This window comes from Rhineura floridana, chromosome 8 (assembly GCF_030035675.1).
Source record: "Rhineura floridana isolate rRhiFlo1 chromosome 8, rRhiFlo1.hap2, whole genome shotgun sequence".
Classification (NCBI taxonomy): domain Eukaryota; kingdom Metazoa; phylum Chordata; class Lepidosauria; order Squamata; family Rhineuridae; genus Rhineura; species Rhineura floridana.
In genome coordinates, this window is record NC_084487.1 from 71,826,717 (window position 1) to 71,970,895 (window position 144,179).

Below are 144,179 nucleotides of genomic sequence, written 5' to 3' on the forward strand. Positions count from 1 at the left end.
CTGCTTGCTTCCATGCATGAGTATAGTTAAATATGGGTAAGATCTATTTAATACTTCCATCTTTAAATTGGCATTTACTCTTAAAGAGGGATGTCATGACATGCAGCAAGAATTCTCACCCATAATTTCCATGATAGATTTGGATCAGATGCCTGAGCTGAACCTTTACAGAACTAAATTTTATTTAGCAAATGGAGGGTTTAAAAAACTTAATCTTTTAAAATGATAGATCTGTGTGTATCTCAAAGGAATTTGGATTATTGTTGGCTAAAATGTTGGTCCACGTTCATCAGTGTATGTTTATTGCCCAAGGTCAAACAGCCAGTTATATGCAAGTGTTGGTGGTGAGCGTGAAAATGTTTTGTTAAGCTTTCTTTGATTACATTCCTCCTTACTATCTCTAATATTTACCTCTTGAAGAGCCTACATTGGTAACTAATACACTATTGGATTATTCTAAAATTATAGCCTTTTATGCAATTCTTCATGAGAAGTTGTTTTCATGATAAATTTCAATATGAAAAGCTCAAAGTACACAACATAAAAATTCTCATTTTTTGTGTGAGAGAGATGCTAGATTAGGTAAAGTGTGACTGTGATGACAGCAAGTATTTTAGGGTTGTGTTTCCTCTTCTGAGAAAAAATGACTTATTTTTATCATGAGGTGATTAAAAATTTCTGAAAAATATTTGGAACTATTGATAAACTTTTATGAGGGTAAGACTGAAATACTCTTTCTGGTTAGTGGTAGATTTTATTACAAATTACATATATTTGAAACACCAGTAGAAAAGAAAGCACATCTATTTACAATCACTACATATTTACATATATTATATACAGATAGTGAATTTAGTCAAATATGAGCAGAAAATAGAAATCTAGAGAATATATCAGTATGAAACTGTACATGACTTATTATCTTTTAGTATGATTTTACTGTAATAATAAATACAGTTCTATATTTACAAATTGTATTTAAAAAAGCTTTCAAAATGAATTTTGTTTCCCCATTGAAATATCTCAATCATAGCTTTTGAACTTGCTTATAAAATATGCATAGTAGCCTCTTTTGTTTTGAAGTTTATCTAACCTTAATTTTTAATATAAAAGAATCCTTCTTGAGTTAGTCTCCAGACTTAATGCTTTACTTCTCAAGCTTGTATACAAAAGAAAATATATTCATGTGAGGAACAATTTCAATGACATTAAGCAGCACTCCATGACTGAACCACAGTAAAAATAAAGCTAAATAAACATGGTAATTATTGTGCAATGGTCAGATGATCTCTTGTATAATCTAAATTGGTTTTAAGGAACAGATCTCCAGTTGCATGCTGCATTGCTTCAACATTCAAGGAAACAAAGGAATAAGATAACCATGTGGCCAGCTTTTACGTGCATAGCTTCTGCATTTGTTCATTTTGTTTTCTAAGGATTGACATGCATACAAAGTGATGTTGCATAGATCTGAAAACAATGCTGGTCTCCCTCCTACACCATTCCATTTGGCTCTCCCAACTATTTCTGCTAGTGTTAATGGACTTCTCATGTAAAGTTGTATTTCAGATATCTACAAACTGTGCAAAGACCAGAGGCCACTTCTAATTAATATTTCCAGTTACCTGGATATATCAACCTCTTTAACAAATATGTATGGTTTTCACTTTCATACATTGTTCAACAAGACAACTGAAGCCAATTCATGTGTAAAGATATTGTGTAACTGGGATAGGTACATTTTTCTTATCTACTTCCAGCTTTAACTTGGCAAGATAGCTCATCTAGATATTTGAAGTCCCTTAAAAAAATCATTGTTACAACAAAAAGTCCATGAATAGGGAGTGAAAAATACTGATCTAATTCAAAGCACCAGGGCCAATGCTGTAAACATCAGTGGCTTTTGGACTTTTTCCTCGAGGCTGAACGATAACTGATTAAAGTGTTTTTTTTAAAGCAGAATGAGATAGTATCTGTTGGGAATTTTAGGATGCCAATTTTCATTGCTACCAAACATTTGACACACAATTAGGGATGGAGGAATATCTCAATTTCAGTTCTCTCAGTTTTCCGATCTTCAATTTGGTTCTGCACATTTCTACAGAAATTTGCAATTAAAAAAACTCACATGAACCTTCTTCAGCATTTTAGTGTGAATTTCTCCCAACACATTTTGTATGCAGTTATGACTAATGCACACATTTTTGCAAGGATTTTGTTCTAATTTTCACAAATATATTCATTTTTATGCATACTTTCTCTAATATATGCATTTTGTATATGCTTGGTTGGAGAACTGCGTCATAAACTTTGGGTAAGTGAGAATTTGGAAGGATATTTTTTGGTTCTTATTGTTTTCGAAAGTGGGAATTTTATAAATTCAGCTTTAAATGTGAACTTAATCCAATTTCTTCCACGTCCCTGCACACAATAATAGACAATTCTTTTCCTTTTACTGTGTAAGAAATGCATACACATGTACTTAATGTGTGGTTGATAATTTTTAAACACAGTTATCTTTGAGATGAAACTAATGACAAGGAACAAATGTTACTGATGAAAGGTTACAACTTTCACTCATTTGATAGGACGATGGCACCAGTGAATTGTCAGTAGGAATAGCATATGATATTTTGGTGCTTGCAAAAGTTACTAGAGCCTGAGTTGAATCACATGACTGTTTTTCTGCATCCTCTGAATTAATGGAGACCAGGCTGGCATGCTTTGATGCCTTCCATGCAAATGTCTGCTTTCGAAGACTTTCTAGGTCTTCTTTGAAATGTGGATTGAAAAGTATATAGAGAAGTGGGTTTAGACATGCAGGTAGGGGGACAATTACTAAAAGTATTGGTTTAATTACTTCAGGGCTAATAAAAGTAAGATTTAACAAGGAAGAAAATGATAAGATGGCTACAGGACAATAAAGAATGCAGTTAGTAAAAAGTAACAAGGCAATATGCTTGACCATTGAACAGTCCCAAATATTGTCCAGTTCTCTCTTATCCAGATTACAGTAGAGTTTCGTATAGGCAATTGTCATTACAAGAAAACAAAGGGAGTTCAACAAGACTAGTGCTACCATGTAACCCACAGCGGTTGGCTTCCCAAAAGGCAATGGTATGCACAGAGGAGAAACCCCATACTCACTTCCACCAAGTACTGGAATAAGTGCAATGATCAAAGCCAATACAAAGCAAAATAAAATGGCTATTTTCACACTAGCAAGAGTGGAGTTTGTCCCAAACTTTGCGGCATGTTTCACAGAAAACCCACGCTCAACAGCTGCTAAAGTGAGCAAGAAAATGGAAGCCTCCGAAGCAAAGATGGAGAGAAGTCCAACAAAGTGGCAACCAAGTCCACCTTCCCACCAAGCACCATACTGAGCAAAGACTCCAAAGGTTAATGCATCCATACTAGCAAGCACACTACCAGACACACCCATAAGTGTGTTCACAATGGCTATTAGTCCAATTAACAACTTTATGGAGGAAATGAACAGTGGGAATCTGAAGATTGTTGCAACCACCAATGCATTGCAAATAAAGGCCAAAACTACTATGGTCCAAACTCCGATTCTGATTAGCCAACTGCCAAAGAGGTAGTCACAAGGCTTGAAGGGTCCTGCAATGACAAGACAGAAAAGCAAAGTCATAGTGAAAAAGTGAAAGCTTTTTTCATGGATTTATAAACTGTGCTTAGTTTCCATTTCTCTCTCTGTTTCCTGCATTGATGAAACACTAATTCTAAGTCTTCATTTGATGGTAACTAATTTTGATAAATGGCAGTTCACCAGGCTTCAGAACATCTGCCAATGTTTTCTTCCTTACCTCTTGTTAAACACCTGCTGCACCAGTTCTTTACCCTTCTTACTTAACCACTGAATGTACTTTTAGGGAAAGTGATAGGTCTGATTTCCCTCTCAGAACAGAACACTCTTCTTGGAATCTGCACTGCAGAATTTGCCTACACACACCCTGAAAGAAGACTCGAGGCATAGTATAAGAAAAGTTTATATTTATTTAAATATAACAATTGGAAGATCTGCAATAAAAAGCCAGTAAGGTAAGTGCGGGCAGGTGGAGTGAAATGAATGTCTCTGAGGGAAACATTCCTTCACATACAGAGCATATAGACAACTGCATTGTTGGCTCTCCAGACAAAGATTGGAAGTAACTTGCTAAGTAAGTCATGGGTATCTGAACCTGAAATGCACACTCGGGTCCCACTCTCAAATGTTTACCAGGGTGCACAAGCTGGGCCTGAAGGGCACCCCCCCAGTAACCCCCAAACCTTAGGCTGTGGGTAAGGACACCAGAGTATCCCTTAACCCACAAATGCCTCAAAGGGGCTGTCAAATGAGGGTTTACTTTTATTTACCTGCCCACACCGGATGCCAAACAGACCAAATGGATCAAATCAAAACAACTATGCCCTACGGCAGCCTTTCCCAACCAGTGTGCCTCCAGATGTTGTTGGACCACAACTCCCATCAGCCTCAGCCAGCATTGCCAATGGTCAGGAAGATGGGAGTTGTGGTCCAACAACATCTGGAGGCACACTGGTTGGGAAAGGCTGCCCTACGGTGTAAAGTAGGCAAAAAGAGTTCTGTGTGCTAGTCAGGCGCTGCCCCCCAAATTTCTACTCAGCCCCAGAAACAAAGTAAGGCTGAGGGACCTGTAGAATCCTTGCAATTTTATAAGCAACCTCCCTCTTTTTGGAGGAGCTGTTGAACAAGAAGTTCAAGTGAACCTCCTCCCAAGTTTCTACACAATGTTTTCGTAACAACCAGCTCTGCCTTTCCTAACTTGGGACAACTGTCAGTGCTGATTCAGCACTGGATGTGCGTGAGAATGAGATGTGGGCAGGCTGACTGAAGGTGGCTGCTAAAAAGATGGAGGTAAACATGGTGAATAAACCTTGTAATCTAGAGTAGATATATTTTATAATTGTTGTATTTGTCAAGAATGCCTGGTTTCTAAAATGGTTCTGTGGCAAGGAATTGTGGGGAACACATGTTGCCTGAATTAGGGCCTCTGAGAGGACATGAGATAGCAGTTCTCACAGCTGAACTCAGTTAATTAAGCAGTAAGCAAGAACACCTGCTTATCAGCCAGAGACTGGTACTTCAAGGCCAACTGGCCTGGGAAGGTTGGAGACATGTGTGACCGTTAGGCACAAAAGCTTCAGTAGATTTCATCATCAGAAAGCCCCCTGATTGGCTAATTAATTCCTGGCTGTTGCTGGGCGTTTTCCCATAAGAATAGAGCCAGACTTTACGTCTTTGTTTCCCAATGTTTCTTGGTGCTACCGGATGTTGGTGTTCCATCTTCCATCTGCTATCCAGGCTATACAGCTCTGAGGAGATGTGGAATCATGATGTTACTCTGCTGGTTTACCAATCTTGTGTGAGTATAGATTAGGCTAGACAGCTTCATTATTTTTTTATTTGTGATTTGATCTCTCTCTGTATTTTACCTAGCCCTTGGAGGTATTTGGTTTAAGGAACTATTTTACTGCCATACTTTTTGCACTTATATTTTGTTCTAACAAAGCTATCTCTTATTTACCAGTGTGTGTTCATTTCAGGGGGAACTCGGCTCTGAATCCAGCACCTTGGCCAATTAGCCACAGATTACTGTATATTTGGGTATTTTGCCTTAAGGCTCCAAGACAAGGAGTGTATCTTTGGCTCCTGTCTTCTGGAATCCTTGGCAGGTCTATTCCTGGCACTTTGGGTTTCCCCTTGTCCAGAGTGGGTGACCAGGTTTAAGGGGTGGTGGCAGTCTACCTACCTTGCAGGATTGTTGTTAGTTTACTCAGACCTGGTAAGGGAGGCACGGGTTATGCCTGGCCAGGATCAATTGCCCTGGGTTTGGGAATTGAGTCCTAGTGTGAGCTGGCAGCAGTTCTTGACAGTATTGCATTTTTTTTACATGATTCACTTTGCTTTCATTTTAAGTACATTGCTTAGAGATTTATTTCTCATTATGTTACTTAAAATGTGGCTTATTGTTATTACTAGCAACAGTATTGGATGTAGAACTTATATTGATTTTTGTTGAAATGTAAACCACTTTGAGATTTTTTGAAATATAAAGTGGTATGCAAGTTAAATAAATAATAAATAATAAAAGCTTCTAAGTCTAAAAAGTGTTTTTAGCTGTCACAGCAAGCCACAGCAGTGAGACAAGGCACTCTATTAGCCACCTCACCCAAAATGCTTGAGAAGACCCTCCCCCCCGCCCTTTTTCAGAGCCTGCAGGAAGTGGTGGAGAAACTGCCAGTACTGCTGCTGCTTTTGCAGCAGTGTGTACTTGTTTTGCCTGTTGTTAGAGGGTGGTGGTTTGAGCACTGCCAGTTTCTTCTGTGGAATGGGCACGTTGTGGTGCCCCATAACAGTTTTTTAGATTGCCAAACGTGCCCCAGGCCGCAAAATATTGGGCAGTGGCTCTCCAGGGTTCACAGAGAAGACTTGCATAGTTCTACCTAGAAACGCCTCTGACTGAACACTTTGTTCTACCACTAAGCTTTGGTCATGCATTTCATGCAGAACTGCACTTTCTCATAGCTCTTTTTTCTAAAAAGCTTTATAGAATATCACAACAGAGGGTGCCAAGGAGTTTTGAAAACAACAACCAATAGTTGGGTGCTCTGCTACTAAAACTATAGTTGTACCTGGAGAGGGAGAGCACTGCACTAAATGATGAGCTTTCAAATCTTCGTTAAAGTCAAGAAGAAAATCCTCAAAGTCATGGTCATCTGTAGGAAGCAATAACACAGAATTTAGTCATTTATATTGATGATGATAATATCTTATTTGTAGCTGTGGGGGAAATGTTGTGCTCACTTTATATCTTGATGCCTGACCCCACTCTTTATTACTATATAAAGCTCCAAACTGCTGCATTTGGATGTATTAACTTTTGAAGTATTATCTGGACAGAATCCCAAATAAAAGAGACTCATTTATGTAAGTAAAGAAGGATGGGTGTCAGCCTAGAATATATTTAATAAATAGTGTAGAACTTCCTTTATCTGAATCTCAGTTGTCCAAAGCTCCTTATTCATCAAATGTACTGTTTCTAGTGTCTCCTTCCAAATGATGGTAATCCTCTGACAATTTCAGTCCCATTTATAATTTTGTATGCTGCAGATGAGAATGGAAGTGTAACAGATGTTTGCAAGGTGGTTCAAAACCGTCTGGTATACTCATTTTTTAATTTCATCTTGGAAATTTGTCCAGTGTCCCTCAGATCCTGCAAAGGATTCTGTGGTATATAGAGATGTGATGATCTGTCTATATGGTGCAGTAGGATCTGGCAGTAAGAATCTCTCAAACTTGCAGAGAGAATGCCAGCTTATCCATTATTTCAATATTTCCAGAAGATGCCCTGTTGTAACTTAGCCTGTAACTAAGCCGAAGTACATGTAACTCAAGCAAGCATATCTTCTGTCCCTGATTACTCCTGCTTCCCTCTCTCCCTTTCCTTTGGGTTCAATTTACATTATATGTTTCTTGGACAGAGATCTGTCCTCTTTTACACTGTAAAGCACCATGCACACTGGTAATGCTATAAAAATCAGTAAGATTTTTGGTGTTAAATTCAGGAAACTGATTTTAGTGATAGTAGCACTGTCAGACACTAAGGCGGAGGTAGCCAACAAGGTCTAGCCTGTTTCTGAACTACACTTCAGACTGCAGTTAAGAATTTGTATGACTGAGCACTATTTCTCTCTTATATACATGTATGTCACAGGGAAGGCTGACATACTATGCTAGAATCGTTCTGCCTGACATCTAGTTTTGTGTGTAATGTTTTGTATGGAAGAACATTCAGGCTGCAAACTTAAAATACACTTTCTGAACAGCAAGTCTCACTGAACAAGCGCCTAATTACACTATCATGTAAGCACTACCAGCAGTTCAAAGTGGTATACTCCAGAAAAAGACATGTCCTTACCTGTTGATGGTGAGAGCTTGGCTTAGCCCTGCATCCACTGAAAACAGCAATTCAACATATATGACCCACTTGTGCATGATCTGTTATACAAGGTTTTACTTCACCCAGATTAAGGCTGTGAACACACTAGTCGCCTACAGCAAAGAATGTCCATTGGCCACACCTGGAGGAGGAATGAGTTGACCTGCCAACCAGTTGCAAAATCTCGTTGAAGCTGAATTTAAAAAATGCACTCAAGCTGATCCCACTGGTTTTACAGTAAAAAGGAGCAGGATTTGACTAGCATTGTGTGCCCCCATTTTCAGAAAAGAGAGGTGGAGATGCACTGAAATCAGGAGAGCAGTGAGTGTATTTCTACCCTAATACTTGTAATCTAGATCATAAGGTGCAACAACTATGGCCAGTATCCAATGAAGTACTTCCACTAGTGGAAGGATTTCCACTTGTGTAATGGAACTTCCCCATCCAATCTTCTCCCTGAATGCCCCCACCAGAGAGTGAGGGGAACCCCAGAACAGATTTGGGGAGATGCAAGGGAAGAGCAGAGGAAGGGGAAGGTCTGTTACATAGCCAAAATTCCTTGCTCTAGTGGAACTACTTTGCTGGATACTGTGTTTATATATGGCATTTGTATATTACCCTTTATAAATGTTTGTATTTCAGGGCAGTTTATATTCCAGTCTAGTATACAAAAATAAGAACAGAACAATTAAAAAGATCAAAACGGCAGAACAGAATGCTCACTTAAAGCTACTACTGCTTAACAAAATATAACATAATTAAAATGCCCAGACTACAATTTCCAACAGAATTAAGGTGTCTGCAGAGAAAGTAAGTAGCGATGACTTGAGCTAGTGAGCTATGCCACACTGCAGGAAATGCAGTCCCTCACCCCAAATCACTAGCAACCTGATAGGAGAGAAAGTTTGAAAATATTATTTTGCAAGTCTGGAATAGGCATCTTATTGAAAGTGTATTTGTACTGGCATTCTCCTAGTAGTAAAAGGGTAAAATCGGAAACGCATACATTCATTTGATTATTGGCTGTTGCATTCTAATCAACAGCAGATATCCTCTTTTTAATCTGATTTATTTTTTATTTACCATGTGCATGAAAAATGCCAGCATCTTTCCTTTGAAATTCATCTGCACTGCTGTTCTCATCTTTGTTCCACTGATTTTGGATTTTGAGGTAGCCATCACACACTCCAAATGCACAACACTGGTAAGCATAAGGCATTTCAATCACCCTTTAGAGTAACAGACAAGGTTATAAACATTAAAATATTTCAGTATACTCAGCCTACATCTTTTGCAAAGTCATTGCACATCGTATTAGTATCAGACTGAACCAAAAGAAAGTCAGAGCTTGGCTTGAACAAATATCAGTGATTAAGAGAAACCCCATTCTTCCAATATCCTTGTACATTTCAGAACATTGTGAATATGCCATCATTCCTTCTGTTTCCAATTTCAGGCTGTGAGTGATGCTGCTCATGTATAACATTTTGTTGCAAGGCTTATTTGCATCTTATGTTCACAAGCTGACAAAGCAGCAATAGGTAACTCCCATGGAACCCTAGCATTTGCATAGCCGTATTCTAACAACTAAACCAAGAAAATGCAAATACCAAAGTAAGTAGTAATATTGTAGTACATGGAAAGTATTACGTGAAACAGCCTAATGTACTATCACGAACCATTAGCATTGCATTGCAAGTTGCCCTTACTCTTGATGAAACACTAAAACACTTGTGCCTACACTTGTGCCGCTCTCAACAGGCATCACATAGCTATTTTGGCCCATTAGGGCTATGGTGAGGGCTTATGCAACCCTGTAGGAATCAGAATAGTGAGACTGGGGGGGGGGGAATAGCAGTTCAGAATGTTGATTTATGACCCATCATGATTTTGAACTGACTGCCAAATGTAACTTGGATAATTCAAATTTGACTCCAAAAGAGCTCCAGATTAAAAAAAGCACAAACTCAACCTTGCATAATCCTTACCTCAACTACATTGCTTATTTTAACCTCACACCTTCACTCTGATTAGTATCATTTTACATGTCAGAAGAACAAACCATCTGTAACTCTTCCTCAGATGTTTTGGTTACAGTACTTTTTGCATTAAGTGAATATTTAACTGGGCATTTTACCGCCATCCTCAAACTACCCATATGATCCTTTTCTTTTCTTTTTATTTGCAGCTATATATTTCCTATTTTTTTCAAAAGCAGAGGTAGTTTATAAAGCACCAGTCGAGCAAAGGGAGCTTGCCACCATAAAATATAAATTGTACAAAGTAATTTTAAGAACAGAGGCTGTGTATGTTTTTTGGGGGGGGGATTGTACTGCTGAGAAGCAGATGTGTTTCAAAGTAAGCAGCTACCAGGGTGTTCAAAATCAATCATATTTTCTTGAGATAAAAAAGGATGTAATAAGTCTATAATTTTTTCCATGTATGTCTTAGTTTCAGTGCTGTGGTTCAAAGCCTCTGAATAGGAAGTAACACACATTATACAGTGACACCCCTCCCATTGCACATGAACACAAGTGTGCCTTATTAGTTTTAATGAGGTACTCACTTGAGTTCTGGAAAGTTTTCAGATGATATCAGACTTTGTAGTGCATGATTTCCTGTTAATTTTAGATGAGTTAAACCATATAGGCCAGTTACAGCAAAAGAGGACAAAAGATTGGATGACAGATCCCTGCAAAATAACAAAGAAAATCAGCTTACTATTCTCGAAGGATGGTGTTTTTTTTGCCTGGGGATATTTGTTATTGTCACAGAGTATTAAATTCTGCAAACAGTAAAACAGAAAAACTATTCAGCTGACAAAAGATGCACCAATTTCAGGAATATCTTCCTTGAGTCACTGGTTAGTCTGCTGCTTCACCTTTTAGCACAATGCACTTAGAAGTTCTCTTGTACAAGCCACACTGAAAGGAGCAGGACTACAAGAATATGTTACCCTTAGTTCTTATTGTGAGCAACTCTTTGATGTGTTAAGGACCATTTACTGAAGTTATATTTACTTGGATGTCAGTCCAAGTGTTCAAATGGAAATTACCTCCAAATAAGTGTGCTTAGAGTTGCAACCTAACCAGCTTGTCTTGCTTGGATTCTATAAAATTAGTTAATATCTGAGGTGAAGCAACAGCAGCCACAGAATAATTAAAAACTAGCCACTCTTGTCTATATTGCTGCATTCTAGCATAGTTTTTAAGAAATCGACAAATTTCCCCATATTTCTCACATGGTATGTTATTTGGATGTATTCAAACATTTGGCTTATCATGTCTTGTGAACCAAGCCAATTACAAGAAAATCATGAATGTATGGGTTCCCAGAGATAAGCTCATAGCAGCTTTGCTCCTCCCTCTTCTCTTTTTTTTTTAAAGTCCTGCGCCATACTCATCCTGGGCTTGTCTGAACCTGTGCTCATGGTTAAGCTCTCTCCTCGCTAACTACAAGCTATAGCCAAGGTTTGGTGCAAACCAGGCCACTGTCATATAAAAATCCATAGCCTAGACAGAAAAAGTATATCCTGGGTGTCATGCTTCTTACTCTTGCCTAATGGTACAACCAGCCCTGCTCCTAGTATTTATGGACACTGCCAAGGACGTGCTCAGCAGCAGTGGGAAAAGTAAACCATGAGAGTACATTTCTCATGGTTCCAAACACCTATGCAGTGCAAGCTCAAACAGTGTCCATAGTCATTGGAAAGCCAAAGGGAAATGTGGGACAACAAGGAGGGCTCCAGGTAAACGCTGTGGTAGGGGGAAGTTGAAAGTATCTAGATTTGGACTCAGGCTCCAGAGTGATCTGGGTCCAATCTGAATTGAATTGTGTGGTGCTAGACATTACGCATCTGCTGTCCAAGCTGTCCAGTTTAGCATTTTATTTCATCACTAACTGAAATAATCTACAATGCAGAAATGCAATAATGCTGGCCAAATGATGGCAAGGGCTACTTTGTGTTGCATTGTTCACTAAATTGTCCTACTCTATTTTACTCTGCACTGAACAATTTTTTTTGCCATTGGATATCTGAATTAATATAATGCTTTTTTGGTTAAAAAAGGAGGTACCGGTACTAATACTACCACGTAACATGGTGCTGGCACAAAATGGGTGGCATGGGCAGCCAAAAACGAGGGCCAGTACTCTGTACCAGTGAGGACTGTCACAAAAAAAAGCCTTGATACGACTTCATCAGACATTTTAAAAAAAGAAAACTAAGCAGAACACTTACAGTTTAGTCAGAGACAGTAAAGAGGAGAATGCATTGGCATGAATAACTGATATTTTGTTCCAAGCTAAATCCCTGCAAAAAGGAAGAAAATGATACATGCTTACTAATGCATGGATATTTACTTTGAATCTTTAAATTTAAAAACAAATAACTGCATCAAGTCACTTCTAGAAGGTTGATTTTTGGCCTATTAGAAGCTGTGTTTGGGCATCATGGTAAGCCTTAAACCATGCCTTACTGTGAATGAGCAGCATGCTAGTGTACACTGCTAGATCACTGCCATTTTGCTCCTCCCTTTGAGCTGGGAGCAACAAATCACTAGCTTAGCCTTAAATGTGATGTACTCACAGCACTCAGTTTGTTTGTCTCCAAGGTTTATTCTTAGCTGTGGGAGAAACAACCCATAAGCATTGGTTGATTTATTTTATTTATTATTGCATTACTTTTATTTTGGCATTTATACCCCACTTTTCCTCCAAGGAGCTCAAGGTGTCATACATAGTTCTCCCCCTCACCATTTTATCCTCACAACAACCCTATGTGGTAGATTAGGCTGAGAGGCAGTGGTTGACACATCACACTTAAAAAGGTTAAGGTGTCCTCGCACTTATAGTGTGAGTCGTTTCCGACTCTTAGGGTGACGTCTTGCGACATTTACTAGGCAGACTGTATGTATGGGGTGGGATTGCCAGTTCCTTCCCCGGCCTTTCTTTACCCCCCAGCATATGCCGGGTATTCATTTTACTGACCACGGATGGATGGAAGGCTGAGTGAACCTCGACCCCTTTTACCGGAGATTCGACTTCCTCCTTCCGTTGGAATCGAACTCCGGCCATGAGCAGAGCTTTCGGCTGCGTTACCGCCGCTTACCACTCTGTGCCACGGAGGATCTTTTCATCACACTTACAAGGCTCATATTTTTTTGCTCAAAGAAGGGAAGAGCACAGCAGGATCAATTCAGCAGCATGCATAAGCACACTGCTCATTCATAGTAAGCCACGGTTTATGACTTATCATGATATACATTTGTGACAATTGTTTTTGGTGCCAAATTTGAATGCACATATCTCTTCCCCTTGACTCACTATCCAGTCACCTAATAAACACACCATGGGACAATCTCTGACCTAGTTCAGATCAAATACTGCTGTTTCAACAAACCATGGTTTGTTGGGGTGGGAATCACTGATGAGCTAAAGTGTCCTCCCACTCCCTTCACCCCTCCTCAGACAGGCTGAAATCCAGCTGCTACATTACTATATCTGCACCAGGAAATGTAGGCAGTTTAAGTCTGCAACCAACATCAAATCCTGATTTGTAATCCTGGTTCACAGACGATGTTTAAACCACAGTTATCCCATTCAGATGTCATAGGAAACTGATTTTAGGAACCAGAAAGTCTCTTGTCAAGTCACATGTGTGAGACAATGACAGAAAGGAAAGCACAGATCTATAATAAACCATAGTTTGTTGCAGTGGAAGTGTTATATCTGAACCAAACCTTTCTCTATTATCCACTACCTTCTCACTAGTCTCTCTTCCTCTGGTACTAGTCCTCTCTTCCTCTGCTCCTCTCCCATGTCTGTCTCTCATTTGCTACTTTTCTCCATCTTTCCCTCCCCTACCTCCTTCTGGATGCATGTTACTGTTTGGAGCAAGCCTTCATCACTACAAGTACAATACAATATAGGTATGGTTTGATCAATTTCTAAACTATTCTATTCAGTCATTACTCCTGCTATGTAAAGGGTGTCTGTCTACTTTTGTACATCTATACACCCTGTCACTTGCTCTTTAATATAGCCATCTATATGCAATTCACTCAGCTTTTCCATTCAACAGTGGATTTTGAAGTGTACTTATAAGAGGGTTATATATGAGTAAGTCAGACTTCCTATTTCTTCAGAGATGTCTATGAGCAAAAGCTATGTCAGAGTTTGGGTTTTTTTGTTCATGGCTGTGTGAATTCATTGCTGGAAATCCTCAACGTCAGAATGTTTGTTTTACTTTGGCAAATCTAACCGAGCAAGCTGAATGATCAAAGGGGGAAAAATGGAAACCAGAATATGTAGGAGCAGGCAGAGGAACGGAATGTGAGCTTCCATGTTTCTCTATACTAAGGTTAATAGCTCTTTTACGGCTGTACTCACAGCGAGCGCAGGGCAACCAGCTGTTGAAATGTGTTCACTTCGATTTCATAGATTTCATTGTGGTGTAAGTCACTGAAATGGCAGAAAATGGCTTTAGAGAAAATAACTTCTGGGAGAACTTCAAATGCTACCCAGGATCCCAGAACTACTTCAGATCTGCCAAGAGTTTGAGCATGTCTAGGGAGACTTTGAATTCTTCTCCCAGATCCCCATGCCACATCACAAACTGCTTTTAAATGTCTTATTGGATTAAAAGTTTTCTTGCTATATGTTATCTGGGGCTGATGATCAGGAAGTACAGGTCCAAAGTCCCCCTGAGTTGAATGTGCCAAAACAGATGTATGGGTATTTGGACTGGCCATTATTTAGCTGCATGTTACACAAGAAACAGTTTCCAGACTTCTTATGCAGAAGAAATCTCTTACACTTTAGAGATATGCATTCTGCCCATCTTATCTCTTTGTCCAAAAGGAAGAGGGCAAGGCTTAAGGAGCTGCGAAGGAGCCATAAGAAGAAAGTTAGATGAACGAGTATCAGGGATCTCCCATATCCCAGATCAAGGTTTGGAGCTTCTCCACTATACTGAAAGCCCCATGGACAGTCATCTAAAAGCTAGGAAGCACCAATCCTCTTCCCCATCAAAAGCCCCTTATGGCTATATTGTGCTCTACTCCCAGAGGAGGCATACATTCCACTAAATATGCAAAAGAAATGTGTGATGTGGTGGAATACATCATATGGTTCACCCCCTAACCAAAAATATGAATTTAAAACAGACCAACAGAACTTATGACTCAAACAGGTCTACTCCCTGCATTGGAGAGAATGGGAAAGCCTGATCTGTGTGTGCATGGATCATAAGCTTTTTGGTAACCTTACATTTTCTGAAGTTTTTCACAAGCAGTAAAATGGGGCAAGTCTTCCAGTCGATTATATGAGAGGTCTCTGAAATACAAATGAAGAAAAGAGACAAGGTATATGGCTCTGCTAAATAGTAAAAATATATTTAGGATTTCTGCTTCTTTCTGGAAAAAGATTATACCAGAAGTATTATTGGACCGTTTTCCTCTAAAACATCTCTTCTTTTAATTGCTTAAAATCATCTACTAGATACTTGATTTAAAACCATTTTTCTAGGGGGATCCAATCTTTCTAACTACACACAGTGAAATTTAATTAGTTTCTCAGACTACACTTTAAATTAAATAATCTTGCCTCTGACCTTTAGGACTGCCATATCTTTAACTGAGGAAAGTGGTTTGAGGAACTAGAACTAACTTTGAAATCAATCACTACAAGGAAAAAAAGCCCTTCAAATGATTTGAGCCAAAACTCAACAAATTACAGAATAACTGAAACATCTGGACTCATTTATAGTATAATATAGCTAATCAAAAACAAGCCATGGTAATTTGCAGAAATTGTAAAAAGAAGGGGGGAAAAGGGAAATAGATTTGCATCCTGTACTCCTTTGTGCAGGGGAAACTCCCTTCAGGTTTAATAGAACTTTTGCCTCTGTAAAGAAAGAAATGAGAGTGGACACTCGGACATGTCCCTTGGTTCTGTTTTTTTAAACCATAGATGGTAAGGTTTTGGCCCTGTGCTAATTCTTTAAAATCAACTTACATTTATGTTCCAAAATGAAATGATATCTGTATGGGTGTGATGAGGAAGCCCTTCCCTCTTGCTAGAGAACACTTCTCATAGGAACAGGGAAGGGCACAAGGATCCCCCTCCCCTCAAGGGAAGGCTCTCAATGCTCAATTAGTAAAATACAAGAGTGCCCCTGTAAGCTTACCTGGAGGTGTAAACTGCAGAGGCACAAAGAAGATCGAGTTATTATAAGCAGGTCACTTTGGATATCAGAGAGAAGACTAGGGAGGGGGGATTCTTAAAGTGGAAGAGCAATGTTCTAACCCATAAAATGACTGTAAAAATGGTTAATGCAAGGAAACTAGACAAAGCTGAGACTTTGGAGGAATGAATCTCAGGGTCCCAGGGCACCCAATAGATTTGTTCTGTCTACGGTAGCAAGTGAAGTGAAAGACCTCTGCCTGAAATCCTGGAGGGCTGTTGCTGGTCTGAGTAGACAGTATTGGGCTAGACTAACAGTCTGGCCTGTTACAAGGCAGCTTTCTATGTTTCTATAACATCTTTTCATAATGCATCTTGGAGCATGAGTCAGCTGAGCTTATGGTTTGTAAATTTACTTGCCCTATTGAGGATTTACCCTCATGTGATTATCACATGGACTTGGAGAGCAGGGCTGTGACCTGAAGTCTACTTGTTTGGTGTGTGTGTGGGGAAAACATCAGTAAAAAGGAGCCTGTGTGTAGCCTCCTCCTGTGAAATGGAATGCAGAATGTGGTTCTACATTATAAGGGGAGCCTACATAGGGTTGCCATAAGTTGGAATCGACTTGAAGACAGTCTATTTCCATTTCACATGTGTACAGGAGACTCTCCTCTGCTGACATTCCACCCCCCCCCACAGGTGGCAGTGACACAATGCCAGGCTGGGGCCAGAGGCAGGCTCCTACTTTGCCCCTTGGCATGATTGTTAATTGCAGGAGAGGAAAAGCCAAACAGAGCTGCTGTGAAACACACAATCTGGATAAAGAAAAATATTCTTTAAGTGGAGCCAACGTATCTGAATGATTTTGTTTATGTGCAGACTTTCCCCCCTTTAAAAGAATATTGCCAACATTTTTCCAAATACAAATGTGAATATAAAGCAGATTGTTTTGTACATATATAGCTGATGGTAAAAATGCTTTAATTTTAAACACATTCATTTGGTTGGATGCTATTCTATGCGTTGGATGAAAAGATGCTTCCTTTTGCTCTCAAAGTCAGTAGCACAAAGGCAGTTCATGACCAGCAACATTTAATGTTACTCTGACAGAATTAGTACTTAACTTTCTCAGAAATGCCCACAAGACCCACTTTGGTACTATGACAGTATGTTATAACTAGTGCTATTAGAACATGGGGTAAGCAAACTAATATCAGATACATTCATCATGATGTAATCATTAAAGGAAAGTGCAGCTGGCCCATTCACAAAGAAGTAGACAGAATGATTGCTTTTGATAGTGATTAAACTAACGCTGAAGCATTCTTGTAAGCTACAATAATGTATTGGTTAATCATTATAAGAAAATAGGTCTCCCACACATCTCAGGCATAGTGTTCAAAAATCCAGTTAAATAAATATGTCTGAGAGAAAATAAAAGTATGGAACATTAAGGTATAACAAGGATAGAGCTTGTCCTATTCCAGTAATTATCAGAGTGAAAAAAAATCCTTTCACAGTACCAAAACTATGCAGAGGGTTCTGATCCGCGGTCAGATTTTGCATGGAAGAATGTAAACGGGCTTTTTTGGGCCATTATATATGCTCTCTGGACGTGTGACTTCTAAAAATCATTTGAAAAATTGGAAGAAGCTTGCTCAAATCAATAAGGTAACTGTTTTATATATTCTTGATTTTCTCTCTGTTAAAGCCACATCAGTTAACTGAGTATATTATGACTTATGATATAGTTATCTCAATTTACCAGGTTGCCCCACCATGTGTTTTATTTTTTTACATTGTAAATCCAATGTTTCTACCACAATCCTGCTCAGCTACTATAGACTTTAAGCACTGTTGAGTAGGTGTCATGCAATGTTCATGTTCTGCACAACACTTCGCACATAGTTAGCTCTGGATCAATGTTGGATAACAACAGTATTTATTGTATTTTATTCTACCCTTTCTCCAAGGAACTCAAAATGGCACACAGTTCTTCCACCACTTGCTTTATCACCACAACAATCCTATGAGATAGGTAAGGCTGAAAGATAGCGACTGATCTAGGGTCATCCAGTGAACTTGAACCCTGGTCTCACTAGCTCTGTCCAACACACTAATCACTTTACCATGCTGATCTAGTACTAATATTAAATCTTACTTGATAACTACACTGCAATCTTGTTGCTAGGTTCTTTGTTATACATCTGCTTATGCCCTTGAATTCAGGGATCTAAATACTTGCATTTGCATGATGATTTTATAACACATTTCTAACAACACTGTACCTTGAAAGCTCACATGTTTCAATATACATTTCTTTTTACACTTACAGTACTTGGAGGCTGGGGAGTTGATCACAGATTGTTTCAGGAAGGGATGCGATTTGAGCCCCTGTAAGTGTCCTGTTAAGATAATAAAGTACACATATGTAAGGTAAATACTCCATGCTAATGCCATTGGGGGAGAAGGGGTTGAGAGAAGATCATATGAATCAGGCTTACATGAGAATAGGCCTCTGTATGGAGCATGGTGCACAGCAGGGGCTGTTGATTCACTTCTCCACCATTCAAAGAGTAAGTACATGAATCAAATCATAGTGTCAATGGGATCAGACTATCTCAAATTCAGATTTGGATTAACCAAGTTGCAGAGTAGACTGCAAATGACTGGTTGATGGACAGCTTCTTTAAAGCAAGTCAACATCTGTAATAATTAATGCCATATGCTTTCAGAGGTAACATGAACTATCTGTCTGATACTTACAGGCTTTCTAGACTTGTTGTCCCAGTCAGATCAGGAAATTCTGTTATCTGTGAAGCACCATTTAATGTCCTAAAGTTACAAACACAACATAATTAGTGGATTGGGGTTTTTTTAAGAAAAAGAAAGAGCAAAGGAGTTTTGTTTGGAGTGGAAATGATTTTAAACATGTGGATACATACAAGGTTTTGAGTTCAGGTAAGTGCTGAAAAGCAGACTTTCCCACAGTCTGAATAGGATTGTCATAAAAATGGCTGTGAGGAAAAAGAAGAGGACACATTTAACACTCAGGATTTATATCTTTAAATACCTATGCAATAAACTGGGGGGTTCTCATAAAAGCTTTGAAGATCTTGCTTGCAATCTGCTTGTTAAACCTTCTCCTCTGGGGCTATTTCTTTTAATATACCACAAAAGGAGTTCCTCCTTGCTTCTTGAATTTGCTTCCCAGATTACAATTACACATTTATTCTGATTTAGACCAATTATATGCTTAAACTTCAGTGTGCATTATGGACAAAATGTTTGGCCTAGAATGGGCAGGGATGAAATTGAAAATTACTTCACATATTCTGTGTAAGAAGTGAAAGGGAAGATATCATTCATATTAGCCTAGCCAAATGCGCTGACCTAGTCTGCAGCTAACATAGGTTAATAAGCAGAGATATGCACAAGCCTTGTGCCAACATGCTCATTCTTCCAAATAGGAAAGCTAGGGTTATCAGCTTAAGAAAAAAACAGGATCTGAAACCAACTTCAACCTGGTAACCTGTTTCCTGGTTTGGATGTAATGAGAAACTATGGTTAATTCATTTAGGTCTTCAGTCATGGTATGTTGAGAAGGAAGGAGGGAAGGCCAGCACAAGGATGGAGTGCTGCTTGTGCCTATCTTGACTTAATTGGCCTGAGACAACCAGGAATCTGTTTAACTATTTAAGCCCTGTTTGAAAAAAGGCCTTACATAGGTTTAGACAAGTAACCCTTTATAAAGACCTTTTCTGCATTTTTTCACATTCCAAATATCACTATATTACACATGCTTCTGCTGAAGACATTTATTAACTATGTTATTTCCTCTGAGAAAGTTAATTCATCTGTCTCAAAAGGGTCATAATCAAGACCGAGTTAAATATTATGGCCTTTGTGAGACTGGTGAAAAGAAATTTGCATGCCAATGCTATACATTGCTAGCACACAGAGCAGAAAGCCATTTCATATTATTAAGTTACAAAGCTCTAAACAACTAGGTCTAGGGCGCCTGAACCATTATATCCCAGCTCAATCACTGAGATCGTCTACTGGAGCATTGCTGGTCAACCCGAGTTAGCGAGACTCTTTTGACAAGTGTCATTGGCCCAATCCTGTGGAATGCTCTGCCAATAGAGATTCAGCCGGCACCTTCTGTTCTGACTTTTAAGTGGCTGCAGAAAATATATATATTATACACACACACGTAATTGTGATTAACAAAACAGAGGTTTTTATTGTATTACCAAAATGTCTCAGCTTCCGCCTTCATCATCAGCTGCTAACATACAAATGCTGTTACCAAGGTGGCAGTTATAGAAATTTGAGGATGGAATGCTCAGAGAAGCTTTATTTGCAGAAGCCAAACAATGTTTGTACTGTCCTCCAGGTTCAGGCCATGTGGTGCCAATGTCTCCAGAGCATATATCCAAAAGTTCTCCCTCTTAGTCAATGCTGCTGGATCTGTTGCCATCTCTATAGCTGTTATAGAAAAGTCCAACAGGCTGTGACCCTCAATGTTGAAATGTTTTGCAACTGGTTGCTCCACTTTTTTTGTTAAGATTGCTGATTTGTGGTTTCTGAAGCGTGTGTGCAGATCAGTTGTGGTTTTTCCTACATATTGGATATGACATCCTGGTCTTTTGCATTCGATGGCATTAATTATATTGCAGGACCTGCAGGTGATGTTCTGTCTGATGCAATATGTCCTCCCTGTCCTAGTGCTTGTGAAAGTAGCTGTCTCCCTGAGGTACACAGAGGTGATACAGCGTAAGGAGTGACAAGGATGAGACCCAGGATTGGTGATAGGTGGCTTAAGCACAGCTCTCACTAACTGTGCAAATTAGGAGGCCAAATTAGTTTTGGTAATACAATAAAAACCTCTGCTTTGTTAATCACAATTACGTGCATATATTTTTAGGTGAGTAATGGAATCCTTATAGGGATCCAGAGCAAGCTTGGGTGAAGTAGGCATAAAATCAGCATCAGGCTCTACCTTCAGTTCCTCCCAAAGGCTCTCTGGAACAAAATGGTTATCAGAAATCTCCGGAAAGCTATCAGGGAGGGAGCAGAGTGGGCTTCTTGGGGTAGGGTATTCCAAAGCTTGGGAGCCACAGCTGAAAAGGCTCTCTCCTGCATGCCTGTCAGTCTAACATCTTTCATTCCAGGCATGCAGAGGAGACCAGAGACAGATGATCTTAAATCCCGGGCAGGTATATATGGGTGTAAGTGGTCCCTCAGATACATTGGTCCAAGGCCATTTAGGGCTTTAAAGGTCAGAACCAGCACTTTGAATTGGGTCCGGAAACAAATTGGAAGCCAGTGGAGTCAATAAAGCATACAGGTGATACGCTCCCTGCGCCATGCTCCAGTTAACATTCTGGCTGCTGCGTTTTGAACCAACTATAATTTCTGAACCGTTTCCAAAGGCAGCCCCACATAGAATGTGTTACAGTAATCAACCCTAGATGTCACAAATGCATGTGTCATTATGCCCACTGTGTTGAGCACGAACATGGATAAGTGCTTTTCAGAACTCCACATGGGCTGTAATATTCAAACTGGCCTTCAGAAGTAACAACCTGAGAATACCATGACATACTAAAAGGCCATGTTACTAAGAAGTTAGAGTCAGCTGGAACTCTGTACATGCCATGGAATTCTGTGTGTATAATTTGGCTGTGCTCTGAGCAATGAATAAACGTGCCACTGTGGTAAATCAAGAGAGAAAGCCCCTAAGCTGGAGCCAATGCTGATGCTAATACACTGCCAGCCACAAAAAGGAATGAGTTTCATATGCCTAATTAAATCCCCAGAACCCAGTGCCATATCTAATGCAAACAATGCTTATAATTTGATCATGAATCAGCCCTTGCGAGTAAATGGATTTCATCCAGAAAACATATCCTGCCTTGAAGAAAACAAATACATGTACCCTCATTTGCATTTCTTGAAAAATCAAATCCTGCCCCTTTCAGCCAGGATAGGATTGCCTTATTAAAACATGATCTGGTTGGCTAAAATGCCCTTGTGACTTTGCTTTATCTGTCTTGGGAACTTTAACGGAGATGACTCATGATAATCCAAGATAATTCATTACCTGTGCCCCTTTGTTATGCAATGAGTCTTGTACCCATCTTGGATTTCAGCAGAACCCTCTTTTCAAATTCAGCTCAATGTCTACTTGTAAGCCTGTTCCTATAACTAGGATGTCTCTCACATCCCATAATTGTTTGGCTTTTTGGGTCACCTCCAAAAGGCTGCTCCACTTTTTGCATGCTGTGGAAGTCCAGCTTCTTCCTTAAGCCCTTATAGCTAGATTCCTTCCTTGCTTCCTGTTCCCCATTCCCTAGCCACTGCACCATTAAAAAAAAATTAGGACCAGTTGGGGCATCTTTGTGGAAGTATAAGCTAGGGATGTTTTTCTTTTCTACCTTTTTAACTGGATTGGGAGGGTTTCTAGGAACCAGAGGGAATGAGACATGGCTAAAGGAAGCCCATCCCTTATCAGAGAACCTGCATGCTGGTTGGAGTCCATGGCAGAAAGCAGATTAATCTGGCTCTGTCCAGAATTTCATTAGTACTCAACAACTCTACTGTTGCTAGAAACCCAGAATCCACCAAGGTCATGGTGAAATGAAAGAGATTACTTCTCTGTGTTCATCCTATGGCAGGCCAGGTAATTCCTGTGTTTCACCTCTCTCACTTCTTTTTACCTTTTTTATCTTCCCAATTTTGCATAGCTCTTGCTTTCACAAGGTTGGAATTAATAGTGTTTTGCACGTCAACTTTTCCCCTTCCTGGTTTTTGTTAGTTTCTCCATAGCTAAGCTGGGTCTTCAAGACTCTCCCTCATATTCCCATACAAGGTGATTATCTGCCTCTTCTGTCTAACTCTGCAATAGTAATTAAGTATATCGCTCAGGCAATGTGGGATAGGAATCTGTGTAACAAGTAACAATCTTTTTACTTTTCTATACTTCTTTATTGGCACTTCTTTTAAAGCCACACCTTTTAAAGGCAGTTTGTGAATTAATGAGAGCCAGTGTGGAATAGTGATTAGAGTGTTAGACTAGGACCTGGGAGACCAGGGTTTGAATCCCCACACAGCCATGAAGGTCACTGGGGGACCTTGGGCCAGTCACTGCCTCTCAGCCTCAGAGGAAGGCAATGGTCAACCCCCTCTGAATACCGCTTATCATGAAAACCCTATTTGTAGGGTCGCCATAAGTCGGGATCGACTTGAAGGCAGTCCATATCCATTTCTGAATTAATATTTTAAGTATAACAATGGTGTGACTATTGCTAATTCCCCAGTTTGTGAATTAATATTTTAAGTAAAACAATGAAGTGTCTAGTGGCTAATTCCCCAAAGCAATTCTTATTTACAGGTCATTGCTAAATTCCCCCAAATTAAAAAAAGTGAGTGTTTTTGATTGCAGTGCAATCTGTGGTGTACAATCCTCTCCAAGTAAAGATCCAGGGAGTTAATTACTCTAAATTAGGATTTCTGCAAATACACAAATAAGATACGGGTTCACAGACGTGTGTAATGGCACATGAGTAGTTCTAGTGACAGCCAAGGGAGTCTGTAATATTAGTGTGGGAGTACAGGAGTTGAGGAGTGGTATTTTACAATGCAATTAAATATTCTACACTAGCCTATTCCATTGATTCCCAAACTGAGGAAGTCGGTGGCCAAGTAGAGGAGACAAAACACTAGCACTGGTAATGGGCCTTTAAAATAGTCAAGGAACAGGCTTACAAGTGTGAGAATGTGACCCTTCTGGAATTGCTCCAAATAGGGAGCAAGGAGTTGAAATCCCCCAAACTGATTTCCTGAAGTGATAAGGGAAAAGGGTGTGTGTAAGACTCAGAGGTCTGTGTGTCAGAGTTGAATAATGGCATGGAGGAGGTTATGGGATCTAGGAAGGTAGGCAAATGTGTAAAAAACTAAGTGTAGGACAGGTGTAACCAATACGTTTCTGTCTAGGCGATATTGAAGAACTAATGCTGAGATGGGGAACCTGTGGTTTTCTGGATGTTGCTAAAGCACAGCTCTCATCCTCCCTGATTATTGGCCATGCTAGCTGGGACTGATTACCCATCACTGATCACAGATTGCCCATCCTTAATTTAGCAAGTACAAAAGGAGGATGGGATTTTATAAAGTTTGAGAACCATCGACTTATTCATAGAAAGTACTCAGACAAGATATGCAATGAGATTTAGTAATTCCACATTTTCTATTAAAAACAAACTGCTACTACTTACATTGCTATAAGGGATGGATTGCCCACAAATGCCTGTTTAGGTATTGACTTGATATTATTACTATGAAATCCCCTAGAAAGGAAACAGAAAGAATAGGGGTGAATGGATAAACAGGGTATTGGTGGGTTTTTATACTCTTCTAAACATGTAATTGTACAAAGTTTAAATTAATATAAATAAGACCTACTTCCAAGGAAATGTATTTCAGATCAGGGTGCTTATGAATGTGAATATACATAAAATCCCAGGTCATCCTGTACATTTCTTTATGAAAGTATTTTAAATGACCAAGCTAAACAGAACAAGTTAAACAATATAATTGCTACCATTTAAGAAGGAAGCAAATTATCTCCAAATTAATTACAGCATTTTATCCACATAATACTCTATTGTTAAAAACAAAAGAAGCAACAAAGTGTTCAGCAGGAACAGTAATGGGAAATGTTCATTTGTTCAATCAGGTATGAACAAAGCTTTTGAGATTTAAACTGAAGCACTGGATGGTTCACTGATGCAAGCACATATTCACTGCATGTGCAAGATTCTCAGCTGCTGCCATTAGTAACCCTAGTCTGTCTCAGAAAACTGTCTACACAATAAAATTGTTCAGGCTTTTGCTCTAGAGATACATCTGCAGTTAAGGCAGAGCACAACACTGAAAATTGTGACGGCCACCAACTTGGATGGATTTAAAAGAGGATTAGACAAATTCATGAAGGAGAGGGTTATCAGTGGCTACTAGCCATAATGGCTATGCTCTGCCTGTATTGGCAGAGACAGTACGCTTTCAAATACCAGTTACTGGAAACTGCAGGAGCAGAGTTGGTAAAAATCAATGATGTTTTGGGGGGGAAATGGATTTTTAAATTTTAAAATCAGATTTGTAAAGTTTAAACCAGATTTCAATTTTTTCTTAAAACAATTAGTAAAAAAAGAGGCACGGTCAATGATATCATGACTATTAATTATACAACTTCTAATTATATTCGATGAATACGTTAACAGCAGTTTATGGAGATGGGAGATAATCTGATGAGTCCTGTTCTGCAGGTGGTGTACATGAAGTGCACACTCTCTCTCTCTAGGCCTTGCCTCTCTCTAAGTGCAAAGACAGGGAAGGTCAATGAATACAGAATTTGGGGAGATGGAGTAGAACTGAAGAAGGAGAAGACTACTGAAGTGGGAATCCAGCTCTTAACATCAGTAGCCTCTTCTGAAGGTGTAGAGAGAATTTTTTCTTCCTTCATTCTAAACTGAGAAATAAGTTGGGAACTGAAAAAGCAGGAAAGCTTGTATTTCTTTTCCAGGCAATGAACAAGGAAGACAAAGGTGAAGAAGACTGAGCTAACTGTATCACCCAATATTTCAATTTTCTCATGTTGATTTAGTTGAAATTGCCTAAATTTTATTTTTTAAATTTATTTACATTTATCTAAAAAACTGAAATAGTCAATCATTCAAAGTCTATGTGCATGTTTTGTTAATGCTGTTGTTTGTTGAAGAAGAAAACTAACCAGAAGAATAAACAATCTTAGTAGTATAATTTAAAGCCTGTTTGGTGGTGATTAATTGAATACTTGGAGCTGGTTCATGTCCTGAATGACTTCACCAGCTCATTCTGCTTTAGTACTAAACTGACCAAATTACCATCCCATTTTTTTGATGAAAATTAAGCTGAAAACAATTCAGAATAATTGCTTGGTGTGAATCTACCTTTGTATGAAACTTACATAGCTGAATATGTATTAAAGTTATATTAAACAATAATGTACTTCTACTAAAAATGATTAAATAGAATCTTCCTCACTAGTGATTTAAACTGTAATTTAAATCATTAAAATGAAGTCCTTCAGGGAAGCGATTTAAATCAATTTTATTTAAATCAAATCAAGCCTGCGCAGGAGGGGGGGAGTGCTCTTTGTACTCAGATCCTGCTTGCGAGTTTCCCATGGGCAACTGGTTGGCCACTCTGATAACAGGATGGATGCTAGACTAGATGGGCCACTGGCCAGATCCAGCAGGTTTGTCTTTATGTTCTTAAATTTCCACGGTATGGAAAGAGAAGAGGTGACATGTGAAGTATCATAACAGCAAAATAGGTTTAGCAGAACTGGCTGGTGAGATCTCACAGAGGGAAGAAAAAGAAGATCAAAATGTTTTGCTGGCTTCACATTCTATAATTTGTGTTATACATTTATATTTAATTTGTAGAGAAGACTGCTTGATTGTTCATTCTTTTTTTAAGCCATTGATGGCTAATGTGTGATCCTTCAGATGTTGTTGGACTTCAACCCTGAATTCTGTGATGTTCTATATGAACTTTAAGCTTCTATTTCCACCTTTTAAAGTTCTTTATCTTTTCCCTTGATTTGAGCAGCTTCTAACATGCATTTTCAGTTCATATTAATTGGTGCTCCCAACTATTCAAGAGGTGTGCAAAGAGACCATAATGTCTGTTTTTAGTAGCATTCCTTCATGTACTGTATCTACACAACAGAGATCAGCCTTAAGGATATTTGCCGGCCTGGGCTCCTGTTGGGAGGAAGGGCGGGATATAAATCTAACAACAACTCCCATCAGCTCCAATGGCCAGGGCTGACAGAAATTGCAGTCCAACAACCCTGCCGGCCTGGGCTCCTGTTAGGAGGAGGGGCAGGATATAAATAAATAAAAATAAAATAAAATCACCTAGACGGTCACAGGTTCTTCATCACTGATTTAAGCACTAACCTGGTGGCCACAGGCTACAAGAAATTGCATGTAGGCAAGTAAGTGGGCTGGCAGAAGATGGACAGAGGTCTTTGTCCCTCTTCTGCACCCACCACAGAAGCCAAACAGATTGTCAGAGGAGAGAAGCCCCCTTTTCTCTGCCTTGCATAGAAATATAGCAGGCTGCTGTAGGAGGAACAGACCTCACACACACACACAAAAGCCTAGTGGGGATTGTCAGACTAGTAACTTTTGTAATTGTGTTTACAAGACTGTAATAGTTCAGTTGCTGCCTGCAGATGTCTGGCAACATTTTCAGTTGCTGATAACTGTAGTACTAGAGATACTAGAGGTGCCACTCTTGAAAGAAGCTACTCTATTGGCCAATACTCATGAATACTCATGTAAATAAATTAAGTCATTGTTGAGGATTTTTGGAATATAGTTGGGTGCATTGCCTGGATTCTGGGAACTGAGGGTGCTTGCTGCACAGGGAAAATTATGTGTGAAGCGGTCCTAACCTTGTTGGCAGCCCTTCCAGATGATATCACATATGTCCAAAGACTTAAGGATTGATAAAATCTGTTAAAAGTGCCACCATCGTTCATCCAGATGACGATAATTTCTTTTTAATGTCTATAGCATATACTTTTGACTATCCTGGTAGCATTTGGAAATAAATATTTATTGTGGCCGTAATGGGCAAAATTTAAATGAATGTTGGTCAAAATAATTTTTAATATGGGAAATGTTTCCATATATTAAATGATAGCCACACTGATGATGGAGATGAATATCAGGGCCGGCACCAGGTATGACTGGGCCTTTGGGTACCAGCCTGCCCTGGGACCACGGTACCTGCCCGCACCTACCTCTCCCGCTGCAGTACATGCTGGCCACGCTGCACACCATCAACCATGATGGCGGCTGGGGCTTCCATAAGGGGCTGAGTAAACCTCTGAGTAAACCTACATCGGATTGTGCTGCTATGGTATGGCAAAGCACCATGGATACAATCCAGCAAAGGTTAATGTTGACTAATTCCCACTGAAATCAATGGAACTAAATTAGCTTTTCCTATTCTATTCTGTTTCTTTCAACAGTACTAAGTTGCACGTATTTGCTGCCCTGGGCTCCTACTGGGAGGAAGGGCGGTATATAAATTAATTAAATAAATAAATATTTAACACTAGTCTATCCACTTTGTGAACAGTCCGATTAATAATTTGGGCAAACATGGCAGGTGATAGTCCCTTCCAAAGTACATACTGTAAATGTAATAAATTCCTCTTAAGAGAAAAAAAGGACTATGCACTTTCAAAGACATTAGGGACAAAACTGATGTGGTTAAAGGCATCTTTGCACTCAACTTACAAGTAACGAGCAAATGTGTGGGGTTGGATTTTTGTCAGAATCGCAGTACCAGAGAAAAAATGAACCCCTCTCCCATTCATCACACTCTTCATCCTGATTATCCTCCCCTTTGGCTGCTGTTTGAAAGGGAGAGGAAAACCCCAACACATTAAATGGAGTCATGATTTTAACATAATGTTGTTTGGCCCTCACATATGCTAAGTTAACTTAAAGAATGTTCTAATGGATCTCTTAAGCGACAACACTACCAGTTTCTCAGAGTCTCTATGGCTGCTGCTTTCACATGCTTTAAATCCCATGCCACAGCTATAATATCTGGAAGCTGGAACCAGGATGGGACCCTGATCCGTGTGGTAATTCTGCCATGGAGGTACATATGAAATTGGACAAATCCTATGGATTGAGGAACTAATCATCACTATAAAGAATTTTCTCACATTTGATCACATGCTTTCTGTGCATTACTACAGCGGCACTTTCGGATAACAGGGTGAGTTGGCAGAGACAGAATCTTGCCTTAGTTCAAAGGGTTAGACCAGATGACTTTGAAAGTATCAGTATAGCTGCATAATTGTTCTGTGTATTTTGCACAAGGAATTGATATGAGTCTGTCTCAGTTCAGTTCCCTTTTTACCTTATATGATTAATTCCCAGAATTTAGGACATGACAGTTCTATTTTCACTGTTCTTTCAATCACATTATAAAATGGGGAATCAAGAATCCCTGTTAAACCACAAAAATGGTCAATTCCTTTTTAAAAATAGCCAGTAAAAAGAACAAAATAATTTCCATTATCAATATAGGCTGTGTTATGTAGTTCCAAATGTCCTCTACATCTGGAAGAAAATCAGTGGGTAATTCATAAGTCTGATAGATGGTATTTCAAGGCTACAACTGCAGACCACTCACCAGAATAAAACAGTTTAATATAGCGATTTGGCTGAATAAAGCTATAACATTGACAACCTTTTAAGAATAATGAAAAAAACACCACTCCCATACCCAAGAACAGAAGGTCGGTTTTTTCCTACCTGTCCCCTACCACAGAGATCCACCTAAATTGTAGCTACGTTCTTAGCAGGTGCCAAGGTTTGCCCATTGGCCTTCCCAAAGTACATAACAGCAGGTGCTTATTTATATATTTACAAAATTTATAAACAACCATTTTATCCTCAGAACAACCCTATGAGTCTCTATCTGAATGTGATTTCTTTTTTCTACTAATATTTTTGATGGCTCTTCTGCTTCTAAGGACAGCTTAAAGTAAAAACATAAACATACAATAAAATCTTAAACTGCAACCCATAAAAGGCAGTGAAAACCAGCATAAACTGTTAGTGTTAAGTCTAAATCCTCAGCTATACATTCAGTATCAGTATACTGGCATGGTCCTGGAGGTGCAGACAAGATGACACCCACTTTACAGTGAAATGCTGAGTGTGTGGAACACTACACAGGTAAGTGGTTTTACCTCCCCCCCAAAAAAACCCCTCACTGGTTCTCTCCTAATGGGTTGACACCATTTATTAATTACTTGTAGCAGTGTGTCACATATATATTTTCCTTTAGTTGATATTAAGAAGGCAAATAAACCAGACATGCTCAATAGTGCTGTCTCTTCTAGAAATGATTTTCGGTTTATATTTTTGTTTTTGTACATTTTATGAAAACTTCTTGGACTTGTATTAGCACTCCCAGAAATCACAGCACAAGGGAGAGTGCCTTGAATGCATTCATTGTCAGTTTTATCAGCTTTTTGATGGTATGCACTGTAGTGTCATTGGAATGAATCCATACCCCCACCCCACCAATCCAAGTTCAGGAATGGTGGTGGTGGCGGCGGCTGCTGCTTCTATTATTATTGTTTAGACTTGTTAGCCACTTGTTACCCAAAGGTCTCCAAGTGACTTGTAACACCCTAAAAACATAAACATACATACATAATACCATAAACCACATATATAATAACAACAACATAAAACAGAATAACCCCCCTGAGCAACCCCCAAAATATTCATATGCTATGACTCTCAAAATAGCCACATTGCAATCTCCCAGAGTTGACTAGCTAGTTCAGTTCTAACCCTTGGCTACATACTTTTCCTTGCCGTAGAAGAGAGGATTTCAGTAATCATGCAGGAACTGTTTAGGATTTCACCCTTCACCTTCCTCTTACTCTGACAGTGGAGCCAAAGTGTGCCCCCTAATTCTGCCCATGAAGAAGAGAAACTCCTGTACATTGTTCATAATACTACCAAGATAGTAGTATTATCATCTAGAAAGCCAGAATGAATTTTCTTTATCCTAGGCAGCAAAACAGGAAGGACATCTTGCTATTCCTGTGCTTCTAGAATACATACAGATATACAGTTCTGCTGACAAAGCTGTTAGCATTTGAAATGAAGCAATCTACACCAGGAAAAGGGGATTATTAGAAACTCTGCATTCATTACTTACAGTTCTTTCAGGTTTCTGAGTGCCCTGACAGAGATGGGGAATTCATCCAGACTGTTGTAATTTAAATCCCTGGATTTTAAACAATGAAAACAAATCATAGTAGCTTGATTAGATAGATGAATGAATTATATAGTATTTGTTGATATTTTCAAGGAAATATTTTATCTGCATTGTATTTGTAGATCTCTACGTTCAGAAATGTGAGATATTTATATACATTTGTAAACACTTCACTGTCAGTAGTTGATATTATGCCCTGGGTTAGCTAAATCTATTCCCCAAAATAGATTTCTATTTCTCTTCCCAAGAAATATGGTTCACTTCCCTTACTGAGCATGCCAGAGTGAAAGCTGAGATCTTCAAGCTTTATAATGCATGTCAACCTTCTAAATTACTCTTACTGGAAAACACACACACCCCCCAAATGTTTTTTTAAAAGGCAAAACCAAATCATGAACAGTGTTGTAGGCATTACTACATCTTGCAGATCAGAATCATGTGTGTTCAAACCTGTATCAGAAAATATGAACCAAGTGACAGTGTAATCTGGGCAAAAACTCTGTGCCAAATTTATAATAAATTGCAAGGATCACCCATTGATAAAAAGTTCAAATGTCACTGTTATGTTCAGTTATCTACTAATAGGAAAAAAAATAATTAAACTTTACTATTACAGTGCATCTTAAATGTTCATCCTGAGGCTGTAGCTATCCCAAAAGCATGTTTGCTTTTTATGTTTTATTTTTGCAGAGTATCAATGAAAACACTGAAAGCAACAACAAAAGTCAACTCACAAAGTCTCTAGGCTGTGGAGACCATCAAAGCATTTCTTTCCCAGGGAGTAGATTCTATTGTTATGGAGATGTCTACAGTAGAACATTAAGAACACAAGTCAGAAAAACAAGCTACACACAGCAGACATAAGGGAAACATTTTAATGATTAAAATCTAAGTGAAGCTTTTTTTTCCAGACAGGCATAGTTATATGCAAGTCATGTTTTCACAAATGTAGGAAACAGGAGCAGATGTTTTCTACCTGTCACTTATCCCTTTCCACTAGCTTTCACTTGGCCTTCTGCACTAATTAGTAATTCTTTAGCTTTCAGATTCTGCCCCCTCCCCCAGAAGTGCCTGTGCATGCACCATTTCTTATACTTATCTCTCCATCCTTCACATATAATTAATTTCTTGATCCTTGTTCTCCTTTCCTACTCCAAAATTCATTACTTTAGAAGTTTGTCTTTTAAAAACTTGATCAGTATAGCTGCACTACATAAAAACCAATCGCAAGTGTCTATTTATATGTATTGCAACTAGGCAGGTTACGTTTATAATTTAAAACAAACTTTTCTACTTGCCTTGCTCCCCACCCCTGCTCTTAGTGACATTTTTCTGGGGACTGCCCTGTACCAGGAAGATGAATGCTTTTAGTTTGCTGTTCTTGTTTTTTTAGAAATGTTAGCATTTTGTTAGTTTGATTTTTTTTTTGTAAATTGTATTGTTTTTATTTGTATTTTATATTTGTATTTTTATTTGTGTGTAAGCCGCCTTAGGGGCTTATTTGGCCGAAAGGCGGCCTAGAAATAAAATGTAACATAACATAACATGACATCTAAAACAATGTTCAGGCTGGGAAAGTAGTAAAGAATTTTAAAAAATAAAACATATCTGACATATGGAAAAGTGAGCAATACACAAGTAGACCTACAAGAACATTTGTATAAGTTCATCAACTATTTGCTTGTATTATACAGCCACAAAAGTCAGCATGGATTTTTTGCATTCCACAATGTTAAAGTGAAAATACCCCCCCATGCCATTCTGATCCTTTCTATAAGCTCATTTCAAAACAAAACCTTACACAGAGTCCTGAACTCAGAAATGCTTGCTTAACAACCCTCTCAATTTTCATGGTGATACACAAAACAGTCAGAGAGAATCAAGAGTTCAAAGTGTAAAAAGAGAGGAGAAAAAAACACAGACCCCTTTTGGATTTTTTTCTGTCTGTTGAAATTCATTAAAAATCAGCCATGTTTTATTGTATTTTTATGCTGTTTTATGTTCACCGCCCAGAGAGCTATTGCTAGTCGGGCGGTATATAAATTTAATAAAATAAATAAATAAATAAATGTTCATAGAGTACCTGTAATCCTGTTACTGACCTTGCCCCATACTCAGACCTTCATCTTCTGCAGTTTAAAAGTTTAAAAAATTACTTGGCTGATTTTTAATTAATTTAAGAAATTTTACATTTACACTGAATGATAATGTTGGGCATGCTTAGTAAGAACCAAAAGCCAGACTCCCAGGTGCTGGGCTTGCCTAATCAGGGGGCCACACCCACACCAGACTTTGATTTTACGTGAGACAATCATGGCTTCCCCCAGAGAATCCTGGGAAGTGTAGTTTGTGAAGCGGGCTGAGAGGAGACTCCTATTCCCCTGACAGAGCTCCAGAGGCCAGAGTAGTTTAACAGTCAGCCTCTCTGATTGAAGGTCTGTGAGTGAAACATGGCATCTCTAGCAACTCTCAGCATGCTTCACTAACTACACTTCCCAGGATTCTTTGGGAGAAACCATGACTGCCTAAAGTGAAATAAAGGTCTGGTGTGGATGTGGCCAGGGACAGCTTTGGTTTAAATTTGGGTGGGAGGCTACATGTTGCCACCACTCACCATATGTTGTGAGACACATCTTACTAAATTATTCCAAGCTACACAGGAAGTGGATTGGACTGTGAAAGACCAGTCCAAATTGTTGTGGGATTTTGACAAATGTGTAGGGCAGTCCAATATCTCAGAGAGGAGGTCTGGTCTCCTGCTCCCTGGTGCATTCACTATAGCTGCCCAATTTCTCTGCTGTTAAAAGTTTGATAGAAATATATGTTGGCTATAGGTACATTCTTAAACCGCAAGGTTTTTTTTCCCTATTAGTGAATATAGTCTAGTTTACAGCAGCTGAAATTTATGCCAAGCTGGGTTCCAAGATTTACACTGTCTCTGTATTTGGGAGGCTGCCTGCTGTTGTGTTGGAATTGCAACCACACAGCCTTAAGCTATCCTGAGCCAAACTAGCCATCTAAAAAATAAAATAAAAATTGCTTCTTCTTGCTCCCAGCTGGTGCAGAAGGGGTAGAAGGTTTGCTTTTCTGTAACCATAATATGCAATTTTATTTTTTTGTTAACATGAATTACTATGGAAGAGTGTACAGTTGTGCAAATATTGCAGAAAAACGTAAAACTCAACAAAGCTAGTGAAACCTAGCAAACCCACGGGGAACTAGATGGAAAACAGGCCTGCCTGTTTTAAGCAATTCCCCCCCCCCCAAAAAAAAGCATTGCCAAAAGCTACTATTATAATTTACATTTTTATTGACAGTAGGCCCAGTTTTTCTCTCACTGAAGATGGTATCAGATTTCATGACGATCTGAAGGTTTTATATAACTTGCTGAGTTATACAAGATTGAACTGCAAAGTAACAGGACAGAGGGGAATTAAGCAATGGCTGTTTCAGAGATGTGAAATGGACTTCCTTCAAGTCGATCCTGACTTATGGCGACCCTATGAATAGGGTTTTCATGGTAAGAGGAATTCAGAGGTAGTTTACCATTGCCTTCCTCTTGTTGGGCTGTTGACCCATAGGCATTACTGTCTCTAGTAGTTTTCCATAAAGCCTGCAAGTTTGGAGAAGTAACACTGTTATCTCCTGGCCTGAGAGAGACATCCAAGGCCAGCGGTTGTCATGGTAACGTGAGATAGCAACTGGGAAAGTTGTGACAGCCTGCTGTTAGTTTTTTCTTCTTCTGTGTATTGCCTCTGAACCGAGAGGTTGTCTTCTGTGTTTACCTTTGGAGAGAGATGTACCAGAAGGGGGGTGACTGAAGAAACTCTACATGTATTACTCTTAAGCCTGTTGGCCCTAATGTCTTAGTAAAGACTCTTAAACTTTCTCAAGCCTCTGTGATAATTTCTTTACCATCTTACCATCTTACATCCAACGTAACGTGTTGTGTCACGCAAGAACCGCCAGCATCACTGAGAGGCAGTGACTAGCCCAAGGTCACCCAGTGAGCTTCACAGCTGTGTGGGGATTCGAACCTTGGTCTCCCATGTTGTACAAAATGCTAATGAAATGGGAAGTCCTTCCTATGCTTACAAAAGGAAAATGTCAAGAAAAGGTACAATATTTTGAAACATGACCCAAACAAAAACAATCCCCTATATTAGTTTTCTTCATTAAAAAAATCTTAATAACATTGGCCATCAGCATGATCATAGCCCATGAATTTTATATGTCGGACATGTCTATTTTGCATTGGGGGTCGTGGAACCAGTCATAGAAAGCACATGTTCATGTCTTTGGATCCTCCCTAGATGATCCTTCATTATCTCCCTCATTCTCACTCTGAAAATATCCTTCTGAGTCTCTGGTTTCTCTGCCTACTCCAACTCTTTTAATACCATTTGCTGATATACTCTTATGTTACAATGGGATTTTTCAGACAAATGCCACCAGTCCATCTGCCTGCCATTGTTTAACTGCTCTGGGAGGAGTTGGACCTTAGTTATACAACAGAATGCACATGTGGATTTGGAACATATCTGAATTCCAATATGTGTGAGGCAATTATTAAATTGGTCTACATAACTATTGCCAGTATGCCATAGTCTTTCAAATGACATAGTACTGGCATAGATTTGTTGAGCTATTTTTGAGCCTTTTCAAATTTTTGGATTGTTGTAATGTGCTCTACATGGGTTTGCCTTTGAAGAATATTTGGAAACTTCAGCTGGTCCAAAGGCCACCAGCCAGATTTTTAACCGGGGCTGATCATAGGAAGCATATGACTCCCATCTTACAACAGCTCCACTGGCTACTGGTTTGTTTCCAACATAATTCAAGGTACTGGTTATGACCTATAAAGCCCAATATAGCTTGGATCCAGGCTATCAAAGGCTATATCTTCCCATATGGGCCTGTTCAAGCTCTAAGAACTTTGGGGGAGACCCTTCTCTCAGTCGTGCCACCCTCAAAGGAGTGTCTGGTGGGAACACGGGCCTTCTTGCAGACTGCCCCAAAGCTCTGGAACTCCCTTCTTTTATATATATATATATATATACATATATATATATATATATATATATATATATATATATATATATATATATGGTAGTTTAATTACATTTTAACAATAACTTTCTGTATGTTTTTATCTAAATTTTTATTTGTATTTGTTTTAATTTTTGTAAGCCACTTTGATTTCCAGTTTTGAGAAAGAAGAGGGATATAAATGAATATAAGAAGAAGGAGAAGAAGAAGAAAGGCATCATTTGCTACTTAGGGATATACAGTAAATAACTATAGGCCATTCTAATAGGCCAAAAAGGGGCACCATGAATCAAACACTCAGTGCTTGACATTAGGGTCATTTGTAAATGGTGTTAGTCAATAACAAGTATCTCCTTACTTATATTTCTGATTTTCTTTTGTTCCCTATCATTTCAGAGCTTGGAAAAGTTACTTTTTTGAACTACAACTCCCATCAGCCCCAGCCAGCATGTGCTGGCTGGGGCTGATGGGAGTTGTAGTTCAAAAAAAGTAACGTTTCCAAGCTCTGCATCAGATACACACCCACACATGCCAAATGTAGGGAGAATTCAGCAGAGCAGTAGACAAGATTTCCTGCTGCGTATCATAAACCTCACTTTTCAAATGCTTTTGTCTATGAGCAGTGAGGATCAGAATTATGCTTCCTCATCACCTCCTGGAATGCCTGTTTTTGTCTCCAAGGCTGTTTCTTGAACTGACACATTTATATAGGAGCCTGTGTGCATAAGGTCCAACACATGTTGCTCTAGGCTGCATGATTACTGGAGTATAGATATTTCACAGCTGGGCCTACATATGAAATCTAGGCAATGACGACAATCTAGCATGTGGTTATTGGGGATGGGACAACTATACCAGGGAAGGACAGATTGGGAAAGCTCTATCCTGATCCCTTCACTGCACTCAGACTCCAACATCTGCATCAGTGCAATAATTTGTTTTATTCCATTTTGTGCTTCTACAGGTGTTGGGAAAGCTCTTTTTATAGCCCAGATTAGCTTTTTATAGCCCAGTGACAATCACTGTATCTCAAATGTCTGTCTATTACCAGGACTAGACTGCAATCAAAACTTATTTACCAACAATTCATTTCATTACTGCAGATGGCGATGAATTCATAAGAACATAAGAACATAAGAAGAGCCTGCTGGATCAGGCCAGTGGCCCATCTAGTCCAGCATCCTGTTCTCACAGTGGCCAACCAGGTGCCTGGGGGAAGCCCGCAAGCAGGACCCGAGCGCAAGAACACTCTCCCCTCCTGAGGCTTCCGGCAACTGGTTTTCAGAAGCATGCTGCCTCTGACTAGGGTGGCAGAGCACAGCCATCATGGCTAGTAGCCATTGATAGCCCTGTCCTCCATGAATTTGTCTAATCTTCTTTTAAAGCCGTCCAAGCTGGTGGCCATTACTGCATCTTGTGGGAGCAAATTCCATAGTTTAACTATGCGCTGAGTAAAGAAGTACTTCCTTTTGTCTGTCCTGAATCTTCCAACATTCAGCTTCTTTGAATGTCCACGAGTTCTAGTATTATGAGAGAGGGAGAAGAACTTTTCTCTATCCACTTTCTCAATGCCATGCATCATTTTATACACTTCTATCATGTCTCCTCTGACCCGCCTTTTCTCTAAACTAAAAAGCCCCAAATGCTGCAACCTTTCCTCGTAAGGGAGTTGCTCCATCCCCTTGATCATTCTGGTTGCCCTCTTCTGAACCTTTTCCAACTCTATAATATCCTTTTTGAGATGAGGCGACCAGAACTGTACACAGTATTCCAAATGCGGCCGCACCATAGATTTATACAATGGCATTATGATATCGGCTGTTTTATTTTCAATACCTTTCCTAATTATCGCTAGCATGGAATTTGCCTTTTTCACAGCTGCCGCACACTGGGTCGACATTTTCATCGTGCTGTCCACTTTAACCCCGAGGTCTCTCTCCTGGTCGGTCACCGCCAGTTCAGACCCCATGAGCGTTCAAATTCAAATTTTGTATCCTTTTACATGGGCAAACGAAACCACACTATTTGGGGGGGGGTCTCCAGGGACAACAGAAAGCATGAGTTGTTTACTGCCCCAACCTCCTCCACTTCATTCAACTAGCCACGCTCACCAATTATTAACCAATTTGTGTATCTATCAATCATTTCACATTTTTTGCGACTCCATCTACTAAAAGTGCATTTTCTGTCATTCAGTTTATATTAAGCCAATTACTTCAAGATGCTAATAACCAAAGGTCTTGAAAGAGTCAGTTAACTATGTAAACTTACAGAACCACTAAACTGGAAAGGTTTCCGAAAGCATAATCTGGAATGTGGTATATTTTGTTCAGTGCCAGTGTCATTGCCTGAAGTGATGGTAAACTCCTGAAAGCTTGCACTGGAATTTCTGTCAAAGAGTTGTCATCTAGCCACAGGTGTCTGAGTGAAACCAAGCCGCTGAAACAGTTGGGGGGCACGAAGCTGATATGGTTAGCATCCAGGCGTCTAAGAGAAACAGAAATGTGTAATTTAGATTACTTAGGGAGAAAATTCAATGTTCTGCAAATGAATGTAAACAGGGGGCAAGTTGCAAGTTTCTGTATTTTAGAGGCTCCATATATTAATCATTCTATATTTTATCTTCCATTTTGTGTGGTATTGGTAAGTGCAAACAAGGGAGAGATCCAGTCTGTAGGCTTTCTGTTGGCTATTCCTAGCTTGAAGGCACACAGGGTAAGAATTCTAAATCATGTTGTACACTAAAAAGGGCCACAGAAGATAAAATAAGAACGTGATCTGCCATTCTTAACACTATTATAAATCGTTTCACTGAATTAGTTTTATATATGAAGGGGAAAACCCATTATCTGTGTATGGTAATGCACAACTCTACTGGTGGTATAGGAATCTTAAATGTGTGAGAGAATAGATCTGGAGAGGGACTGAATCATCATCCTCATTGGTTTTGCAAATCTAAGTTGAAATGAACGGTCCCTTTTCAGTTAGTGAGTTCTCTCTTTTATCTTAACCCAATGTTTTTCATGAGGTGAATTCAAAGTCAGGAAAGAACTTGTAATTAAATGCTGGTTGCTGCAGAGCCAGCAATAGGAGAGCACTTAACTAATATAAATGAAGAATTCCGGAGAAAAGCAACAGGTTTTATTCTGATCTCTCCACAATGCAATGGTGCAGGTGTCACTAGTTTCCTTTCACCAACAATGCAGACTGTCAGCAAAACTACAGAAGTCCTCACGGCCTACAGTCTTTCTGTCAGAGCACAAGGTAGCCATCAGAGCAAATGTAATTCCTCAGCATTATTTAGCTAACATAGATTCTTTGGTGGTTTTGAAACCAAGGAACTGGCACAGTGTGTGCAGATCCTGTTACCTCTCTTGTTCCTAGTTCCACTGTTTCTGCATCCAAACCTTTAGCAGTCTTGCACTATCCTGCACTTGTAGGGATGGAACTTCTGCACCGCTGTACAAAAAAGCAGCACTTGGAAAAGTTACTTTTTTAAACTACAACTCCCATCAGCCCCAGCCAGTTCAAAAAAGTAACTTTTCCAAGCTCTGCAAAAAAGGCATAAATGAAGGACTACTCTCTTTAAAGCAGGGATAAGGAACCTGTGGCCTTCCCAGTGTTGGTCTACAACCCCATCATTCCTGGCCATTAACCATGCTGGCTGGGTCTGACGGGAGTAGAAAACCAGCATCTGGAGAGCCAAAGGTTCCCGAACTTGCTTTAAATGTATATATGGCTTCCTTAATCATTCATAGTCTATAATACTCATTTTACCAGTAGATGTAGTGGATCAGATTGCCTGAAGGTCGACAAAGGCGTTATAGCACAAACAAGACTCTTTTTCACAAACAAAATGCATCAATTCAAGAACAGTATCTGATACAATCTTGTTGCAGGTAACTGCTCCTTTTAAAAAAGAAAATAGCGCTTAAGCAGCCTCTATGATTAATGACAAGAAATGAATAAACTAAATAGGAATGGAATACCTATACTAAGTTAACTAAGAAATTCACAAAGCAGTGAGTTACCTTTTGAGCTTCACAGAACTGTTTCTCAAGTTTGATGCCTTGTGAGGCAAAGATGAGGGCAAACAGGGTGTGGACATTTTCTGTGATGGCACCCACCAAGTAGAATTCCTTTCCAAGCATCAGGGCCCATCATTATATGGTTTCAGGCAGCTTGTAAAGATGTTACTTTTCAAAAATGCTGATTTTTTTTTGGTCTGGTGCTTGGCTGTATTAGCGTTATTACTGGATCTTGTGTGTTTTGTGTTAGAGTTATTACTGGATTTTTTTGTTTTTGTGGTTTTTAAGATTGGGTTTAAACTTGGGGATTGTATATGAAATCTTGTTTTGGTAGTTGGACTTGTTTGCCACCTTGAATTCCTCAGAAAGTAGGGGAATAATAAACAATGGAAAAAGCAGCACTGGGTGAGAGGGATGATTCTTAGAGCAGCAGTAAGGAGAATATTGGAAGCTTTTGCTTCTTTTTTAAATCAACAACAGTTTAATGTTATATTCTAATATTATACATGGGTTCAAACCTATGGGTTGAAGTTGTCTTGTTTCAAACAAGCCATAGTCAAGATTAACCACATATTGTCTGGTTTGGACAATATGCCAAGCTTCAGTGAGTCAAATTGGAAGCAAAAGCTTTTGGTCTTCTTCTTGCAGCCATGCTGGTGGGAGGTAGGTTATTGGTGTATGAGCCCAAGGCCGCTGCAGGTCATTCCCATAACAACAAACCATGGTTAATACTGATGTCTGAACCAGCCCATTGATTCAGGAAACTCTTTGCAGGTTAATTACACTGTAGTCAGATAAATTATATTGAAAAATGAATTAATATCCTAAATGTTTGTTTTCACTGAATAAAAAAAGATGCAAGCAGTTTGTAAGTAATCTTGCACAAGCTGAAACAAGCTCATCTGAGAGAATATGTGCTTTATGGCAGGCTTGTTAATCTCTTTATTTAAAGCTGCTTCTTCAACTTTACTCATGTAAAAAAATGTCAGGTCTATTCTGACTCCTTGTTCACAGTATTTCTACCTACTGCATGAAAACAAATAACAATTTCTGTGGCTTTGTGCCAGGCTGGCAAATAACTGAGACAAGGTCAGCTGGAACAAATTTATAAAGTTCAGTGTCAAAGCCCTTTTACAATTAAATTTTCAATATAGTAACTGACGTGGCAGGCCATAGGGACGCAGTTTCCAAAATAGCTCACAAGGTCCGTCAACAAATGAGAGAAGCTGGAAATGCTTAGAAATACCCACTCTGTGCCTCTCCCTCCTATGAGAGCAACAAAAAATGTTGTGCTAGTTTTCAAGTAAGATATACTATTGAATGAAAATATGAAATTTCTTTGCATTTAGTCAGAAAAGCATTTCTTGTCTAACCCAAGGACTTAAGAGTTCATTAGCTTGACAGTTACATTGATTAAAGCTTTTTTTCTTTAATCAATTCACTTTTTTCCCCAGCAGGGCTAACATCCTAGCTTATAAATGACTTAGATCTTATTGTTCTTTCTACTAAGGCTGCTGCTTATTCTTGGGATTGCAGGACATTAGCGATAAGCCTGCATAATACACTTAAGCACAAGAAGCAGGCATACACTGCACCAATAAAATTCAGATTTAACACTCTTAAAATGAACAATAAATTATGGAATACCTGTAACTTGGAATAATTTACTCCAGGACCAGCTCCAAATTCCTTGCAAAATGCATTACTTCAGCAGAATGGCACTTATGAATAAATGTACACAGGAGTGGTTGGTGAGAAGGGGCACCACCGCACACCTGGCCTTCTGGCAGTGGAGTTACTCTCACTGACCAGGAGAGAGAGGCGGTAGGAAGGTTGGTGCTGTGCAGGTACATCAACAGAGCCAATCCTGTGCTTCTGCCAATGTGACCACATAGTACCAACCACCTCACACCTCTCCCTCTTATATACTCTGCTGCTGACAGACCAGGTACATGGTGCTGTCCCTCCACACTGACAGTTCCTGAATACGCATAGGCTTGCTCTACATTCCCAGAGAAATATTCACCAAGTAATGACTGGCAGAGCAATCCAACCCCCTCTTATGCCATGCTATGTGTGAGAGTATGTGTGTGTGTGTGGGGGCTTGGATTGAGCACAGGTGGGACACTCAGCTCTGCCAGCTAAGCCATCCTCCTGTCAACCTCTGAAGTGACACAAGTGTCATTCTGTTGATGCTGACCTCCACCCGCTGGCAGTATCATCAGAATGGGGCAATCCAAAGGTGGGGAGGGGACAGGGCTGAGCTGGCCTCTCTGCTGTTGAGAGACAGCCCTGGGCCCAATAGCTGTGCCAGCCTGGAACTGGTACATGGATTGGGCTCAGTTGTCGTGACCCCACTTTCTGCCTCCATGAACAGCAGGGCTGCAGATTTAGCAGTGGCTCTACTGCTCTGTAGAACTCCATCAGTAGCAATTTTGGATTGTTCCCTAAGTTTTCCTGTTGGTTTCCACAAGTCAGCCGGGGGTGGGTGGGTAGGTAGCAGTACCAGTTGTAAGCACAGCAATCCGTGGCAAACACTGCAGTCCACTTTACATTTCTTACAGTGCCCGACAAAGCCACAAGATAAAACTTAGGAATAGGCAGGTGGACCAGTGCAGCAAATGTCAGCACCCCTGGACCCTCTGCTCAGGATGCCATCTGCTGATGATGGGTCTGCTTTGTCATCATGTACAGTTTATTCTGACATTGATGTTGAATTATTTGCAGATGTTTAACTTTATAGTAAGAAGTGAAATGGTGGCAGAAGGAAGTGTTAACTCAGGACACAGTGTCATGCCTGCCTCAGGCAGTGACACAACTTGCTACTGAGAGCAAAACCAGATCTGCACAAACATCTGTGCATGACAGTCACACAACTGCCTCAAGCCTGTGTGCCTTAATATCCACAGCTGCCACAGGCAGAGACCTAAGTGAGGAATACTTAAATGCAGTAGCAGCAGATGTGGTGGGGCAGAGCTGCCTTCCTGCTTACCGGCACTTACTGCTTACCTGGATCAGGCTGCGGCAGGGTTAACAATGGTATCAGGAGGGTGGCTCCACCCCACCCTACATGTCGCTACAGGTTAGATATAAGGCTGAGAATAAGTGGAGGCCAGGATGCAGGAACTGGTGAATAGTATCCACAATGATAAGGGGGAAATGCAAGAAAGCTATTTGGTTTTAAAACATCCACACACACTGAATGTGGAACTTATCAGAATACTAAATTCTGCACCGCATACCATATTCTAGTTAAGGTCACTGTGGCAAAGTCTCATGGAAACCAATGAAAAAAGTTTGTTGTAACTTAGTTTAAATATTTCAGTTGGGACATAAAGAGCAAACCTATGCAAGTATTATCACAAGTAATGTCCTATTTTGTTCAACTGTACATAGTCTGGCAGTATGAAGGAGGCCCACTGTATGCACTTTGGGCAATGCACAGCTCTACAAAAATGTTTAGAGATGTGTATTAGCTTTGAACCTTTAAATGCAACAACACACACACAACAAATGTACCACAAACATGAAGTACATACACATCAATACAGAAATAACCATGTTAATTCCCATTTGAATCCAGCAAAGTTAATTTTTAACATGCCAAACTAAGAAGCTACTGTGGCACGTATTACAGAATATACAATCCAGTTAAAGAGTTCACAAAGCAGTCTTAAAATCTACCGCCACAAATGTTCCTTTGTTATCTAATCTTTCCTTTTATTCTTAAGTACAATTTTTCTACTTACAGATAATAAAACATTTCATTAGTGATTGTGCTTCCTGTCATAATGTAAATAATGCATGCTGATCTATAAAACATGCAATGAAACCTTACATTTTCATTCAGTTGTTTTAGTTGTGCTGATCAAAGTTTTGGCACTTTCAAAGCTAAATCCATTAGCTCATAAACAGTACCTTATTTATAATTCAAAATATATGGCTAACATGTGGAAAGTTTAAAAGCTGCTATTGTGCTCTAAAGAGGGCCAATTTAGGGATACAAAAATATTTTATTTTCTACTATAGATACCATATAAAAAGGTATATAACATGAAATTAATCATTAACTCACTTAAAATGCCCAAATCTTTCAAGCAGAATTCATGAAGCACAAGGAACGTAATCTAGTGTCACTTTTAATAATATATTGTGCATGGTTTGACCATATGTTCTGCAGCTTATGTAGAAATGATTATACCTGAAGAGTTATAATGGGAATGAAGTAAAAAGACTGAATGTCGTATCTAGGAATAAAATACTGATTCCTTATGCTATTACACCGCATTTTCTGGGCCACAGCCATGAAATACATTCATCTCAGGGGGAAAAATACATATACAGGATCTGAGAAGCCTTAAGAGCATTTAAAGAGGAAGTAGTGAAGGAGAGCGAAAGGTTCTCAAAGGAGAGGTTATTCTTAGCTTTCATCTAAGCTCCAGCTGCCACTTTTGGGATGTCCAAAGAGATGCATAGGCAGGATTTCTTTGTGATCACCTGTATAGGTAGATTGTGTGTGTTTTTAACTTTCATGATACATGTACAACAGTTTTTAAAAGATGCGATACAAAATCTGCACATGAGCAGACTATAGAAAAAAGTCCCACCATGAATCATGTGGAAAATAGTCTACAAGAATAGCCTTATTACTCTGTTGCAGCCTTGTGTCACCTTGATTATAATCAAATGTTCTATGGTATTGACCTTTCATAGGCAAGTCTACTTCATCAAGTAGAATATAGTTTTGCTTAGACATGCGCCTCCTTGCTTTATAAACCAGAGAGCAGAACTAAAAGCAATAGCGTTTTCCATGATATAACAAACTACAGGAAATTCTGGATATCTCAGATATATCACCCGTTCTTGATTGAATCTGTTGCTACCTGTGATGAAGAGTTTTGTCTGGCCAGCTAAATATATAGGCATATGTAAAACTTTATGTATAATAGGAATGCATGAATGGATCAGTATTTCTAGTCTGTGTCAGTATCACAAGTGTTCATTTGTAACTTGGTTCTGTCCTATCTCATTAATTAATCCACATGCAAGTTCAAATTTAATACATATTCTCTCACAAAAATGTTTTTCTGAACTCATTTTATCTCATACACATTATCCTAAAATATGCATTTTTTCTCAAAACACGTTGGTAACATTTTTAGTACAGAACTGCATTGCAAAATTTAGAATTCAAAGTTTACATTAGTACATTACTCCTAATTGGTACATTTGTCTAGGAGGCCTGATCGGGTCAATTCATATCAGAATTCACAAAGATTTAATTCCTCAAGCATCCCTAATGCATTGTGCTACCTCTAACTCTAAACTGCTCATAGACTAAGAGGCCAGTTCTATTTTCTGCTGTTGTTGCTGCTGCAGCAACAACAGAATTCAGGAGTGGGTTCATAGATTCTCATGGTTGATGCAAGCAGAGTCAAGATGGGTAATGAAGAAATGGGGCTGCCTATAGAACCTAGTGTTGCTTTCTATATGCTGTAGGGGCAGTCCCCACATTTTACTGCTTGCAGAGGTAGATGTATATTTTCAAATGAGAACAACAATGCAGTTAGAAGAGGGCTTTCAGGTGAAGATGGAACAGAGCTGGACTCCTCTACCTACCTTGTCTCATGCAGAATTTCCTTATAGCAGTAGTAGCCAGAGGTTACAGTTTTAATTGTATGTTTAAAAAAGTATAGATTAATTGATCAATTGACTAAAACACATACGACTAATCAATTAACATTTCTTTATTTGGGTTACAGTTTGACCAAAAACAAATAAATTGTGTCACAGCCATGGCCTACTCAACCATCACAGTAAGATAAAGATTCCCCACTGGAATACTCAGTGAAATGGACCCTTGTAGGCTTCTTGTTTCATGAAGATAATCTGCACAGTTGCAGCCTGCTGAGGAGTGCATTGCCACATTAATGGCACTAGGCCATGCTGGTTTCTGAAGGCACTACAGACCAACATATACACCAACCCGCAGTGGGAAATAAACATGACTTCCCTGGCACAGGTCAGTCACCAATATGCAACAGAGGGAGTGGATTTTTTTCCCTTTTAGCAATGTGCCTTCCCTTCCGTAAAGTTTCCAAGCTGTTCACAGTGATGCTGCCCACCCAAAAAGTGTGTTCAGAGGTTTTTTTTGCACACATCACTGACCAAATACCTATTACATATGCATCATATTATGCACCAATCAACCATAAAAGCCTAATGCAGACAGTGATATGCAACAGGCTAGGCCTGTCCATATCCAACAGTTTTTTTCTGCCAGCCCACACTGCCAAAATACGATGATATATCTACAAACTGGGGGTTCTGGCAAGCATTCTATTTACATAGAACTGTTACAGCACTGGGGGACTGGAGAAGACCTGCCCTGGGAGTGAGTACCTGAGCATCTAGGTGCTTGCTGGCTTGCTCCTCTGGGTTGCTGTCTCCTGAGGCAGCTGAAGTCCCTGGTAAGAGCTGCAAGGACTGGGACGCCCTGCCTGACCCTGACTCCAGAGAGAGACTGCAGTCAATCTGGTAGCCTCTTGCATCAGCTCCTGGTTGGGTCAGGGAGCATAAAAGCCTGGCTGCCCTTGGGTGGTGGGTCTAATGCCGGAAGGGTCACCACTGAAGGGTCAACACAAAAGGGGGTCGCCCACAGGGAGTCCCAAAGATGAGGGCACTACCCCTTCTATTTTTTTTTAACCAAGCTATAAGAGATTGGTAGTGGGGAGAGCGTACGGTGCATGTGTAGCTCCTGCGCAGGGTGAGAGCCTGTGCAGTGACTGAACAATAGGACAAAGTCACCGGTAGCCTTCAGAATGAGAGTCTGTAACTGGCAGAAGGCTGGCTCTCCCTGGGTGTGAGACGGGGGGGAGTAGATGTGCCCTGTGTGAAAGATATTGAGTGAGTCTGACAGTTCCCAATTCTCTCAGATGTCTACTTGGATAATTGGTTCAGGTAGGTTTTGTTGGTGGGCTCTTGTCAGTTCCATATCAAGTGCTTAGGAGGAGTCTTAGTAAGGAGGAACATGGGTGATGCCACCCCAGTTTCAGTGATCATGGGTAGAGGGAGGTATGGCCATGGGGAGGTGGTGATAAAGTAGTTCTACCATAGAAGACGAGGGCAAGGCTATCTATGTCTTGTTCCTCGTTCTTACTCCTCTCATGGATGGGTTCCTCGTTGCTCATCTGCTGTGCCCACTGGTTTGTGTGTGATGTTGTTTAATGCTAGATCGGTACACAGTAAGACCACACTCATCCATGATTTGATCATGGAAGAAAATGCTAATTTGGTATGCATTACTGAGACCTGGATGGGTGAGTTGGGAGGAGTTGATCTGACCCAGCTTTGTCCACCTGAATATTCCATGCAACACAAGCACAGGCTGCAGGGATTGGGGGGGGGGTTTGCTGTGGTCTACAGAACTTCCATCTCTGTCACCAGGAAACCACTCTGTCTTGGAGCTGGCTGTGAGGGTCTGCACCTGGTGTCGGGCCAAGGAGACAGTAAACTGCTGCTGGTATACTGTCCACCCTGGTGTGCCAGCAGCCCGGCAGCATCTCTGACTGAACTGGCCGAGGCCGTCTTGGCTGTGATACTGGAGGAGCCTGGAACGTTAGTGCCGGGTGATTTCAATGTCCATGCTGAGGCTGCCTCTACTGTTCTGGCTCAGGACTTCATGGCCTCCATGACAACCATGGGGCTGTCTCAAGTTGTCACCGGCCTAACACATTGGGCAGGGCACACCCTCGACTTGATTTTTGCTGGAGATGGGGGAAGGGGTGGTCTGGAGATAGGGGGTATGGATGTCACCCCACTGTCATCTTCAAAGCACTTCCTGGTGAAGTTTAGACTTATGGCTCCGATCCTCCCCTGCAGGAGTGATGGACAGATTAAGATGGTCTGCCACAGGATTCCTGAATGCCCTGGGGGAGTTTCCAGTAGATAGAGCAGGTGACCCTGTTGAAGCCCTTGTCATGCTGTGGATCAGTGAGGCAGGTCAGGCTGTTGAACCGGTTGCCCCTGAGTGCCCTCTCCAGCATTGTGGAGCCCAGTTTGCATGTCAGTACACCAATGAACCAAGGGCAATGAAAGACTGGATGATGGCTAGAGTGCAAGTGGCAAAAGATGTGCTATGAGGCTGATCGGGCATGAGTAAAACATCATAACCGTGCCTACTGTATAGCGGTGAGGGCAGCGGAGAAGGCCCACTTCTCTGCCACCATCACATCCTCAAGTAGCTTTCCAGTGGAGCTTTTCCATATTGTCTGGGGTCTGCTGACATCAACTCCAGGAAATGGAGTTTTAGATCCTTCGGAGGCCCAGTGTAAATTATTTGCAAGGCACTTTGAGGGTATAATTGCTCACCTCTGTAGCAATCTTGATGCCCCATCCACATCTACTGTAGTCTCCAGTGAGATGTCCAGTGCAACGTCTGCTGCAACTTCTTGGGAACGGTTTCAGTTGATGCGGCCTGATGACGCAGACAAGGTGCTTGGGATGATGCGACCAGCAACGTGTCCTCTCGACCCTTGCCCTTCTTGGCTTATTCATTCATTTCATTCAGTTTATTACGGTCATAGACCCGAAATACAAAATGTCGCAATACAACAACTCAGTACACCTTACAAATCATTAAAAAGTCTTTCAAACATTTAGATTAAATTACTGTTACTGCAACAAACCAGAATTCAATCTAAACTTAAACAGCATAACAATACATACAATCAATTGAACTGGAATATAAGCGAATTAAAAACCCATAAAGCAGGTTTAAATTTGAATAAATCCTAAACTTTAAATCGACAACCTAAAAATTATAAAACCTGCCTTTTACAAATGGACTGGGCTATATAAAAGAATTTGGCTACATGCAGAGTTACATAATTATGTTTATCAGATAAAAGGTAGTGCGTTTTCCAGGTTAAAGATCTATCTGGAAGACCAGTAAATAAAGGTAGAATGAGATTTTTTCTTGCATCAGAGTATAGATCACAGAAGAAGAGAACATGGCAAATTGTTTCGGGTAGGTTGATCTTACAGATACAAAATCGGTTTTCTGCGGGAATACCATGAAAGCGACCCTCTAGGATAGCAGAAGGGAAGCAATTGAATCTGGCTCGGGTAAACAGGAATCTATATTGCGGGAAGGTTAAATCTTCTAAGTATGAAGCTTGAGTTGGAAAGCAAAAACTCAGGCCAAAATGCGATGGAGAACAAGAAGTTTTTGCTTTTGACATTAGAAACTGACGGTCTAGATCTTTTATCCGTTGGCCAATTGTATGCATTGCAGCCTTAAGATCCCAAGAAGCCAGTAGCTCTTTAGATAAGCCTAAATAGTTTAACTTTTCGTTTAGAATTTTGGACCAAGAACTGACAAACGGATCCCCCCATAGTAGATGAAGGTAACCCAGGGAAGGACCCGTATATGCCATTTTAGTCCAAAAACTAAAAGTTTGCATCCAAGCTGAGCACTCTACAGAATTGATTCCAGCCTCTAAATGAAGACCAGCAGGAGAGGCGCAATTTGGTAACCCCAATATAGCCCTCAAGAAATCCGAAAGAACTTGTTCTATTTTGGGATTAAAATTTGTAACCCAAACAGGTATACCGTAGAGGAGGTGCGGTAATATTTTGATTTTAAAAATGTTTAGGGCTGCAGGGATGTATCTGCCTCCTCTGGAGTAGAAGAATCTAATAATAGTTTTGGAAATATTTTGTGCAGATGCGGTGACCGCACAAATCTGGGAAGACCAAGATAGTGAAGAACTAAAAATTATACCGAGGTATTTAAATTTATTTACTTGACTAAAATATTGGCCTTTAATCTTCCAATGATATTTCCGTTTGTTTCGCGAGAAAACCATTATTTGGGATTTGGAAAAATTTATACTGAGAAAATTTTTTTCACAATAAACCATGAAGATTCTCAGAAGACGCTTTAATCCTATTTCCGAAAAGGACAGTAAAACAGAGTCATCGGCATACAACAACAGAGGACAATTAACCTCTGCTATTTTAGGGGAGTGTAGATTGCTTGAGCAGCTATTTTCTTTTAGATCATTAAGAAAAAGATTAAATAAGGTTGGAGCCAACACACACCCTTGTCGGACACCTACTGTTGCTGGAATGGAATTTGTCAAGTTTCCGTTTGGGTCATATCGTACCCTTATCGACGTAGATTGATACAAACGACTAATTAAGAATAAAAGACGTTTGTCGATCGAGGATTTATATAATTTGGCCCATAGTAGTTTTCTAGGGACAGAATCAAAAGCCATCCTGAGATCCATAAAAGCTGCATAGAGGCCCCTGTTCAACCCATTCATATGTTTTTCTGCTAGATGTCTGAGTACTAAGCAGTGAGCTAATGTAGATCTCTTTTTACAGAAGCCCGCTTGTTCTTGACCTATAATGGAGTTTTCTACTATCCAAGACTGTAATTTCACATTAAGATAGCTCGCATAGACCTTACCAACAACTGAAAGAAGGCTCATAGGCCTATAATTTGCTGGAGTTTCTTTATCTCCTTTTTTGAAAAGGGGAATAACTATTGCCTCCAACCATATTGCAGGGATGTTTCCAGACCGATTTATTTGGGTAAAAAGTGAGGATAGCAGTGGAGCCCACCATTCTATGCTTGCTTTTAACATTTCTGGTAGGATTTAATCAATTCCAGGGGCCTTACCATTTTTAAGATTTTGGATCAACGGAACTACTTCTGATTGATCAACTGGGGGCCATTCAGACACAACGTTAAGACTCAGTTGGGAGAAAGACCCGGGGGACTCTTGATTATAATTTGCAAAAATAAGAGAAAAATGTTGCTCCCAAATAGCTGGGGGTATAGAGCATTTGGTGGAAGCGGGCGAACTTAGGGCATTGATGACTAATGCCCAAAAAAGTTTAGAATCATTATTTAATGAGGCGTTTATTAAGATTTTCCAATTTTCCTGACAGGCCAATTTCTTTTTCTGAACAATTAGTTTTTTGTAGGACTTGCTTGAAAGTATTTTAAGGGGAGAGTGAGTACCCCAGAGTTTCTATATGCGGAGTAAATTTCTAATAAATTTTGTTTAGACTCTCTGCATTCCTTATCAAACCATCTGGGATACAATTCTTTGGATTTGCAGTTAAAATTTAGAGTTGATGTTAAGGTCTTTGTTAGAGCAGAAGATAGAGAGTGATACTCCGATAAGGTTTCTAAAGTTTCCTTGGATTTGATAATACGGAGTCTAGAAGAAGACCTCGAATAAGAGCCAAAGAATTCATTCACCTTTGCCTCAACTCGTTCATTCCAGCGAGGTCTCTTATAGTAGGAATCCGATATATAATTTGCGTATACGTACTTAGAGGCAGAGGAGATTGGCTTATTAAAACTTGCCGAGGGAGTTTGACCGAGTGGATCCAGGGTGTGGCCAATGCATTGTTGTGGGAGGGAGTGGTTCTGGCCTTCCTGAAAGAGGCGGTGATCTGACTGTTCCTGAAAAAGCCCACCCTGGATGCACTGGATTGCGACAACTACCGCCCAATCACAAATACCCACTTCTTAGGGAGATGATTGAGAGGTTTGTGGTGCAGCAATTGCAGATACTTGTGGATGAAACAGATTATCTTGACCCATTCCAGTCTGGGTTCAGGCCTGGTTATGGGACTCAATCGGCTTTGGTCGTCCTGATGGATAACCTTTATCAGGAGAAGGATGGGGTGGTGGTGCAACCCTGTTTTTCTTATTTGATCTCTCAGCGGCTTTTTATACCATAGTCCATGGTATCCTTCCGGGCTGACTTGGTGAGATGGGTATTGGAGGCACTGTTTTACAGTGGTTCTGATCCTATCTTCAGGGTTGTTTTCAGAGAATAGTATTGGGTGATTTTCTTGGTCAGACCACTTCTTGGTGAAACTTAGACTTGTGGCTCCTGCAGGGGTGGTGGACAAATTAAGATGGTCCATTGGGTAATTGTCTTTTGGCCCCCCTGACAGTTGTGCTATGGAGCGCCACAGGGTGCCATCTTGTCTGCCATGCTGTTTAACATCTATATGAAGCCCTTGGGAGTGGTCAACAGGAGATATGGAGCAAAGTGTCAGCAGTATGCTGACAATACCAGCCTATTTCTCTGTTACATCTGAACTGGGAGAGGCTGTGCAAGCTCTGGAACATTACCTGGACTTGGTGGTGGGCTGAATGAGGGCCAACACACTGAGTCTGAATCCTAGCAAGACGGAGACGCTGGGAGTTGGTGGTTCCCAAGTTTGGATAATTGGCCAGTTGCTTGCTTTGGGCGGGGTTGTACTCCCTCTGAAAGAGCAGGTCCGTAGTCTGGGGGTGCTCCGAGAGCCATCTTTGTCTCTAGAGGCCCAGGTGACCTCAGTGGCTATGAGTGCCTTTTACCAGCTTCGGCTGATAAGATAGCTGCGCCTGTTTGTGGACCGGGATAGCCTGACCACTGTTGTCCATGCACTGGTAACCTTCAGGTTGGATTACTGTAATGTGCTCTATGTGGGGCTACTCTTGAGGTTGGTCCAGAAGCTGCAGCTGGTGCAAAATGCGGCGGCGAAAATGCTCACTGGGGCAGGGTATTGCCAACATGTCAACCCACTGCTGAAAGAATTGTACTGGCTACCTATTAGCTACTGGGCTAAGTTCAATGTTCTAGTTTTGGTGTACGAAGCCCTATACAGCTTGGGATCAGGATACCTGAAAGACCGTCTTATGCCTTATATACCCAGTCGATCACTGTGCTCTGCAGGTGAGGGCCTCCTGCAGATACCATCTTATCAGGTCTGTTTTGCACAACATAGGAAATGGACTTTTAGTGTAGTGGCACCTACCATTTGGAATTCCCTCCCCTTAAATATTAGACAGGCGCCATCTCTGTTATCTTTTCAGCGCATATTGAAGATCTTTCTCTTATCCTGGTCTGCATCTATGTTGGAATTGCTTTTTAATATTTTTTTAACCCTCTTGTTTTTAAAAATAGATATTTTTAAATATAAAAATTATATATTATAATTAAAAATTATAAAAATGTTTTTAAAGATGTTTTGTTTAAATTTGTTTTTAATGGTTGTTTTATTTTAATATTTTAAAGTCTGTTTTTAAAGGGTTTTTAGTGCTTTTGTTTGCCACCCTGGGCTCCTACTGGGAGAAAGGGCGGGATATAAATCTAATAAATCAAAAGATAAATACATCATTTTTTAAAATATAAATACATTTTAATCAGAGGTGAGGAACCTCCAGCACATGGGTCTAATGAGGCCTGGCACGGCCCCTTATTTGGTCCATGAGGCCATTTCCCATGACCGCACCTACCTGCACCACATCTAACATCCAATGAGATGTCAGGTGTGGGTCAGGTAGCCTTAAAGCAGGGATGGGCAATCTGTTTGACTCTTTATTTTGACTTGGCCCCACCCTGTGGACAAACTTTGACAGGTGGGTGGGGCATGCCACCTGTCAATCACATGATTATTATGCCACATGATTGACAGGTAGGTTGCCCTGCACACCTGTCAAAATCTCTTGTGCCGTGTTCCCAAGCTTGGGAACCAAAGCACAGGGGCCATTACCAGCCCTATGCTTGGGAAGCCAGTCCATACTTCTACTTTCAATCCCCAGCATTGAAGATGGAAAGGGGAAGCACAGGGGTGCTCACAAGGTCCTCCTTGCACTTCTCCTTTCCATCGCCGATGTTACAGATGGAAATGAACTGCTTGAGGAGGCTTCAAAGAGCAGCATTGAGAGGGAGAAACAGTTTCCTCTCTCTGAACAAGATGTGGTCCCATTATTATTTTTATTTCAACTCATATATAACAGGAAAGGGGCAGGGTTTCAAAGGAACAATTGGGAGCTTAAAGTGGGATCCTGATTCTTACTTCGCTGGATCAACTCTGATCCAGCAAAGTAAGAATCAGGATCCCACTTTAAGCTCCCAATTGTTCCTTTGATCCAGTGAAGTAAGAATCAGGATCCCACTTTAAGCTCCCAATTGTTCCTTTGATCCAGTGAAGTAAGAATCAGGATCACACTTTAAGCTCCCAATTGTTCCTTTGATCCAGCGAAGTAAGAATCAGGATCCCACTTTAAGCTCCCAATTGTTCCTTTGAAACCCTGCCCCATACCTGTTGTCATATATGACATCAGGTGTTGGGCAAGTTGGCACGGTTTCCCCAAAACAACCTCATGGGGCAAATGGGGAGGCCTGGGAGGCCAAGTTTGGCCCATCAGCCACAGGTACCTCATCACTGCCTTAAAATATCCTCCTGATTGGTCCTTGGCACGGGAGGCTCTCTGTCACTGCGGTGACAACATGCCCACTGAGATTATGAAAATGCAGGGCTTGAAATCAGTGCCTATCAGTTGATAGGCACTGACTTCAAGCCCACTGGGTTTGGCTGTGCTGCATGCAGAACTCTGTAGCACAGGTAAGCCTGTTGCAGGGCTTAAAGTCAGTGCTTATCTGCTGATCAGCACAGACTTCAAGCCCCACTTGGATTGGATCTTCCTTTGCACAGTGCAGCTTTAACTCAAGCCATGATACAGAGGGAAAATGGGTCACCTGGCATCATGGTGACATCAGGGTGATTGACAGGTGGGTGCCCCCACCCACCTGTCATAGTGGCCCGCTGGGGATGTGGGAACCCAGGATGAGACCCACCAGCTGGAAAAGGTTCCCCACCCTGATCTAAATGAACACTATCCATTAATATTTAGACCATAAACTCCTGGTGGCTGAAAGTAATAGGGTACATCCCAGCCCTAAATTCCCATCATCCTATCAGAAGCTGATAAAAGTATTTGAGGGGATGAGAAACAGCTTGCCCCATGGCGATCCAGTAAATTAATTCTGCATTTGGGAGTAGAAAATTTTTTTTGGAGGGGGGGTAGAATCTATTTGTGCTAGAAGGAAGAATAGCCATGGCCATACAATTCTGTGTAACCTGTAGACAAGCAATAGGCTGGATTAGCCATCAATGAACATAAGCAAAATGGGACAAAGCCATCAAAATTCAGATAAACACCCTCAAATTAACTAACTTCTAACCCATGTCATACCATAAAGAAGCTTTTATTTTGTAAAATGCACCTAGCTAGCTTCAAAGCTTTCAATACCTTTTTTGAAACCAGGTTTCCTGGTTGTGAATAGTTTCAAAGTAATCCTCGTAAATCAAGACAAGGATCACCCTATGGATAGAAAATTGCTAGGTTATATGAAACAAGAAACTGAATCTATGCATACCTTTATCAGACTGGCACTCCTCATTTGGAAGAAACAAAAGAATCCTGGTTTTCTTTTCCTCAAATAGGTCACATTTGCTGATGATCCTCTTTCAAATGATAGTAGTTACTCTGTACATGCCCTTATCGTTCCTATCTGCTGCCTGCTCCACAGCTGTTTAAAGTTCCTCCTGACCATTTTCATTCTATTTTTATTTTAATTTTGTCACCAAACACCAGGCCCTTACACAGTCAACACAACCTCTCAGTTTTCTTCCTTTCTTTTCTTAGCCTCCTCTTCTCTATGTTATGGAAAGATATTTGCAACAAAGAATGAAAGATAATGAGATAGTTTAGAAACGCTGTTGAAGCTTCAGCTCTCTCAACACCACAAAGAACCCTTTGTTTATATGGCTTATCATATAAACAAACAGTTACTGTTTAGCCTGTTGGAGGAAGCTGCAGAGGTTAGGCTGAGACTTAAAAATCACCAGAACTGAAATTAAAGTCCCTTTCTTTATGCAAGTCTGTTTTAGCATTTCTTGGGACATATTTTTCAGATTTATTTCTGCAATCATGTGGACTAGGGACTAACTTTCATTTAAAATAAAATCTTGTATTCTATGTTATAATTCCAAGTTGATACCACAGTTAAAGATACATTGTTTATCCATTCCTTTGCAGCCTTTGAAATACAAGAGACAGAAATTGTTCAGGACAGAAATAAAATATAGAAAATAACATAACTAATGATCAGGCCTGATATTCTTTAATTAATTATGACATTTCAGAATAAAAATGATATCACTTTGTGACATAAAATCTTAACTGTACAATTATTATTTTAATGTATTATACATGGAACACTCTGCATGGAGGTTTTTAGCACATCTGAATCTGTTCTATCTGAAACAGAGACCAGAATGCTCATGGAAGCAATTCATTGTTCAATTATGTTTGTCTAAGCAGTAAGAATTGTATTTTGAAAAAAATTGTGCTCTTGAGCTACATTAGCACACCATTATTTCTGCCATGCAGTGTTTCTTCTGAAATTCAGAAGATGTTATTTCTATAATTAATGGGAGTCTAGGTTGTAATATGAAATACTTTGGCACATTTGCCATTACCTATAATGTAATTTGTTACAGGAAGCATGCAAAAACTTACAGAGACTGGAGAGAGTGCAAGTTCTGGAGTGCTTCAGTGGGAACTTGTCTTAGCAGATTGTTCTGAAGCATTCTGTATTGTACATAAAATGAGTGAACAAAATATTTTTAATTTACACACCAGAGGTCAGTTTTTAGTACCTTATACTGGTATAATCCCTCGGAAGGAAAATGAAAGGAACATGGGTGTAAGATCTCTTAAGTGGGCTCCAAAACAGACTTGCTAATGACTACTATTTTGAATCAAGTTTTAGAGATAAACCCCATACTTTGCTCATATAATGAGCAATACCTGGGAGACTTCTTGGAGGAAAGTGGGATATTAATGAGATAAAATAGCAAAATGCGAAAGTGTGCCTTTTCTCATGATTTAAAGATGCATTAAATACATGTTTGAAGGTTTGAAGAGTCTAAAAAATAGTTCCTACACCTCCAGTTTAATTAAATTTATGTGTGTGAAACTGCACAGATACATATCTGAAAAAAATCACTTGTACAAATAGCTCCTCTTCTTTCAAGGCACTTATTAATGAAAATGCAAGTTTGTCAACTGAATCTTTACTAGTGATGAGCTCCGCTTCTACAGTAATCAGAGTTGCCATGGGATTAATTATTTCTGATATTCACTATCTTTGCGGAGAGAATGTTGAAGCAGCAACGAGGGGTGTAGTTGTCCAGCACCTTGGCGAGTCTTAGACCCCTTACTATTTTGGGAGCAAGGTCCCTATGTCTCCAGAATCCTACGAGCCAATCAGCATGAAAGGGGAGTGTGTTACCACTGACAAGAGTATTCTAACACGACTCCTTGTCCTTTCCTGATTGAAGCCAATCAGAGTGAAAAGAAGTGAGTCAGCCCCTGAGAAGACTCTTTTCAGTAGCTCACACTCTACCCTTTCATGCTGTTTGGCTCCTGTTGTTGTGGGAGAAGGCATTAACAAGGTTCTCATTCTCAATCCAGCAACAAAAAAAGGGAAGGGATGGCTTTGACTATCATGTAGGGAACTGGCACTTGTGAATTTGCTACTACACTACTGGTAGCAACTCTCCACACCTGGTTTCTGATTCATTCTTCTTTTTTTCCTATTCTGTTTTTTTTAAAAAAAAAAATCACTTTGGAATCATTGGTAGTGTGAGTGATACTTTTATTGATCTACGTTTTATGTGAGTTGTTCAAATGTGTATTCTCTATCACTGATGTCAATGAGGGGTTGATTGTAACTGACAGATAGAAAGCAGCAGTGGGGAATGAGGTGTTGACTGTAACTGACAGACAGAAAGCAATGGGAGGAATGAGGTCTTGATTGTAAGCAGCAAAGGGAAGACACTGACTTAATTATCTGCCTTAATCTGTCTGCAGTGCACTTCAAAAAGGAATGTAAACAGGCAATCATTACAGAGTTCAGAATAAAGATTGATACCAGTGGAGACTCATGAATAAATAGTGATTATAATATCGATAATTCTCTGCAAAGCAAAAAAAAATATCTGAGATCTGAAACATGAAAAGATATCGGAGGAAAAGTAATTGGATCATTGATGACCACCAGGGAGCCACACTTAAAAAGAAACATAAAAAGGAGAGGATTCCATCCCTTATCTTTACACAGTCAATGTCATTGGTAGTATTTATGTCACTGGTGGATTTGGGCAATCATTGTTTCCTTTTTACATTGTCAAACAGCTTGTTTTATAATATACTTTGCTACTGGGATATAGTAACTTAAGTAAAAAAACTAAGAAAAGTTAGTGTGATTAACTGGGAAAAAGTTAGTCACACTAACAGCACAATCCTAAGCATGTTTACTTAGAATTAAGTTCCTCTAAGTCCAATGGAATTTATTTTCTAGTAGTAGAACCCTGGACCTGTATATTTGGAAGAAAGCTCCATTGGGTTCAATGGGACTTATTCCTAGGTAAGTATGTATTAGACTGCAGCCAAAGTGCGTTTAGCACTCTAGATTTAATGGGACAATGCCTTATTAGCTTCAGTGGCCAGTTATCTTACTGGAGGGCATCGCAAGGAAGTGGTATAAGCACAGTGGCTGCTACTCCACCACTGTGCAGTCCAAATGAGGTATCAGCAACTCAACACTTGTGTATTTGTATGGTATTGGAACAGGAGTCCCCCATGCTGCTACCACTACCTTGTAGGATTCTCCAGTATAGGCTTTGGGCCCTTTGCAGTGGCACTCAGCAGTAGAAACAATCTAAAGCATTAGCCATCCCTGGACTTAAGTGCAGCGAACTGCCTCTGAACTGGAGTCTATGTCTATGAACTGTATTGTTTCTTTGTTTATTTCAAGCATTTCTACCCTGCCTCTTCAAAGTGTTGAGGTGGTGTACATATACAAGACACGCAATATACAAAATAAAAATATTTAAACAAAAACACAACATAGCAAACAAAATCCAGCTGCAACAGGCCAGGAGAATAAAAACTAAAGCTGGAATTACACTTCTGCAGACACCTCACTAAATAAGGTGCCAAAATGCAGTCAAAGATAGTGCCTGTGAAACTTCAGTTAGAACATGATACCACATAAAGGGTGCCATCACAGAAAAGGCACTACTTCTCAAAACGGATGTGTTTCAGCAAACAGCTAACAAACAAAGGCATATTCTAATTAAGTCAGAGAGTATACTTCATATTTTAAAAATAAGTTTATCCTTAACTGACTACATCCATCAAGAAATAAGATATGGGCATAGTGTGTTTCTTAAATGCTACCATATTTATAGTAATTAATCTACTCATTTTGATCCTCTCCCCCCATATAAGTAAAAATAAAAATGATCTCCTGTTTTCCATCATCATTAGAAATGTCTCTGAACTTTGAGAACTGAAAACTGCACTTCTGCAGGAAGTTACATGAAATTACATTTGCATTTGATATTGTATAGCAACATTAACTTTATGTGTAAACTGCTTCTGGAACATCACTCATCTTTTAAAGTTTAAAGGTTCTTCAGTACAATGAAGCACATATCTTTTTTTCTAAATATGCTCACCTTCCTTTTGATACTTTAAATCAAAATAAACAATTCATCTTATTTAGTGTTGCATTAATATTAGGTCCTGGGACCTTTTAGCAAATAACACAGAAATGTCAGTTTACTTACAATACTTTAAGACTAAAAAGCCCAGAAAATGCTCCTTTGGGGACGTGTGCCATGCCGTTTCCTGCTAAACGTCTGCAGAGTTAGAACAAAGAAAAATAGATTTTATGTTATGTGGAACTAATATGGATGTTAGAATGTACACATTCTGCTAGAAGCACCAGGGCCAGGAGGAGTTGTTCAAGAGCCCTGTTTTGTCATCCTTACCGTTTTGTATGAAACATTCTCTAGCTACACAGTCCATTTAACGGCAGCTGGGCAAATACATTTGCTTTAATAAATCTAGTTTACAGTGCACATCTAATTGTTCAACTTGTTCTGCTTCAGTAGCAAACAATGCAAAATTATGTAATACAGATTGACTACTATTTTCAGCAGCTTGAAGGCACATAACAAAACTACTTTCATAATTTTGTATTTGCCTCAGTCATGAATTTGTTCACAGAAAGCATATGCATAAATAGCCAAACTTTGCTAGTTCCAAGGGACAACATGGTTGCAAAAAGGGTACATGTTCCTTCAGAATGCTGTGCTGGGATTTTAAAAGCTTGATCATTAATTCCCATCCCCCACTCAGTATTAATATCCACTTTTATATTTGCTTATTTTTGCATGAGGAAATGGGTTGATGATCATTTGCCTTTCTATTATGCTATGCATGTGTTTCTTAAAATAATGCTACTGGAAGAAAGTAAATATGAGCACAATATCGGGGATCTGATCAAATTGATCAAATTTTGATTCAGTCACAACACCAGAATTGGAAGGAAACATTACGATTGGCACTTATATTAGTGCATGAGAATGCCATCACATGTGTTGAACCTTTTTTTTTGTTTCTAGAACCACTGGTTTCAAATATGTCAGAAGAAGAGGAAGAGAAGGTACAAGGGAACCAGCAAAGGGGTTTTTTTGCAACTTTATCCAAAGCTGTTGGAGGATACTGGATTGAAATGGGAGGGATGATGGTGCAACTGGCACTTAGAAACTTCCCTCCCCAACTGAACACTATGCCTGTGCACACAACAGTAACAGTGCAGCTAGGGATGGGCAAATATATTAATTTTTATTTCTCTGTTTCTCATTTTTCCTATCCTAAATTCAGTTCCCCACATTAGTTTGCTTTTAAAATCCTCATGAAAACTTAATAGCATTTTAGGCTTTGTACATACTATACATTTAAATCAAATTGCTTCCCCCAAAGGATCCTGGGAACACAGTTTACAGAAGTGCAATTACCAGCACTCTCATATATATATATATATATATATATATATATAGTTTTATCAGTGTTGTTAGCCACTCTAGACTCTGTATGAGGAACAGTGAGAAACAATAGAAAGGATAGATAGATAGATAGATATTTGACAGCTACTGAAATAACAGTGGGATGTTCAGTGCTTTTTTAAAATGAGGTACTAGTATTCCTCTCTTGATGAAAAATGCTGTAGGTGAGCACAAAATGGCTGCCATGACTAACAAAGAAAAGAGGTGGCTGTACTCCCATCACAAAAAAGCACTGTGGATATTGATCCAACACTTCCACATGTGTAACGCCAGTCCATATTTGTTCGAAGTCTTTTTTATACTGTGTTTGCCTAGCATCTAAAAATTATACACATACAAATACATGTTTCAGTGATTTTTTTTAGCAATCTGTATTGATCTACGCACAATCAGAGTTTTACATTGATCTCTGTACCTGACATCTGAGGTTAGTGTTTACTGAATGAATGGAAGTGGACTGCCTTCAAGTTCATCCCGACGTATGGCTACCCTTTGAATAGGGTTTTCATGGTAAGCAGTATTCAGAGGGGGTTTACCATTGCCTCCCTCTGAGGCTAGGCCTCCCCAGCTGGCTAGGGCCTGCTCAGCTTGCCACAGCTGCACAAGCCAGCCCCTTCCTTGTCTGCAACTGCCAGCTGGGGAGCGACTGGGCTCCTTGGGACTATGCAGCTTGCCCACGGCTGCAGAGGTGGAAGGGCACGTAACCCCTGAGCCATTCACTGTGGGGGTGATCTTTATCTGGCCCTTGACACCCAGGAGACACGAGTGGGGATTTGAGCTCACAGACTCTGGACCCCCAGCCAGGCTCTCCTCTCCACTGTGCTATATATGTGAATACAAGGAGAGACCTTGATTAAGGATTTGATATTGGATGGATTAAATGCATCCTTCAAACAGCTGAATCAGGATTCTTGTATAATATAGATTTCTAAACATTGTTATAGGACATTATAGACCCTATTTTGTTAATATACAACTCCCATTTCTGTTATGTGTAGCAGAAAATTAATCCCTTACTAGCCTTTAGTATATTTTTTAAAAAGAAAGCCTCCTAATAATGTATAGATGTTTAAGCAATCTAACTTTTCTCATACTAATCACCCAGCTAATCCTGTGCTACCTTTTTTGAGAGTCATACAGTAGTCCAACTTTTTGTTATTTGTAATAACATTTTTTTAATACACAATGAATGAGAAAGTATACCTATTAGGCACTGGCATGTCTTGACTGACAGGTGGTGTTCTCTGTGTAAAGAAGTGGTTCTCAAAATGAGATTAATCAAGATGTTCAAAACTGGTGCACCCACCAGGTTCTTAACCAGCTTCCCTTGCTGGGCATTAACGAAAGACCTTTCTGTGCACTAGAGTTTATGGTAGACTGTTCCCAAATATGTTTGAATAAGGGCAGAAGACTCTTGAATTAAAAAGGTTTGTGAACTGTTGGCTTTAAAGTCACTTTGTAGGGAGGTGTGTTAGGATTCTAGTGTTCTTGTTTAATTAGTATGTTTCCACTCCTCAAAATGTTTCATAGAGTATTCACATATATCACAACCTAGCCTACTTCATAGGATAAAATGGGATGGCAACACGTATGGTATCTTTTGTTCAAGTTAAAATACATATTTTACATACCTAGTGGGATGCCTCACCCAATATATGCTTGCCTGGCAGCTGTGCTCCTCAGACAGTGTACTCTTAAAAGTACTATATGGCTCAGAGGAGGCAGGGCCGGTTCTAAAGGGCAGCCAGGTGGGGCACTGGCCGAGGGCCCCTGGGGCTACAATCCTGCTGCGCATAGCAGGGCAGGAGCTTCAGAGCCGCCCACCATTCCCCCACTTCACCTACCTTTCTCTGTGCTGTTTTTTGTGGTAGCACGCATGCGTACCATCAACAAAGGTGGTGGCAGAGGCTTCAGCCCCTTAGGGAAACCTCGGCTGCCATCTTGATCTATGGCAAACCTGCACTTGCAGTGCATGCCGCCGAAAAAACAGTACAGAGAAAGGTAAGTAGAATGGGGGAATGGCGGGTGGCTTGGGATCTCCTGCTCTGCAATCTGCAGTACCAATCCTGCAGCGAATCACAGAAAGGGAGTACTGGGGCCTGGGGCAGGCTGGGGCCCAAGGGCCCCGGCATGCCTGGGGCCGGCCCTGCTCAGAGGTGTGCCTAGCTTGTACCAGAAACCAGGCTTTTAGAGTTGCAGCACCAGCTCTCTGGAATCAATGACTAGCCAAAATCAGACAGGTGCTAAGCATGATGATGTTGAGGCACCTACTGAATACATTTTTTGATTAGGAAGGTGTAACACAGTCAGTTATGGTGGAATATCAATTTTATATATGATGAAATTGTTTTGTTGTTTTTGGAGTTTGTATGGATGTTTTAGTTTTTAGAACTTGTGTTGCATTCTTGTGTTGTATTCTGATTTTATCTTGTACACTGTTTTGATGACTTTATGCTGTGAAGCGGTCTGTAAATTTGTATAACAGCAACAACTCACTCTGAGAAGGCTTTCTTGGTGGCGGCACGACAGTCGTGGAATGCCCTTACTAGGGAACCTCAGTGACATGGCACCTATATTATGGTCTTTTTGACACCAGGTGAAGACCCTTCTATTCAACCAGGCCTTTTAAATTCTATCTTTTAGTGCCTTTAGATGTGGGTCACAAATTGTTTTAACTTTTCTTTTTCCTTTTTTTTAGGCTGATTTGATTTTGCAGGGGCACATTTTATGCTGTTTATATCTGTAGCTGTATTAACTGAACTTCATTAGTGCATTTTATTGATTTTTGTAGCATGTCCAGAGGATTTTACTCAATGACAGTCTAGAAATGTTAACATCATAATTCCATGCATTGTTTGTTTTAGTAAAATATATGCCACTGGAACAGTTTCAACCTTGGGCTGCTCTGATTTATGTCAGTGCAGTAGTGTGCATGCCTTCCATCACCCAAGATGATGATGCCCCTGCCGCTATCTTGGGCAATGGAACACACCGCATGCTGACATGAAGATGTGGCAAAACCAGATGTAGGTAGGCCATGCTGGCTGCTGGCTATTCCCTGGGAGGGTGAAACTCTGGATCTGTAATCCCCACCACTATCTGGTTGTGATGCTGATGGAGATCACAGAGTGGGAGCTTCACCCTCCCAGGTTCAGGGCCTGGTGCAAGGTGGGGTAGCAAGGAAGCAGGCAAGAGGCAGGAGTGGTGAGGCAACAGCAGTGGGTGAGCCCAGGCCTCTCCCAAGGAAAAATTGGAGGGAGGCCTATAAGCACCCAATGCAGGGCAAGAAGGTGGTGAGTGAGGGTGGGTGGAAAAGTGCCTGGGGGAATGAGCAGGGGTTGGGGTTGGGAAGGGGCCTGGGGGAGTGACATCATTGGGGCCCATCCCAGGACATCACTAGGGCCCAACCCTGATATCTCAGGGTTTAGGATGCTTCTGACCTGGCAACCCTGTGTGTGTATGAGAGAGAATAAAGCCATATCTCATAAAGACACCACAGTCTCTGCTGACCTTCATTCCATGGATACCAAATCCTAGGTAAGTACTAGGACCCCTGGAAGTCTTTCACTGCTCAGAGACTGGGGTGCAGACAACAACATTATGTTCTCCTTGAACTGCCAGGATTACTTGCATATCTCTGTGTCTTTGGGTTTGGACCCTCTTGATTAAAGTGATTTACAGTACAATCCTAAGCATATTTACTTAGAAGCAATTCCCACTGATTTCAATGTTACTTACTGTATAATATTTAAAATTGCGACAGTAATGGCATTATAACAGAGTTAAGTAGACAAAGGATGTGCCATGGAAACAGGCCATGTGTTTCTCAAAAAAATGAAAAAAAAAGAAGCATTCTACTAAATTTCTTATTTATTTACTAGATTTCTAACCTGCAACGCCCTTACAAGGCAGTTTACAAATTTGTTAAAAAAACAAGGAAACCCAAAAACATACAATCATGCATGTACCAACAAATACAATTTCAAAAACCATACTTTTTGAAATTCTAAGCCCTTTAAATATCATATATACCACCGATCTTTTTCATTACCCACACCATGCATTTAAATCACATGGCTTCCCCCAAATAATCCTAGAGACTATTAGTATTGTACAGTTCCCAGGATTCTTTGGGGGAAGCCATGTATTTTAAATGTGTGTTAAATATGCTTTAAATGTATGGTGTGGATGTGACCCAAAATTTTTCTGCAAGGGTGAATTCAGAATTGCAGTAGTTTTTGGCATGATCAGCTTTGTTAAAGAGGTAAAACCATTTGTTCTATCAGTCTCAACAGTAATCTCATACTACCCCTTTTCCTGCGGTCATTTCAGTATGTCTCTTCTTCTACTGGTGCTATTACACCAATTTACTGATTACATGGCTCTTACTCTTTAGCCCAGATAGCTCTGTCTGAAACATGAGTGAAGTATTGGGTGTACAGCCTCCCACTGAATTTGTAGTTCTCTGGATTAGAAATATGGACAGCAATTCACCACACATGAAGATAGCAATCCTTATCCATGGAACTTGGGCACAGCAGCATTGTTTAATTTCTACTGTTTAAAAGCCTGCATTTTCGTTTTGAAAATTGTAGCTGCTTCTTTTACACTAGTGCTATGTCTTTGTATGCCATCAGTTACTTATTATTCTTACTAATGGTCACAAAAACCATAAAAATCCAAAACTGTGCAAGAGTTGCACATCATACTCTTAAAAAAGTGGCATGAGACTAAGTTCATTCATTTGCGCCTGTAACCAAGACGGAACTAAATTTTAACGTTTGTTTGTTTAAATTTTATTGCTTTTAGCCAATGGCCATCGCAAATACAAATACAGATGAGGTACACAAAGTGATAGAAAGAATGTTAAAAATCCGGGTTAGTGGCCAACAAATTAGGTATGACAATTGTCATTTGAATATTGAAAATGGGTAGCGCGTAATTTCTTCGCTGCCAGGGCATACTTGGTGACTAAAGTAGTCACATGATTGCAATTATCGATTAAAAGCTCCACCACTGGGTCCTGGGGACATTTGGCAGAGGTGGAATTAATAAATTGTGCCAGAAATTTCTGTCTGGGACCGTCATATAGTGGGCAGTGTAACAAGTAGTGGATAGTATCTTCGACAGTGTTACACCCTGCATTTCCGCTCTTCGGTAGGAATACCTTGATACCTCCCTGCTAAATAGGCAGAGGGCATCAGTTGGAATCTCAGTTCGGAAAATGCTCTGCGAAGAGAGGGATGTGTAAGAAGGTCCAAGTACCCTGATCTAGCATGATTTAGTTTAATTTGAGGGTACCAGATGCAAAAAGGGGCTAGTAAGATACCTGATCTTGGCCTATTGCGCGGTCGAAGACCCGACTCCTGAGGGCTTGTGGGCTAAAGTTCGAGAGCTCGCCCAATGAGATGTTGTATTGGGCCAACAATTCCTGGCTAGTACGGACCCATCCACTCTTGGGCGACTGCTCGAGCCAACAGAGTTTGGCAAGAGAGTTGTCAGGCATACAAATTATTCTGTGCCAGTATCTAAAAAAGGCTAAATCTATTCTAGCCGCGAGGGGAGGTAGACCAAGTTCTGCTCTAAGATGAGCTGCAGGGGTTCCCGAGGGAAGCCCTAAAACCTGTCTCATGAACTTCTGTTGTATGGATTCTAACTCTTGCTTAGCAGATGCTCCCCAGAGCTCAGCCCCATAGAGTATGGAAGCCACTGCCTTGGCAACAAAAACCTTAAGCAATGGGGGAACCAGTTGTCCACCTCTGCCATAAAAGAACCTTTTAAGTTGAACTAGTGTTCTGGTGGCGGTAAGTTTAGTAGCCCTAGCATGAGGTTTCCACGAGAGGTTTTCACTAAGGCAAATACCCAGGTACTTGAATGAACGAACCTGCTCCAGCAAATGACCGGCAATTGACCAGCTAGATGGTTTTCTCTTGTTACCAAAAATCACGATCTTGGTTTTGCTGTAATTAATAGTCAAGTGGTGCTCCTTACAATAGATGTTCAAGTGAGTGAGCATCCTTTTTAGGCCAATCTTATTTAATGAGAGCAAAGCCAAGTCGGTGGTTTTGTTACTTGGTCTCACAATAGTTATCCAAAACTAATTCTCAAATTATTCTGTTGAAAGAGAGAAGGGGAGAAACACACAACCTAAGTGAATTTATCTATGCATTATTTCATTAAGGGCACCTGCTGTAAAATTGTTGAGTATTGAATTAAAAATGGCTTGGAGCTTTGCCCACTCTGCTTTTGTTTAAATACACCAATTTTTCAGTCTTAGAAAGGAAACTAGATATGTCTTATTCAACAATGCTGTAACTATCTCCAGCAACATTCTGGCTTTCTCCTTTAGAGATGTAAATGCACTCTAGCTGCAGGTTGCACAGAGTTTGTGTCATTCACTCAATTCTAGACAGTTGTAGGAGACTGGCTGGTGAGAATATGTAAAATAGTACAATGCTTTGGCATTCAGAGCATTAAGGTTGCAATCAATAGCCAGGATTCCCATCAGGACTTCCTCACATGATCAGGTTTATGCATCCCAGTACAAGTTTGGACTCTTTTCTAGGTAAAAAGTGTGTTATAATGGGATTAGAGGCTATCCCAGTACCAAGTGATCAAGTCTCACACTAGGAGCAAAATCCCTAGAAATGATCCCTCTTGGCCCCATCATTACACAGTAGCTCATATTGCATGATGCCCCTAAGAAAACTTAAATTTGGGTGTCTGAGAAGAGGCAGTGATATATTTGTTTTGCATGAACAAAGCTGCAGCTTTTCATGATATGTGTGTTTCATGGCTTGCCACTACGTTACAGGCTGTGGCATTACAGGGCGAAGGATCGAAGCAAACCCCTTTGTTTAGTGAATTTTGCCATGATACCTGTGGTATGACTCATGCCTTGAGTTACTATTGTTGTAAAGAGTGCAAGTTTGAAAGTATTCAAATTCTTTATTTTTACTATGGTCACTGTTATATCCAAGTCTTAGGTGCATTCGGTGCTTTCATCTCCTGGCTGGCCATCATCAATACTAATCAACATTCCACTTATGATCCTGTGTTTGATTAACTTTTAACAGCATACTTGCTTTTAAAACAGAAAACACCAAATAGAACGAACCAATCTATATGAAGCTCTGTGTTTCATAGTTAGCCTTGAACGATGCTAAAAGCTAAAGAGTAAGGAAACAGTAATTAAAAGTGATTACAACAATACGACTTAGTACTATGAAATGTGAACACAAGTGTCCTTGACACAGACAGAACCAGGCACCAGGTTTTGGTTTTGATTATAACTTCACTTGTTATTTTAATAAACATGAGCCAGTATTCAAACTTTTAATATCCTGCTGCTTAGCTATTTCCAAATAGCAATCCAGGTCTTTTAAACAACTCTTAAAAAAATTAATTTCTATGGATCTGCCTCATGGTAACTCTTTAGTGTTTTTGGTAAGTTTATTTCCAGAATCACAAGCAATTGGTTTTTTTCAACTAAGCGTTTCCACATGTGCCAGAAGTGTCACAGCCCACAGTTTTCTGTGCTGTGTTATCTGGTTCCCACAGTAAGTACGAGAGACAAACCTAGGAATGTGCCTAGTTCTCAACTATGCCCATCAAAGATACAAAGATACATACAGCTCTTCCAGGAAGCGAAGATTGTGCAGGGAGTTTGGGGACAGCTTAGAAATGTTGTTCATACTGAGATCACTGTAGAAGAAAAGAGACAGAGTCTTAGTACAACATGCATAACGGCAGCATCCAGCTGTTTATTTGTACATTTTAAAGTAGCACATTAGCAAAACAAAACAAAACAGAAATCCTTCTAAGGTTGATGAATTAACCAGAAGTATTTGTGTCATTTATTCCAGAGAATCCCATGGAATTACTCTGAAGTAAGTGGTTTTAGAACAGCAGATATGGTTTTTTAAATACCATTTTTTTAAAATTAAAAATATGACATACTGTAGCATGCCATTTCCCCAGCAACTTCTAAATATTATTTTGTCTGCCTTTTCTTATTCTTAAGCTATCCTTTTCTACCTATTTCAATATGTTCCAGTAAAAAATCAATATAGTTGACACAATCAGGTTGTTTTTTTGCTTTCTGACAAGAAAAATTATTGCTATGGTAAATCTGTGCAACATGACAAAACAATATTTAAACATATTTGAAAAAATAGTAACCTGCATTTCACTCTTGTTAGCTACAGAATGTAAAACATAGAAATTTTGCCCTATATTACTGTGCAACATGATAAAACAATATTCAAATATACTTTGAAAACAATATAGTAACCGGTATTTCACTCTTGTTAGCTGCAGAATGTAAAACATCCTATATTAACTGTTCCAATACTGTAAAAACAAATATTTTGATTTACAGAAAATCAAACACTTCCAACATTTTCCTTTTTAATGTGCTCCCTTTGCAGATTCTCAAGTTGCATTAAATAAGTGAAATGAACCACAAAACAAGGGTGCAATATGACCCTGCTAGGTAGCAAACTTCCCGGTGGGGTTCCACAGTAGTTCCTGGCACAGGAAACCAACAGCTTTTTCTAAGACAAATCAGCCTTACTTTTATGCAATATTCCATTTAATCATACTTTAAAAAAAACAGTGCTTGCCCCATGCTAGGACAGCATAATTACTGTGGCTTATATGCACAGGGAAGGCCCCACTGAAATATATGGGAGCAATTCAAGAGCATCATTAAAATGTTTGTTCCCATATACGGTAAAAAATTCACTATGGGGCTCTCTTGTGCAAGCCTATGTGAGTGGAAGCGATGCAAGCACATGCACTTGCGCATATGTTTATTTCTTAATTATTTATTTCATTTATGAATTGCTTCTCATAAACATCCTGAAACAATTAGACAATAAAAACATTAATAATAAAAATATATAAAAACAATTGTCCAATACAGATACAGAGTGGGATAAAAATCTTCACTTAAAAGGCATGTTGGAAGAGGAAGATCTGCTGAGAAGATAACTATGCCTGTCTGATATGTATTGGTAGGGAGTCAGCATCAGCTGACTCAGGCTGTAGACCAGGCAGTAAATGATACCAAGTGCAGAACATCTTTCGTCTTGTGGGAAATGTTATTTTAAGCAGGTAATCTGAATGTTATTATTGTGTACATTTTAAATGCTGATTGTTCACATCAGAGGCTCAAACTGTTTTAGTCAACATTCTTAATGCATAAATACATTTTTACTAGTTTACAGCTATTCCCTTGACAACATATAGTTCCATGGAAATAAATGACAGCTTTATTAATATTTCTTAACCATTACCCATTTTCAACTCAATGTGCTGTTTAGCAGTCACTTCAAAAGCTAATTTATTAACTACACAACACCAGCGCAGTTATTAAATTCTCTTCTGTTGCAATATTTAATCATGCCATACTCTCTTCAGTAGTTGGCTACTACCCCCTTTGTTTTGGCAAAGTAACAAAAGATTTTCTTTGGCAAAGGAACAAAAATACAGCAAATGAAATCCCATCAGTCAGATTACTTGTATATTAATGGCCAATAAGACAAAGCCTGTGGGTGATGATGCATTTTCTACATATACCAGCAACAGTGCATTTTAATAAATACTTCGTATTTCAAGGGACATGTTCTGAATAGGACTAGTGTCTGTAACATATAAAAATAACATCAGAGGTAAAAAAAAAAATAACAATTTACAGCACTCATAATCCCTGACCATTGGCTATGCTAGATGGGGATGATGGAAGTTGTAGTCCAACAGCTCCTGGAGGGCCACAAGTTCCCTATCTCTGGGTTAAAGTATGCAAGTGAGGGACGGTGGTCAGTCCCCTATATATGCACATCAGAGTGGGGAATATGTGGTCTTCAGATGTTACTGGACTACAACTCCCATCATCCATGGCTATTGGCTATGCTGGTTGGGGCTGATGAGAGTTGGAGTGCAACAATGTCTGGAGGACCACAACAGTATACCAGTCATGGATCCACACTTAAATAAAGACTGAATGGGACCCTCTGTCCTAGGCCATGGAACTCTAGAATTAAGAAAAGTTTCTGTACAGTTTGTGCATGAAAAGCTTTAGGGAAGGGTACACTTCAGCCACATTATATTGGTTTGTTCCACTGATTTACTGTTGTCTACAGCTTAACTCTTGTTTAACCAAAACAAGGTTTATTATACCTTCCTGTAATTTAAATCCATTAACCATAATCTAAAACTCTACATTTACAGGGGCTTTCAATTCATTTAAATTGGAGGTGGCAACACTTCAGGTGCATGCCATCATATTCATTCAGACTGGAAACTGCTTTCCTGCTCTTGGAAGAGAAAGCAAAACCCCAGACTGCCTGGCACTTATATATAAATCAGCACACATAGCTTTATTTCATGTTGTTACCAAATGTCGTGAATAAGTGTTCCCCTCCTCTTTTTGGTATCTGTCAACTATTTATACATGGTTTGAATTCTGAATTCAATTAGTGAGTAAGTGACAAAAATCTGCCCAGGCATATCCACTTATTTGTTCCTATCATGGTCCAAAACCTAGACATAGCTACCTTTGTATCAGAGAAAGAAACCTGTGGAACTGTGTACCCAAAGACTGGTGTAAACTAGTGATGAATGAATGAGTCCCAATTAGGAATGGGTTCAGCTAAAACATATCACTCCCTCATCTATTATTTTTGAATAGATTTTGAAATTTACCCCATATCAATCTAATGACATTATTAGGAGCACAATGAGACCAAGCAGTTCCTCCCCCATGAGCCCCCAATATCAAATTATCATATGAATCCACCGCACCCCTTCCCCACAAGTATACATGGTGGAAGTGTTGGTGTCAGCAGCAAAGGAGGGGCTCGTGATAAGGATGGCTAGTGCCAAGGTTTCCATTATGGCCAAGAACACTTTTGTAACACTATACCATGGCTCCCTGGTTACTGCTGCAATGGCACTGTTGTGGATAATAGAGACTCCAGTGTTACTTCTCATAACAGCTACTGCTATCACATAAGTTGACTGACAGCGAAAAGCTGACTTCAGCTGTACCAGCAGAGAGGGATCAAATCTATTATGGCAGGTCCAGAGTTCAGAGGAGATTTGGACTCAGCTTGTAATGGGCCTGGGCATTGTAAAATTCACCACTATTACTAGTAGAGACCATCTCATGGTGTGTCCCCTCCTGTAGAGACCCATCCCTAAATTGACAGTGAAGGAAAAGAACCTCCAAATAACAGACTTTTCCCTATCACCTGCAGGAGTCTTCTTCCTCACAAACTTTCTCATCTCCTGACACCCTGCTTTTGTCAGGACACAACTACTATTCTTCTTTAACTGGAGGTGACCTCCTTCAGGAAGTTGGATCCCAATTACTCACACCTGATGTATAATGGTACACTAGCCCTCAGTAGGCTTCTGACCAGTGCAGCAACACTCTGAGTTACCTGAGGGCCAAACTATGTGATAAAAACATTTTTTAAAGAGTGTACATAAACTGGCTACTTTGATTTTGAAGCAGCCGCCGCTGCCATTGGATAACAATCCAGAACATGCCCACAGTCTGGTTCTCCCCCCTCCCCAGCTGTAATTTGCCCCAAAGGTGCTGCTACACCTTTGGGGGCAAACAGCTGTTTTCAGCAGGAAAGCATGTTTCAGATCAGGGCTTCAAAAGAAAAAAATGGCCAGTTTAAGCACACTTTTGAAAAAGCATTATTATTGTTAACATGTAGTTTTAGCTTTTAGCCTCACTTGTTAGTCTTAACTACAGTGTCTATGGTGTACTGTCCAGGGTCCTGATGTTGCGGGCACCATCTTAGGTTCCTGACTTGCACTGTATGTACATTTTTGCTTTTGTCATACCACTTCATGCATATTAGCCAGGTGTAGATTTAACACTTCTTCTCTTAACCATAGTTAATGATTCAAGAAGCAGGTCTCAGTTCTGAATTCCCCTCGTTTTTGAGCATGCATTAAATCCTCTTTCCCATTTAGCAGTAAGTATGGTGTAGTGTTACATCTGCAAAGGCTGCCCCTAATCTTGATTGCAACTAACCAGAATTAACTTTTAATTATAGCTTGAAACCATAGATGCAAATGTGATTTGCAAACTGTGATTCAAGTTAATCATGGCTAGCACCAGTGCAAATGCAACGTTAACCCATGGTTAGTGCTGACAAGGACAGGGGATTCACAGGATACAAGGCAGGAAGCAGCAGCATATGGGCCTACAGTTTTTTCTCAATATAAATTTTTATTCAGATTTCTAAAACAAAACAAAAAGAAAAGAAAAAGAACAAATTAATAACTAATACAATAAAATATTGACTTCCGATTTGTCTTAAATCAGCTATAGGTCTATAGTATATAACAAACCTGTCCCTTAATATATTACAAAATCACTTTCCTCCAGTGGTTATCTTGGTTAATCATTAAATCTCATTAACATCATATCATTTTATTCTTTCCACAAAAAGTCAAAGAGAGGTTTCCAGTCCTTGAGAAATATTTCTATCGATTTTTCTCCAAATAGACATGTCGATTAATCCATCTATTCAAGTCTAATAAATCCAGTAGTTTCAACAGCTATTCTTCCATTATCAGTGTTAGTTCCATCTTCCATCGTCCATCCTTGCACACATAATTCTGCTGTCAAAGTCATATAGTAAGAGTCTGATAGGAATTTCCTTCATCACAAATATTTTCTTGCCATCAATTCTGACTGTGTTACTGAAATATTGTTGTAAAGTCATATCTCTGTTCTTCTTTTTTACGGGGTACACTAGCACATCTCTTGAGAGTTTTTCCATTGTCACATATCTGGAATTAATTCTATAAACTTTCTCTATCTCAGGTTCCATCAGATCATTCCAGTCCAGAAATTTTTTTGAAACATTGATAAATTTATCTCTGATATCTTCACCAATTCCTTCAGAGACAGCGCTGAATTCCAAGCAATAATCTTTGTCACTAGGATCCATCACAGCTATAAAGTCCAAATCTTTTTCCAATTCCACATTTGATATATCTATTCCAATCTCCAGGACTTGCACCTTCCCTTTAATTTTTCTTTCATTTCCTGTTGCTTGACCAATTATATCTTCTTTTCTCATAGAATCCTTTATTTCTTTCAATTCCTGTTTCATTTTGCCAAATTCAATTTTCATCTCTTGTCTGCTCTGTCTCAATTTCGTTATCTTAATCTCATCCATTATTTTCTGAAACATGTTTAGAGAGAGAACCCCTTCCTGTACATCCAGGGTCTCGGCCGCTTTCTTGATTGTCATTCTTAAGACCAAAAAAACCCCTCTTCAATTTCCAATATAGCCACTATTCTCAAGCAAAGAGCAATTTATTTCTTTTTCCAGCAACAAAGGAGTTAATATTCCAAGCTTGTTGACATCATCTTCTAGACAGACTGCCTTATCTCTTATGTTACCAAGAGTGCAAAACAAACTTAGTTCCCAGCATCAAAATAATTAGTGGCATAAAGAATAAGCAGATTCGTCAAAATAAAGTAGACCAGAAAAAATAGTCCCAAACAAATAGTACTCAAATGTTCATAATAATCAGATTTCTCTTTAGATTAGATGCCCCTCATCCGTTTATATCTTTATAACGCTCAATTCCATGCCAGCTTTTTGCAATAAAAACAAAGATAAGCTATTTCGATTTTCTTCCTTAATTCCGTTTATAAAAGAGAAAGGTATAACTCACCCAGTGATTCTTTGTTGCTGATTCTATAACAAATCTCTTTTACTGTAACAGTGATAAGAGTGATAGTAGATAGTAGTAGACAGAAGGATGCTTGCCTGTTAAAATCCGTTTTTCTTTAAAGAAAAAAAAATGTCTCGCTTAGTCAGTTTGAGCTTGCTTGAATTCCCTGACTCCGTCAGATGCTGCTGGCTACACCTTCGTTCATAGGAGATCCTGATGAATTCCAACAAACACAACGAAGCTTCTGTGGGTGATTTCTTCGTTTCTCCCTTGCCTGGGAGAAAGTTTTTACCAGTCAAAAAATTCTTCTGACTGGTTTTAAAACTGAAAAAGCTTCCTCTGAGACGGGAGCTCGTCTCAGAGGCAGACACAGGCGGAGCAATCCTCCTGGGAAGTGGGCCTACAGTTTTTTCTCAATTATCATTGCACCAACTCTGTAAAGTAGATCGATATGGTATTCCAAACAATGGCTTGCTTAAGACCACTTAGTGAGTTCCCAGCTCAGTTGAGACAAATCAACGTCTTTCTAGAGCTCACATTTTTAGCCACCATGATACACAAATTCTCATGGTGACTTATTAACCATCTTCACAAATAACCACTAAATCATGGTTCAATGATATGCACATGACCAGAAAGGAGTGTGCGCAAAGCACCAAGCTCAGCCAGTCTCAGGGTGAAAAGGAGAAATAAACCAGATTCAGTTTTGCTTTTGCCAGTCCCAGCTTCTTGTTATGCAGAGACCAGGATTCTTGGTTTAAAACAACTCTATTCAGTTGAAAAAGAAGCCAACTCCAAACCATGGGTTATGAAACTGGTTGCTTAAACAAACTAGAGTTTATTTTAAAGAAGGGATTGAGACCCTGTAGCCCTCCAAATGTTGTTTGACTACAACTGCTATCATCCTTGACCATTAGCCATGCTGGCTGTGGCTGAGGGCAGTTGGGAGACCAACAACAGGGCCACAGGTTTTCCATCCCAGATTCAAAGCACATGTTCATATGTATCAACAAGCCATGTTACCCGAGGAAGGTACAGAGGGTACTATACCAAGTCTATAGCCAGCAGAGAGCCTGAACTCTGAGCTTTTTTTTTCTTTTCAAAAGTAAGTTGGTAGGCCTCCTGGAAGAGAGGTTATGAAGCAAAAAGTACTGACAAATTTCTAAGAAATGTCTGTGGGATGATGAGCCAGCCTGGTTGCTCCCACTCTTCAGTGTTTTTTAGCCAATGAACAAAGTCAGAGCTCTAATTGATATGTAAGCTGTTTGGATCCCAGACAATAGCAATCCTGTGGTCCTAAGGAGCCCATACCTGCAATTTTCTTTCCTGCTATTTTCTCATTTTCTAGTCCTTGGAACTACCATAGTTTTGAAGACCTCTTTTTCCCTTCTTTCCCATTGCCCTTCCTTTCTTCCTACCAAACAGGATACATCTTTCTTGTGGTATGTTCATCTGAGTTCAGGTGCTCCCTAGATTTTCAACAAATGCTAATACAAAGTAAGTGTGGGTAGATGTTAAAATAATATCTCTTCTCCCCCCCTCCCCCAAAGAGGAATGCAAAATGTGAAAACTTTGAAAGAGGCTTAGACGTGTCTCCTGTTGTTCAGGAAGCAAAGTCCTGACACTCATTAAGAATTCACTGACACTAAATGTATACATTTCTCCTCAGAAGCAAGTCTCTTTGTGTTTAATGGGACTTACTCCCAGGTAAATTAAAATGGGAACAAGATTGCAGTAATCAGGCCAGATTAAGGTTGTTTGCAGCCCTGGAGCTGTATTAATTTATGGGGGGGGGCACCCAGAAAAACATGGCCCTTTATAGTACAAGGATACATCAGTCTGGTAAAATGGAGGAAAATTTGATGTCTATAATATAAACAGTAAGTCCCCTTTCACAGTTATTTTATAACTCCTTCTGTTATCTCCACAATAACCATGTGAGATAAATTAGGCTGAGAGTTAGTGATTGGCCCAAGACAGTAAATGAGCAAAAACAATGATGAGTAAATGGAGTCTAAAATGTGAATACATATACTCAGAGTATTTTCTTTTTATTAGAGCTAGCAAACTGGTTTGTGTTTTGCTGTAAAATGTCAGGAATGGAATATAACAATCAAAGCATGGAGGGCGGGGAGATCTTGCTTTCCTGACTTTGCACAGGTTTGTATTCCTGTTGTCTCATCACCTCATTTTGCCCGTGAATACATCTATACAGTTACAAATGTTCAATTTTAGTATTTTGTATTTAAAAACATACTGTCAAGTTGCCAAAATGTTTTGCTGTTGTTTTTACTCTAGCATATTGCTTTTACTCTAACTTCAGTTTTTTGTATGGCTTAGGGCTGGTATTGGGACAGCAGAGGTCTTGTGCTTTTAACAACTGGTGTCAGGCAGAAATTAAACAGAAGAATCTTTTTAGTATGAAAATACAATTATGGGGAATGCATCACCTGCTGACATTCTATAGGTCACATTTATTACTAGTATGTGGCTCCTGATTTACTTTTGGGCCTTTTATCCTCACCTGCAAAAGAGGGCACAAATTTGCATATAATGAAGTATACGCAAATGTGTCTTCTTTTTGCAAGTGCAGCAGAATGCTCAATCAACAGTGTGTACTGGGCCAAGAAAATCCTGGTGGCACCCCTGCTTGTGCCCATAACACTAAACTATGATTTAGCTTTATAGGCAAACCTTCCTGTATAGTGCAGGCATTTTATTTATGTATTGTGCATTTATCCCACCTATCCTCCCAGGAGCTCAGTGTAGCATACACCATACTTGGTTCTCTCCCCACCCATTTTATCCTAACAACACTATGAGGCACTGTCAGCCCTGCCTGACGTATATACCAAATGGTGCATTACCCTCCAACTAGGGCTAACACCAAAAAGTCTTACAGCACTTTTCAGGCACCACTAGTCCTAGTATGCCACTCAGGCCCAGCACCAAAGGCTAGCCAGGTTAGGCCCAGACCGAGGGCCCCTGCAGCCCAGAAGAGCCCCTGAAGGGTCCTTTCTTAGGGTGGGAGAGTGGCGCTTCTGGCCCACAACAGCATTGGCATTAGGGTTACCATCATTTTGTCATTTCAAAAAGAGTACATTTGGCTTCGATAAGTAAAAAGTAAGAGTATGCTGTTGCACCATCTCAAAAAGAGTACATGTACTCTTAAAAGAGTATGGTTGGTAACCCTAATTAGCGTCCATGTTTTTAAGTAACCTGTGTGAGATGAAAGATAGGGAACTTGGTACCTGGAGGCATTCCAAGGATCAATGCAATCACAAGTTGCTGGTGACTGTGGCTATCCAATGCCTATTGTACCCTGCTTTTTATAGAGTACTGCTGGAGATAGAATCATCCTCGTGGTCTATAAAGTAATTAATGTTTGAAACATCAGATTTACTGATAGTCATTTCGTTATCCTTTCTTTGTACTAGATAGGGCAATTGTTTGATATTTATATCTTGTAACCTGTTAGCCAAAAATCTGAATTTCCTTTTTTAAACCTGCCTGATAATGTATTGCTCACCACATTGAGTTCTCATAGCTTCCAAATGAAATGCTATACCACATATCTAGGGTGCAAAGAGTGTTGATTTTTTGGCACCTAATATACCACTGAAAATAAAAAAGTCAACTAGTTGCCTAATATAAATAAACTGTATATATCAGCACGGTATATATAAACTGACTTTTCAATTTTTTCTTTCTTCCATTCTCTGGCTGTTTGATCTTTCCTATTCCCCCTACTAGAATCTTGTTAAACTTAATCTTCTAATCTAGTTAAACTTAAATGGTAAAACTATTTCCTAAAGAGATTTATCATCTACACCGGATGTTTCATTATAGCCACATCAGTATTCCTTTAAGATAGGCATTGTAATGATTAGAGTGTCATCAGGGCCAGCGCCAGGCATGACTGGGCCCTTAGGCACCAGCCTGTCCTGGCCCTGCAGTGCTGTAGCCTAATACCCCCTCCTGATAAGGCTGTGCAGGGCTAATACCTCTTGTATTGTGTGAATGCTGTGCATGTGTAGTGTGCATGCCTGCCATCAACCAAGATGGCAGCAAGGGTGTCAGTCCCTTAGGAAAGCCCCCCATCTCAGGTGATGATAGGCATGTGTTCCCCCTTGGGGAACTTAATTATGCAGTCGATCCATGCAGAAAGCAGCTTTGCCAGCCCTGTGATTGGTGTTTGGGAAGCGGTCAGCATAGGGTTGGCAAAGCCCCTAGCGCTGTAGTTCCCAAGTGCATGACAACCAGCTGGCTTTCAAGTGCTTAAGAAGTGCAGCACAAGAGACAGCATTTGGCCAAAGGCAAGGAAATGCTTGCAATGTACTTTGTCCCCCGATTTTCTGACTGGACATAGATGAATGGGCATGGTGACCCACCTGGACCACCACACCAGCCATTACTGCCTCATACTAGTCCTGTTCCTTTTCCATTAGTTGGAACTGGGAGTTACCCTTCCCCCAGAATCTAGAATTAATATTTGTCTCAATATCCCAGAGATGATTTGGGTTTTTTTTTATTCTCCAGACATTCATAAGAACAAAAGTTTTTAATCAATTTGTGAATATCCTGTAGTGCTTTTCTCTCTCTTCTGAACCAAAGTTTTAATAACTTGTTTGTATGGGCTATGTGTGCAGAAATCTCTCTGCAAAAGGCATACACTACATACAAATAATATAATTTGACTAGTAGTTAAGTTAAAAAAACAAACTGCTCAGACTTTGCACAGGTTAGGGTAAAGGCTGTGGTCAACATTTCAGATTCAACAAAATTCTTGACAAAATTTATTCCTCCACTTCCAGCTCCCACATTTAAAAAACTATTAGCAGAAAGGCTGACCGTGATCTTAGAGACTTTTCTGTAAACAGTTCCATTTAATTCCCATGTCTGCACAATAGCAGTTTGGCACAATCATTTATATACAAAAGTCTCTAAAAGCAGTCTTACCCATCTCTTTTCCAAGGCCACACACTTCAGGGTTCCAAATATGGAGGAAAGTCACTGAAGGATATGGAGGGAATGGGGGGAGGAAGGAGCTACTACTGAGATATTTCAGAGCCTCTTTCTATAGTGGGAGGGTTTCACTTTAAATCTTTTTCAATGGGTTATTGATGGCTTTGAAAATTAAATGGCATTTGTCAACCATCAGTAAATCTTTAAAACGTTTTCTGCAGATAGCCCAACTCTGGGTCTCAGCTTTTCCCATTAATCTGTAGTAAGGCCACTGAAGGCTTTTTCAGAGTTTAGATAAAGCCTAGATTGAAAGGTCCATTCAGAAGGAAAAGCTTTAGCATTCACCTTGTGTACATAGCCATTTCACCAGTGGTATTCATGGGTTGTTATTTCAACTCTGCATTTCTCTTGCAAACAAGACATATGCCACAAAGGCTTAGTAGAGACATTCTTTAGTGAATTATTGAAATCTATTTGCCTATTTGTCATGGCTTGTTATTTTTATTATGTATAATCAGTTTGAATTCAGGAACCTTAAACTGACAATTGTTCTATTATATTGCTATTTTAAAAATAAAGGTACATTTCTTCTAATTCAGCAATGATACTGATAAAAGACAAATAGGAGGGTCTCACATATCTTTGATTGTTCCCAGACAATACTAAAAATTGCCCCCACACCTGAAAGAAGACTCGTGACACAAACTTGAAATAATGTTATATTTATTAAATATAACAACTTTTCAAACTTTAAACCAATTGCACCAAATTCACCAAATTAAACCATATTCGGGCAGGTGAGGATAACACCTATCTGGTAGGGAGATTTCCCTCCAATCCCCTGGGCATGTCAGTCAGCCGCTGGCTGTGGCTCCCCAGCAAAGGATGGGGAAGAACTTGTCCCTCCTTGCTAGTAGAACCAAGGGCATGAGTCCACCCTGCACAACCTGGACCCACCATACTGGCATTCACCCCGATGCGCAAATTAGGCCCACAAGGACACCCCCCAGATCCCCCCAGGCAAGAAGCACTGGCAGTTCCCCCCAGAGGGTACCCTTAACCCAAGAATGCCTCAGTATTCAAGAGCAGCAATTCGGGGGAGAAGCTGACTTATAAGCCCACTCCTTCCCTTTTGAGATAGGCCACTTGGCCCACACGTGATCCCCCCCCTGCCCATCGGGGACCAGTCACAAGTCCTCTTTTTGAATGGTGGGGGTGGAGGCAAAATTGGCCCCGCAAAAGGCAGGAATGGAATTGTTTTAGTATTGTTGTCTTTTTGTTTATTCATTTTATTCCTTTCAAAAAAAGGATGCAAGAGGCAAATAATTAAGATGTTTTATATAGCTGGAAGCATCTCTTCCCTGCTATCAAATCACATCAACTGAAAATTCTTAAGATCTAAAGATTTGCAGCACCAGCAGATGCATTCATGCCAATTAAACGTGTATCACCACAAAATATTATCTTATGCTGATATTTTAGGCTAAAATGTCAATGGCAAATACATATGAAAATTCTCTAAGGTTCATTATAAGTTTTTCCAAATGATAAGTGGTAGTGGTTACAGTGTTAAGATATTTTATTCTTATCTTTGAAAAGGTGCAAACATGGATGCAGAGTTTATAGCAAAATATCCCATCTCCAAGCAACAGATGGGGGGAGGGAAACAGACTTGCTTAGATTTCTCCTATTGAAATCAATAGGATTGCTCATCCTTGGCTTAATTATGTCCATTATCATTACAGTATGTTAGGGAAACATTTATAAGAGTTCTACTGTAGTGATGCAAATCTCATGCACCATGTCACCAGCTTCAGACCATGTAACTTGCTGTAACAGGTATATATGTGGTTTGACTGCTTTCACCAACACACAGGAGTGGGAAAGAAGAGTTATATCAGCGCAGCAGAATGCTTTTGTGGATTGCAACCATAATGGTTGCTTTGCTTGTTCATTTTTGGATATTTTCTATATACCTGTTTTGTACTAGAATATCACAATGATGATCCAAAAGGAATTAATTTGTCCAAAGAATTCCATTCCTCCTTCCCCTCTGCTCCCCAAACATGCTGTCATCAGCTAAATGGAACAAAGAAAGCTACTCTTTCCCATTGAACATATTGGATTGCCAATCACAAAGACTAGCCTGTTGTATTAGTGCATATCTGGAAGTGTTTTAATTGAAATACCTACATGTAAATAGAATAAATGGACAAACATACAGAAAATCCCATACAGAAAATTGTATCTAAGTTTATATTACATTTCAAAAGATTTGTAACGTTGTAAACATCTATGGACTTCACCAACAAGAAGCAAATCAGAAGGTGCCCAAAGCAAACCTCAGATGAGGGCCACCTGTGGCCGTATTAGCCCGCCTCTGCCTTAAGATCAACTTCAGAAGCCTTACTGAGGTGTTTGCCTACAAAGACACTTAGACAAACATGCACATAAAACAGGTCCTTCTTGGCAGTGGCCTCACAGTTATGGAACTCATAACTCAGTTGTGGAGCCTTCTGTGAGAAGGCTCTACCCACTCAACATCTTTTAAATGGATTTTAAAAGCAGCAATAAAGGGTCGCTAAAGGTTAATCTGAGGTTCTGGCTAGTCTTTTGGTATGGTCATGTTAACTCATGCTGGTTTTAATAATATTTTGTACTCTTCAAGTTTTAATAATGTCTGTTTTAAACTGGCTTTTAAACTGTATTATGGTTTATATGTTTGTGTATATTTCTGTAAACTGCTTTCAGTAACAGTTTGAAAAATGGAAATGGACTGCCTTCAAGTCGATCCTGACTCATGGCAACCCTATGAATAGGGTTTTCATGGTAAGCGGTATTCAGAGGGGGTTTACCATTGCCTCCCTCTGAGGCTGAGAGGCAATAACCGGCCCAAGGTCACCCAGTGAGCTTCATGGCTGTGTGGGGATTCGTACTCTGGTCAAGCAGGCTATAAATCTTTTTAATAGATGTGGATCACAGCTAAAAAAGAAAACAGTGGAAAAAAAGTGGGTAGAGATCAATAAAAGGGGTCGCTTGCACTTATATCATATTCTGCTATGGTAGGGTAAAAATGGAGGGCTGGTAAAGGTGGCACTGGGGATGGGAAAGGAGTGGACTGCCAAAAGGCAGACTGGCTTTGAGATGACTCCTGACCAGGACTGTGAGGGAAAGATCTTCCAGTGGGCCTGGGTGCCATCAGCCACTGTGAGATTAAACAGTGAGATCCTGCAATGGCCAGAATGTCTACCTACTGCAATGCTTGGCTGGTAGGAGATGATGGAACCCTATCTTCATCGATCATATAACTTATGAGGATTCATAATAGTCAGGTTTAAGCTATGACACCTGAGGGAGAATTGGTGCTGGATAGCCAGACCAGTTGCTCACATAAAAACTGAGCAGAGAAGGAGAGAGAGATGCCCCCGTAGTGACCACAGTAAATCATTTAATTATTGTGATTAATAAAGTCATGGCAAACCTTAAACGCAAGTTTAGCATTTGCCTCTTTCTTGTCATTCCTCAGGAGACAACAGGAAGAAAGGGGGGAGTAAAGGCCCCAAAACAATTGGGGCAAGATAGGAGGAAACACAAAACGAAAAGGTGAAATTAGGTAGGGAAAAACCTGAGTCTTGGGAAATGGAGGCTAAAGCAGGAGTGGAGTCATCCAGGGTCTCTGGGTGTGTGTGACTTAGACCCTTTACGTTTTTGGGAGCAGGGTCTCAGCAGGAGGATCCAGTATCCTATGAGCCAACCACCATGAAAAGGGAATATGTTAGCCACTGAGAAGAATCTTCTAACTTGCTTCCTTGTCCTTTCCTGCTGATTGGAGCCAATCAGAGTGACAGGAGGTGAGTTAGCCACTGAGAAGACTGTTTTCAGTAGCTAACATTGTCTCCTTTCATGCCGATTGGTTCCTATGGACACCTATTGTTGTGGCGGAAGGCATTAACAAGGATCTCATTCCCAACCCAGCAGCAAATGGAAAAAAAGAGGGGAGAAGGGACCCTGCACTTCTGAATTTGCCACTACATTACTGGGCTAATGGCAAAATCATTGAGGAAGAGCAAGATATTGGTTGAAGAGGAATAAATGTCTTCTCCCATTTCTGTATTTATAAGTTCATTTTTTAATGTTGGATGTCTTACTATAAAACAGACAACTCACACTTTTGCATACAAGTAATCCAGGTTATTAAAAGTTATTGACAACCTAGTACTATTCCATTCGATAAAGGACCTCAGAAGGACAGGGGTAGACTTCAGGAGAAATGGAGTCAATCTGGATAACGCAATAAAAATTAAGCATATTTCTATGTATTTTGTTTAATTAAGAACTTTGAAATATATATATAAATAAATAAATGGCATAAAATAACATGTTAAATAAAATACTAAAAATGTCTGATAGCACACGATCCATATTCTAATCACTAATATTTGACAAAATATAATAAAATAACTCCAAACTTAATTTAGAAAAATAGAATGTTATAGTTTAACAAGGATTCTTATAAACCTACTTCATCCGGTGAGCAAGTAGAACTTGTGTTCAGCAAAAAGATAATTGCTAAAGAGAAGCCTTGTTCTGCATAGTCTTGTACATCACAATTTGAAATAGCAGCTTTTGCTAGAACCACTCCTATGCCAGCATCATAGTTTGAAATAACAGTATTCTCTCATGAGCTGAAAAGTACTTTGCTCTCATCATTATAATGTCTGCAGTTTCATTCTATGATCTTTTCAACAAGAAACTATTGGCTTGTAAATAATCACTTTTATCCAGAGGAATATTAGTTTATCTTCTGGAGCAAAACAAGCCTGACAGATCATGGTTGAATAGAATGCAACAGTAAAATCTCCATATTCTTTCTATTTCACCACTTTCTCCAAAATAGGGACTATGTCAAATATGTAGGTATTTCCCACACCAGTCTAATAAGTGCTGTGGCTGGAACAATGGTTCTTACACAGACACTGAAGTTCTTTAGTTCAGTCGTTGTGCACAAAGACACCAGGGAACTCCTTAGCAAGAATTTGATGAATTATCTAGATTTCCATATTTCCCTAATTGTATTTTCTAAATGTGTGTGCATCTTATCTGACCAGACTTTAAATGTTTTCTTTATTTCATTGCTTGGGCAAGTAAGAATTCCAAGGACTGGAATGAAAATAATGTCTCAATTTATTTACTTTGGTGTGTGTGTGTGTGTTTGTTTTAAAAAAAGTCTGTCAGAAGGAATCACAATATTATAAAGAATAAAATGTCTTCCATCTTCAGAGAAAAAATATTATTTTAAATAGTGGCTTTCATAGATGCTTCAAAAAGCTGAATTTTGATATAACTCTAAATGTTTCGCCCTCTTAATGTGTTTCATTCTCAATTTTTCCTGTGCACAAAGTTCTGCAGAAGTGTTTGTTTCCTCATGAGATGTTTTCCTGAAATTTGTGTCATAGACAAAACAGATGCAAGTTGGCTATGCTGCTCCTTTATTGTCAATTACTATATGTTAACTGTAGATCTTATATTTAGATCGATTTAAACCTCACTATGCAGCTGCCCATTTGAAAATAAAATGCTTGCCTTCTTTCACTTCAGTGGGCACAATACAAAACATCCATTGAGCTTTCCCTTTATTGCAGCTGCCATGCCCAGCCAACTTTTAACAAATCAGCCAACCGGAATAACAATGCAGCTGTAACATTTTATAGTATTTCTGTTAGTTCTCTTTTGAAACTGAAGGTGTTAATTAGGAATCAAAGAATACAACCCTGCCAGCCTTCTTTCACAATCTATATACACGTCACTGCAGTTTTCAGTAGAAAAATAGATCTAATAAAGGAACAAAACTGTTGCTTGTCACACCAGTAACATATGCCTAGGACCCTTTGATCACAAGCTTTTTATGCAGTTTTTTGCTGTCTTTCCTGAACCCTGATTCCAAAGTCTGAAATGGATGGGTGTGGGAGGAGAAACTTAATAGTAATTTGTTTTGCTGTGAAAATTGGTAGCTTGTTACCAGAAAATAATAAACAGCTCATGTTTCTTTATTAAAATATCAGCTGTCTCAAACTATGTTTTCTGACAGGTATTGAACTAAGGCTGCAATCCAATACATGTCTACTCAAGAGTAAGTTCCATTGGGTTCAATGGGACTTATTCCCAGGTAAGCGTGTATTGGATTGCAGCCTAAGTCTGCATTACCTATCAAATATGGTTCCAATACTTGGAAAATATAATGCATTAACAGATGGCAAGAGTTTTGTTTCAAATATAAAATGTTGTATGCAGCAGAATAATATGTATAAAGTTGTTGTTCATGTAGCTAGATAGAAAGGTAGCTTTTGCCCTGCAGATTTGATATTGGTGGTTGTGTACCCCACATTCAAAAATAGCAGCATGAAGTCATTACCTTTAATCTTCCAAACTTAAAACCTTGAAATAAAAGTTTATGAAGTCAGCACTGCTGGGAATTGACTAAGCTTCCTAGCCTTCCCAGCAAGAGCTTTTACTGCTAGATGTCTACATCATGTCAAAATCCATTAATTCTGCTAGGAAAGACAGAAAGAAGCTCAAGTTGTTGATTTAATGTTAATGAACTGAATGGACTTCCAAGGCAGCCTACTGAGTTGTCTAAACTATAAAGCAAATAACACAATTTAATTTTATTTATCCTAGAAATGTTAACAACAAATTACAGTGTAGCTTTGGGAAACAAAATTTGACACAATTTAAAGAAACATATTGATCAATACATCATTTTGGTATAAAAGGTTAATTGCAAAGCCTGTGGATATATCCAGTAAGGCAGGAGGACAAAGAAACGAGGATAATTCTAAGACATATGGGAAAATGTAAACAATGCATGTGGCAAAATAGAAAATAAAGCAAGCCATTAAGCTGGTCCAGAAAGAAGGGCCAACTCTCAAAACATTTTCATCCTGTTACAGATATGGATTTCAATTAAGGCTATGCTAGCTTCCAGTTGTGTCAGTAAAAGTTGATCTGATTCTGTAATTGCTGAATTTGGTTTTTGGAATACCACTGTTAACCCAGCAAGCTCATTTACAGCAGTGTGTAAAAAAACACAAATTCATTCCATGGTGGTATAGTTGCATGACTGGTCCAGCCTATATCAGGATAGCTGAAGGAAGGACAGACTGAAACTGCAGAGGCACCACAGATTCAAAGGACTGTGTGTTTAGGCCCTAGTTCAGTGTTGTTCATGAGATAAATTATTGGATTTGCATACGGCAGAACTGGGTTCAAATTCTATGCTCATCAGCTACCTTGGCCAAGTCACCATCTCTCAGTCTTAGTTTCTCCAATACAGAGATTTGCCTACCTTGCAAAGCTGTTGATGAATGGGATAGGTAATTATAATAATTTACACATGGGAAGATAATACATCAGTAGTGAAAAACCACTCTCATTGATTCATCTATGAATTAATATTCCTGTGCCTTGTGTTGCAATTTTTAAAATATCAGTAACAATAAGTAGTAACACATAAAGAGCAGGATACCACAGGACTCAGTCCTGAACCCAGTGCTCTTCAACATTTTTATTAATGACTTGGATGAGGAGATATAGGAACCTTTATCACAGTGGTTCTCAACCTTTTTTGCTCCATTCCCCCCTTTCACCATTGTTCAGAATATAATCCCCCCCTTCCCAAGATAGTCTCTCATAGCATGTTGATGTTTCGTGAGTGACGGTGGTGTTTCTCGTGAGAGAAAAATTTCTTAGTTTATATTATAACAGAATTTCTTGGAGCACTTTCTGGTCTTTAAATAATAATTTAATTTTGCAAATGAAAATAATGCTGCATGTTCAAGAATCGATTTTAATCTGTGACATTCAATAAACTTTATTGAATGTCGCAGATTAAATTAAAAACAAACTACAATTTTACAGATTGTACATAATCTACAGGACATCACACTTTTCTGAATAGTGGTCTCAATTCCCCCTCTGGAACCCTAAAATCCCCCCCCGGGGGGGAATTCTCCCCTTGTTGAGAACCCATGCTTTATCAAATTTGCAAATGATACAAAATTGGGTGGGACAGCTAATACTCTGGAGGACAGAAACAAAACTGAAAGTGATCTTGATAGGCTGGAGCATTGCGCTGAAAACAACAAGTAAAATTTAACAGGGATAAGTTCAAGGTTCTACACTTAGGAAAAAGAAACCAAATGCAGTTCTAAAATGGGGAATACTTGGCTAAGCAATACTACATGAAAGAAAGATCTTGGAATTGTTGATCATAAGCTGAATATGAGCCAACACTGTGAAGTGTCTGCAAAAAAAAAGCTATTTTAGGCTGCATTAACAGAAGTATAATTTCTAAATAATCTCTGTTCAGCACTGGCTACGCCTCATCTTGAGTACTGCGTCCCAGGGCTGTGGAGTCGGTATGCCAAACCTTCGACTCTGACTCCTCTATTTTTCTGTCCAACTCCACCCAAAATTGCTTCCGACTCCACAACTCCAACTCCGACTCCACTGCCCTGGAAAGCGCTGTGTCTTTTTAAATTGGAAGCTCTCGTAGAGGCATTTTTTATCGCTGCCTGAATATGTTGGCATCACAGCATTTGTCTTCATCTGGGTCCTGTGTCATACACTGACACACAAAATGTTTTCCATCCTGAGTTATGGTGAAATGCTTAAATACAGCTGACTTCATGGGAAGCTTCTTTGACATTGTGAATTTATATTTCAAAAAAATTGTCAATCAAAATTTATTTTGAAGCTGGAGTCGGTACATTTCTACCGACTCCAACTCCACCCAAAATTGCTTCTGACTCCAACTCCCAACTCCACAGCCCTGCTGCGTCCCATTCTGGACACCACACTTTAAGAAAGACACAGACAAACTGGAATAGATTCAGAGGAGGGCAACAAGGATGAACAGGGGACTGGAAACAAAGCCCAATGAGGAGAGACTGAAATAACTGGGCACGTTTAGCCTTGAGAAGAGAAGACTGAGGGGAAATATGATAGCACTCTTCAAGTACTTGAAAGGTTGCCTCCTCACAGAGGAGGGCCAGGATCTCTTCTCAATCATTCTGGAGTGCAGGACACAGAATGATGGGCTCAAGCTACAGGAAGCCTGATTTTGGCTGAACATCAGGAAAAACTTCCTAACTGTAAACATAATCAGATAATTTCACAGCATTTAATTCCAACTCAACTTTGAAATGCTGTCTTTAAAAGATAGGCTTTGCAACCCTATCTAAAAGAGCTGTGTAATGGTACACTTTCTCTTGAAAGCTGTTCTATGACCCCAGGGCACCCACCACGAAAGCTCTGCTTCATAGCGACACCAATCACTCACTCAAACACTCAGATGGTATTCAAAGCAGAGAATCTAAAGCAGATCTTAAATGGCAAGAGAGACACATGAACAGACAGTGTCTCTTGAGCTATGTAGGGCAAGGCCACAAAGGCAATTAAAAGATCTGGCACCTTCTGACAATTGGTCATTTCTTCCTGCTGAAATTAATAAGTTAGAGCAGCAATGGATAATGGGCCCCCAGATATTGATCGACTACGACTCCTGTGATCCTCGACGATGCTGGCTGGGGTGATGGGAATTAGAAGTTCAACATCTGGAGGGACATAGATTTCTTACTCCTAGACTAGAGGGTGTATGTGCTCTCTTCCAACTCTGCATTTATAGTTAGCATATGAGAGAATATCAGTGCTTTTGATTTTGCATTAATTTTTCTAGCTGCAAACCCCATAAGTCTGAGACAAGCTGTTGTGGTGGTTCATTGAGTGAATGAGAGAAAGGTGGGAGGAAGCTTCTAGCTTAAGTTAGCTCTGACTTAAAAAGTGAAGGCATGTTGCTTTTTCCCTCTCTGCACATATCAGGAGCCACTCACTGATTTGCTGCCAGTTTTAGTTCTCCAAATGTGACAGATGGGAGGCAGCTCCTATTTCTCTGTTCAGTGATAAGTAACTAGACTAATTCATATACAAACAGATGGTTCTTGCTTTCTGTACATATTGATGTACTGTTGTTATGTGCCTTCAACTCGATTACGACTTACGGTGACCCTTTGAATCAGTGACCTCCAATAGCATCTGTCATGAACCACCCTGTTCAGATCTTGTAAGTTCAGGTCTGTGGCTTCCTTTATGGAATCAATCCATCTCTTGTTTGACATTACTCTTTTTCTACTCCCTTCTGTTTTTCCCAGCATTATTGTCTTTTCTAGTGAATCATGTCTTCTCATTATGTGTCCAAAGTACGATAACTTTAGTTTCATCATTTTAGCTTCTAGTGATAGTTCTGGTTTAATTTGTTCTAACATCCAATTATTTGTCTTTTTCACGGTCCATGGTGTGCGCAAAGCTCTCCTCCAGTACATTTTGAATGAGTTGATTTTTTCTCTTATCCACTTTTTTCACTATTCATGTACTAACCTGCACTTAATGGTTTCTTCATTACACTACACATTACACTAAACCATAGGTTAGCACAACATGTGCAAACTGGGTCATTGCCCTACCAAGGTGAATTGCAAGCATAAAAATTAAAAGCAACCCCCCCCCCTAAAAATCTCAAAGCCACAATCTTTCTTGTGTCCCACACACTCATTCTTCCATTTGAACATAGAGGGACATTTGTCAATCTCTCATTCTCTGGCCAATCAGCTCATAGAATCATAGAGTTGGAAGGGGCCTTGTAGGCCATCGAGTCCAACCCCCTGCTCACAGCAGGAAATCCACAGCTAGAGCATCTCCCGCAGATAGCTGTCCAGCCTCTGCTTGAAGACATCCAGCGAAAGGGATCCCACCACCTCCCTAGGCAGTCGGTTCCATTGCTGAACTGCCCTTACTGTCAAGAAGTTCCTTCTAATGTCCAATCTGAATCTACGCTCCTGCAACTTAAAACCATTAGACCTAGTCCTACCCTCTGGGGCAGCAGTGAACAAATCTGTACCCTCCTCTATGTGACAGCCCTTCAGGTACTTAAAGAGTGTAATCATGTCGCCCCTCAGCCTTCTCTTCATCAGACTAAACATGCCAAGTTCCTTCAACCTTCCTCATAAGACTTGTTCTCCATACCGGCTATCATCCTTGTCACCCTCTTCTGAACCCGCTCTAACTTGTCTATATCTTTCTTAAAATGAGGCGCCCAGAACTGAACGCAGTATTCCAGATGAGGCCTGACTAATGCAGAATATAGTGGGACTATTACTTCCCTCGACCTGGAAACTATAGCTCTGTTTATGCATCCCAAAACCGCGTTTGCCTTTTTTGCCACAGCATCACACTGCTGGGTCATGTTCAACTTGCGATCCACTACAATTCCAAGGTCCTTCTCACACGCACTACTGCTAAGCCGAGTATTTCCCATCCTGTACCCGTGCATTTTGTTTTTGTGGCCTAAATGCAGAATCCTGCATTTGTCTTTATTGAATGTCATTTTATTAATTTCAGCCCAATTTCCTAGTCTATCCAGGCCCTTTGGATTTTATTCCTGTCTTCCATTGTGTTAGCTATCCCTCCCAGTTTCGTATCATCCGCAAACTTCATAAGGCTTCCCTCCACCCCATCATCTAAGTCATTGATAAAAATGTTGAAGAGTATCGGCCCCAGGACAGAACCCTGTGGCACTCCACTCTAAACCTCCTTCCAGTCCAAAGCAGAGCCACCAACGACCACTCTTTGAGTATGGTTTTCCAACCAGTTGTGAATCCACCTGACAGTATTTCCATGTAGTCCGCATTTTTCCATGTAGTCCGCTCTCTGCACTGCTCAGCCAATCCCAATCCAAAACTACTGCTATGGTCAGGGGATCCCTCCCATCCATCTCCAAGCAGAAGAACGAAATGAAAAAATAGAATTTTACTAGTATTACCCCTAGCAACTTCACAGGTTGCCACCCCATTCTGTTACTATGAAGGCAATCCAGCCACTCAGGAGGACACAGGAATTAGTATACAGCCTTAGCATATACATACAGCTATATTACAGCATTAGTAAATCTAACTCAGGGTATACCTAGTAGCCAGGTAGGCCCATTTGAATCATAGATATGTGTTCTGACCATGCTCGGAGCTGAAGGCCACAGCTCTTAGCATGTTCTGGTAACCAGAGAAGCATCAGGGAGTGTTCCCTACTTTGAGGAGCTTTTTTGTTTTGTGACCTTGCTAGAGAAAGAAAGAGAGAGGTTGAAAAAAAGAAAATGCTGCTTCTACCTATTGTTTCTAAATTGTTTTGACATTTTAATGCTGAAATTTGTTTTCTGTTGTTCTACATAACTCCTTTGATTCTGAAGTTGAATCATATAATATTATTGTTTTAAAAAGGCAGCAGCATTTACAAATATTTGAAGACTGGAATACTGGATAATTATCAGGCTGCATAATCTTGCATGTCTGTAGTGTGTGACAATATCATTTCCAGATTACCATATGTCTTGTGTCCTGTGGGGTACAGTAATTCCAGTAATTGCTTTTATATTGTGTGATAGCTACATGCTGAACTTTTCAGATTGTGAAACGTATTTCCCCCAAATTTTACAATTTTATTAGATTTAGTGCAATCTGATAATTTGAAATGTATATTCTGATAAAAAATGTTTCTTATTGGAAAAGGCAATAGCATCTTGCATATTTAACACTATGATAAATTATTTCCTAAATTCACAGTCCAAATATAGATTTCTTTTTCTATTAGTTTATGTTAGCATATGACTGACAGCTGAAGTTTTAATTTCATTTTCAGTGTGATTCTGTTGGATATGCTATATATTGCTATTGACCATAAATGAGAATTGGGACTGAGTCCTTTTGCAGCTAAACTGGAAGTCTGCTTCAAACCTCAACTGAGGCTTTAATGGGTGATTGAGAAATGTATGTTAAATGTTTGGTATGACACCCAGTAATCTTCTTATGTTCTGGTAAGTGGGGGCAGAGCAGACAGTATTCCCCCACTTTTGATATATGTTTACTTATTTACTAACATTTATATGCTGCCAGGTTAACAGTAGCCTTTGGATATTTTACAGAAAATAAAATGCAGGAATAACCAGAAAATAAAAACAGCATACACATGCCAACATAAACATTCATCATAAAAGTATCAGCAGCAGAAAGTAGAACAGCATAGAAAAATTACACAGCATCACAAAAAATATACAGCAGCTCTAAAAATTCAGTGGATCCGAGTTAACAATTTAAAAGCCAGGGGAGGGGGAGAGTATTCGCCTGTCACTTAAAAGACCACAAGGGTGATGCTAGGTGAACCTCTCCAGGCAAAGCATTCCGTAACAGGGGTGCTAGTACCAAAAAGGCTTCTCCTCCCCTATTTGCTACACTTCACACCTCACTTAATGGGGACACCTGGAGAAGTGTCCTGGTAGACCTTAGGGTCCTAATAGGTACATGCAGGAAAAGGCAATCCTTCAGATAAGCTGCTTAGAAGCCATTTAGGACTTTAAAGATACTAACCATTACTTTGAATTCAGCCTGAAAAGCAGTGCAGATGATAAAACACTCAAGTTGCCTGGTCCCAGTAAGCATTCTTGCTGCCTTGTCCTGAAATGAGGTTTCTCAACCATTTTCAGAGGCAGCTCCACATATACTGAACTGCAATAATCCAAATACATAAAGCCACAGATCTTATGTTTTAGTTGCTGTGGCAACACAAACTGCTGTTTACATGGTGATAGCTAATAACTTTTACAGGGCTGGGCTTTGATAACAAATAAATAACCATTAAGATGAGTATTTGACTTTTCATTTCTTTTACTCAGAGACCATGGAGCTTTGCCTTGTCCTTTTCAGCAGAATGCAGAACTCATTCATTCTGGGGGGAATCAACAAAATGGTTTGCCCTAAATCAACGTAAAATGCTGAGCCCCCGTGAATTGCATGCATACCTAGGATTAGAGCACTGCAGATCTCAACTCTTGTGCAATGAACAGATAGTGTTGGTATAAGTCAAAGTAGGGAAACCTCAGGCCCAGAGGCTGAATGAGGCCCCAGACCTGAGGGGGAGGGCAAAGTTCACGGAGCCTGGATCTCTGGACCATGAAAATAAGCAAACAATGCATTACAAAATAAATGCTGGTATCTCAGCAGATCAGAGAGTGGCTATAATATATGCTGGTAAATTTGAGCATATTCAAGTCTTCTATAAGCACCAACATTTATTAGTAAGATTCAGACATTGCAAAGTGCAACATACACCTTAAGACCAGGACTACTAGCCCCAGTTCACATTTGGTCAACAAGCATTTCCTACAGTTCTCTTAGAGGAACAGTACATCACTGTTGTCAGGGAAAAAAAGAAAACTAATACATGAGAGTGAATGCCACCTCTTCTTATTATTTGGTCTGTTTAGTAATGTGGTAGTACTGAAAAAGTTAAGTTTATTTATTTTCACTTGGGATTGTAAAGACTGAACACTGTTTTTTGTTGATTCAGAGCAGATTCTTGATTGAATTATTCCTTGCCCATGACTAAACCTTTTATCTTGGAATGTGGCAGGCAGTACCACCCTTAGGTACCGGGAAGCGGGGCAGTTGCCCTGGGCCCTGCGCTTTGGGGGGGGCGTGCTTGGCAACTGGGGAGGTGGCGTCGCAGTCCTTGGGTTTCTTTTAGTCCTGCCCAGGCGTATTTTTTTTACTCCTTCCAGCTTCATGGCTGCTTCCTTCAGCACCTCCTTCCTTTGCCTCAGCGGGAAGGGTGGGGGGAGGGGTACCAACGTTCCCCAACAGTCTCCATCTGGTTGTTCTGCGTGTGTGCGCATGTGCGAGTTTGCCCAGTCGCTTCAATACACATACTGTATTTGCATTGCATGACTTGCCCTGGCACTCAGAGAGGGCCTCGGTTCATGAAAACCCATGAGAGAACGGCATAGAGCAAGAGAGACAGTGAATCTGGTAAATACAATCTGCTATGCCACTAAGTATTTGACACAGGCTATTTGGCTTGTTGTTATATAATCCTATACAAATCTAAACATTCTTGTTATGCTTTGGGAGTGGAGAAGAAAGGAACAAGATAGATTATGTCTGCTCCCAGTAAGACATCTCTTAATACACAAGCTCATTTTAGTGGGGAAAAAAAATGTATGTAGAAACACCCCTTTTGGAGATAGTGAAAAGGAAAGAGATGCCTTGAAGTGTATTTATGTACTCAGCTCTTGGGATCAATGATGTGTGAAGTGTTAGTATTTGCATATTAAATGGAACTGACATGCCTATCATACCCAGAAATCCTATTTTAAAACTCCCCTTGCTACAGTGCAGATCTTTGAGAATTATGCCACAGCTAGACCTTAGCAGCCCTAGTTAGTGTTGGTTGCACGTTGGCATGATTTATTTATTATTTGGATTTCTATCCCACATCTGAGGCTTATGATAGGCTGCAACAGTTGAACAGAAGATGAAGCATGAAAACAACTCTTAAAGAACATATATAAACCAGTTATCAGGATTCTGCCATCATGCCATGTGTCTCATTTATTTATTTATTTATTTATTAAATTTATATACCGCCCGACTAGCAATAGCTCTCTGGGCGGTGAACATAAAATAGCATAAAAATACAATGAATCTCATATTGCTAAATGAGATGATAGTAGATCTAGATCAATGGAAAAAATAGTTGGAAGGAGTGTCCACTATCAAAATGAAAGTAGTAGGTTTTTTTTAATTAATTTGAAAATATTCTAATTACAAAACTTTTCCAAATGGTTTGTCATTGTAGATGTTTCAAAAAATGCTACATGAAAAATATAGGGATGGAAAACACTGGTTAGAGTTGCTTTGCTATCTTACAAAAAAACAAAGGTAAAGGGAGATTTTCTGTATCCCAGTATAGCCAGTTGCAATCATCCAGCTAAAGTGAATGACTGCTTGCTGAGGCACCTGGAAAGGAATGGGGCTTAAATTTGTTATGACTAATGTATTTATTTATTAAATTTGCACCCCATGTTTCCTCCCAAAGGAGCCCAGGATGGCAAATATCAAATTGGTAAAACAATACATTTAAAATAAAACAAACCCTATTTAAAACAATTAAAACCATCTAAAATGTTTTAAAAATTAAAAACATCTAAGAAACCATATAAAAACATTTAATACATAGAGTGTCCAGGATATCTGCCCTAGGTGTAGAAGCTCAAAATGTGCTATGAAAACATATCTGTAAAGGAGCAGAAATATCATGACATGAATAGTGCTGTAACCTTCCTGAAACCATATGGTAAGAGCATTTAGTTATGTTATGGTTCTTGTTATAAATAAATAAAAAATATAAAATATAAATAAAATTGTCATGACCAACTGGTTCTATTGATTTCACTGGGACTTAGTCACAGATGACTTTGGCTGGATTGGGGAAAGGTATGATTGTCCCATGAGCCTGAAAATGATACATTTATATTTCATACTCAATGAAGGATGCCTATTTTTTTTATTTAAAAGATTCAAACCCATCCTTCATCATATAATTTCTAGCCTGCCTGTTATTTACTAATGGAAACTTACAATAGGTAGTAAAACAGTAAGTACTACAATTAATCCAATTCAGCAGATAAAAGCAGATAAAAATACCCAGGAAACCACAATTGGGCGTCTCACTTGCACTAGTGGCAATGTAGTCCAAACAGTCCAAAATAATTCCTAATAGCCCCCCCAAAATAATATTGTCAGTATAAAAACCTATATGCTATAGAAGCAGACCCGAAAGTGAAGACAGGCAAATGAATGGTGGCTCTCTGCACAGATAGGGCTGATACTTCTTTTATTGATAATTTTTAAAACAATACAGTAACAAAATATAACATCATACAACCAATACATAGACCCCCCTCCCAGAGCTTTCAATGATTAATCTCCAAGATTTATTATCCTGAGATTATTATATAATCTACAATCCCTTATCTTCTTCATAAAGTCCCATGTATGGAGTAGGGGTGCTAGATGTGTGTTGAATGTGCTTCAAACGAAAGGTGTGGATCTGCCCTAGGTATGATATGCATTCATTAGTAAATTGAAAAGAACAATTTTAAAAGATTTTTTTTAAACAAGGGAAAGGATATAGCGCAGTGGTAGGGCATATATTTTGCATGCAAAGGTCCAAAATTCAATTTCTGGAAAAGACTGTTGCCTGGAATCCTGGACAGCCAATGCTAGTCCTAGTCCTTCTCATCAATACTGAGCTAGATGGTATTAACATGAAACAAAACTTTTGGGATCTGCATAACTGACGAAGCTTTATTTTACTTTTTGGAATATTGGGTTGGTTTTAATATCATTTTGGAATCCTAATGAAGGGTGCATTTTGAAGGAACACATTAATTATGCAATCTAATTCAACAGATGAGGCTTTTCCCAACTTGGTGATGGGGAAAGACTTCCCTGTTGAAGTGTTGCCTGCTACAGTGTTAAAGGTGTAGGAGCCTTCCCAAGGGGGGGGGAGTGGCTATCGTAATACCTTTTAGAAACTGCTGTAGGAAGTGTATTTTTCCTCTCTTGAACTTGAAGCATGAATATAAGAGAGATGTGTATATAATGTACCAATGTATATCAGTATTCTGAGAATTATCATTATTATTTTTGTGTTTTTATATAGTGTGCATATATAGTTTTTCATATAGTGTAGTTTAGAGAAGATGGTTTTTCCAAATTGAAATTGCTCGTGAAATTTGCAACAAAAGTGATATTCCAGTAAAATATAAGGAAGTCAGAAATTATATTATAATTACATATATTTGTAAATAAAATTTCTCTCTCTCTCTAAATATATATATAATATAGAGAGAGAAAGAATGTGGGGGGGACAATTATGCTTTTGCCCTGGGCCCCGCATATGCTAAGGGCGGGTCTGGTGGCAGGCTGGCATAGTAAGTGTAATGATACTGATTTTTTAACCTTTTTAACTAAACTTAAAATAATTTGTTTACAAGAGACATGGCTATTGAAGATTTTGCCCCGTTTCATGGCTATAGATCCTTTTTCTATCCTGCCATCAAGAAACACAATTTTGGACAAGGTATGAGTAGGCTAGCTACTTTGGGCTCTGTTGACATCAGAGGTTCTATATCAGTGTTACCCGACTCCTGTTGTAGAGATGCCTTTCTTCCAGTCCTGACAGAACTTTCCAATAGTACAACTTTAGTCTGTCTTAATACATATTTTCCTCCCTCCAACTTTAGATCTGTGGACTCAGTTTGATAATCTCTTGAGCTTCATTAGCTTCAATCACCCTACAGCAAGCCTTCTTATCGTGGGTGATTTGAATGCTAGGATTGGTAATGCTTCTATTAAGTTTCCATTACCAGGACAGATGAATTGGGAACATTTTTCCCTTTGGTACATCTGTTTAGGGATAGGCACCTCAATCATAGTGGGAAGCATCTACTTAAGCTTATTTTCAATCAATCTTGTTGTAATTAATGGCAGGTTTTGGAACAAGTCTAGAGGCAATTTTACTTACATCAGTAACTTGGGGGCAAGCACTATTGATTATTTTATTGTTAGCCCTTCTCTCCTTGTCTCTATAGAAGAACTGGATATTCTAGACCGCACAGAAAGTGACCGTTATCCCCTTATACTTTTGTTAGATTTTAACATTGCTGGTCCTCAGTCAGCTCCCCATCATAATTGGAATGGAAAAGTTCTGGGGTCTAGAAGACTGAGATGGTCTCAGTCTCTCTCTGTCTTTGACTAATCTTTTGACAGCCAAAGAGCTATTATCATTTCGTTCTTATTGCCTTTGGGGAGAATACACTCCCTTAAGTATGTATCAACAGATTGCAAACTACCTAAAACCTTTTTTTAACTTCATCTTGTATACCATACCAGAATTTCAAATCATGCTCCTTGTGGTAGTACTAAAAAAGTTAAGTTTATTTATTTTCACTTGGGGTTGTGAAGACTGAACAGTGTTTATTTTTAATAAACTTATTAACTAAGTTTATGCTGGACTCTGTATGCTGCAGCAGCAGCTGTGGCCACTTACTCTACAACTCTGCCATCCTGTTTTTTCTCTGCTCCAGGTATATGAAGGAGAGGGGCTGCCTGAGGCAGTGCCTCGGCACACGCCTTAGCGTCATGCCAAGTGCGCACTTAGCATCGCACTTGGCGTCGTCTTGGGGTTGCCTTGGAGAAGAAGACCATGGAGGATTCTTTGTTTTTACTGCTTTGTTTTGTTTTGTTTTTATTTTTTGCTAACTGTTACGTTATGATGTGGGAATCATCTTATTTTATAGTTAGTTACTGCAAATGTTAATTGTTATTTAATTTTGAGAATTGTTATTTAAACTTGAGAATTGTATTATTTTATTGATGTATTATGTTTTATTGATGTATCATGTTTGTGTTTTTTGTAAGCCGCCTTGAGGGCCTTTTGGCCATAAGGCGGGGTATAAATTTAACAAACAAATAAATAATAAACTATCCCATTCTGATAAATGTTTTCTATTTATTTTCAATCTTTTTTGCTCTAAGTTAAACCTAAGTCACTTTAAAACTTGCTTAAAGAATAACATTTGGTTTGTAGGATGATTTGGGGGGGCTGATCTTGCCTCTTGCCCAGTGCCAGCTCTCAGAGGCCCTGCAAGTTTCTCTCTCTCACCCTGAGAACTGTCCCCTGGCCATGCCCCTTCCCAAGCCATACTCCTTACCAGCCCTGCTCTGTGCCCTCCATAAGTATGTTACTCCATTTGGAATGTATCACTGAAATATGATAAAGCCTCATGCTTGCCTGGATGAAGTTTTGTTATATGCCTTCAAGCCGATTATGACTTATGGCGACCCTATGAATCAGCGGCCTCCAATAGCATCTGTTATAAACCACCCTGTTCAGATCTTGAAAGTTCAGGTCTGTGACCTCATTTATGGAATCAATCCATCATCTCTTGTTTCACCTTCCTCTTTTTCTACTTTTCTGTTTTCCCCAGCATTATTGTCTTTTCTAGTGACTCAGGTCTTCTCATGATGTGTCCAAAGTACGATAACATCAGTTTCATCATTTTAGCTTCTAGTGATAGAACTGGTTTAAGTTGTTCTAACACCCAATTATTTGACTTTTTCACAGTCCATAGTATTTGAAAAGCTCTCCTCCAACACCATATTTCAAATAATTTGATTTTTTTCTTATCCACTTTTTTCACTGTCCAACTTTCACATCCATACATAGAGATTGGGAATACCATGGTCTGAATGATCCTGACTTTGGTGTTCAGTGATACATCTTTGCATTTGAGGACCTTTTCTAGTTTTCTCATAGCTGCCCTACCCAGTCCTAGCCTTCTTCTGATTTCTTGACTATTGTCTCCATTTGATTAATGACTGTACCAAGTATTGATAATCCTTGACAAGTTCAATGTCTTCATTGGCAACTTTAAAGTTCCATAAATCTTCTATTGTCATTACTTTAGTCTTCTTGAAGTTCAGCTGTAGTCCTGCTTTCGTGCTTTCCTCTTTAACTTTCATCAGCATTCATTTCAAATCATTACTGGTTTCTGCTAGGGGTTTGAGAGTGTCGAAGAAGCTGAAAAAAATGGCGTCAGGAGTTTAGACCAAGAGACTATAATCCTAGCAGGGTCACCCAAGACGGAATGGTCAAAGCTGAGACACCAGACTAAGATGCATCCAAACTCAGAGGAAGGCAATGGTAAACCACCTCTGAATACTTCTTACCATGAAAACCCTATGAATAGAGTATCCAAAATGCCTGGCACATGCACATACTGGAGTCATCTGCGTAGCACCCCATAGACCTAATCTGACTGGCTAAGTTACAGACTAGCCCCTCTGCCTCTCAGGTTTAATACATTGTTATTGAAAGGGTTAAACATCAAGACCTTATGTGTTTCATTATCAACAGTTTATTTATTTATTTATTTGTTTCATTTTTAAACCGCCCATAGCGAATAGCTCTCTGGGCGGTGTACAAAAAGATTAAAATACAGAATATCACAATAAATAAACAGCAAACAAAAAAGATTTAAAATTATAACATTAAACGCTTAAAATGCCTGGAAGCATAGCCAGGTCTTAACCTGGCGCCGAAAAGATAGAAGCGTCGGCGCCAGGCGTACTTCTTCGGGGAGGCTGTTCCACAGTTCGGGGGCCACTACAGAAAAGGCCCTAGATCGAGTAACTGTCCTCCAGGCTTCCTGATGGGTTGGTACCCGGAGGAGGGCCTTAGATGCTGAGCGAAGTGACCGGGTCGGTTCATAGCGGGAGAGGCGTTCCACAAGATACTGCGGTCCCACGCCGTGTAAGGCTTTATAGGTCAAAACCAGCACATTGAATCTGGCTCGGAAGCGAATGGGTAGCCAGTGCAAACGGGCCAGAACAGGTGTTATATGCGCTGACCGGCTGGTCCCCATCAGCATTCTGGCTGCTGCGTTTTGCACTAGCTGAAGCTTCCGAACTGTCTTCAAGGGCAGCCCTACGTAGAGCGCATTACAGTAATCCAACCTAGAAGTTACCAGAGCATGAACAACTGAGGCGAGGTCATCCCTGTCCAGAAAGGGGCGTAGCTGGGCTACCAACCGAAGGTGGTAGAACGCGTTCCTTGCCACCGTGGCCACTTGCGCCTCAAGAGACAAGGAAGGATCGAAAAGAACCCCAAGACTACGAACCTGTTCCTTCAAGGGGAGTGTAACCCCATCTAGAACAGGGTAAACATCCACCATCTGGGCAGGGAAGGCATTCACCAACAGTGTCTCAGTCTTGTCTGGATTGAGTCTCAGTTTATTGGCTCTCATCCAGTCCATTATCGCGGTCAGGCAGTGATTCAGCACATCCACAGACTCACCTGCAGAAGATGAAAAGGAGAAATAGAGCTGCGTGTCATCAGCGTACTGGTGGCAACGCACTCCAAAACTCCTGATGACGGCACCCAGAGGCTGCATGTAGATGTTAAAAAGCATGGGGGACAAAACCCTGAGGGACTCCACAATGGAGAGTCCAAGGTGTCGAGCAATGTTCCCCAAGTACTACCTTCTGGCGACGATCCGCCAAGTAGGAGCGGAACCACTGCCAAGCAGTGCCTCCAACTCCCAACTCTGCGAGTCTCCCCAGAAGGATACCATGGTCGATGGTATCAAACGCCGCTGAGAATTTAGCTCTCACAGTTACAATAATCAAAAACTGAGAGTTCAGTTGGCTATAATGGAACTGGCCTTACAATCTCAGCAATTAGATAAATTATGACTTAAATTAAAGAACAAGAAAATATATATGGTATGAGCTGCAGCATTTTCATAGCCTGCAAAAATTAGGACACCTACCCTGTTCGCCTGGATGTAAATCCCACTGGTTTTAGTGGAAATGATTACAGTCAAACAACAACGAACAGTGGCTCCAAAGAATATAAAAAGAAAGCATTCCATATTGCTCCAGATCTGGGTTGCAATTTTAATGGTAAGCATTTGAAAAACAAATGGCACTGCAGAAAAAGCTGAGTTAACAAAGAAACACTTGAAGAAAGTCTAATAGCTGGCATGTTGACTGGGAAGGTCACCTCCATGCACACGTTCTCAGCTGGAGTCGGGCTCCCTCTGTCAGGCCAATTGCCCTTGCACTCTAGATACTAAGAGAAACTGAAGGTACCTTCGCTCTGCTAGACCCTTGGATTTTACCAGTTTAAAGAGGATTTCCTTTTCCCCCCTGTCAGTTTACATATCGTTTCCACAGACCACTCACCACAAAAAAAAGCACTGTGTGTATGCTAGGCAAGTACTTTTTAAATCTCCCCCCTTAAAGGCACACAACCTTGGGTGAAGACAATGCATAGATTTAGCAAACAGGAAAAGTAGCAAGTTAGTTTGGTTGTGTTTTAATTAACCACAAGAAGATCCAGTATTTAAAAGACAGCATATTTTTTAAATATGCCATTTCGTACCCGTTAAGGAAAACAGATCTGATTAAACTTAATTTTTATAATGCCACCTTCTGAGCCATTCACCATGATCCAGACCTTACATCAGAGGGCCCTTCTAATTTATGAACAGTATTATAAGGTTTCATAACACACAGTAAGTTTATTTACTTACCTTATACTGTTAAAACGTTTGTTGTGAGATGGTCTGATTTGTTAATTAACAAATCTGATCTATAATAATAATAATAATAAATATAACTGTAAACCAGCCAAAACAGCTTAGAGATGATAGTGACAGCTAGCTGGAAGAGCCTCTCACTTTACCGGCATTCTTAGAATATAGGTTTGAGATTTTTTCCATTTAGGATGAATTTTCCTTAGATTACACAGCATTATTTTTGCTTTTATTCTGCATTCTCAATATATGTTTGGCCCATATAACAATCTACTTTTTAACAGTACTTTAAAAAAGGTTTTAGTAAAGGTAAGTGTTTATGTGAAGTAGTAGTGTAGTGGCAATTTCAGAAGCGTAGGGTCCCTTCATGATAGTCACAGCCAGGCCCTCCCGCCTTTTTTTTTTATGCGCTGCTGGGTTGCGAATGAGATCCTTGTTAATGCATCTCCTACAACATCCCTAGGAGCAAATCAGTCTGAAAGGGGAGATTGTTAGCTACTGAGAAGAGTCTTCTCATTATCTGAGTTACCTCCTTTCACTCTAATTGGCTCCAATCAGCACAAAAGGACAAGGAAGCATGTCAAAAGATTCTTCTTGGTGGCTAATACACTCTCCTTTCATGCTGATTGGCTCATAGGATGCTGGAGATATGGTAACCCTGCTGGGACCTTGCTTCCAAAAAAGTAAGGGCTCTTAAGCCCCCCCCCCAGTCCCTGGATTAGTACATTCCTGAAGACCATATGGAAATCTTTGAGAAGAAGTGTGTGCGTAGTTGCATCTTTCAGCTACAGTTGAGACTAAATGGGGGATATGTTTGTTGTTGTTTTAAAGGCAGATATTATCCATTCTAAACATAGCATGTAAATTCATCTCATAAAGGTTTAGCCTAACAATAAAAATGATATTTTGGAATGCTTCCTTCTATGGGCATAAATAAATAGTGGTAAACAATAGGATTTGCTTCCCCTTTGCCAATGTCCTAGGTATACGTATAGCTCAAATGTTATATTCAACTAAGTCCTACTCAGAGTAAACCCTTTGAAATTAATGAACCTAAATCATGTCTATTAACTTCAATGGATCTACTCTGAGTAGGGCTAGCATTGAATACCACCCATTAACAATATGAGTATGCAAAGAGCAAATGAGGATGTATGGGAAACAGGCCAGTTTTAGGCTTCAGTCACTCTGAAACGTATTTCATATTATTTCACTTAACTTTTTTCATAACCTATTCTATAAACTATAAAAACACAACTTGTTCATATAATAATTGCTTTTTATATAATCCATTATCAATAGAAATAAGAATGAGCATATGAAAAATTATGGAGTTACTGCCAGATAGAATCAAATTGCAGTCCTGATCTGTCACATGTTGCTTATCCAACATACAAAGAAGAAAAAAGAAATTTAGCATCTTTTAGCTACTCTTTCACTCAACAGAGATAAGGTTTTCCTATGGCACAGGACTGTTATAAGATCTAAAGGAAGTTCCACGTATAAAGGATTTGCAGATCCTGGCTCTTAGATTTTACTACAACACAGTGATAAGAAATCATCATATTTGTTTTCAGTACAACACAGTGATAAGAAATCATCATATTTGTTTTCAGTACAACACAGTGATAAGAAATCATTGTAGCTGTAACTAGAAACAGAGGTCTCCATTTGATCTCAGACAGCATACGGAATTCACATTAAAATCAATAGGAACTGACTGCCCTGTTGTGTGAGCTATTAGGCCTAAAATAAATAGGGTCTCTGTATGTGGAAATCACACATCTCTGTGTAAAAAGAAATACGTTTTTGTATATGAACTGGAATTCCCATTTGGGACACAAGCTCCAATTGTCTAGTTCAAATCTGTAGTTTTTATTACTTTTGTGATACAGCTATCGGGCAACAGCTATGTAAACTGCTCCAAGACTATCATGATTTGTTGAAATCCTGTTCAATAAAATAAAAAAGAACACAAACAAAGAAAAGAAAAAGAAAGAAAGTTAAGAACATGCAAGTTCCATTGAATCCAGTAAGTGAAATTTAAGCCCGTGTATAATTCTTCCATTAGAACAGTGGGTCTACTAAAAAGTGCTTAAAATTTGGCTAGACTTTGCTTGTACAATATATAACAAATAAGATAAAGAAGCTGTAACATGACATGAATCCTGAGAGATCCAACAATAGGGTCATTTTAATGTTTAGTTAACTAAGACTGCAATCCAATATGCATTTACCTGGGAGTAAGTTCCATTGAACCCAATGGAGCTTACCTGTGAGTAGATATGCATTGGATTGCTGCCTAACTGGAATCCAAAGACAAGGAAGTGTTTGCAGCCTTTGAACTCCAAGAAATTGGAAAAAAAATCCAGTTTTAATAATAAACTGTACTCTGGAGTATTTATTCTTAACCAATATAGTTAATGGGTACAGAACTTTTTTTCAACGTTTGAATCCCCAGATGTTGTTGGACTACAACTCCCATAATTCCTGACCATTTGCTAAACAAGGTAAGGATGTGTTAATTTATATCTGAAGAGGGCTCTAATGAACTACAGTACAAATCATAGTTTGCAACCGTACATGGTTTCCCATTCAGGGTTGCCAGAATTAGGATCACAAACCATAGTTACCCACCAAACCATAATTGACCTTCCTTAACCATGATTTGGCATGATGTCTGAACTGAGCCAAGCTGTAGAAAGTGGAGTCCCTCAAGGATCGGTATTGGGACCTGTACTTTTCAACTTGTTCATTAATGACCTAGAATTAGGAGTGAGCAGTGAAGTGACCAAGTTTGCTGACGACACTAAATTGTTCAGGGTTGTTAAAACAAAAAGGGATTGTGAAGAGCTCCAAAAAGATCTCTCCAAACTGAGTGAATGGGCAGAAAAATGGCAAATGCAATTCAATATAAACAAGTGTAAAATTATGCATATTGGAGCAAAAACTCTTAATTTCACATATACGCTCATGGGGTCTGAACTGGCGGTGACCGACCAGGAGAGAGACCTCGGGTTGTAGTGGACAGCACGATGAAAATGTCGACCCAGTGTGCGGCAGCTGTGAAAAAGGCAAATTCCATGCTAGGGATAATTAGGAAAGGTATTGAAAATAAAACAGCCGATATCATAATGCCGTTGTATAAATCTATGGTGCGGCCGCATTTGGAATACTGTGTACAGTTCTGGTCGCCTCATCTCAAAAAGGATATTATAGAGTTGGAAAAGGTTCAGAAAGAGGGCAACCAGAATGATCAAGGGGATGGAGTGACTCCCTTACGAGGAAAGGTTGCAGCATTTGGGGCTTTTTAGTTTAGAGAAAAGGCGGGTCAGAGGAGACATGATAGAAGTGTATAAAATGATGCATGGCATTGAGAAAGTGGATAGAGAAAAGTTCTTCTCCTTCTCTCATAATACTAGAACTCGTGGACATTCAAAGAAGCTGAATGTTGGAAGATTCAGGACAGACAAAAGGAAGTACTTCTTTACTCAGCGCATAGTTAAACTATGGAATTTGCTCCCACAAGATGCAGTAATGGCCACCAGCTTGGACGGCTTTAAAAGATTAGACAAATTCATGGAGGACAGGGCTATCAATGGCTACTAGCCGTGATGGCTGTGCTGTGCCATCCTAGTCAGAGGCAGCATGCTTCTGAAAACCAGTTGCCGGAAGCCTCAGGAGGGGAGAGTGTTCTTGCACTCGGGTCCTGCTTGCGGGCTTCCCCCAGGCACCTGGTTGGCCACTGTGAGAACAGGATGCTGGACTAGATGGGCCACTGGCCTGATCCAGCAGGCTCTTCTTATGTTCTTATGTTCTTAAATACACTACTGATGTTTAATGTTATTTGAAACCCTTGAGACCAGCCAGGAACAAAAGTCTATTTATGAAAATGTTGCTTATAAATTTATTCAGGTTGCCAACTGCTGAAATATTATGAGATTATGAGTTAATGTGTGCTTATGGAGAAGGCATAAGCATCCCATCTTCAAGCACCTGTCCAAGAAAAATACTTTAAAATTCTAAGGCACCAGCACCACCATTTTAGGTGCTTGAGCTAAAAGGCTTCCAGGATTTTCCTAGCCCTATCTTGTGTCTTTCAATCATCAATGACAGTTGATGGGATAGAACTATGCCACTACACAATTAGGCAAACTTCATTTTAATCAAAAGGTAACAACTTGGTGCAAACAGCAAAGAGTAGTATCATTGGATTCCTTAATTAAGTATTGTGCAGGATGACTGACGTAATGCAGACACCTTCTCATGGAGGGTATTTCCTGCCCTCCAAGACATAAATACAACTGCATTCTTCAAGAGAAAAAATGCACACTTCAGAGTAAGCCATGCTCATACAAACTATTTATTACTACATTATTTCTTAATTTTAATATAGTTTAAGCTAATTATTCAAAAGCTACTTGTAAAATTAAGAGGCACAGTAGATAGCTCCAGCTTTTCCATGTCCTACAGTTTTTCACAGGTCTGTCCTGGCCTACCAGGGTGCAATCCTCCTGATAAGATACGTTGGACTGAAGGGCTTCAGGATGCAGTGTAGCTGCAGAGGAGGAAGGGTGTTGGTGCTGCCAGATGTCGCCAGCAGAAGTCCCCCTGGTTCACAGCCAGGCAACACCGCTGCCACCCAGGTGCAGCCAGGGCCCAGCTGGCACAGCCAAGGCTGGCACAAGTGGAGCCGGTGGAAGGCCTGAAAAAGGAGTGTTCCAGGGGTGTATTGGGACAGAACCAAGGGGAGGGGGGACTTACACCGCATCCTGGGCCCATTCGGCTTGGTCCTGTGGCCCTTCATCCCAGCAGCTGATACGCCAGGAAAAGGAGTGGTGGAAGAAAACATGTGTTTTATTTCCTTCCACTGCTCCCTGCTGGCACAACCAATGTCCTTTCCTCCTGTGACTCCTGAATGGAGGTTTGATATGGTGGCCACTTCCATTGGCTCCTCTTCCGCTAGACTCCAACAAGCTGGATTGTGCCCTTAGTCTAATGTTACAAATGCTGAAATCCTATCACACTTAGTGGGGATATAGCATATTAATAGTTGTGTCTGTTGCAGCAAAATGTTGCCTGTTGTGGCAACTTAAAGACTAACATTCATTCATTCATCGGCGATCACTCGTGGCGGAGTAAGATTGTCTTCCAAGATAAGGTCTTTAACAGTGGGTCCGTAAGTGACTGTGGAGGCCAATTCTGGATCTTGTTGTGGTGTAAATTTGTATATTTGTTAAGCAGAGATTTACAACAGTCTGAAATGCGTGTGTGCCAGTGTATACGCGTTTACCTAAGAAAGCAGGCTTTTTACCCTGCATTAGGATCACCGAGACTTAAGACTTAGTAAAATAAGAAAAGCTACTTTATTTATAGAAATACATAGTAGATAGAAAGGCATACCTAGTTCTAACTAACTAAGTTGGAGGTGCAGTGCCCAGGCATGGGAGTTGCCCTCATGGCTAGGAGAGAAAGAGCAGAGACAAAGGTGTCTCCTCTCTCCTGGGGTCCACCTTTATTAATTTGAAACAGGTCTGCAGTGGGGAACAATGGTGCAGGATATTAACTGCATATAACAAATTGTTGGCAAGCTACCCCTCATCCTTAGCAGGGTTGACATTTCATCTACTCCTTTCCTTAAGCCCCATATTTCAGGTGAGTAGGGAGGCCTTCCTACTTCACCACCCCCCAGAGCCCCACACCTCTGGAAGGGTATTACAGGTTGGCCTCAAAGGATCTCCCAACCATGTCAGTTAGTCCCACACAGGGATGGGGCTTGCTGCCTAGTTCCAACCCAACTGTATTCTGATAGCCCATTGTTTGATTCCAATCCATCCTTTTTTGTTCCCTCTTGCTTTGGCACTTGCTGATTCGATCTGCTGGGCTTTTTTGGTTGCGAAAAACTTGTGTAATTTTTAACATAAATGCTTATATGAATGATCCCTGTGTTTTTATTTTTATTTTATTTTCTATTTATCGCACCTACACACTGATACGAATGTATCAATTTAGAGGAAATTATGAAGATAATTACATAAAATCAGGAAAAAAATCAAAAACATCCGTGCTGATTGCAGCCGTGGCACGCCACAACTCCGTGCCAATTACAGCTGCAGCCCACCTCAAGAAATCAGTGCCAGTCCAAAAAGACAGCAGACTGTCGAGTTCAGTCGGAATCTGGTACTGAGTCCGATTTAGCGGATATTCTCCTCCATTCCTAGTCCCACAGCCCCAAAGGCAAGTTTTGGGATTACACCCCTCAATCTGAAAGGTGTCTAAGGGTGTTCAGCAAACATTAATTATCTGACAACTTCCTGCATCTACCTGCTATTAATACATGCCAACAAATCAGTACACAGGCAAAAACAAACAAAACAAAAACAGACAGCAATGCTAATCAGCTGCCAGGCGGAGAATTCCTACTTGGCCCCAGAAAGAGACTACCAATGCCTATACTGAATAAAGGGCAGGGGGGTGGGGGCCAAGGAACAGAAGAGGCAAGCTTAAATAGCCCAACATCAGCCCTGCCCCTTTTGTCAGCATAATTCACTGTAGCAGCTGCTTTGGGAAGTCTGGCAAAGGCTATTCATTGCTGCTGCTTCAGGTGAGGCTACCACAGGATTGTTATAATACATTGAAATACTACTATTAGCTCTACAAGGTATGAGCTTCATCTCGGTAGTAAAATAAAAAGGTACTGGTTTTAAATGGAGAAATTTCACTACTACAAATTAATACAGTGATCAATACACACAATGTTCCAAACAATTGTTAAAGATAAGGGGGGGGAATGGTAATCACTAATTTTCAGCTAATATTTAAACAATCCTGATATCATGGTAATAAAAACAAATCTTTATCTGGTCTACTCACTTGATGAAAAAATGGCACTTCTCATGAAATCCTATTATTTTAAAAGCAAAGCAACAAACTTTTAGCCCATCACATCATGTTAAATCCTATACCAACAGAGCTTCTGCTCTTTCTACTATAAACTGGATGAATATCAGTGTGTCTTAAAATTCACTAGATAGTGTTGCAGCATCCCCTCCTGGTTTGGAAAAACAGTTCTTACATATGAAGGGGTTTTACAGGGACTTCTGATATCAAGGTCTCATACCATGCTGTGTCCAGATTTACTTTTTCTTTAACAAAAAATTATCCCCCATATCAAAATGTCTTTAGCCTTTCTAGCACAATACACCAGTACCCACACCTGGGAAGGTTAGAGGTAGGTATCCAATGTCAGATCAAGCAAAACCTGAACCTACAGTGCTTAGAAATGGACTCAAGGATCCATACCAGGCTGCTGCCATTCAGAACAGTACAAACATACCACCCATGTGATGTGTTCTATTACAAACAGTCCTTTTGTATTCAAAATGCTATACTATTTGTGTATTCAGTATTCAATATACTTCATGCTTTGGGTGATGAATGATATTACTAGTGAATAATCCCATTGAATGTGCCTAATAACATATATGGTCCTAAAGTGGTCAAAGAGCAAAAGGTGTCATCCTATAAAAAGTATTCTGACAGTGCCATCCTTTCCATGCCTACTCAGAAACAAGCCCCATTAAGTTAAATGGGACTTACTCCCAGATGTTTGCGTATAGGTTTTATTTATTTAACAAAAATTATATACCACTTCATTGTAACCAAACCTCTAAGCTGTTTACAGGAAACACTGAGCCTCAACAGCAGTAAAATAGCATATTTTTGCCAGCCAGACTCATCTACATTGTCAAAATATGTACCTTCTTAATTTGTTCAGATCTTTATAGGCATGATTTAGAAGTGATACTTGGAAATCATAGCTTGGAGAAGTGATTCACAAAGGAGTTCTACCCTACTGATATTTCTAAGTATCTACAGCTAAGAAAATGGTACCATTCTAATCTGTTTTAGTGCTGACTTCTTCAGCACAAAAAGATGTATTTACCAAGAAGAGGAAAAAGATAGGTGAGCAACACAATTAGCAGCCGTATTGTACACAGAACGAACCCCCTCCACAATTACCAGATGGATATAACAATAAATACATTTTTACATTATAGGCCCACACCATGCCATTGCAAATGCTAGCATGAAACCATTTGTTAAGGCTGTTGTGAAATCATGTACTTCATACATTACTGCAAGACACCAGAAATGGGAGGAACATAATAGCAGGCCATAAGCTTGTCTTTCACATTTCTTCATTTTCCACTGTCTATACCAGCCTTTCCCAACCAGTGTGCCTCCAGATGTTGTTGGACCACAACTCCCATCTTCCTGACCATTGGCAATGCTGGTTGAGGCTGATGGGAGTTGTGGTCCAACAACATCTGGAGGCACACTGGTTGGGAAAGGCTGGTCTATACCATTAAGAAAAATGTGCGATACAAAACTACAAGTCAGATGAATCCTCTCAGGGCAAATGTTATTTATTATGCATACATCTTATTCTAACCCTCTAATTCAGCCTTTCCCAACCGGTGTGCCTCCAGATGTTGTTGGACCACAACTCCCATCAGCCTCAGCCAGCATTGCCAATGGCTGAGACTGATGGGAGTTGTGGTCCAACAACATCTGGAGGCACACCGGTTGGGAAGGCTGCTCTAATTTATCACCGAGTTTGATCAAGGGCATATAGACGTGGGGTGGGAAACATTTTTCAGCCCTAGGGTGACATTCCTTCATAGGCCACATACCTATGATGAGTGGGGCCAGAGGCAAGAAGTGAGTGGAGCAATGAATGGATGCAACTCTTACCTTTGTACAGAAGGCTACATTGCAGCCAAACAAATGTCAGAAATTTCTTCACACAAATAAAAACACATCTCACCATCCAGGCAAGCAAGAGGCACTATCACAGTTCAAGAACACATGACAGCCAGGCAAAGGTACTCAAGGAGGACCTGAATATGGCTAGCGAGGAATGTGGCTGGGCAGGGGACATCACCCGACATCCCAAGGGCCAGACAGAGAGGCCTGAATGGCCTGCTTTTGGCCCTCAGACCTGAAGGTCCACACCCCTGGGAACACAATCATTTCTTTTCTTGAGATCTTGTCACAGATCAGACTCACATTTTTTCCAGTGATGCTAGTGGAGAATGTATCTGTCTTCACGGACACCTGCTCTAAGTCTGGATATAGATCAGTTAAAGATTAAATCAAATGCTGCAGTTCAAAGCTTGCCTTGTGAAGCAAAGGTAATAACCAACAAGTCTAATCAAGTTTATGCTCTTGCCTCATTTTAATTACTCTATAAATAATAAATACATCATAATCATATAGTATGTTTTAAGTCAAATCACAGGATATTGGGGTAAGTATCTTGCCCCTCTTTTGAATGGCTAGTACCACAACAATGTACGTAAATGGCTTATATTCCATTTTCTGATAGACTGATGTTTAAGGAGGCAGTCCTATAACTTATCTGGGAGAAAGCCAGTTCAGTGGGATTTCCTTCTGAGCAGACATGTTGCAAAGCAAGAATTTTGTAAATGAAGCAAATCTTGTAAAGAAAGATTTTTGGAAATCTACATACTACACAATTTTTTTGGAAAGACATTTTTCTATGAAATGTGTTTTAGTCTGGTTGTAAGTACATGCATCCTCTTAAGTGTGCATGGATTTGGCTCTCAGTATCTTTGCACAACATGCTAGAATCAAGGTTATCCAATATACACGTACTGAGATGCCACAGGTGACAGCAGCTTCCCAATGAATATACAACAATAAAAATAAAGCATGTACGATAATTATAAGATGCAGGTTAATTTTTATTTTTAAGTGTTTTTCATGTAGAAATTTTGATAATATGAAGGGGCCTTCTCAACCATTTTTTCTATCCAGGCTATCCAAATCCACATCAACATGCATATTCTACCCACTTGTGCCGTACCAAAAAAATAAGTAAAAATCTTCACTATACTTTGACAGCACAGAAAGGTACTAATACAGATGTAGAACATATATATATACATATGAAAGTCTCTACTCAGAAGTAAGCCAGAGTTCAATAGTACTTACTACCACAGGACTACAGCCTTAAAGAGATTTCACAACTCCACTGTCTCAGTCCCTAGATACCTACTGGTTCTGAATATCCTACAAGTACAAATAAAACATGTTGTAATGAATCAAATAAATTAGTTTGCAGTAGCCCCACTGAACGTAATAAGAGACTGCAACCTATAACTTTGATGGTGACATGGATCATGCTAAATCCTAATGGGGTTTAAAAGAATATTTATGTCATAGCTCATGACAGTAGTTACAATGCCCAATTATTCTTAAAAATCTTGAGGAAAGTGCTGAAGACTGTATCAGGTTCCATGGCGCATCTGGATTTTTGTTGCACAGTGGTGGTGGGGAATGGGCATCACACTTGGATACATTTCTTCTTCTGCAACTCCCCTGCTGCTAGGTAACAGCACTCAACTCCATAGTATACTTAGTATTTGGGATGTTCACCTGACAACGTCCCAAAACAGCTCATGTGCATTTTTTAAACAACAGTGGAACAAGGTTACATGAAACAAAACATCATTCTCATAAAGACCACTTTGAAATGAAGCCTCTGATAAATCTAAACAAGTAAACACACCTCAGATTACCCTCCGTTTCACATAGGTTACTAGATATCCCTTGTTTTAAGCAGTGCAGCTTATTTTGGATACTCGAGAACATCACATCCCCAGCAGAGCATACTTTGGTTCTCGCACTGGTGATCTTCAATTTTGGGGAGATCTTTGATTATCTCCCTAGTGCACATATGCAAATATGCAATTGAAATAATCAGAGTCTTCCTTACCTACCCACGTTTCCATTTCTCCCTTCTTCCATTGTTTCAGTGGGTCTAATTCAGGACCTCTACAGACATCCTTTTTATTACCCATTCATTGTAACTTGTGTTCATGATGTTATTGGGCCAGTCACATGCAATCAGTGGTGGCTGGTGCCCATTGGGACTGGGGGGACAGAAGGGGGCTACAGCAGGTGAAGCCAGAGCCAATGACAGGAATAGATAACTAATTATAGCTTTGTTCCCATCCTCCAAGTTCTACAAGGGCAATACTGCGATTAAGGAGGAATAGGAAGCTGACAGCCAGAGCCACCCTTTGGACAAGTTATAAGTAAGAAGGCAGGCAGGTGCAGGCTGGCAGACTCAGGACAGACTGAGGTTGATGGAGAAGTGTCTCATTAGTCCCAATGGAACAGCTGGTATAGCACAGTGGGGAGGAGAGCCTGGCTGGGAGTCCAGAGTCTGTGAGTTCAAATCCCCGCTCGTGTCTCCTGGGTGTGAAGGGCCAGCTAACGATCACCCCCACAGTGAGTGGCTCAGGGATTACGTGCCCTGCCACCTGCACAGCTGTGGCCAAGCTGCATAGTCCCAAGGAGCCCAGTTGCCCCCCAGCTGGCAGTTGCAGACAAGGAAGGGGCTGGCTTGTGCAGCTGTAGCAAGCTGAGCAGGCCCTAGCTGGGGAGGACTAGCCTCAGAGGGAGGAAATGGTAAAGCCCCTCTGAATACCGCTTACCATGAAATCCCTATTCATAGGGTCATCATAAGTCGGGATCGACTTGAAGGCAGTTCCATTTCAGTCCCAATGGACCAGCCACCACTGCAGGCAATTTCCCTTTCAATACTGTTTGCACCTGCAAAAGTTTTGGAGTGGGCACAGCACTTCATTTCCAATTGCTAGTTTCCTGCTGAAATCCTGTGTACCATCAATGTTTATTTTTATTTTTATCCCGCTTTTGTTGCATTATAGCCCCTCCAGACACCAATAATGCAGTAGCACTGGGGAATCCTCGGAGAACAAACTAAAGCAGAATGAATCCACTACTAATGCACTATTAATAAGCTGTTGCAGAATAAACACCCCCAATAAAACACCAATCTGGAGGGGCCCTTTGATTGTAAACCCTTGAGGTAGGACCTATGTTGTCTGTCCTTTGTAAAGCGTCAGGGATATACATGGCAATAAGAGGGGTAGTAGTAGTAGAAAAAGCACCACCACCACCACTGGCGAATGCTTACCTACCAGCCACAACTTATGCCTGTATCTCGCCAAGCAGCGATTTTAGCGACTTTGCCATTCCTTTACCCTTGCCCTGCCGCCTCCCCTCTTCATAGTCTTCGTTTGCCAAAAAAACGAGAGCGAGAAGCCACTTACAGGTAAGAGGTGAAGACGCTGAGATTGGCGGGCACGCCGGCCAGGCCCAGGTCCGAGCAATCCACCCTGAGGAGCATCCCATCTTGCTCACAGTGACAAACGGCCGGGCAGCTCCTTTGGCGCCTCCCAAACAGGCTCCCCGAACCTCCGCCGCCAAGACCTGAGGGCACCGCCTGGAGCCCAAGAAAGCCCAGGAGAAGAAGCGCGCGGGCGGCAGGAGCAGCAGTGGAGGTGTCCATGGTGCCAAGATAGCACTGGGGCAAACGGCGAAGACCGCTGAGATGCTTTCCTAGAAGTGAAGGGATCTGCTGACATTCCCCCTCAGCTGTATAGCGGGGGGTGGGGAGGGTGGCGTCTGCTCGGAAGCGCACTCTGGTTTTAGATGGGAAAAAGCCCTTACTCTTCTGTTAATAACACAGACTTGGCGATAGAGGTAGTGCGCTGCGTGTGTGTATGTTAACACAGCTGCAGCTGTAGCTGCTCACTGGACTAGCGCTTGTGCCTCAGCTGAAGGGGCGGCGGCTGCTCCTGTAGCCTGAGCCGCTGCCGGCGCGCTGGTCTTTGTAGGAGCATCTCAGTTTACACGCCGTTTTTAAAGACCTGGAGTCTGAACCGCGCGCGCCCGCTGACGTCGCCCAAACGTTTCCTGCCGCTGCGCTCGCAGCTCCTGCCAGCGCCGGAGGGGGCGTTGGGGCGAGCGAGAGAAAGCTCGCGAGGAGGCCGGGGGTGGGGTGGGGTGGTGGAGCTTCTGCGCTCTCGTGGGTTCCTGTTGCTGGAGCCCGGGAAGAGAAGTCGGGAACCTGAGAGCGGGGAATGGAAGTTTCGGCGCGCGCACGTTAAGAATATAAGAACATAAGAAGAGCCCGCTGGATCAGGCCAGTGGCCCATCTAGTCCAGCATCCTGTTCTCACAGTGGCCAACCAGGTGCCTGGGGGAAGCCCGCAAGCAGGACCCGAGTGCAAGAACACTCTCCCCTCCTGAGGCTTCCGGCAACTGGTTTTCAGAAGCATGCTGCCTCTGACTAGGGTGGCACAGCACAGCCATCACGGCTAGTAGCCATTGATAGCCCTGTCCTCCATGAATTTGTCTAATCTTCTTTTAAAGCCGTCCAAGCTGGTGGCCATTACTGCATCTTGTGGGAGCAAATTCCATAGTTTAACTATGCGCTGAGTAAAGAAGTACTTCCTTTTGTCTGTCCTGAATCTTCCAACATTCAGCTTCTTTGAATGTCCACGAGTTCTAGTATTATGAGAGAGGGAGAAGAACTTTTCTCTATCCACTTTCTCAATGCCATGCATAATTTTATACACTTCTATCATGTCTCCTCTGACCTGCCTTTTCTCTAAACTAAAAAGCCCCAAATGCTGCAACCTTTCCTCGTAAGGGAGTCACTCCATCCCCTTGATCATTCTGGTTGCCCTCTTCTGAACCTTTTCCAACTCTATAATATCCTTTTTGAGATGAGGCGACCAGAACTGTACACAGTATTCCAAATGCGGCCGCACCATAGATTTATACAACGGCATTATGATATCGGCTGTTTTATTTTCAATACCTTTCCTAATTATCGCTAGCATGGAATTTGCCTTTTTCACAGCTGCCGCACACTGGGTCGACATTTTCATTGTGCTGTCCACTACAACCCCGAGGTCTCTGTCCTGGTCAGTCACCGCCAGTTCAGACCCCATGAGCGTATATGTGAAATTAAGATTTTTTGCTCCAATATGCATAATTTTACACTTGTTTATATTGAATTGCATTTGCCATTTTTCTGCCCATTCACTCAGTTTGGAGAGATCTTTTTGGAGCTCTTCACAATCCCTTTTTGTTTTAACAACCCTGAACAATTTAGTGTCGTCAGCAAACTTGGTCACTTCACTGCTCACTCCTAATTCTAGGTCATTAATGAAGAAGTTGAAAAGTACAGGTCCCAATACCGATCCTTGAGGGACTCCACTTTCTACAGCCCTCCATTGGGAGAACTGTCCGTTTATTCTTGCTCCTTTCCCCCCCCATGCTTTTTTGGGCCAAACGGGAAAAGGCCAGCTTGGCAGAGGTTCAAACCTGTGCAGCGACTGTCATTTATAAAGTTAAGTTAGGAATGGTGGGGTCGTTCCTCCTCACGTACGCAAACGCACGCGCAACTGAAACTTCTCACCTCAGCCGTCTGTGGTAGCTTATTTCTACTGCCGTTACCACTCCTCCTTCCCCCACAGAAAGGTCGCGTCTTTAACAACTACTCGGTGGCGTGAATTCAGCAGGTGCAGCCAGCGTGGCAACGTAGAAAGCTTTCAAAAAACCCACCTTGCAGCTGTTGAAGAAACAGGAGGAGCAGCCCAGGGGTGAGGGATTCTGGTTCTAGTAATTCATAGAAAGCTTCTCTGGGCTACTTTATTTCGGTCTATGTGATAGTTGCCTGACTCATGACTTGGGGCAAAGTAACACGCTAGCCACGCTCCACAAATGATGATATAGCCACTACTCCCCAAGACAAGATTATCTGATATGTGTGAAATACCCTTCAGTCACCATACCTAATAGAGAGCTATCTTTTCATAGGGCTCATCCAGATGACTGTAACATGTGGGACATGATCGCTTTGTGTTTTCATTATTTTTCGGTCGTCCATATGACGCTGTGCGCTTTTGCGCATTTTCGTGCTGTTAAATCCACTCCTGCAATACCGCAAATCGTGCGATTTGCTTTTTTAAAACGGGAATCATCCACTGTACCTTCAGGCGCTCGGATGCAATACCGTGGACTTTACAGCTGTGGGCGTTTGATGGGCAGTTCTTGGGCAGTTCTCCATATCTCTTCCCTCATTCTCAGCCAATCACGTATTTCCACTGTTGCGCATGTGTGCGAAAGTCCAGGGAAAGCCTGGGAAAAAGGAACCTATCACAGCAATGGTGTGGAGTTGGGGGGCCCCCTGCAACTTCTACTGCACAGATGCAAAAAAGCGCATTTGCGCAGAAGCAGCAACAGCGGTTAATTTTTAGCCAGCCTGCAAACTGGGCAGCCGCTCAGGGTGAGATCTGCAATTGTGGTTGTTTGTAAACTTTTTCAAGGGAGAAAATATTTATCTTTGCCTAACCTTCCCCCCTCCCCCCCAATCAAATACCCTTCTTGAACATATTGGTCTTTGCTTCCAGGCATCCAGAGTCGAGGGGGGAGGGAGAAGAGAAATAGAGGCTTTCTTCTTGGATTACAGACACTCACTCACTAGTCAATTTCACTTTCCTTCCTGCAAGGCTACTCTCCTTGAGTCTTGTCAATTTCAACCACAGCCTGCAGGTTCTTGGGAAGTATCCGCAAATACAAGCAAAAAACCCACAGGAATTATTGGCATATAAGTGGTTTGCTAGAGCGTCTCAGCCACCCGCAACCATAGAGACTGGTGGTCTACCTTCCTAGACATGACACATTGTTACTTGCTGTTCTGGAGAAATAAGTGGAATTGCAATCATGTGTATCTCCAGAAACGTTAAAGGTAGAAAAGCATACAGTCGGTTTTGCGAAATATCACAAATACAAACAAACAAAAATACAGGAATTATAGGCATATAAGTGGTTTGCATGTTTCTTTTATCAGAGGAAACATCGCAAAGCCTGTGCTGGTCGCTTCAGCGCAGATTGACACAGCAGCACGCTGGGCTGTTTGCCCGCATTCCCTGCCCGAGCCAAGAGCGGCCACCTGTGGGGGGGGGCTGTTTGCTTCCCTCAGGGGCAGCATTCCTGCCACCGAGCTGCATAACGGTCCGGGGCTGAACCCTGCAGTGAATGAGCCCAAGGGTTACGGGGGGATTCGCCCTGCGATTACAAGCGCTGATCCCTTGCACTGCCCACAATCCCCCTGGATGGTCAGGGGCACCTGGAGACACCCCCCCAGCCGGTGCTGCTCCAGAGTGGTGAGCGACAAGGAACTCCATTACAGCCACTACTACCAAACCATCAGGAAATTCAAACTTTCGTGCTCGTACGTTCAAGCGCATGCGCCTTGTTGTACTTTGTTGCAAAGGGGGAGAGGAGCATACGTCATATTTTTGCAGACCAATTGGCTGATGGGGGGAGTGTTATGGGCAGAGCTGGGAAAAAGCAAGAAGTATGGGTCCTCTCGCTGCATGTGTGGGCGCAAAAAAAGCGGGTTTTTTTATTGGGAAAGAGCGAACAAACAGGCAAAGTGAGGACTGTCAGATGACGAACCGGATATGGAAAACGTGGATTATCCTGCTCCGTTTGGATGAGCCCATAGCCTGCATATAAAAAGGCCAGCAGCGCATATAAGTAAGTTCAAGGTACTCGATGTAAGATCTAGCTGGTGATAAGCTTAGTCAGAATGGTCCAGTGGGTGGTGTTACTACTACTTCACCAAGGTCTATTGTGAAGAGGTTTCATATATCATTGTGATAATTACCAAATGTTTATTTATTAAATTTATTAATTTTAATTTAATTTAACAACATTTATATACTGCTTGATAGTAAAAAAAAAACCCACACCCTCTAAGCGGTTTAGAAAAACATTAAACTTCCGATAAAACAATGAAAATCATTTTAAAAACAAAACAGCAACAGACCAAAAAGATTAAAACACATCAACATCTATGTGTCTGGATAGGCATGCCTAAACAAAAAAGATTTAAGCAGGTGCCAAAAACAATACAGCAAAGGTGCCTGCCTGATACCAGTAGGCAAGGAGTTCCAAAGATTAGATGCTGCCACTCTAGAAGAACAGTTTCTTACAAGTGTGGAATGAGTATTATGTGGCACCTGTAACAGTGTCTGCTCTGCAGATTGAAATGCTTGAGTGGGCACATATGGAGTAAGGTGGTTCCGCAAGTAAACTGGTCCCATGCCAGTTAAGGGCTTTCTACACCAATGCAAACACCTTGAACTTGGCCCGGTAACAAATCAGTAACCAGTGCAGATCCATGAATGCGGTGACTCACCTGATTAAGGGTAGCCGCCGTTGAGACCACATTACTCCAGTGCTGAAGGAATTGCACTGGTTACCAGTTGCTTTCCGAGCCCAATTCAAGGTGTTGGTTTTGACCTTTAAAACTCTGTACAGTTTTGGCCCAGTCTATCTGAAAGAGCGCCTCCAGCATCATCAATGTTGCCGCCCAACAATATCAGCCTCAAAAGATCTTCTCTCCGTCCCACCAGTTAAAAACAGCTAGACTGGTGAGAACTAGGGGGAGGTCTTTTTCAATCGTGGCACCCACTCTATGGAATTCCCTCCCAAATGACATCCGCCATGCCCCCTCCGTGATGAGCTTCCACCGGACCCTGAAAACCTGGCTCTTCAGGCAGGCCTTTGGGGTGGGTTAGATTTTAATGTTATTGTTGGAATCTTAAGGCTCTAATGTAAATTGTATGTTTTTATGTTGTGCATCGCCCAGAGTGACTGGACAGCCAGCCAGATGGGCGACTAATAAATTTAAGAAATAATAATAATTATCCTGACAGGCTTGAACTCTTGTGACCAATCTGGCTACAGCATTCTGCACTGACAGTTGTTTCTGGGTCAAGTGCAAAGGAAGCCCCACATAGAGTGCACTGCAGAAGTCACCAGTGCCCGAACTACTGTGGTCAAGTTCTTCCAGTCCAGGAGCAGTTGTAGGTGTCTTACCAGGTGCAGCTGATAAAAGGCATGTCTAGCCAATGAGATTACCCGGGCCTCCAGTAACAGAACTGGATCCAGAAGCACCCCCAGACTGTGAACCTGCTCCTTTCAGGGAGAGTGCAACCCTGTCCAGAGCAGGCAATCGACCAATTTCTCAGACACAGGAACCACTCACCCACAGTGCCTCTGTCTTGCCAGAATTCAAACTCAGATTTTTTCCCTTCTTCCATCCCACCACTGCATGCATGCACTGGTCCAGGGTCCACACAGCCTCTCCTGATTTGCATATTATGAAGAAATAGAGCTGAATGTCATCAGCATACTGATGACATCCTGCCTCAAAACTCGTTATGACCAGTCCTTACAGCTTCATATAGATATTAAATAGCACTTTTCTCCCCAAAGGGGTATTTGCAACTGGTTGACAGTTATTCCAATCCAAGGGGTAAGGGCTGGTTTCTTTAGGGGTGGCCTCATGGCCACCTCTTTCAAGGCAGCAGGCACCCCCCCCCCCATGCAAAGAAGTATTGAACACACTCTGGACCCAACTAAACTTAGAAGCTGATGGTAAAAATGCAGTAGAATATTATAACTCTGGTAAAATGATAATCAGACAATAATTGTATCGCAGATTGGGGGGGGGCAGTAGTTTGTTCATCAGATTGAGTCTATTAGAAATGGCAATTTGAAGTCTGCCAATCCTGATTCATCTTAATTATTGGCTGAAGTTTGGCTTAGGCTTTACTTGGCATATATAGACTTTTGGTTTGATTTCCCCCTGCCCCATTTTATTATAAATAAATAATGCTGCACATTTGTGTGGACCCGGTAGGTGGTCCTGTTTGGGGCTGAGGAACTCTGAGGGGAGTAATAAAAAAAACCTCTTGCCCTGTACTAGATTACATTCTTATTTAATATATTTATGTACACACACACACTACCTATCTTAGGATGGCTTACACAGCCCTTTTCTCCTACACCTATTTTATTCTTACAACAACCCTCTAATGTAGGTTAGGCTGAGAAAGAGTAACTGGCCAAAGGTCACCCAGTGAGCTTTATGACTGAGTGGAGATTTGAACGCAAGTCTCTCCAGTCCTAGGCCAACACTCTTAACAACCATACAGAAATGACAAGTAACATTTGGGAAAACCCCGAGTCAGATACTTCAGTTGTCATGAGCAGATATAATCAAATGGCCATCAGAAGGAGTGTGCATCAGCCACCATGGAACAGTTTTCAGGTACACAGGTATACTCACCTGGGTGCAGAATGCATATATTTCTTATTAAACTGGGATTTCTGAAAAATCTCTGGTGAGACTCAACTGAGTGCCTGCAGTTTCAGTAGTTTCCATAATGGCAGTTGCCTGAATACTGCACCTCATCTTTGGCAAGATGGTAGTCCCATTCATTCCAGCAGTCATTAATCTGCTTTGCCAGAGGATACCAAGCCTACATAGTTTTAGTCAACTGATAAGTAAATATTTTTCAACCGTATGATGAAATAGTATTTGCATTCTTTGTTATTATGGACATATTTTGTTCTTAACTAGTATAATGTCCAATGTTCTTATCATACCAAGGAAATAATGCTTTAGGCTTGATATCTTTACTTCCTTTTGATAAATACAGTTTGATTAATAATTGAGAGGGTGGAAAAAAGATATTTTGCTTGGACATTATTTATTTTTATGAATATATTTGACTATTTAATAGGCCAGTATGAAATATTAACATATCTTTATTTAATGCTGCTAATATAAATATTAATTTTTGAATAAGTCTAGTGTTGTTTTTTCTTGTTAGAAGTGGAATGTGATTAGATTGGAATTATTTGTTTTGTGTTGTATGACAAATATTTTCACTTTAACTAGATCCTATGAATTATTTGAGAATTTAATTCATGTAAGATTCATCCCCCTCATTCTGTATATAGTTTGATATGTTGAAGAACATAAACTTACCAGTAAACTCCAGTGGATAGTAAGTCCCACTACCAATGCTACACCTTGAGAATTTGATATTGATATCCAGAAATCAGGTACATTTGAGTCTATACTTGTATTTAATTACTTTTATAAGTTTACCAAATCTGAGCTCAGAATCAGGCTCTCTTAAACAGGGTGTGTTTAATCAGGTTACTCAGTGAGTCATTCTGGGGGTATCATATCACTAGTTACTTCTCAAGCAAGATTACTTTCTCACAAGCTGGGGGAGTGTCCAAATACAATACCAGCTGTGCTGTAAGGAGTTGGGAACTGATTTTTAAAAGTACAGTTATTTGTTTCAATGTATTTCCTTGGTTGAAATGCAGAACATCCACCTAAATAAGTATTTAAAATTTAAAATATTTCACATTTAAACACTTGCAACTTGCCTTAGGTAGTAGTAGAGTGGAGGAATAAGGAAATGGGATGTTTTCACTCCAAATGTCCTTCATATCTATCTGGGGTTAGTTAAAAAAAAAGTTTGCTGACACTATATAGCGGGTTTGTCTCTTTGTCCACTTTTCGATCAGCATACTTCTGACCCTTTTGCTAGAACCTTGTTCTAACAAATTCAGAAGTATACTTACTGCAATAAAGTTACATTACCCCATCCACATGAAAACATCAAAAGAAAATACAAGCACTAATTTGCAAATAAATGTTCAAAACTGTAACAATTGGCTTGGAGGTTTTTTCCTTCCTCCCCCATCAGTTCTCAGATGATTTATCCAGATAGGATACCATGCTCCAAATTGCAACAGCTAGATGAGAGTTGTCTTTGTATCCAATGGCCCCTACTAGTTCATATGAACAAAAAGGTCAGTCTTACTGTGGTGCCATTTTTAAGAGAAGAAGCCTTTCCAGCCTGTCCTTCTGTCCAGTTACCTAGAAGAATGCATATAATTTTGTTAGAACACATACCAAGGTTCAATAGTGGTGATGGGAATTGTGGATCAATGAATTTCATTGTGTGATATTCGGGGCGGGGGGCGGGGAGAAGAGCTTAAGAACAGCAGCCTAGCTAGGTGTGTAGTACAGCAGGTTATGTTTGGAACCTTCATCGATGCTTCTTTGGGACTAGCATTTCCTGTACATACTTCTGCACTCTTCTACTTCTTTCTCAACCTATATTTCTCTGAAGATACTATAGATGTTCCATGCACTCTATTCACCAAAGGGAACTGACTCTAAATGCCACCCTAATCGTCTTAATGCTTTATGAAAGATAGCCAAACAATAAATTCTCACTAGTAATTAAGATGCTTAATTTTTAATTTAGAAGTGGAGCATTCAGGCGTATTACCAATCATACAGGCTAGGTGTTTCAGCTTCTGCACATATGGAAGAAGTATGTGTGATTATTTTTTTAAAACATTTTAAAGAATGATTTTAAAAAGAGGAATTGTTCAGTGATCAGTATGTGTGATCATTGCTTCAATACTGAAAACACAATTTTAAATGAGCACTCTAGAGACAGTAGCTATATTCAACATCCATGTCAGAAAGGAGATTGAAGACTAAGCAAAAAACCTCAGTGGACGGAAAATGTTGTATTGGTAAAGCAGGTAAATGAGTTAGTGTAAAAGAAGGTTTTTTTGTGGTTATGAGACACTGTTAATTGTGTAAATATTCATCAGAATGGGGATTTATTGTGCCTCTCAGTGGTATGTATAAGGTAAAAAGAACATTCATCTTAGGGAGTTTTACTTCAAAGATTATATAAAAAGTATACTTCTTACCTCTAGTTCACTTTTAAAGAATTCACTTTTTTCTTGTTTTCTTATTATTTTTTGTATTCATTTGAATAGGAAGCAGCTTTACATCTAGTTGGACTATTGGCCCACCTAGCCCAGTACTATCAACTCTGACTGGAAGTAACTCTCAGACAAAAGTATTAAAAAGGGTTAAATGTGGGGTATTCCAAGCATATGTTAACCTTTTCATAAAAATGCATCACATTGCCAGTTGACATCTGGTAATCTACAGGAAAGAGTAAGGGCTCATCTACATGGTGCTTTACTGTGTGTTTAGTGCTACTCACGTGTCCTTTTAATTCAGATGGTTCACATGACGTTACTAGCAAACAGAAGCTATAATAATAATAATAAAATAAAATAATAATCAAATTTTATTTAGCAGACGCCCATCTGTCCGACTGAACGGACACTCTGTTTCCCCCCTATAAATCCGTACTAACCCAATTCTCTGATAATACGAAAAGGGAAGGAAAAAAGTCTTCACTCTCTGTCTCTAGTGCTTGCAGATGCTTTGCTCTGATGCTTTTAGTGGTGTGTCAATTGTTCTCTCCACGCCCACTTTCCCATGCCCGTCGTTCCTCTCTCCTCCCTTAGATCATTTTATTTCCTGTAGGCTGAAAACCGCTTAGAGACTTCTTTTCAAGTATGAAGCGGTATACAATTTAAATGAATGACTGAATAAAAGCAACTTCTAGCTGCTGACCCCCATTCTGCCAGCATTTTTATGTTGCTGCAAATGGTGCCTTTATTTTCTCCCCCCCAATCTTGTGCACAAAAACATAACACTGTTCAAACAAAGATTTGTATTTCAGCTTTATCCTACTAGGGAAAACACAGATTTTCACACTTCCAGGATTTTTTTAGAGGAACCCACTGCAGCATGCTTGGTTGCCAAGCAACCAGAGGGAGTGGAAATGTTAAATTAGAGGGCATGGCCATTAGGAAATTCCATGATTGATCCTTCCCCTCAGTGTGAATAAAAAACACCATATTTGCAGCTGGCATTGAACCCTTTTTGTGGACGGTGCAAATAGACAACAGATGAACTCCCTGATGGGTTTTCGCCAAGCCTTAAAGACCTGGCTATTCAGGCAGGCCTATGGGGTTTCTGAGGAGGACTAGTTTTATGGTGTATCAATTGAAGAATGGTTTTAGATGAATTGATGTTATGACTTGTTGATTTGTATTTTGATTTATGTATTTTGCATTGTTGATTTGTATTTTGATTTATGTATTTTGCATTGTTGTACGTCGCCTAGAGTGTCCGTTAACTCGGACAGATAGGTGACTAACAAATAAAATTTTATTATTTTATTATTATATAGAGGTAAAAACAGCATCTTTAGTGTGAGGTAATACTCCCATGTGGATAAGCTCTAAGTGTGATGAACCTGACTTATGTGTACCCTGATTTCTAATGTTGGGCCAGCTCGATGTTACTAGCTTTCATTTTTAAAGGATTCCAGTGGGAGTCTACAAGGCTAGTTTGTCTTAGTTGGTATATGTGCTTTCCCCCCCTTACATGTCACTAAGGAAACAAAGTCTGGCTCATTCCCTTTTCATCCTGTCTAGCTAATGGCTGCCTAATTATCTTTAAGTACCCGTGATATTTACTAGAGAATGGTCAGACTACTTGAGAGTGGGTTCACTTTTGTGAAGAAAAGCAATGGGCAGAGCAATCTATATTACGTTGATTGTCACCTGGCAAACTTTATTGTTATCCTATAAAAGAATACAGACAGTTCTGTAGATATTCTAAGCATCTGGTCCATTTCTTTCAAGAAGTATCCATGATAAGTTCCTGCTGTGAAGGAAATAACAATTGTATGAATAAAGAAGAGGGAAAGGAGGAAAAAAGTTGAAAGCATGAGCTCCCTCTGCTGGCCAAAAGAAATTCTGAGTTGTTATGAAATCTACATTCTACAACCCATGAAGTAATAAACCTTGAAATTAATAACATTATTTGGAGCAGAGGATGATGGGTTTAGTCTAGACAGCTTTCACTGATGTCATTGTGAAAGTGGCATATCACATTCGAATGACACAAGTTTTACTATTTTTGGTATTTTAATTCGTGTGTGATGATCAGATATGGTACCATGTGTAAGAGGGCTGAAAGAAACAAAAGCAAGAATGCATACATTTTCACAAAAAACTACACATTTTTTTCATACTAGCATGGAATGCAGACTCTGCATAAGTCTTCATTTTAAAAAAAAGTTCTTCCAAGTGTGAGATGATTCTAGCAAAATTATAAATATGGCTTTCTTTTGGGGCAACCATCCTGGGTCCCATTCTTTGGAGGGCTCCACACCTGGCACCAGTGACAGGCAGCCCTGCTGTCTGACCAGGTCTGTCACATCCTGTCTATCCAGTGAGACTGTCAGTTCCCAGCCAGGATGTCCTCATCAGAGGAAGACCAGGAAGCTCCATTCTTGCACCCAGCCCTGGCTCAGGCTCCATATAAGAATGGATCCTGTGACGAGGCCCAGGATGGGCTGTCTGCACCTGGAACAAGTTCGGCCTCTGACATTGAGGCTGAACAGCCCCCAAGCCCAAGGGAGAGGCATTGCCTCCACCAGATGGAGACCTGGCCCATACGGAGGAGCTCTCAACTACAGGCCCAGACTCCTCGGGACTCCTCAGGAGTAAAGGTCTGGCTGACATGCTGGTCATTGACCATAACAATAAAGATTATTATTATAAGGTCTGGCTGCAGGTGATCAATGGGCATCAGCTGAGGTTTGGGGTGCAGTCCCGCAGCTCTAATATAAAGCTCCCTGTACTAGGCTGGAAGGGCTGCTGGAACAACATCTATACACCAGCTCTATACCTGCCCTGTCTAAAGATTGTCTGTGGACTCTGGACCTGTCCCTTGCCTTGACCCTTACTTGCATTGCTTACAGACTTGCTTCTGACCCCGGAGTGCTCGGAGCCTGATTCCTACCCTGACCCTCTTGGTTTTGAGGTACACTCTGGACTCTTCAGACTGACTCTGGATTCTGCCCTTGTGCTGCCCTCACTTGTGGTTCTGCTGGGGAGTCTGTCATGTCCTTAAGGAGCCTGGTGAGAACAGAACAGAAACTTTCCACCTTCTCTCTTCCTAGAGCAAGGCAGGGAGAGAGAAGGTAGAGGTCTTTGCTTCCACTAAACCACTGGCAAAAGAAAAAACATTGTAAGGTGTGTAGGAGAGGGAGGAGAAGCCCCCATTTCCACTAAAGTGGTAGCAGAACCCCAGCAACAAGACATAAGCCAGGGAGAGTAGAAAGGGCTGCTGCTGTTACCACCATTGCCATAAAGAGGATAAGAGGCAGGGGGCAAGTGAAGGCAATGGGAGTGCCCGCCCACACAATGTGTTCTGCCCAGAGCCTGACACAGGAGACGGAGACTGGCAATAATTCTTGCTTTAATAGAGTCACAGTTACATCAAAAGCAGTGTGTTTCATAGATCTATCTAGGCTGACTCACTACTGATGCTAACTATTTTAACTAAGCATTCTCTGCAACATGTGGAGTAAGTTGACTCAGCACCCCACTCAAGGAGGTGCCGCCTTAAGTAGGGAAGGTCTTCGCCCATAATCTCCGACTCCTGCAAGGTTCCACCCTTTGACTGTCCCGCTTCTTGCAACGTCTCGTGTGGGGCAAGGGGGGGCGAGCCTCCGGCTGCTCATCGGACAGTAAAGGACTTCAGGAGGTGGGGAGCAAGCTGGCAGGGAAACATTTGAAGGTCCAGGCGAGGAGTCCTGCGGGGGTGGAGTTGACAAGTGCAAGATCACTTCCCAATGGCTTTGACAGAGCATTTGCAGGTGGCAGGGCGCCTTGAGGGGGAGCGGGGTCTAAGTCACCAGATGATTGTCCAGAGAAACTGGTGGGCTGCTAGCGCTTCCCCCTCCCTCAATGCTCTCCAAAGTCTCATCCTCCTCTGCCCATTCTCCCTGATACGGTTGGGATAGCTGGGGCTCAACAATGTGATTTGTCCTGGGTCTCACACCTCCCTAGGGACAGCCCTGGTGGTTGGTACCTTCAAATAATAGTGCATTGTGGGAAGGAATAATAAAATTAACTTCTGGGGCTAGATCCAGACTCAGTCATATTTGTTAATCTTAAATCCCATTCATTTCCATGGATCCTCTAAATATGACTAATTCTGGATTCAGCTCATGGTGACTATCACACACAAAATGACATCAGAATCAACACAAATGAGTGTGTAAGTGGTTACAGGATTTTAAGAGTAGACTTTGGAATAAATGCTGTCATTATTGTGATACAGCTAGCTTTAAACAAGTGATAAATACCATAGATGTCAGCCTGACAAATATGTGAAGAGATTGTGAACATTTTAGAATGGCTACCTAAAACATTCCTGTTTTTAAATTTTTTTAAACGTACTATGAAATGCAATATTAAGGCTTGCAGAAAATGCTTAGAGTATTGTTGCGCACCTCCCCCAATCTCAGAGCGGTGAGATTTCCGGGGTTCCTGCGCTCATCCTGGGTTTGGTTTCCTTTGGGAAGAAGGTCAGTGGAGACTGCGGTGTCTTTATGAAATATGGTTTATTTATTTACACACATTCTAACTTGAGCTTAAGATGCAGGGGGTTCAAGGCATCAGCAGTCCAATATCTAGCTTTTCAATCCGGGTTGCAGGAGGCACCCCAAAGGCCATGGTGCAGAGAGCCAGTCTCTCTGCCTGCCTTCCAGTACACTGCAATTCTCTCGACACAACTCAAATTACAAGCCTCTGCTGGGCTCCAGGAAGGGGGGGGGAGGCTCTCCTGAAGAGTTTCAATGATGAAAAGGTCTTCCTGGCCCATTCACCGTTGCTGGGCAACCGATAGGCCCATTATCTTACCTGGCCACTCTATTTGATTAACAAAAGAGATTCATCTGGCTAGCAGAGCCAGCCCCCAGGCATAGGATTCCAAATCAGAGGCTGGGAAGGGCACCCACAGGAATCATCCATCCCAACCCCCATGCTCATAACAGTATTTTATATTTTACAAACATAGTTTACAAGTATCACCTGATGCTTGTGGAGTATGTTGCTCTTGCTGGACATTTAAAAAAAAATTGTTGTATCCTCAAAATATTAGAAAAAGTATGATGGTCTTCATTACTAAAACCACAGGATGCCAAATTACCCACATTCAGCCTTCAGAAATGAGTTTCAGTGTCTTATTCATGCATGTGCACATGTGTGTGCACACATGCACACACACATGGAAAATGTGAGTTATTGGTGACTGTCCAGTCAAGCCAGAGTTCAGCACCTAAAGTATAAAGAATTGAATGAAAACTAAATGGGAACAGAAATTCCAGATTCAATAACTTAAATTTGTTTTCCGAGGCAACTCACTCTGAACTTTTAAAAGGCAGAATAAGATCTAATTTGTTCTGCCTTTTAAATGTTCAGAGTGAATTATCTGGAGAACAAATTGAGTTACTGAATCTGGAATTTCTGTTCCAGTTGAGTTTTCATTCAATTCTAAACCATTATATGTCTGTTGTATTTCTATGCATTGTATTTCAAAGTGTGCTTTTCTCAGAATTAAATGTTCTCAGGGTTGGCTGAAGACATTATGCTCTCTTGGACTAAGGACAAGATGATGCCTTCCACCTCATTCCAGTTACAGAAGTCAACAGAAGTGACAGTTGAATCTTTAACATAGGTGGTTGCTGGGCAGCATCCACCACTGATGTCAACAGATGACTTAAGGAGCAATGGGCACGTTATATGGTGGCACACGCAGCTGCCTTCTAACATCTTGCTGCCCCACCCTGCAGCATGTCTCACCTAAGGTGGCCCCCTCATTCTGCCTGATGGCAGGGCCAGCTATTAGCTACCAAGGAAGATTTGTCAACTCTCCTTGCATGTGTGAGGAGACAAGATGCCACACACAGTGTATACAAAAAAATGGCATACTGCATCCATTTGCTCATTATCCCATCAGAGCTGGGGCATAGTTGAGACAATCTTGTCTTTCCCCCTGACTTTTTGAGGCTTTAATGCATGATATGATCCATAAAGCATTTCCTACTGATTTGCTCTCCCTTAGGCTGAAGTAAAAATGGGCACTGCTGCGTCTTAGGACCCCCTTGTACTGCGGCTCCTTTCCACAGTGCAAAGATGTGACAGAAATGCTAGGTCATGTGGGAAGACTCCACAGTGTGGCACCTGCTTCCCATGCCAGCATTGACCTGGCTAGAACTGGTGTGGGAAGGAGAAGTATTGAAGGGCTTTCAATAAGAGGCATATGCTAGAACTTGCTTTCCAGTGCTTTAATTGACCATACATCAAGAATCAAATTATTAGAAGAGAGGGAACTCCAGAAACCCTCTTCCATGACTCTCCCCAGTTTTGGCCAAATCAGTGGCTACCACAAAATTCCTTGTAATTTGAGCACTCAGATAGATCTTATTCTGATAGTCTTAAGTGGTAAAGTCTGGAATTCTATCACCTTATTCTTTTACTGAGTCAAATGGCTGTCATTTATACTAACACAGCTCTAACAGGGTATTTTGTTACCTCAGAGAAAAAAATTATGTTCACTTGTTTCTTAAGCAGTCACCCTGTGCTTAGCTCTGCTTCTCTTGCCATTAAAAACTCACTGGCCTGCCACCACTCGTTCAAGGACCTTGCCCAGGAATGGAACATTTGCTACCGGCCTATAGTTATTAAGATTTTCTGGGTCCAGGGAGGGTCTTTTCAGGAGTGGTCTCACTACTGCCTCTTTCAGGCAGCCAGGAACCACTCCCTCTCACAGAGAGGCATTAATCACTTCCTGGCCCAGCCGGCTGTTCCATCCCTGCTAGCTTTATTAGCCAAGAAGGGCAAGAATCCGGCACAGAAGTGGTTGCATGACCTGTCCAAGCACCTTGTCAATGTCCTCAAGCTGTACCAACTGAAACTCATCCAAGAAATCGGGACAAGGCTATGCTCTGGATACCCCACTTGACTCACCTGCTATAACACTGAAGTCTAAGTCCTGGCGGATGCTAAAGATTTTATCCTGGAAGTGCCTAGCAAATTCATTACAGAGGGCCTCAGAGGGTTCTACCATGTCCTTGGGGCCAGCGTGTAAAAGCCCCCAGACAATTCTGAAGAGCTCCACTGGGTGGCAGAATGATGATTTGATAGTGGCAGCAAAATATTGGTTTTTTGCTGCCCTCACTGCCCCTAAATACAGCTTACCATAGGCATTTACCAGTGTGTAATTGCATCCACCAGGAGTTCATCTCCATCTGCACTCAAACTGTCTCCTATATTGTTTCATCGCTCTCAGCTCTGGGGTATACCATGGAGCCGTATGAGCTCTACACAGGAGAGGGCGCTCAGGAGCAATCATGTCAACCACCCAGGTCATTTCTGAATTCCACAGTTCAACCAGGGTTTCTACAGGAGCGCCAGCCCTATTAGCCGGAAAACTCCCCAGAGCCCTTTGGGAACCATCCGGATCCATTAGTCTCTGCGGGCGGACCAACTTAATAGGTCCCCCACCCTTGCAGAGGGGAAAAGCCGCTGTAAGTCTAAACTTCAGCAAGCAGTGATCTGTCCATGACAGAGGGACTGATGTAAGGCCCCCCACATTCAGATCACCAACTCCATGTCCAGTTGCAAAAACCAAGTCTAAAGTATGCCCTGCTACATGTGTTGGGCCAATGGCATATTGGGACAGTCCCATGGTTGTCATGGAGACCATGAAATCCTGCCCTGGATAAGGTGGACTCGGCATGGATGTTGACATCCCCCAGAACCAACAGTCTGGGGGATCTCAACAGTACACCTGAGACCACCTCTGTCAGCTCAGCTAGGGAGTCTGTTGGGCAGTGGAGTGGGCGGTACACCAAGAGAATCCCCAGTCTGTCCTGCTGACCCAACATAAGGTGCAAACGCTCCAGACCAGTAGTCACATGGACAGGGTGCTTGCAGAGGGAGATGGAGATGGTTGCCAATTTTCAAGCAGAATACAAGGTGCTAGTGATGACTTTTTAAAGCCATATATCACAGGGCTGGGTTAAGATATTTTGCTGCTTGAGGAAGAGCAAGCCAAAGTGCATAGTAACCAAGGCCAATCAAGTTATTTTGGCATCTGGGGCAGAAAGTCCCACAAGCGTTGGTGGTGGCACCTCAGCTGTGAATTCCTTTCTAAAAGAGTTACATATTATCCTTTATAACAAGTTAAGACTTCCTTTTGTCACGAGTCTGCTTTATGTTACTGAAATAATAATCATCATGCTACATTTTACTCTGGATGTATTTTTATTATGTGATTGGTGGTGGTGTTATTTTGACAATTTTAGCTTTATTATTTCATTGTTATTAGCCACCTTGTGATCTTAGACAAAGCTAGGTCATAATTTTTTTTAAAATCCTAAACACTTGCTGGCAGTGTGGCTACTGTTGGGTCCCATTGCACCAGCTGGTCCCTCATGCCAATGCTAGGATTCATAAACTTGATATGATGAGCTACTGTATCACTGTGAATGGGGGCTCATAGCACTGTGATAGAAATGACTTAAAATACTGATGTAGGGTAATGTTTTATCAATAGGAATGGCTTTCATTGTTACCTTTTCACAACAGATCTCCTAAAAGTGAAGTGACATTGCACATATACAGCCATAGGAAAACTGAAGCGTAGAAGTGATCATCTTACAATTATACTGCAAGATGCATACACAGGTATCAGTTTTGAAAATGAGTTAAAATTAGGAGAAGAAGAAGCAGGTCAAAAGTATGAATACAGAGTAAGTATAGAAAAATCTGTGCTATCCAAAGTGTGCTCCTGTACAGCAATGGACATTACAATTACTGCTCAGTTGTAAGGCTTTAGTTCTTGGATAAAGGATGTATTACTATTAAAAAATGCATTTGATAATATTCACAGCCCAACACATGTGGTGTACTAAGGTCCTTGGAAACATTTCCTAAACTCAGTGACAATTCAAACAAAGTGAAGGTGCATTGCCAAATCTGATAAAAATATCAAACGGATATAGAAGTCTAAAAGCATTACTGATCACTTTCCAAGGTGCAGTTGGTCTAGCATTCTTCCACCAGATGTACTTAGACTTGTGTGTGCCTCGTAGCTGGTAAGTGGGTTAGAGATATTAAGTGTGTTCCATTACCAGTTGGTTTTTATCTTCTCAAATGGAAATTAACATTGGAAAAATGTTTTTTCTTCTTGAATCCTCCATTCTCTACTACAATGTGATTATAAACGCTCATGTTCAACTTTACCCTATAAAATATATAATTCTTACTTGCATACTCGGATTATTAATAACCAGTGTATGAGTAGTTTGGAAGATATTTCCTCTGAAGTCAGACAGATTAGGTATTTTAGGGATGGTTGTTTAACTTTTACCTTGCTTCAGCACTCTTAAGAGCCACTCTTGTTGCTATATTCAATGGCAGCCCTGTGTACAGTGCATTCCATTGTCCTTCCTCCTTTTCACTTGGATGTCAACAGAACATACAAATGGGACCTGCAACAAAATGTTGCAGTGTGGAGCACTTCTATTCACAGTTCCTGTCAGTCAGTCCTCCCTGATATTCCATTCCATCTCCCATCCCACAGGGTTTTCCATCACCTCCCCCAACAGTCCGCATTCTGTGACCTTGGAGCACAATCAATCCTCATTGGACTGTTTTTTGGGTTTCCTTCCCTTGTTACATTTTCTTTTATATATATTTTAGGATTCCCTCAAGTCTGCTGATATATGCCTTTTGTGCAGGGCCATTTGGCAACATAAGGATCCACACTCACCTCTGACATTTGGAAATACAGGGAACAAATGGATTTGCTGCGTTGCACGAGGGACTGTTGAGGAAACTACTCAATTTTTTTGCATCTGCCTTTGTTGCACATCCAGACAAAATTAAGCTTTTAAAAAAAATAATAATAATTAAGTAGGAGTCTTGTGCTTAATCCTCCCAATGAAATTAATGACATTTCAAATGCCTAACTGGGTTGTGCCTATATTTCTTATAATATGGACTAACAGGACAATCCTTACAATGTCTTCTTAGAAGTAAGTCCTTTTGAATTCAACGGGTAAGCGGAGTTAGGATTTCAGCCTAATCTGGTAGAAACAGTTTACTCTCATTGCATATGATTGGAATAAATTATTTTCAAGTATCTTCTGACTCAACAGTTCTGATTCTGCTTATGGATCTGAGGACTTGCATAAATGAGAGTAAAAACAGTAAAATAGACAAGTGTGAGGAAATATTTCACATTTTTAGTGAACACCATCATAATGTTTATGGATTTAATCCTAAGGGTTATGCAGCAAATTTCTGGATGAACAAGAAGTAGAAGACATATAATGGATGTGCTTTTAACATTATGATTTGCAAAATTCACTAAGGATTTCATGCAATGAGTTTTTTACATCTTACTCCTTATTTGAATGGACTTCTTTTATCTCTGTTAAGGAAGCAAAAGTTGGGAAAACATCAAGAACATAAAAACAGCCTGCTGGATCAGGCCAGTGGTCCATCAGTCCAACATCCTGTTCATACCATGGCCAACCTTAGCAAAGGCTTGTAGGTTCCACTGAATTCATCAGGAGATACTTAAACAAATACTTTAATCTCACTTATTGAAATCAGTGGCTGAATGAAAAGTGCTCAGTTTAGGCTGAATTTTTTTCCTAAAAGCTGTAACTGTAGTCACTCTGTTTTTACTGGAAACTAAGCATGAGAAAAATCAACCTCAGTTGGCAAAAGACTATAGATCAAACCTAAGCAGGATGAATATCTGGACTGTTGACCTTGTTCTTGGTCAGTCATCCTCTTTCAGGTAGTGGCAATGACATCCAAAAATGTATTATAGTAGGAGAAATGCCTTGCAAAAATGTGTACATTAGTCAAAATAGCATAAAAATGTATTTATTAGAAGAAGTTCACACTAAAATACTGAAGACTTTTCATGAGGATTAATTTTTTAAAAAAATTGTCAATTGCAGCAATGTGGACAACTGAATGTAAGACTGGAAAAATGAGAAATGGAGAGAACTGAAATTGACAGATCTTTCCATCCCTATTTGCAAGTACCTGCTATTTTGGCAGCTGAGGCAGAAAATCCCACACTCGCCTCTCTCCTGCCCTGGCAGTAAATATACAAAAACGATAACTTAAATAACTGTCAATTTGTTGTCCTTTCATTATATCCAGAATTAGGTATCTGGTAGCCCGCATCACCCTGCCCATTTATTTATTTATTTATTTATTTATTTTTACATTTATATCCCACCTGTCCTCCAAGGAGCTCAAGGTGGCATACATGATTCTCCTACCTCTCCATTTTATCCTCACAACAACCCTGTGATGTAGGTTAGGCTGAGAGACTGTGACTGGCCCAAGGTCACCCAGTGAGCTTCATGGCTGAGTGAGGATTTGAACCCTGGTTTCCCAGGTCCTAGTCCAGTGTTACCCAACCTTTTTTGACCCAACGCCCCTTTGCAAAATCGTTTTGTGCCCAACACCCTCCTCAGAATAAGTATATGCCAATGCTTCCTATTCCCTTAAAATATGAGTAATGCATAAAAGGTATTTTCAATTATTATTACTGATCGTTTTTATCATGCCTTTTTATTGCACTTAGATTACACATTGAATTCTTAGTATGATTTATTAATATACATACATAGTTATAGAAAAGTAAATAAAATGAGATTTATTATAAAATACTAGTGTGATCCTTGAGCTTGATGAGTTTTGGCTAACTTCACAATATCTGGAATATACTTGGATAGTAATAGTCTTAAGTCACCACGACTAACAATATCCAAATGGTTTCGATTCTTCACTAGTATGCAATTCACTGCACTAAATCCTAACTAATTAAGTCCACACTGTATGAACCAACAGAATACACTGTGTTACTTAAAAACAAACTCATTCAGTTTACCGGCATTGTTTCATTGAACAAGTTCATTTAAACATCACAGAAACAACGGGTAGCGAGTGTGTCCCATTCCTGAAGAAAACCAGCGAATAACTGATTGTCTGTGTCACCCGTTTGCACACGGCACTCATCCGTTGGAAGAATGCGCCCTCCACCAATACACCCAGTTTATCAAACACTCTCTCAGGATTGGTTCCAACATCCCTCAAGACAGCATCGGAACATTACCTAGTGCCGGGGCGTGGCTAATATCCCCATTCCTTGATATGACACTGGCTGCTATTCAGAATTTCTTTACTAAAGAGCACACACTATTTATAGTGTTATTTCCATGAAGTGAGACTATTAAATACATTCTAACTGGGGACAAAACAGTTTAAAAATTAATGATTTGTGTATTAAATAAAATTAAACTTAAATGCTTCAACTGTCACATCAGACCGCCAAATGTCAATGCCCCCCCAATGAACCCAAACGCCCCCTAAAGTTTGTAGTCACGCCAATGCCCCCTGAAAGGCAGTAACGCCCCCCCAGGGGGCGCTACCGCCCGCACTGGGAATCACTGTCCTAGTCAAACAGTCTAACCACTACAACAACAGGGCTAGTCCTGATCCAAGCCAATAAAGTGAATTATGGATTATTCATGCTTGTCTCTGCACAGCACACACTTAACACTCAGCTGTGTTCATACGTTGTTTGTTTTAGTTCATTTCTATTTTTTTTTTTACTAATGTGGCCCTTTTAGACTCTTTCCAGCCACGATTTTTACTCAGCCAAGTCTTTCATCAAACTATAAATGTTTGATTGGTTTTGTTTTGTTTTTTCTGCTTTAATCCATTTAATACATCATTTAAATACATCTTTTAAAATAAGCTGTTGGTAGTGGTTAAAAACATAAAAACAAACATTTTATTTTTTGCCCACAGAAAAGGTAAAAAGGAAGGTGAATGTGTGAGCAGACAATGGGCAGTGAGTCAAGCATTTTCTGTTTAAAAGGCTGGGCTGGACGTATACCTGCCAGGGAGCCAAGCCAGGTAAAGGTCTTCCTTGAACCCGTGATTCAGACCAAGGTTTGTTGAGTATCAATATCAATATCCCTAGTTTAGATTATCAAGGATTAAGGTAATCAAAGTTTGAATAGAGTGTATTCCTGAATGAGCAAAACTGAAACAATATTCATTTAGCAATGCTAAGATTGAGTTATCATCAATGACTGCTCTTATTTTGCATGCATTTAAGCTCTAATTGGATTGCCACAGACATTGGCATTTAATTCCCAGCTTTACCTTTTCCCCTTTGCATTTATATTTTCTCTTTTGGTTTCTATATATACTTGACAACCGATGATCACATTCCATACATCAGAAGTGGGCTCTAGTCTATGAGTTTATCACATAATAAAGTTGGTTAGTCTTGAAGATGCCAGCAGATTCTTTCTTTGTGGTTAAAACATTTTCATCCTTTCCACAGGCTCCATTTTCAAAGGCCAAATGCAGCAACCTGATTCATTAGTACTTTTGTTCCTTCCCCGCAAAAATAGATTTTGCAAATGTCAAAGGATGTAGTAGATATTGTTTGAAATACAATGGCTTTATTATTTAAAATTTCAAAGAGATTTAACTACCAGAATATTCTCCTAGCTTCCTCCATAAGTATAATTTTCAAACAGTTCCCCCCCTTTTTTACTTTTTAAAAAATGAAGATTCATGTCAGATAATGGGATTTTCAGTCATACAAAAGAAATGGGAATAGATAGAAAGATATAGGACTTTAAAGGTAGGATTTTTAAAATTCTTTGTAATCCCACATAGAGACAAATTTTGTATTCTATTCGGTTTCACTGTTCATAACAATAGTGACTATTGTATGTGAATGGTATGATGCCCACAACTGTTACTGTATCTTTTATAAAAGAGGAATGCAAGCTGAAACCAAATATGCTTAAGAATGCCTTTAAAGGAAAATATTGACAGTGTCAGGATAGTGTCAGTAGAACAAGGGCATAATTTAATCCCTTCCTACCTAGTCAATCCTCTCCCTTGTTTGCCACTTGCTAGCAGATGGAAGTTCAATCAAGCACTTGGTATGGGAGAAAAGCCTGGCAGCATGCAGCATTTCAGCACGGCTTGCATAATCTAGAATGGTGGTGTTCCAGTGAGAGCCTTTATATTCTTTTTAAATGAATTCAAAGGAATTGAGTTGTTGATGGCCTGTAGAGGTCACAAATGTAACAGGATCTGATCTTTTCAATCAGTTTCCAAAACAAAGGAAAGTTGATTTTATCTGACAGCACACCAGCTTTTACAGATGTGCTTGACATTTTAAAATTGATAATATTGTGCTTTAGGGTTGTATACTACTTTGTGATATTTTCTATGAAAGTGCAATGTATAAATATTAATATAAAATCAATAAATCAATTTAGATGGAATTGTGATATGTTCAGCTCAGGGCTATGGAACCTGTGGCCTTCCAAAAGCTGTTGGACTCCATAGTCTTTGATCATTGGCCATGCTATCTAGGACAGGTGGAATTTGGAGTCTGGCAATATCTGAAGGGTCACAGATGGCCCTGCCCTGATTTAGGTAAACGGCACCAGTTTGACAAAGCACCAGTATGACAAGTTTTCATATGAAGGTGAAATAGCCTATAATTATGTACCTACTTCCCTGGTAGGAGCTCACTGGGGCTTACCTCCGAGAATATAGGATTGTGCTGGCAATCTGTTTTGGTTTTTTAATTATTTAATTAAAAAGTTAATGTCACTTTTCTGGACCATGTCCACCCATGGCAGAAAACAACATAACCATGAAATGTAATATAATATAACAACATAATATAGTGTGACATTTTCACAGCACTTTTTAAAATTCAAAAAACAAAAAAACAAAAATGCCTTAATATATAAACCAATATAAAACTATTCCTAACCAGAGTAGTAAAATAATTTCATAACAACATGTCTCTTATGCTCTTACTTATTGAATAATTTGTGGATACAATATTCACATGCTTTTTGAAGGACTTTTAAATATCTAATTTAGAAACTGATTGACTTTTACAAGAAAGCAGTTATGAAGTGCTTACCATTAAAATAAATCTAATATTAGAAGTGAAAATGAACATTGGCTTAGATTTCTTCCATAGCAGAAGAGTGGAAAGTTACTTTGATATAATTGAAATGATACTCTATAGTATTTGCCTATGTGACAATACTTCTGGCAACATTCACACATCATGGTAAGTTATAGTTAATATAACTATATTAATTGATTTAATTTATTTTTATCCCCTTTTTGCTATCAATGGGCACAAAAAGCCGCTTACAAGATTAAAAATAATAAGCCCCTCTAAGTAACAGTGAAGAAACACAGCCGGTTCCTTCTGCACTTTCCTTTTATGAAGGACAAGTAATATTTGTATTCCATATGGGAAGGGCCGTAGCTCAGTGGCCGTAGCTGGCTTGGCATGCAGAAGGTCCCAGGTTCAATCTCTGGCATCTCCAGGTAGGGCTGGGAGAAAATCCAGCTCAAAACCCTGGAGAGCCGCTGCCAGTCAGTGAAGACAATGCTGAGATAGATGGACCAATGGTTTGACTCAGTATAAGGCAGTTTCCTATGTCCCTATCTTCTAATCACCTCACTCTCTTTTATTTTCCCAGTTTTGCTGCAGTCTGGTTCTCATGAGATGTGAAAACAGCCACTTTGCATATCACATTTACTGCTTCCTTACTTTTTCTCTTTCTGCCATGGCAAAGCTTGGTTTTTAAAGACTCTGCCCCACAGCTCTTTATTAGGCAATTCTCCACTATTAATCTCTTCCTTCTAGCTCTGTAATGAAGCAAATGGTCTAGGCAATGCATGTGTGAGCTAGCCTGTATGAACAGATTCTTTTCTGTATTTCTCTGTGGGGTTTTTCAAAGTACAAAGATGCTTTTGTTGCTCTTAATTAGTTTATATTTGGGCATTTATAAATAAATAATATAACTGCAGCTGTGCTGTATTTACTGCTGGCTCTCCAGAGCAAGCACACTAAGACTGGCCTGTTCTAAATTCCCCCAAATTAAGCAAGGTTATCAAAGCCAATGCAATTCTGTCTGTGTGTCCATACAGTAGTTTCTAGTAAAGATTCCAAGAGAAGAATTGCTAATTCTCCAAAATTAGCCTTTTAAACTACATGTAAGATGTATGTGCATACTAGCAGATCTGGTAACAAGTGGCTCTGAGATACTAAAATATATAGGGACATACAAGACTGAAAAGACAAATGTAGCCTACTATTATTTGGTCAAGGTTTATAGAACAAGAAAATGCTATTCGAAGTAAAATCAAAATGGCCAGGCAGCAGCCTTCTTTCTGCGTGGCCAGTTGAATGATTTACTTTGACCCAAACATTTGTTATGCCAGGTTTACTATATAAATGTTTTATTACTATAGTTCTGATTATTCTGCCAGTTCACATCTACTGAAGGACATGTAAAATTGCTAAATGAACCGAAATAATTTAACTATCTCTGCTGAATATCCCACTGGACTTGTTTAAAGGAAACAGAAAAAGCAAAGAGAAATAGCTAACAGTTTTCAGAGGAATGATCAATCTTATTTGTAAATTATCAAGGAATTTCCTTATAGATTTATGGCTATGAGAGAAATAGCTCACAGTAGGTAGTATAAGGGCTCATCTACACTGTGATTTAGTGTGTGTTTGGTGCTACTCACATATCTTTTTAATTTGCATGGTTCCCATGTTGTTGGTAAACAGAAGCTATCATGCAGTTGCCCCCCCTGTAAATCCATACTAACCCAATCCGCTGATAATACAAAAAGTTTAAAACAATGCGGCTCAACTCCGCTCCACATGTCTTTGAAGACGGTTGCTTCTTTGTTTTTTAGTGGGCGGGTGAATCATCACTTTCAGCTCTTCCCCTTTCTCCACCTACTAACTCTCCTGTGAATTCCATTTTGTTTCTGATGGTTTATATCTAGCAACTTCTGACTGCTCTGTCCTCCCCCTTCACTGTTTGCTGCAGGTATCCCTTCTTTCCTCCCTTTCTACCCAAGTAAACTTCCTTCCCTCCTTGTAACAAACAATGGGAATTGCCATTGGATTTGATCATTCTTTCTCATACTCTCGAACTTTGCAGAGAGAATTTTGAAGTAACAATCTCTCTGTGCCTGGTTTCTGAATTTCCCCCCCTGAAAAATCTAAGTGGATTTTTTAAAAGTTGCCTCAAAAATATCAATATTATCAATATTTTAAAGGAGATATCAATGACAATGATATTTTCTCAAAATATTGATATTGATATTTTCTTTAAAATATCAGTATTTTTTTCCAGGGGAAAAAATTAACTCAGAAAAAGCAAGGGGCAGCACAGAAAGGGGGGCAGATGACCCCACTTCTTTTCAACCGCCAAACTTCAGGAAGCGGTGGGGGCAGAAGGGAGTGGAAATACTGTGCAGGTCAAAAATATTTGCACATGCCCAGTAAGTGAACAACTGGAGTGAGTAAAAATGTAAAATTAGAGGGCGGGACAACAAGGAAACAGTGACACTAATCCTTCCCAGAGGAACGACTGCTTGAGTGAATGAAAAACAATGGACTTGAAGCTACCATTGGGCACAAAGAAAGCCCTAAAGCATTAGCAATGGATTGGCTGTTTATTGTTGTTGTTATGTGCCTTCAAGTCAATTATGACTTATGGCGACCCTATGAATCAGTGACCTCCAGTAGCATCTGTCATGAACCACCCTGTTCAGATCTTGTAAGTTCAGGTCTGTGGCTTCCTTTATGGAATCAGTCCATGTCTTGTTTGGTTTTCCTCTTTTTCTACTCCCTTCTGTTTTCCCCAGCATTATTGCCTTTTGTAGTGAATCATGTCTTCTCATTATTTGTCCAAAGTATGATAACCTCAATTTCATCATTTTAGCTTCTAGTGATAGTTGTGGTTTAATTTGTTCTAACACCCAATTATTTGTCTTTTTCACAGTCCATGGTATGCGCAAAGCTCTCCTCCAACACCACATTTCAAAGGAGTTGATTTTTCTCTTATCCCCTTTTTTCACTGTCCAGCTTTCACATCCATACACAGAGATTGGGAATACCATGGTCTGAATGATCCTGACTTTAGTGTTCAGTGATACATCTTTGCATTTGAGGACCTTTTCTAGTTCTCTCATAGCTGCCCTCTCCAGTCCTAGCCTTCTTCTGATTTCTTGTTGTCTCCATTGTGGTTAATGACTGTGCCAAGGTATTGCTAATCCTTGACAAGTTGAATGTCCTCATTGTCAAATTTAAAGTTACATAAATCTTCTGTTGTCATTATTTTAGTCTTCTTGACGTTCAGCTGTAGTCCTGCTTTTGTGCTTTCCTCTTTAACTTTCATCAGCATTCTTTTCAAATTGTTACTGGTTTCTGCTAGTAGTAGGGTATCGTCTGCATTTCTTAAATTATTGATATTTCTCCTTCCAATTTTCACACCTCCTTCATCTTGATCCAATCCCGCTTTCCGTATGATATATTCTGTATATAGATTAAACAAACAGGGTGATAAAATACATCCCTGTCTCACACCCTTTCCGATGGGGAACCAATCGGTTTCTCCATAATCTGTCCTTACAGTAGCCTCTTGTCCAGAGTATAGGTCAGGACAGGAGTATAGGTCAGAGTCAGGACAATCAGATGCTGTGGCACCACCATTTCTTTTAAAGCATTCCATAGTTTTTCATGATCTACATTCTACACAATCAAAGGCTTTGCTGTAATCTATAAAGCACAGGGTGATTTTCTTCTGAAATTCCTTGATCCGTTCCATTATCCAACGTATGTTTGCAATATGATCTCTGGTGCCTCTTCCCTTTCTAAATCCAGCTTGGACGTCTGGCATTTCTCGCTCCATATATGGTAAGAGCCTTTGCTGTAGAATCTTGAGCATTACTTTACTTGCATGGGATATTAAGGCAATAGTTCGATAATTACTGCATTCCCTGAGTTCCCCTTTCTTTGGAACTGGGATGTATATTGAACGCTTCCAGTCTGTGGGCCATTGTTTAGTTTTCCATATTTGTTGACAATTTTTTGTCAAAATTTGGACAGATTCAGTCTCAGTAGCTTGTAGCAACTCTATTGGTATGCCATTTGTTCCTGGTGATTTGTTTCTTCCAAGTATTTTAAGAGCAGCTTTCACATCACATTCTAAAATTTCTGGTTCTTCATCATGTGGTTCCTCCATGAATGAATCTGTCATCCTGACATCTCTTTTATAGAGTTCTTCAGTGTATTGCTTTTATCTTCCTTTTATTTCATCTTGGTCAGTCAGTGTGTTTCCCTGTTGATTATTCAACATCCCTGCTCTTGGTTTAAATTTCCCTTTAATTTCTCTAATTTTTTGAAATAGGACTCTTGTTCTTCCCTTTTTGTTGTTCTCTTCTATTTCTATACAATAACAATTGTAATAGTTCTCTTTGTCCCTATGTACTAGTTGCTGTATTATTGCATTTAGGGTTCTACTGTGATTCTTTCTCCTTTTGCTTTAGCTTTTCTTCTGTCTTTAACAATTTTAAGAGTTTCTTCAGTCATCCATTGAGGTCTTTCTCTCTTTTTAACTAAAGATATTGTCTTTTTGCATTCTTCCCTGATAATGTCTCTGACTTCACTCCATAGTCCTTCTGGTTCTCTGTCAACTAAGCCTCAAATCTGTTCCTTATTTGATCTTTATATTCTTCTGGGATGTTTTTTAAATTGCATTTTGGCATTATGATTGCTTTGTTGTTCTTCTTCAGCTATACTTTGATTTTCGATATGACCATGATCTGTACCATAGTCTGCTCCTGGTCTTGTTTTCGCAAAAAGTATGGAACGTCTCCATCTTCTGCTACCAATTATATAATCAGTTTGATTCCTATATTGACCATTTGGTGATGTCCACGTGTACAGTCATCTTTTCGGTTGCTCCAAAAATGTGTTCGCAAGAAACAAATTATTGGCTTCACAGAATTCAGTGTCTGTTTCCTGCTTCATTTCTATCTCCTAAGCCCTATTTCCCCACAATTCTTGGTTCTTCTCTGTTCCCTGCTTTTGCAT

At 40.2% G+C, this 144,179-nt stretch overlaps 1 protein-coding gene across 2 annotated transcripts; it reads right to left on the minus strand.

Annotated features, from left to right (window-relative positions):
• Window positions 1-1,042: 1,042 nt before the first annotated feature.
• Window positions 1,043-115,358, minus strand: LGR5 (leucine rich repeat containing G protein-coupled receptor 5). 2 transcript variants are annotated; one of them, XM_061639741.1, is made up of 18 exons: window positions 114,809-115,358; window positions 68,549-68,620; window positions 59,633-59,704; window positions 56,514-56,585; window positions 38,370-38,585; window positions 31,784-31,855; window positions 30,990-31,058; window positions 24,449-24,520; window positions 19,112-19,183; window positions 18,933-19,001; window positions 18,500-18,571; window positions 15,252-15,317; window positions 14,373-14,444; window positions 12,223-12,294; window positions 10,549-10,674; window positions 9,066-9,211; window positions 6,676-6,759; window positions 1,043-3,621 (listed from the first exon to the last, which is right to left on the minus strand). In XM_061639741.1, the coding sequence occupies exons 1-18, from the start codon at window positions 115,045-115,047 to the stop codon at window positions 2,531-2,533; spliced, it is 2,754 nt and encodes a 917-aa protein (XP_061495725.1). In that variant the 5' UTR covers window positions 115,048-115,358; the 3' UTR covers window positions 1,043-2,530. The 2 variants fall into 2 exon arrangements, with proteins under 2 accessions (XP_061495725.1, XP_061495726.1); XM_061639742.1 differs by lacking the exon at window positions 114,809-115,358 and adding an exon at window positions 102,639-102,654.
• Between the last annotated feature and the right edge of the window lie 28,821 nt (window positions 115,359-144,179).

Bases quoted from the DNA above. Each gene is read 5' to 3' on its own strand.
- LGR5 (XM_061639741.1), bottom strand. From the start codon at position 115,047: ATGGACACCTCCACTGCTGCTCCTGCCGCCCGCGCGCTTCTTCTCCTG. The intron at 59,705-68,548 runs GTATGTATCTTT...CTAACTCTGCAG, and splicing joins CTTCGCTTCCTGGAAGAGCT to ACGTTTAGCAGGAAACGGCA. The intron at 56,586-59,632 runs GTAAGTAAACTG...TGTACAATACAG, and splicing joins CTTTTTAGTCTTAAAGTATT to AATGCTTCAGAACAATCTGC.